We start from the raw sequence: 144,179 nt of genomic DNA on the forward strand, positions 1-144,179 counted from the left end.
AGACAGATGGGTCAGGGGAGAAAGAGAGAATGTCCACTTGGGAGAGATGAGGATCCCAGTGCCACCACCCCGCTGACCAGAAGCTCTCGGGGTGTGCGAGAACACGTGGGCAGACGAGGAGAGAGCAGTAGGAGTAGCAGTGTTATCAGTGGTAATCCATGTTTCCGTCAGTGCCAAGAAGTCGAGGGACTGGAGGGAAGCATAGGCTGAGATGAACTCTGCCTTGTTGGCCGCAGATCGGCAGTTCCAGAGGCTGCCTGAGACCTGGAACTCCACGTGGGTCGTGCGCGCTGGGACCACCAGGTTAGAGTAGCAGCGGCCACGCGGTGTGAAGCGTTTGTATGGTCTGTGCAGAGAGGAGAGAACAGGGATAGACAGACACATAGTTGACAGGCTACAGAAGAGGCTACGCTAATGCAAAAAAGATTGGAATGACAAGTGGACTACACGTCTCGAATGTTCAGAAAGTTAAGCTTACGTTGCAAAAAATCTTATTGACTAAAATGATATAGTACTGCTGGCTGGTGAAATAGGCTAGCTAGCAGTGGCTGCGTTGTTGACTTTGTTTGAAAGTGTAGCTGGCTAGGTAACCTCTAACTGGCTAGGTAACCTCGACAATTACTCTAGACTACACAATTATCTTGGATACAAAGACGGCTATGTAGCCAGCTAAGATCAAACAAATCAAACTGTTGTACTGTAATGAAATGAAATGTAATACTACCTGTGGAGCAAAGCGGAATGCAACTACTCGCTCCAACCCGGAAGTGCGTATCGTAGAGGGAGAGGCAATAGAAGTGTTGTTTCTTGTATTATTGTCTTTTGTGTCTTTAGAGGACTGCTTCACCTTAATGTCCCCTTTCCCCCCTTTCCCTTTTCTTCTGTCCTTATTTTGTCCCACTTTGTCCCTTCTTTGTCCCTTCTTCTCTTCTGCCAACTAGACACTCCTTGTTAGCTAGCTAGCTTCTTCCAGGAATGTCCCTAGCAACTGCCTAGCAACAGGTAAACAACTTAGCTAGCTAAGAAAACGGTATAATTTTATGAAAAAAATTGTTACTTTTTCAAAAGCCTTTCTTCTTTGTTTGCTGCTTGTTTGGTCTCCTATTCAGTTTGCAGTTTTCTTTTGATTTTTTTTCGATGTACTTTACTCTAAAAAAAACATTTAAATTTCAATATTTGTAGGAGCTCATCTTTTCAGCTGCTGCTGCTTAATTTGGAACTCCGGAACATATGTATCATATGTAACACGTATGTGTCACGAATACCACCGAAGGTGGCTCCCCTTCCTGTTCGGGTGGCGCTCGGCGGTCGTCGTCACCGGTCTACAAGCTGCCACCGATCCCTTTTTCCTTTTCGTTTGTTTTTGTCTAATTGTTTTCACCTGTTCCTTGTTGGGGTTTTGGGATGGGTGTTATTTAAGTTCGTTTAGCCCGCTGGTGTTTGTGCGGGCTTGTTGTTATTTTTGACGTATGTGGTGTGTGTGTTCTTTTGGGTTTTCGCTGTCCGGGTTTTTTTTAGTAACTATGGTTTTGGGTTTGTTGCACCTGTGTTTTGGGCTTCACCCATGATTTTAACTGGTTACTAGCCGAAAGGACATTAAAGCGTTTTTCCCGTCTACCTTCTGCTCTCTGCGTCTGACTCCACACCCATCACTCTCCAGACGTTACAGTGTGTTTTAATACTCAATAATAAAAATGTAAAAAGTGATTCTGTAAAACAATATGAAATAATACAGTGTGTGTGTGTGTGTGTGTGTGTGTGTGTGTGTGTGTGTGTGTGTGTGTGTGTGTGTGTGTGTGTGTGTGTGTGTGTGTGTGTGCGAGTGTGTGTGTGCGAGTGTGTGTGTGCGAGTGTGTGTGTGCGAGAGCATGTGTGCCTGCATGCTTCTATGGTAACTTAGGCTAGCTATAACCTTCCTCAATTATAAGCTCAATCGCTTGAGTTTTCAATACATAAAAGTGCTGATTCACCAGCGACTGCCCATTGCAGTTCCAATCATTTGTAGATCTTCCCATTGCTGTTCCATTTCCACTGCAGGGTGATGCCAATGGGTCTATTGAAGTAAGACCACGCCCATGCTGTGGTTGCTTGGCATACCTTCCAGTGACGGTATCATATATCAACAACTATGGGGTCTTGACAGATGGAGCCTTCACTGCTCTGTCAGCTAGTTTGGGAGTGTATTAGTTCCACCTACCCCACCCCTCCAATGCCCACCCTCTGCCCAGACCAGACCACCCACCTGCAACTCACAGTGGGTCATCTATCCAGCCGCCCTCCCGGGGTGCTCCCTGCTTTCCTCACCGTCAACCCCTGTGGTCAGTAGTAGCCCATCTGGGATCATTTTGCAATGACCTCTGTATGCCCAGCGACCAACTCACCGCCCCTTTTTGGCTCCCTGGCGGTCTCATGAGCTCTATGACGACAACTGGGCCAGGTTGAGTTGAGGAAATTATGGCAACCATCCTCAGTCCAGCCACGTACACACACACACACACACACACAACTTCTGTGCTGGTGACAACCAACATTTACCATGGAAACTCAGGGCTGTATGTAGTAATGCAGTATATATGTAGCTGTATGGCTTCCTCATCTGGTTTTAGTAGGTAGGGACCAGCCTGCATACCAAATCTCCTGCAAACCCCAGATTCACTTTTGTTCTTGTGGGTTATTGCAGTTCCGCCCTAACCGGGTGGTGCGACCTGACAGCTCTACCTCAAGCTCCACTTCTATTGGCTGAGGGCTAATGAAACCTTTACGTTTTAGTGTTTTAACTGTTTCATGTAGTGAGGGAAATTGGTGAGGCAGTATGGTTATCACCCACCCTCCACTGTAATAGTTCTGATTGACTGTTTAAACACCCATTGACTCTACATGAACCCTTCTCGTCGTTATCTGACCATATCATTTACTTTGAGAACTGGGATTCCCCCTGCTTGGCCATTTGATGTTTATGAGGACTTGAAATTGGGCACCCCCTCTCTTTACAAGGCAGAGGCCAGCTAAGCCTGGAACCAAAGGGCGTCATGTTAAGACCAAGGTGAATTACCAGAGGAATCCCCCTTTTCTCCGAGATGGACTGGCTCATCAAATATGCCTTAAAACTGGAAGAAAAAGTAAACTGAATATGAAATTCACCCCAACTTCACATATTGTTACGAAACTGACATTATTTCCTCAGAATGCACATCATATCACCTTTGAATTCAAATATATACATCACTTATATACTGGACTGTCACAGACAGAGACAGTAGTATTTCAGAAGCCAGAGTCTCTCATTGTAGATCCTATAAAGCCCAGGATGGTATTTGTGTCTAGTGTGGCCATCCCATCCCATCGCAGTAGATGCCCCCCGGCATTGATGTGCTCAGACAGAATGACATTCCTGTCTAAAGCATTGCGGCATGGGCTGCATGTCTGACACTAGATGCTCTTCCCAGTTTCAAACATCTGCTCCCCTCCCCTCTCTCCTCACACACAGACCCTGTCTTCATCCCATTTTCCATATTTAGTGCACCAGAGGCTTCTGGTTAACAGTGTGGACGATATAATGAATAGAGTGCGAGTTGGGACACAGTCTCTGGCTTCCATACGAGCCTGCTTCAGATTAGAACACACATGCTGAACAGCACAGTGGGCGCCCATCTTTGAAGTAGAGAGGTTGACATTGTGGAAGTGCTGTATCTAGCTACAGTACTGTTTTAAGATCAAGATGACTTTGAGGAGAAAGGGAGAGAGCCCACAAGTGTCAAGGAATGATGAAAGAGTTCGAACCACATTGTTTTTTAGGCTACCAATTAGTACCTAATTCCTAAAATAACATTATAACATGCAATTGTCCAAAGTTTGAGTCAGAGAAGGGAGTGCTGCTAACTTTATATAAGTAAATACACACAATTATGACACACGTCTGTAATATTTTGAACTGGGAAAACAGAGGGATCGATGCATACAACTGGTGTTTGTCATGTAAATAGCCTTTCAGCCACATTGGTTTTATTGTCTTGCCAATACAGGCACTCTAAACTGAATTCCTGTTAGTCAACATTAAGACATGGATTACAGACACTGAGCTGAGAGAAAGCAAAGCTTGACACGACCACATCGGTCTTGGGTTTTGGGTGACCAAAGTTTATATTTCCTAAAAGCTTCTTTTTCTTTTCAATCCTTTTATCGAAACATGCAAGTGCATCACTGATTGAGCTCCACCCTTAATTGAGGGAGGACAGCGGCAATCTTTTAGGGCTGTTGACACTTTCACCTTTGAACTCAGAGTCAAAACTTGTGTTTTTTGTAACCTGGAGTCACTGTCACTGCTTAAAACGGACCCTACTAGGACTAATGACAACAGCACCAATTGGCAGTGAGGAAAATTAGAACTGGAATCCGAATTTCAGTTTACTTTCTGAATTGAAAGAGAATTGACTTCAACTGTGGCACCATGTTCCAAACATTTCCTGGCAACAAATTAGCGAACGGCGGCCATAACACTAGTATCTACCTAGCCTTCTGAAGAGTACATAGTTTGCTGGTGAATTCTGCCAGTTGGAGACTAGGTTGGTTGGTTGCACAGCATCCGTTAAAAAGCTCATTAAGCCGAGAATGGCTCTTTTTATTCAACGTGTGTATGTTTGACCTGATGTGGTATCATAAGAGAAGCGCTTTTCACAGGCACACTCAAGCTAGCCACCCGCCACTGTCCGTCAGTGTTTAAACACACACGGCTGGGCTGAGGCTCCAAGGAGCATAAAGGGCTCTTTCTTTAACAGACACACAGTGGCCTGAATACAGGGAGGGGAATTCAGTTCAACTACAGCTACACTGTCTGTCTGTCTGTCACTTGTATTTTCCTTCATATTCACTGCTGAAACATATGTTTTAATATCTATATTTCACTAAAAAGAAAACAGCATTGTTAATATTCTCAATGGCACGATTCAGAAGTGTTTAAAGTGTTCTACGACTCTTCGGGAGATTTCTACAAGGTGAAATGTCTCCATCGATGTCACTGAGTTCATTCTGCCACTGACTACCTTGTAGGTTCATTGTGGTCTACCATGCTAAACACCAGATTGAGCATTTGGTTAAAGCCTACATCCATTTTGAGACAGCACATACAGGCATATAACTATAAGGGGGGAAATATTTGAACTCCCTTGTTTGCTCTCCCTGGTGATATTCATATCTAAAGGAGCATTTATTTGAGTAAAAGTTACATTCTATTTCACTTTCAGTGTTGGGTAGGTTACTTTCTAAATGTAATCCGCTACAGTTACTAGTTACCTGTCCAAAATTGTAATCAGTAACGTAATTTAAGGATTATCCAAACTCAGTAAAGTAATCTGATTGGTTTCAGTTACTTTTTGATTTATTTCCCTTTAAGAGGCATTAGAAGAAGACAAAAAGGATCCATCAAACACATTTGGTATGTCAGCATTGAGGTCTCTGAAGTGTGGTTAGAATGCTCAGGTGGAACACACTGATTACAATATTTTTGCTGGTAACATAACTGATTACTGTTACAGTTTTTGTTGTAATCAGATTACATGTCATTTATACAGTCTCTTCAAGTGTAACAGGAAACATAAAGCATGTTCGGATCCAAGATATATTGTTTATAAAGTTCTGCAGTGAAAGTCTCTTTATTTAAAGTGTGCCCGTTATTATTCTTTTTTTATATATGTGCAGGAACATGTGTGTATATTAATAATACTTCAGAGTAAGGAGACAAAGTCAAATATTTGCTTAAGGGCGTCGGTCTACTCTATTTGTTTAAAGACGGGGATGAAGACCTGAGTAACCATATATCTTCTTGAAAATGTTCCAATGTCTACATTTTGAACATCATTTTGACTGAATCACATAAAAACATACCAGGTGGATCCTAGAATTATGCTTTTTTTCTCTCCTGATTTTTGCAGACAGACAAACAGAGAGAGAGAGATAGACAGATAGACAGATAGACAGACAGACAGACAGACTGAGAGAGAGAGAGACAGAGAGACAGATAGACAGACAGAGAGAGAGAGACAGATAGACAGGCAGACAGACAGTGAGAGAGAGACAGCGGGACAGATAGACAGGCAGACAGACAGTGTTGGCAGGATTCTTATGTATCGTTTCCGTATACTAATTTTAGCATAATTATACTGTAGTTGTGTCATAAATTGGCAGGCAGTTTGCATGCTAAATCACATGGCAGACATTATAAACCTGAATTACGTTTTTGTAGTTTTGTTTTTATATATAGAGGACACATATTTTTTTTCAAGTAGCGGTGCTTAAGATCTTACTGTATGCATGTAAATACACCAACTCAAAATAAGACAGTATCAAAATACAGCCACCATCAAAACCTCAGATTACAGGGATTACAGGGATCATATAGAATCTATGCAGGGTTGGGGAGTAACGGATTACATGTAATCCGGATTACATGTAATCCGTTACATGTAAGGGATTACAAAAACCGGTAACTGTAATCCGTTACGTTACATTACAAGCAAAAATATTGTAATCCAATTACAGATACTTTTGAAAAACTAGATGATTACTTCAAGGATTACTTTTAAATTCAGAAAGCATGTTTGCGAAAAAAATCTTTGACACTTCTCTGTTTTCTCAATGACATTCAAATCAGCATTGAAAAAAGGTGCACATTTTAATTTGGTCCACCTGAGCGAGTCTGACCATAAATCAGAGACCACTATGATGACACACCAAATGTGTTCGATGGATCGAGGGAAAAGAGCAGAACTACAGTCCAAGCTATGTATTCCAATGGTGCGACTGCTGTCGGCATCCAAAGATTATTCAATTTGAATAAACGCTTGGCGGTAAGGATGACAGCAGTGGTGTAGTCTTATTATTGACATATACGTAGCGCATTGATGTGAATCACACTGCTGCTCTCTCATTTAGCTATTTGCGCCTTACGGTTTGTGGTTGTTGTGGATGGCTGTTCACAAATCTATATGTGTATTTGAACACAATAATGGTTGAATTCAAGAAGTTTAAGCTGCCTATCAATCATTGTTTTTGAAACCAGTGGACAGCCTTTGAAAAATGCGCTCTTGCAACAGCTGCATTTATGCGGATCCCAGACTATGGAATAAAAGTAGGGCTTTTATTGCTGAATCTAATTCATGCTAATAAAGCAAATACATCCATAGACCTACTGGAGACATGCTCAAACTCACACACTTTTGATAGACTTAAAGAGGCAATCTGTAGTTGCTACATCCATTTTTGGAATTATAAATGATATATATTAGTGTAAAAATATAATTTCATCGTATTATTGTAGTCGAAAGCGATTGGTTAGAAGAAGCCTACATAACCAACCTATAAAGTGAAATTTAACATCCATGTATGGCCAGCTATGTAAACGTTTTTTATTTAAATCCTGCAATAGATGTCGTTCAATTGGTAATATACATTTTTGTCTTCTTCTAACGCCTCTTAAGGGCAAAGTAATCTAAAAGTAACTAAATGTAATCAAATAACGTTACTGAGTTTGGGTAATCCAAAAGTTACGTTACTGATTACAATTTTGGACAGGTAACTAGTAACTGTAACAGATTACATTTAGAAAGTAACCTACCCAACCAAGAATCTATGTTTATTTTAATGTGAAATACTGTATACTAATATAATAAAAAGCTGTGTGTCCTTCTATAACCTTGTAATAACATCTTGATAGGTAACAACAACCCCACTAAATGATACAATGTAAACCATTACTATACATACAGGAATTACATACTACCATAGAGACAATCCCAAAACCATCACAAACTGTAATAGCCTTTTATCCTATGGTATTTTACCTGGTCTAGAGGTCCATAGGGAGATGTTTGGTGTGACAGGGGCAGTAGGTCCCATAGTCAAAGCACTCGAGTAAAAAAAAACAGGAAAACTGTTTAAATCCAAAACTCACATTCCTGTGGAAAAGCTGCTTTGTTTTCTGTGTCATTCATAATATTCAGCCATAAGTAGACAATATGTGACCAACTGGGTCATGAACACAAAGTCAAATGTATTTGCTTTGTTGATAATCTCCAGTCCAACTAGACTTTAAAAAAATGTGTCATTCACATCCAACATGGTGAATACCCAAATCGTAACCCAATTTCACAACCTTTTACCCAATGCATCAGGTTATTTTCCATATTTTTCTTTGTTTTGATATTCCCAAGTAGAGGAGTTGTAGATGGTTTGTAGATGTTCAATAACTGTCAACAACATTTCAACTAACTATCCACTAACCCTAGACCTAAACTTAACCCTTTCCCTAACCCTTATTCTTAACCTAACCATAACCGTAGCAAGCAGTTGCTTATCAACAGATATTTTGTTGATAGTATGACCATCTGTAGAGCATCTATACTGGATTATCCAGATAAAGTGTGACTCCATTATTTCCTTTGTTCTATCTTTAAGAAGGAAACAAGCAACACAGTGCCAGACGTGTCTAATATTGATCTATGAAAGAGTTGGTTATTCTATAAGCCAATGGTAAAATGGTTGATAGCCTTGCATTATTCAATACACCAAACAATCACTTGCATGAATTCTCCAACTGGAGTTGTGCTACCCAGTTCCGTGCTATTGGCTTCATCCGATAATGGCCCCCTATTCCTACATAGAAGCCCATTGGGCTCTGGGCAAAAGTAGTCCACCAAATAGGGAATAGGGGGCCATTTGGGATGCATTAATTGTCTCAGGCCTGTGGTCCTCGAACCGTGGAGAAGCATGATGTTCTGGGCAGCTCTCCCTGTACTGGCTGGACACCAATCCATCACAAGACCATTACCCAGATCTGTGTCTGTCTGTCTGTGAAGAGGCCTGACAGTCCATCTGATACTACTTGGCTAGGATATTGGCTAGTCTCAGGATCAACCCAAAGACTGTGTGTCTATGTTCTAATGGCACCGTATTCCTTACGGGCCCTGGTAGAAAGTAGTGCACTATACAGGGGATATGGTGCCATTTAGGATGCAGCTGTGTATCTCAGGATAGACAACACAAGCATGTTGACAGATGTGATCTGGTCTGGGACCATGTCTTACTGTGTTGAGGCCAGCCAAGAGACAGAGCGTTGTAGTGGGTATACACACACCCTGCTTCCGACTGGCCAGACTTGTTAATAGGCACCTGTCCATGATAGAGTGTGCCTGGTTGCATCAGATCTTATGGAGCCAATAGAGAATAGACAATATAGACCAGACAAGACCTAAAAAGTAGCATTCTGTCAGAGGACGTTTCCCTTGCTCATCCGGAGACTGTGGCTATGCGTTTGGGAGGAGTGGGGCTGGAGGTAGGATGTAGGGGCATATGGAGTTGGGCTGGAGTGAGGCTGGGGGTATAAGTTGGGCTGGAGTGAGGCCGGGGTAGGGGGTATAAGTTGGGCTGGAGTAAGGCCGGGGTAGGGGGTATAAGTTGGGCTGGAGTGAGGCCGGGGTAGGGGGTATAAGTTGGGCTGGAGTGAGGCTAGGGGTAGGGGGTATAAGTTGGGCTGGAGTGAGGCTGGGGGTAGGGGGTATGAGTTGGGCTGTAGTGAGGCTGGGGTAGGGGGTATAAGTTGGGCTGGAGTGAGGCTGGGGGTAGGGGGTATGAGTTGGGCTGGAGTGAGGCTGGGGTAGGGGGTATAAGTTGGGCTGGAGTGAGGCCGGGGTAGGGGGTATAAGTTGGGCTGGAGTGAGGCCGGGGTAGGGGGTATAAGTTGGGCTGGAGTGAGGCTGGGGGTAGGGGGTATGTAACCTGCCTGTGCCCTTCCTGTGAGGTCATGTGAGCAGCCGGCCAACTGGATCAGATGAAAGGTCTCAGTGGGGGGTGTCAGGTGAGAAGCAGCACTATCTGACAGCTCTCTCTCTCTTTCTCCCTCTCTGTCTCTCTCTCTTTCTCCCTCTCTGTCTCTCTGTCTCTCTCTCTTTCTCCCTCTGTCTCTCTCTCTCTTTCTCCCTCCCTCTCTGTCTCTCTCTCTCTCTCTCTTTCTCCCTCTCTGTCTCTCTCTCTATCTCTCTCTTTCTCCCTCTCTCTCTTTCTCCCTCTGTCTCTCTCTGTCTCTCTCTCTTCCTTTCATTCACTCGCTCTCTCTTTCTCTCTCTCACTCACTAGCTCTCTCCCCCCTCTCTCTCTCTGTCTCTCTCTCTCTCTGTCTCTCTCCCTTGCTCTCTCGATGTCTCTGTCTCTCTCTTTCTACCTCTCCCTCAGTCAGCTATAATTGACCAGCCCAGTAGGATTTCTGGAACTCTCCTGAAAAGAGAAAAGTCAGATATTTCTGGAGAATATGATTCAGTCTGTCAGGGTTTTACATGGAGAAGAAGAGTGAAAATGAATCAATGACATGCATTGCTCATGCATGATGTGATGCTTAAATCCACAGAAAATATGTAATAATATAATAAAGTGAGGTGGCAACCGGTGGGTTGCTTGTATCAAATCCTGTGGCAGCCCCCCACACCTCTCCAAAAAAACGGTATATGTAAGTGTATATACATGTGTGTCTTTCTGAGGGGTTGGGTTAATAAAGTGATCTCAATCTTCAAATATGACTTTGTTTGCTCTAATAAACTAATATTGTCTCCTATGTGAACACAACCAACACTAACTGCAGCAGGTGACCAGAGCAGAACAATATTCTATGTGGGACAGGGCAGACAGTCCACAAGACACTGTCCAACACTGAGAATTGCTCACATGCCTAAATCTCTCTCACCCCAATTGCATTCCGTTAATTCCCGGGACATTTCCAGAAAGTCGAAGCCGTTTTTTTTATCTTACTATTTATTTAAAAAAATATATATACGTGGACGAGCGCTCAGGGAAGAATTCACATCAGCTTTGCAAAACTGATGGGTGGATCCCAATGAGAATTTCTAGCCCCGTGATTTGCTAATCGGGGGCTTTTCCCCTTGTCATTTCGCTGTAACCGTGGGTTTGGTTTGTGGTGCTTGCCCAGCCCTCCTGTCGGTGTCGCTCCTAGGGTATCAAGTGCTCTCTGGGAGTTTTGATTAAAGCCCAAATACCTTCAGTCAGAAGGCTGGGCACTGGAAAAGAAGACCGTATAGGGGCCTGGAGTGGCTGAGAGAAGAGGCTAAACACTTACTTATGGCTGTTTAGTGTAATTATCCATCACATTTGGGATTGTGGAAGGGAAGTCTTTTAAAATCAGTTGAAGTCGCCCAAGTTTTGTTCACTTTTGTGGGCGCCAACCATGGAGATGCAAAGGTGGTCCACAAGGTGGAAAACGAAAAGGTGGATTATGGATTCCACTGTAACCGCATTCATCACTTTAACCCTGGTTCTTCAGGCTACACATGTCAGAGCAGGTAAGAATACTTTTTAGGATCCAAAAAAATGTGTGTAAAAGTACTAGAGACTAGGGACTGTCATTCAACCGCGGCAGAAAACTTGGGTCTGTTCGGGAAAACATGATGGAGAGATCAGGGAAGACAAAAGGGTCGGGTTTTGGCAACTGTATTTTCAATGAGCAACGCAACTAGATGTGAGAGGAAAGGTAGGAACGAGATATATGATTCCTATATGATTCAGTCAAGCGGTCTGTGAATGTATAGCTACCAATTAACTCAAGGCAACTTACAATTGCACCAAAGTGCCCCTCGTCACAAAGTAAAGCGAATCACATATTTTATTGAAAATTTAAGTTCAAAGATATATACCCAAATATACGTTGCATACTATTGACATTGGTTCCAAATAGATGTAGGTATCACTATGTCAAGTGTTTCAAAGGGTTATGACGATTTTTGTTTATTTTACATTTATTGAAATGCATTGTACCCTCTACTTATTTTTCCACAACATTTTTATGCATGATTAAATAGCCTTTTATATCCACCATAAAGTTTAAACAGTTACCTCAATTATGCACAATGTTTATTTGGTGCACATGCTTTTCTTTCCTGGTAACTTTACTTCGCTTAGTTTCGTTGTGAAGGAGCCGTTAAAGAATTTGTCTAGCACCCCATTTAGAGACAGCTTTAGAGATTTATGCTGAAAAAAACCTCGTTCGAATTAGTGGTCCGTTAGGTGTGTGTGGAATTCCGCACGGCTTGAGATTGCAGCCTCACAGTTTGTTAAATAATTATGCAGCCAGAGGAGAGGTGTCTGTCAATTTTATTCATGGCTCCGGGGCACGGGACATTTCAAGACCTGAGTCCGGAGTAGGCTATCCGAATCTCTCTAAAGGACCCGGTATCATTTAATATAGTCCTTATTAGTTATTGTCAGTGGTCACATTGCTGTTTTATAATACATTAAAACAGTAATGGTCCATTTAGATCCGTTATACTGCGCACATTATAGCCTAGGTATTGAATTCTATTTCATCTGGGCCCATTTTTTCAACAATTATCTATGTGGATTTCGCTTATCATATAGGATTAAATGTAGAAAGAGTTAATAGAATGGATGAATCATTGACTTGAATGGGGACCCCCATTCTATTCATTATATTTCGATACATTTAATCCTACCTGATAGGCGAAATCCAGATTCGTAACTTTTGAAAAACTGGGCCCTGATTGCCATACATTTTACCAGACACTCCTCGACTTACAGGAGCAATTAGGGTTAAGTGCCTTGCTCAAGAGCACATCAACAGATTTTTCACCTAGTTGGCTTGGGGATTCAAACCAGCAATCTTTTGGTTACTGGCCCAACCGCTACGCTACCTGCCTCTCTTGTCCCCCTGTAGCCTAGACAATGCATCTATTTCTGAAAGTGTGGTCATTGCAAGCTGGAATCAATTTTTAACAATGAAATTATATTAAATATTGGCATGGATTGATCAGTGACATTGGGGAGTTAGTTGTGCAGTGTGGCAGACCCTTCAGACTTATCCACTGGGGAAGGGTGCGTCAAGGCTACATTTTCATTAGTAATAAGGAGATTGTTCATTATTTAACTAGACTTTATTTATTCGCATTTTTACCTGGCACTGCAAATTTCCTGGTATTATTTCGGGTCATGGTGTATGGCGGCCCAGGAGCGGACTGGCCAACTGGTATTTCAAATACCAGATGGGCTGGTCCATTTTTAGTCTAGTGGGCCGGCCTGTCTAACTTCAGATTTTTGCGCAGAATTATCATTATCTGGCTAATAATGGGAGCCTCGAGGAAAAAAATGGGCTGTTGTGTTAGAAATGCCTGAGCCCATTTTTGGTCCCAGTCTGCCCCTGTACTGTCCATCCGTGGACATTTCTGATAGATTCTGAGTGGTCAAGCAGCACATCACTGACTTGCCAAAAGGAGGACCCTTTCTCCACACTGCCCTAGTCCGCACTGAAGACCAGCAAGAGACTGGAGGGGCTTGTGCAACTTCGTGCCCAACTTTCCCCCCTGAATTTTGCACTTGCATGTTTGGTTTGGGGAGACAAGGCCGTGTTGTCTGAGTTCGGGGCGGTGCACACTCCCTCCATGGTGGGAATGTTTCCAGTCTAAGTGCTGTGCAGTTATTTGATGATGGTTCTCGTTGCACTTCCCTATTATTTTAGAGGCTTCAAAGGGCCGACCAATAGTATATAGGCCAGCAGCATACAGTCCAGTCTTACTCCCATAATGGGGGGTGAGTGAGTCACTGACTCTAGGTCTTCAACATCATAGACCTTCATAATTAAACTACTTCTCTAGGATACATGCGTCTTTCTTTTACTTAGGCTACACACTTTATTATAGTGTTATGCTATTGTAGATATTTCATTAAGAAAGATTTATCAGACTGAATCGAAACCGTTGATGACATTGGTCTTTTTCATTCTTATGGCTCTTCTTACTTGCATTCTGATGATTGTACTTCTAGGAACAGTCGATGTATTATATTTGTTCATGTATATGCGTCGCCCCTATTCAGTCTTTCAATATTTGCTAATGGCCGTCCAGAGCAGAACAAGGCCTACACAGAACTTGTCATTGTTAAAACCCATATAAGTCACTATTTACTATTCACTTCCATCATTTTTTCTGTCCTATAGCCTACTGCATATACAGTATGTTTTTTATGTCTTTGTGAGTTTCTCTGCTGGTGTTTATGGAGCATTAGGCTGTTTCTGAAGGGTGCCTTCCCTGAGCTAGCAGTGTACAGACACGTTTTCACAGCCCCTGGGGCATGGGCTCCTCTCCGGTGCATTCCTGCCGACAAACAGAACCCTCAAAACCCACTCTACTCTACTCTACTCTACTCTACTCTACTCTACTCTACTCTACTCTACCCTACTCTACTCTACTCTACTCTACTCTACTCTACTCTACTCTACTCTACTCTACTCTACCCTACCCTACTCTACTCTACTCTACTCTACTCTACTCTACTCTACTCTACTCTACTCTACCCTACTCTACTCTACTCTACCCTACTCTACTCTACTCTACTCTACTCTACTCTACTCTACCCTACCCTACTCTACTCTACTCTACTCTACTCTACTCTACTCTACTCTACTCTACCCTACTCTACTCTACTCTACTCTACTCTACTCTACTCTACCCTACTCTACTCTACTCTACTCTACCCTACTCTACTCTACTCTACTCTACTCTACCCTACTCTACTCTACTCTACTCTACTCTACTCTACTCTACTCTACTCTACTCTACCCTGATCTCTGCGCTCGGAAACACATCTCTCTCTCTCTCTCTCTCTCTCTCTCTCTCTCTCTCTCTCTTTCTCTCTCTCTCTCTCTCTCTCTCTCTCTCTCTCTCTCTCTCTCTCTCTCTCTCTCTCTCTCTCTCTCTCTCTCTGTCTCTCTCTGTCTCTCTCTCTCTCTCTCTCTCTCTCTCTCTCTCTCTCTCTCTCTCTCTGAAGGGTAAGGAAACATGGACAATCAGGTCTAAAGTGAAGGGGACTTTTGTTCTATTTGTTGTAGGTATTTTCAAGCCGACTGTCTCATCCATGACTAGATTGATTTACATTGGCCTGTTGGGGATATTGATGGGGGTTATTTATGTCGGTCATCATGATCACTCCCCCTTTACCTCATGATGGTGATTCTGATTTTACATGATTACATGTTGTTTGGACTGTATAAGCCATGCCTTGTAATTTGGCAATATATTTAGACTTTTTACTTGTTGGGGTATTTTTGAAGTAGAAGTCCGCAAGGTGATATTCAGCTTTGATATTTTATGCAGTGGAATTAAAAGAGTTAAAGAGAGCAGAACAAACACACACTTTGAAACGTGGATTGTTTTCAGTGAATTTTCCTTGGTATGACACACCAGCATAAAGCAGTGTTGTTTGAGCCTGGAGTGTGGAAGTCCAATAGGGGAGAGAGTAGGGGTAGAGGGAGAGAGGGAGAGCGAGAGAGGAGAGGGAGAGCGAGAGAGTAGGGGTAGAGTGAGAGAGGGAGGGAGAGCGAGAGAGTAGGGGTAGAGTGAGAGGGGTAGAGGGAGAGATATTCTGTCTGAATACATCATTTGAGTCTCAGGGAGCAGCAGGTGAAAAGGTATTCTCTTTTTACCGGCCAATTTCACCTCCCTAGCCAAAAACAACAAAGTCTGGAACATAATATATCCTTCTTACATGCTCCTCATATCTGACTGATGGTCTGGCATGTTTTGTGATGAGAAAAGAGCCGAAGAGCAAATTTTTTGGCCTCTGTTCCCAGAACTATGTTTTAGTGTTTGTAGCACTGCCAGAAACACGCTGTTGTCTCGTCTATACATCTGCATGAATATCCATATGTGTTAACTTGACAAGTGAGGTAACATAAAAACCTGCAACCCATGTATATTTTAGGCTAATGTTGCCTAGCTCTTCTTCCCCCCAACCTCATCAATTAGCACACCGTAGGTCTCACAGGAGGTTGGTGGCACCTTAATTGGGGAGGACGGGTCGTGGTAATGGCTGGAGCGGAATAGCTGCAATAGTATCAAATACATTCCATTCCATTTGCTCCGTTCCAGACATTATTATGAGCCATCCTCTCCTCAGCAGCCTCCACTGGTAGATCTTTTTGAACAGCCAATAACTGAGCAACAGTGGAGGCCCCTGTATGTGGATACTATGAGTTGGCCCTTTTCCCCTTCGGATTATGTAGGGCCCCTTTCCTTCCCGTGCCACCTAGGGATTTGGACTGGGAGATATGTGTCCTTATTTGCACAGCGGCCATGAGCAAACTCACACCAGCTCATCAGATGGGTGGTTTCAGAGACTTCACACACTCATTTGGTGTTTTAATGGATTCGGGTATATTGACGTTTTTTTGGCACCTGGGTGAGGGGGTCGCCCATTGGCCAAATGACCACCCATCTGGAATATATGAGGCCTTGAGACAGTTAGAGCTGACTGAGAGAGAAAGAGAGAGAGAGGTGCTCTCTTGGAATAAAACTCACTCACAAAGAGCTCTTCAGTTCAGTTAGAAAAGCCCTGTATCTTCCTGGGTACCGTTCACGGTATACAAAATGACCACGTGGTCTTGGAGATGATATCCCTATCACCTTCTCTCTCAGAGTAACATTATATTCTTCTGAGATTCTTTTCAACTTTGTCTATAGTTTTTTGTTCCATTTTGAGTCCATTTTGAGTAGCTAAGTCTGTCTCTGTCTTTCCCCCTGGGTGAGAGATTCATTCAGTCATATATAGGGGCTATAGCCTTGGTGTGATGGAGGGGGAGTCAGGGTATGGTTGGTTCAATGGGCAGGCAGACTGGTCAACACAAAGAAGGTTTCCTTTGGGACACAGAATAATAGATGTGACAGACCTTTGCTTTTGAGAGATTTAAGGGGGTCATGAGTGTGTTCTCAGCCTGGGGAATGTGCTGCTGGTGTATATATATGTGTGTGTGTGTGTGTGTGTGTGTGTGTGTGTGTGTGTGTGTGTGTGTGTGTGTGTGTGTGTGTGTGTGTGTGTGTGTGTGTGTATGTGTGTGTGTGTGTGTGTGTGTGTGTGTGTGTGCGTGCGTGCGTGCGTGCGCGTGTGTGTGTGTGTGTGTGTGTGTGGTACTCTGCCTCTGCAGACTCTCTCAGACATCATTTATTTTTCTTGTCTTTTTCAACCCAGGCCTCAAAGCATAGATGAAGGAGAGTGGTTGCTGTTTAATTTAATGCTAGACTTTTTGGAGAAGTAGTTTTTGGTGATGTATGAAAATAGCTTTTTCCTGAGTCTATTCTGAGACACATGTTTTAATCGCGGTAGCTATCTGTCCTATATGAGACAAGAGACCCAGATATGAACCTCCTATGGGTGGGTGCACTAATCATTTAGCATGAAAATGGGAAAGATACAGGTATGACCTATGACCTATGGCAGCTTCTCCCTGACACCTGTCAGTCATTCATTAAGCACTGATAATAAAGGTTAAATATACTTAATACATTGATTTCAGTTCAAGCTTTAAAGCCTGGTGAAAGTTGCAGGACTGAAACTTTGCTGAATCATTGTTTTGTTTTTGAATACAGTAAATCTCCGGCCTCTCCTTTTCTTTAATCAGTGACACTCACACTTTCCTTTTCTTTAATCAGTGACACTCACACTTTCCTTTTCTTTAATCAGTGACACTCACACACCCCGACTAAAAACACACTGATTAGATTGTCACTAATGGTGATGTTGATGACCCAATGAGATAAATGCAGAAACATCATCTCATGCTGTGAAATATATAACACGATAACAGTCATAGTGAATATATTAAAGCAGGTCATGCATTTAGTTTGAGGTGGGAAACCAACACATTATGGACTCAGTTAGAACAGCTAGTTTTGGCTCAGTACTTATGTATATACTGTATGTACTGTATATATCATCTAGTTAGTACAGAAGACATCCTTTTATGCAATGGAAATTGCTTCGTGTTGAAACAGGGACATGATTCTCCACATCCTCCATTGAGCAGTATGAAGCATGTCATTATAGTTTGCTTGTCCCTGGTGGAGCTGGAATGTCTGCCTGAGTGTGTCCAGAGGAAAATATACATTTTTATAAGATCTCCTTGTATAAAGTAGCTAAAGAAACGTATGAATGATCTGATTGGCACGTGCCAAAGCAAACAGTGGTTTTAGACCAGCCACATAAGGCCTAGCTGATGCCTTTAGACAGCAAGGGCTGGTTCTGCACCGTGTAAAAACAGATTAAGGTTCAAGCCCCTTAACAATCCGGTAGTGTATTGCCTGTGTAATGTGTATATTATTCTATAGCACAGTCTGAAACAAGTCTCAGTTTCAATTCCTCACTCATGATTTTGAGTCTAGGCAGATTTTTTGTTCTCTCTTAGCAGTCTACTGTTTTCTATGCTATACCAACACTCAATTTTGAACTCTTGGGAATAACGTGCTACCTCCCAGTCTCCCAGCCCTATCATGGAGCTGATGTTAACACTGAGACAGTGTTTTGATTAACAGTATGATCACCACCCCAGCTTTCCCATGGGTCAGTCTCACTGGGGTGTCGGATCAAACATAGGTTCCTTTATGAAAAGAGCATCAGAATGGAGGGTATGGGAAACCCAGAGTGTAGCCTCTGACTGTGACCCTTATCAAAGTATACCTACATCCACAACATTGTGTTATAAGATTGGCCGGGTGTGGGAGCATTGTTTATTATGCTGCTAGTGGTCATTCTGCTTTGGGATGGAGATACTTCCTGTCACATGGTCCCGTACAGTGTTAGCTGGGCCTGCAGATCACACAAATGTGTCACAATGGGCTCCTATTTTTTTTCTGGGGGGGGGGGGGGCAGTATTACCAGTGTGTAGCCCACTGGACACACACTGGTTGAATCAACGTTTTTTCCCACATAATGTCAACAAAATTACGTTGAACCAACGTGGAATAAACGTTGAATTGACATCTGTGCCCAGTGGGTGATTTCTTCTATGGTTTATGCTGCATCTGACATATTGTCCAATGCTTCTGTCTATGTTCAATTATTTGATTTATTTCCTCGTTAGGTTATCACCAGAATGGGATATTCAGTAGATAGATATGGTGTCTTAATTAAAGAGTGAGCTATTCTGTAGCACTTTATTTGATGAGTCACCTTACACATGGTTCGTTGGATTGAAATGTGCTTTCTATTGAAGGCTATAAGACCAGGTTCATGAATGAAACAGTAGTTTGGTATGACGTGACACATGCATTTTATGTAAATGCAATAGATTGTGGTTGCTTGACATTCTAACTGTTGAAACAGAGTGATGTGCCATCTAGATTCACGTGCCCTCTGAAGTTCTTCTCAGATTATATACCATGTTGTATCTGCTCTCTCTTTCCAACAGCTGAACCGGTGGACGTGCTAAAAGTATTAGAATTTCACAATACCCCCGAAGGAGTTCGGAAAACATCAGGATTTTGCACAAACCGAAGGGCGTCTAAGCCGGACACAGCCTACAGAGTTGGAAAACAGGCCCAGATCAGTGCCCCCACCAAGCAGTTATTCCCAGGTAAGACAAACCCGATCCCTCTATCCCCCCTGTCTCTCTCTGTAATGCCCCACATCCTGGCTGTGCAGAGCGGAGGGAGTGGTGTTTAAATGTGGCTTTTGTTGGTCCTGCCAAGGCTTTCGACAGGAGATGCCATCCCTGATCTGATTATTCGGCAGTGCTGTATTTCTACCTCAAGAGTGTTTGTAATACACCAACCCCAGAGAGAGAGAGAATCTGGCTGAGAGAACTAGCTCGGCTAACTACAGTACAATGCAGGTTCTTTTGCAGTCTGAAGCACAGTGGAGTTGGTGTACTGTACTTTGCCTGCCTCTGTTTGGTTATTAATAAGATTTAGAGACCATTGATCACATTTGTATGGCTCGACAGGGCTGGAATGAACGGTTTCAACAGTTGTATCTCACATGAAGCTGTATGCATTCAGTCAGGTAGCGAAGCTCCTACAAACAGATCAGCAAAAACATAGACCACTGAATGGATTTACTGACAAGGGAATACACATGTCACGCTTTCAGTGGTGCCTGTAAGACAGGGTTGTGTGGAATGAAGAATATGGACTCAATGGAAGACATGTAAAAAATTATAAACTATTATTATGAGTATACTTGATTATACTCCAGAGGTGTTTCAGCTGTTTTATGGGAGACAGTAAGATACTTTTTTTTACACATCTATGACTCATTCATCGATCTGTTGAGTTGAAGTAACTTTATGTCCTCATAAAGTTTTGTAGGATATTGTTATGACGTTTATTCCTCTTTGGCAAAACTTATGAAATCGCTAATGGATCATTTTTGTCTAATAAACTACGAAAAAAGTGTCAATAAATCTATTTTAATGTGCAGACATTGGTTGCCTTCCAATTTGGCTCTTCTGAAAGGAAAATGTTACTCTAAAGACCTGGGATTTTTCATATTCATTATCATTGTCCTCCGAAACTTATAGAATTGTCCACAAGCCTGGAAATGTACATTAATAAAGTAGTAGACGATTAGCTCATGTCTATTTGGATGCTTGAAGTATTGTAAACCTGGTGGTAGTCACATTAGAACAAATGAGACCTTACACTAAACAACATAAAAGCAATATGTATTTATAAGAAACTGTATACATTTATGTGAGAATGTAAAGGGTAACTGAATCCAAAAGTCCTCACCTGTGATTTCCTTTTTGTCGCAATCAATAAAGATCTTACGACTGACTCAGTTACATAGTGTGTTGCTGTGTATTTATAGCCTGATCTAACCTGCGTTCTGTCCATTGTGTAGGGGGTGTCTTACTGTATCTCTGTATTTCTAACCCAACCTGTGTGTTCTGTAGGGGGTGTGTTCCCTGAAGACTTCTCCATCCTGACCACCCTCAGGCCCAAGGCTGGCCTCCAGTCCTTCCTGCTGTCTGTTTACAGTGAGCAGGGCGTGCAGCAGCTGGGGGTGGAGGTGGGACGCTCACCCGTCTTCCTGTATGAGGACCAGAGTGGCAAGCCTGCTCCTGAGGACTACCCCCTGTTCCGCTCTCTCAACCTGGCCGACGGAAAGTAAGTCAAGCCTGACCTACCACTACTGCTGCTGGTTGGTCTCACAGAGACCAGGGAGAGGGAGGTAGTGGAGGGGAGGGGTGTTAGGGAGGAAGAGAGACCATCGCTGCTCACAGAGACTAGAGGGAAGGAGGGAGGGATGGATGTTGAAGAGGGACGGTAAAGGGGTGAAAACAGAGCTTAGTTAACCTGGTGCATGTCTCTCCACTCTGACTCTGTCCATACTCAAACCTGGTGCATGTCTCTCCACTCTGACTCTGTCCATACTCAAACCTGGTGCATGTCTCTCCACTCTGACTCTGTCCATACTCAAACCTGGTGCATGTCTCTCCACTCTGACTCTGTCCATACTCAAACCTGGTGCATGTCTCTCCACTCTGACTCTGTCCATACTCAAACCTGGTGCATGTCTCTCCACTCTGACTCTGTCCATACTCAAACCTGGTGCATATCTCTCCACTCTGACTCTGTCCATACTCAAACCTGGTGCATGTCTCTCCACTCTGACTCTGTCCATACTCAAACCTGGTGCATATCTCTCCACTCTGACTCTGTCCATACTCAAACCTGGTGCATGTCTCTCCACTCTGACTCTGTCCATACTCAAACCTGGTGCATGCTCAGAGTGCCTTGGTGTATGTGATTTGTCTTACTAGTCATCATTGGTTCTATGTTAACACTGCAAGACAAAATATTGTGGTATTTGAATGCCTTTCAGTCATGCTCAGCTTGATGTGACTAGTACTGCTGGGATGTTTGTCAGGGGGAGCGTGTAATGTATAAAGCCAAGGTACATCCACGGCCTGTATGATAATCCTAAACATACTTACTTGCTGCCATGTCCTCTGTATTCACTAAGAAGCAGAAAACTTCTTCACCTCATCTCACCACAGGTGCCCATCACAGGATTAGGTCTGATATGGTCTGTCCCAGGGGTTAGGGTTAGATCCTGGGCTGCAGCACGGGGGATATGAAGGGTTAGGGGGTCCTGGGTAGTAAAATAAGTACAAGGGGATACAAGGGTCAGAGACAGTGGATTAGTTGGGCGCGGAAACGACTACCATGGGAACTCTGACCACAGCCATGAGAGGAAAATGGAGGAGAGGTTGGAGGAGGGATGTTAGCCTTACATTATTAACCTCCTGGATTACCTCATCCAATCAGATTCCGTGCAGAGAGTCTCTTAGTTTCCGTCAGTGAATCCCTGATTATCCGCTCGGGGTTTGGAAATCCCGGAATTCTCCCTGAGAGCTGTAGCTTAGTGTACATGAGCCGGTGGCGAAACACGGGAGAACAAACAAACAGAGGAGACGCTGAGAAAACGCTCTGTTTTTTTATCTTAACAAATAGTTTTATTATGTCTCTCTGTGTTGTTTTCCTAAGCAGCCAAATGTTTTTTTTTTTTTATAGACTAGTTTGTTTTCCTGGGCTTGGAAGAAGCCGTAACCCGGTCAGTGGACATTTGTGGTCTAGATAGATATTAGAATGAGATCTTCCGCTTAAAATGTCATGTCATAGATACATCAAAGGTCCTTAGTTTCATGTGAGAAAATCTTGGTTTGGTTAGATTTTTGTAAAATGTTAACTCTAACACCACAGAGTAAGAGTAGAGACTATGCTGCCATTCTAACACCACAGAGTAAGAGTAGAGACTATGCTGCCATTCTAACACCACAGAGTAAGAGTAGAGACCATGCTGCCATTCTAACACCACAGAGTAAGAGTAGAGACCATGCTGCCATTCTAACACCACAGAGTAAAAGTAGAGACCACGCTGCCATTCTAACACCACAGAGTAAGAGTAGAGACCATGCTGCCATTCTAACACCACAGAGTAAGAGTAGAGACCATGCTGCCATTCTAACACCACAGAGTAAAAGTAGAGACCACGCTGCCATTCTAACACCACAGAGTAAGAGTAGAGACCATGCTGCCATTCTAACACCACAGAGTAAGAGTAGAGACCATGCTGCCATTCTAACACCACAGAGTAAGAGTAGAGACCATGCCGCCATTCTAACACCACAGAGTAAGAGTAGAGACCATGCTGCCATTCTAACACCACATAGTAAGAGTAGAGACCATGCCGCCATTCTAACACCACAGAGTAAGAGTAGAGACCATGCTGCCATTCTAACACCACATAGTAAGAGTAGAGACCATGCTGCCATTCTAACACCACATAGTAAGAGTAACCCCCATTTTGTGGAAGTTCTGCGGGGTGCTTTTGTCCACTGAGCAGTTTTGTGACCTACTGTCTGAAGAGCAATGTACTCTGTGCAGGATTTTAGCACTTAAGGACCTGGATGAAGTCCAACACAAGGCCTTTTCCAAATCACTGACTAGGCTGTAACTAATGCTGCCTATCTACCCGGCCAGCCCCCTTCAGTTAATGCATTGTTATAGAGATATACTTTAAATGCGTACTTAAACAGTGGCAAAATGATAGTATTGCTGTAGTGTCATTCAAAGGAAAGACATTCAAACATTTCCAAGGTATCAGCTGAAGCAACCGTCAGATGAGAAAGTGGATTTCCTTTATAATTATTGCCAAAATCAAACATGTACATAATGGCTGATTAACTAAATGCTTGGGTTGCTATCATAATGAGAGGTATACAGTAAAAGAGTTGTCATCCAAGGGCAGCCATATTGATCAGTATTGCTGACTGACTGGTTCTTGAAGCGCCTTGGCTTGGCTTTTGGTCAGTGGGATCTGATCAGTTCCGGCCCTCCTCCTCATCTCCTCCTCCTCCTGCTATCTCCTCCTCATCCTCTTCCTCCTTAGGACAATGTTTTGACTGTGCACCTTCTGTTCCCTCTTGCTCTTTCCTGACACACACTTTCCACAATGTTCAGCACGTCTGTCATGTTGAGTAACCCAGAAGGAGGATTAAGTTTGGAGTTTAATGAGTATAATCCCGTGTTAAACAGGGCCAGAGTGTGGGGGCAAAAATGTGCTCCGCTGCCTGGCCTGGCTGCATGGCCTGGCTGCATGGCCTGGGCTGGAATGTAATAGCCCAAGTGCTGCCGGTGGCAAACTGTCCTGAAGGGGGCTTGGGAGGTGTTGGGCTTACGCGTGACCACGCCAGTTAACCCTTTGTGTGTGTCTCAAATGGCACCCTTTTCCCTATATAGTGCACTACTTTAGACTATGGACCCTGGTAAATAGTAGTCCACTACAGCATATAGGGAATAGGGTTCCATTTGAGACACAACCATGGTCTGTCTGTTTGTGGAGGTTTTTGTTAGCCTGGCTAAACGCTACAAACGACTCCACTGTTTGACTTGGTGAGCGCAACGTTCAGGGTAGGTTTTTGCAGAAGTCTAATCTGAACATCTCTCACCACATATCTGGTTTCTGTTGCTCCCTCTAACAGGTGGCATCGTGTGGCCATCAGTGTGGAGAAGAAGACGGTCACCATCATCGTGGACTGTAAACAGAAGATCACCAAACCCCTCCTCAGGAGTGACCGTGCCTCTATTAACACCAACGGGATCACTGTGTTCGGAACCAGGATCCTTGACGAGGAAGTCTTTCAGGTAAACACATGATGTTGGATATAAGGCTCTACTGTACATTCTGATTGGTTGGTGTAACATGGGCCGTATTCATTACTGCACGCCGTAGCAAGCCACAACAAAATGTTTTGCAACAAAAATGTGAGTTTCTTATTAGACAAGTTCAGGTAGTCCCTCCTCATTTCAATCTGCTTTCTTCAATTTGATTTCTTGTGAATACGACCATGAAGGTGTATGTTACAGTGTACACTGGGCCATAATATATTTGAGAGAGATCTGGGAGATAATAAATTGGAACTAGTTTGTAGTACCAACTGTCTTTGTCCTTATTGACCCAAGCTTTGGAGACATACAGAATCATTGGTGTCGATGTATCATATAATCAGTTGTAGTTCATTGTTGTTGATATTTCATCACATAGCAAAATCAGAGAGGAAGATACTCTGCCTGTGTGTGTCTTGATTACTCTTTGAAAGGGTCTTGAAGGAGAGACAAGCATGCAGGAGGCTGCGTGATATACATTCATTATTGCACCAAGGGTGTTCATGTTTTAACTTTAAATAAAAAAGCATGCATTGAAAGTTGAATGTCTTTTAAATGATGCTGTGTCTTTAAAATCCAACCAACGTAACAATGACTAATGTTTGTAGCCCATTGATTTAGAATGCAAGAAACATTTCAAACATCATGTTTGATTGTACAGTACATCAAACAACTACAACCATTGACAGATGCTTAAACCTAAAACCATTGACAGTACAAAACGTGTCCATGATCAAACACTGTTGTTTCTTTATGACTTTGGAGGAATGGCGTCTGTACAGAATACATTGTACTAATCAGCCACAGCTTTCCTCTGTTATGTGTAGCTAGCTCTCCGCTCTTGCTGCTCTGCTGTGTGAGAAAGGAGCGTGGAGTGCTCACCTCCATGACCATGTGTGTGTCCCCCAAATGGCACCCTATTCCCTATGTAGTGCACTACTTTTCACCTGGGCCCTGGTCAAAAGAACAAAAGAAGTGCACAATATAGGGAATAGGGTGCCTTTTTGGTACACAATGTATTGTTACTCTCCTTTGATGTAACCTGGAGGAATGTGGTGGTAATTAGACCAGTCTGCTCAGTGTCTGTCTGCCTTATGTGGGCTCAGGAATACTGTACATTCAACACTGTTAGACACCTTACAAAGGACCAAGCCAGATATTTCTACTAGCAGAAGGGGACATTGGATGTCATTTAGCTTCATGATGATCATAATACAAAGGCCAGTTCCAGATGAACAGCGGTCTGTCTATGGCTTCAGTCATTAGACATACAACTAAATATACAAAAGTATGTGGACACCCCTTCAAATTAGTGGATTTGTCTATTTCAGCCACACCTGTTGCTGACAGGTGTATAAAATGGATTACACAGCCATGCAATCTCCTTAGACGAACATTGGCAGTAGAATGCCCTTACTGAAGAGCTCAGTGACTTTCAACGTGGCACCATCATAGGATGCCACCTTTCCAACAAGTCAGTTCGTCATATTTCTGCTCTGTTAGAGCTGCCCCGTTCAACTGTTAGTGTTGTTATTCTGCAATGGAAACGTCTGGGAGCAACAACGGCTAAGCAGCGAAGTGGTAGGCCACACAAGCTCACAGAATGGGACTGCTGAGTGTTGAAGTGTGTAGTGCATAAAAATCATCTGTCCTTGGTTGCAACACTCACTACAGAGTTCCAAACTGCCTCTGAAATCAACTTCAGCACAAGAACTGTTCGTCGGGAGCTTCATACAATGGGATTCCATGGCCGAGCAGCCGCACACAAGCCTAAGATCACCATGCGCAATGCGAAGCGTCGGCTGGAGTGATGTAAAGCTCGCCACCTCTGGAGCAGTGGAAACACATTCTCTCGAGTGATGAATCACGCTTCACCATTTGGCATTCCGACTGATTAATCTGGGTTTGGTGGATGCCAGGAGAATGCTACCTGCACCAATGCATAGTGCCAACTGTAACGTTTGGTGGAGGAGGAATAATGGTCTGGGGCTGTTTTCATGGTTCGGGCTAGTCCCCTTAGTTCCAGTGAAGAGAAATCTTAATGCTACAGTATATAATGACATTCTAGATGATTCTGTACTTCCAACTTTGTGGCAACAGTTTGAGGAAGGCCGTTTCCTGTTCCAATATGACAATGCCCCTGTGCACAAAGCAAGGTCCATACAGAAATGGTTTGTCGAGATCAGTGTGGAAGAACTTGACTGACCTGCACAGAGTCCTGACCTCAGCCCTATTGAACACCTTTGGGATAAATTGGAACGCCGACTGCAAGCCAGACCTAATCTCCCAACATCAGTGGCCGACCTCACTAATGCTCTTGTGGCTGAATGGAAGCAAGTCCCCACAGTAATGTTCCAACATCTAGTGGAAAGCCTTCCCAGGAGAGTGGAGGCTGTTATAGCATCAAAGGGGGAACCAACTCCATATTAATACCCTTGATTTTGGAATGAGATGTTCGACGAGCAGGTGTCCACATACTTTTGGTCATGTAGTGTAAGTAGCCTCGTATTAAACCTCTGGTAAGCTACTAGGCTACATTCTCATCTACATTGAAGGGTCTCCTATAGCTTGCAATTAAATATCTAACCCTAACCCTACTGTTTGACAGAGTGCAACTTCAGGGGTGATGGGTTCACTGAACACACAACACTGGACTGTAGGAATGTTTGGTTGTCTACTGCAGGTGCTTTTCATTTGGAGGGAACTTCAAATGGGCGCTGAAGCTGTGAGGGAAATGTTGTTGCTTAGTAAAGTGTAGTAAAGTGTTTTTAGTGGTTGAAAGAGGAGTGTTTTATGTTTTAGTTTGTTTGTTTTTGGCTAGAAAAGAGAAATCTGAGCATTATGTTGAGTTTACGTAACTTTCCTGAAAGAACTTCAATTGTGGAAGTTTTAGCGGTATGGCATGACATTGACTCACGCTAGTTAAGGTGATTATTGTTAGAATGTGTTAGTGTTTCTCTGACTTCATCACGTCTCCCTTTAGTGATGTGTGTGCTATCTCGGTCCGGGTCCCTGCAGTTCAGGCAGAGGTGGACGGTATTGGATCAGAGTGAGTTAGGATGTAAATAATGTCTGACAATGGGCTGATTGTCACGTGAGATAAATTGAAACACATGGTGTCTGGGGGGTAAAGGTCACCCCTGTGGTGTGAATGCAGAGGACAGGGCTGTGTTTGCCTGTGAGAGAGTGTGTTTGTTTATGGGGGGCTGGGTGGTTGGGGATTGACTCCTCATCATTCTCTGGCCCTGCCTGTGGCTGTGGGCTGATCGACTCTGCTGCTGGCTCTAACCATAACCCTAATAACCCTGACTGTGGGCTGACTGCTGCTGGCTCTAACCCTAACCTAACCCTGACTGTGGGCTGACTGCTGCTGGCTCTAACCCTAACCTAACCCTGACTGTGGGCTGACTGCTGCTGGCTCTAACCCTAACCCTAACCCTGACTGTGGGCTGACTGCTGCTGGCTCTAACCCTAACCTAACCCTGACTGTGGGCTGACTGCTGCTGGCTCTAACCCTAACCCTAACCCTAACCCTGACTGTGGGCTGACTGCTGCTGGCTCTAACCCTAACCCTAACCCTAACCCTAACCCTAACCCTAACCCTGACTGTGGGCTGACTGCTGCTGGCTCTAACCCTAACCATAACCCTAACCCTGACTGTGGGCTGACTGCTGCTGCTACTGGCTCTTGAAAGCCATTTCACATAGTGCCGTGTCATCACCCTGGTGATTTGGTGTGTGGTGCGGTGTGGAGGGAGCCTCAGTGGTCACGTTGTTGCATTGTGTGTTGAAATGTGGCTTGCTGTGTGATTATCTTAGTGTCGCCTTGTATATGAACTGTTTTTAGGTTGCTGATATTAACTTTGAGGGAGTAATAGCAAAGTGTGGTCATAGCACATTTGCTGTCCATTTTACATATGGTGTGAGTGTATCCCAGTTGCATTGCAATTCACACTAAACTATTCCATTTGTTTCATGTTTCATGTTGAAATCTTTCATTCCCCCAACATGAACAGTATTGAAAGTCCCTCTGCCTTTATTCTCCCTGTCAGTTTTGATGAGATGTATTAGCTGGCCCAGAAGCCGGCAGCTGTATGAAATATAGTGGTTCCGATCAAAAGCTGCACAGTGAAATGGCTCAGAATGAGACCCATAAGACCAAGGTAACAGAGTCTGGAACAGAACTTCTGTCTGTTCTCTATGCGTAGTAATCACCTAGCTTCACAGTGTTGCATTCTGGGATAGGTGCAGAGGAAATACCGGAGTATTCTGTGTGGGACTCCCAAATCCCAACTGTATGTGAAAGGAGGGTGAAAACTAAGAAACCAAAGCTAAAGTCATAATATTTTAAACCGGACCTTTTATAACCTATTATGCAAATGACACATTAAATGCACACACGTCGTTATGTCTCTAGCTCATACTTTGAACTTAGAATGTTCCTTGTAAATCGGATTAACTCTACAATATGCTGCTGTTAGCCTATGATACCTGCTTCACGGCGTCTGAAGGGTTCAGTTAGCCATACATGACTGAGTGGATGAATGAGAGCCTTTCATTGCCCCTTCAGACCTTCCTCACCCCATGTTCCCTTCTTCCCCACCTCCTCCCCTCCTTCCCTCCTTCTCCGTCCCCCCTACTGAGCCACCGCCATGAGACCCGTCTATTCATCCCGGGCTGACATTACCCGTCAGCGGCACAGACTTTAGCCCTGTATACCCCCCACCCCACCCCTCCCCTCCTCCTCATCCCTCTCCCCCTCCTCTCCCTACCCTCTCTCCTGTATCCTCTGTTCCTGACAGCCCAAAATTCCTCCCTGCTTAATGTGTCCCTGTAGGACGGTACGAAGGTGGCCCACTGACTGTTCTGTCCGCTGGTTGTTACTTTTCCTGGACTGTGAGAGTGGAGGTTGTAAGGGATGGGGAGGTTATGTGAGTTCACTGACAAGATTAGATGAAGGGGGCGAGGGTCTGAAAAACGGAAGTTTGGACGTGTTTCTGAGGTAAAGTCACGCCTAGGATAAGTGCTGTTGAAGTCAATTAACTGTCTGTTCGCTTCTCTGTCTTCACTTACACCTCATAAAATAAACCTCTCTCCTTTCCTCTTATCTCTAACAAGAGCTGTTTTTCATATCTAGCTGTCTTTATCTTCTGCTTCTGTTGACCTTATATAGCAATCTGCAACTGTTAGATAGATTCCTTTAAATAATTGGATTGTTTAATCAAACGTTTCCGGTGTGCACCCGTCTCTGGTCTGTTAAGAGTATGTGTTTTGGTGGGATTGTGTGGGTGGTGTGTAGTGGTTAACTGGGTCGGGTGTGTGTTTTGTTGCCCAGGGCAAGGGTACATCAAAGGTCACATGACAACTCCTTTTGTTTTGATCTGGCCTGTGTTGCTGATCCCATCTTGCTTCACTCTGTAATTAAACATGTACACTATGCAAATGTCAGAGAGAGAGAGAGAGAATCACAGAGCGAGAGAGACAGAGAGGGACCGAGGGAGAGAGTGTGTGAGGGAGAGAGAAAGAGAGAGAGAGTGAGCGAAATAGAGAGAGAGATTTGTCTGTGTTTTAAACAATGACAGAGAGCTACCTCACATATACATAAACAGGGAGGGAGTGCAAGGTGAGAGAGAGATGGAGAGCGAGAGAGCAGAGAGAGAGCGAGGGAGAGAGTGTGTGAGGGAGAGAGAAAGAGAGAGAGAGATTGAACGAGACAGACAGACAGAGAGACAGAGAGAGACAGAGACAGACAGAGTGAGAGACAGAGTGTGAGACAGAGAGATAGTGACAGAGACAAAGAGAGACAGACAGTGTCTGACAGACCAATCAACCTGCACGTGTACTCTACTGTATGCTTATTGTTATTGTTGAATGTATGGTTATTTTGACCCTTGGTTATTGTTGTTACTGTTGATAATTTTGATTCTCATTTTTATATTGTAAATATCCAAAATAAGCTTTGGCAATATGTACACTGTTGCGTCATGCCAATAAAGCAAATTGAATTGAATTGAATTGAATTGAGAGAGAGAGAGAGAGAGAGAGAGAGAAAGACGGTGAGCGAAATAGAGAGAGAGAGAGCGAAATAGAGAGAGAGAGAGAGAGAGAGAGAGATTTGTCTGTGTTTTAAACAATGACAGAGAGCTACCTCACATATACATAAACAGGGAGGGAGTGCAAGGTGAGAGAGAGATGGAGAGAGAGAGAGAGAGAGAGAGAGAGAGAGAGAGAGAGAGAGAGAGAGAGAGAGAGATAGAGAGAGAGAGAGAGAGAGAGAGAGAGAGAGAGAGAGAGAGAGAGAGAGAGAGAGAGAGAGAGAAAGAGAGAGAAAGAGAGAGAGAGAGAGGGAAGAGAGAGAGAGGATTTGTGTTTTAACAACAATGGCATAGAGCTAAACACTTAGTAACCAGGGAGCCTTACTTATCATATGTCATGTTGGCTTTTAACTTCCAGAACCCAACAGGCTATGAAATGTTATCCACTATTTAGCCTACTGTTTGAAACATGATTGGTTTCAGACTGGATGTTAGACATTCTTTACTATAGACACGCCCTTAGACTCAGTGATATTATGGTGGGTGTCTTTAGCGTAATGCCCTGCTTTTACCTTTGACCTCTTGACACATGATGTATTTATATCTTATGGTTCCCTGCGGTCACGACGAGGTCAAGTTGTAACTTGGATGGTTGTCTCTATTTAAGAATGGTGAACCACGTCATTGGTTTAGGGAAGCAGGTTCTTTAGACTAAGACAAAGTGAGACACCGTAGACAAGGTCTGGTTGTCATTCATAAATTCACACTAGTTTTCAGTGTCTGGTTTATGTACGTTTCTTTGCTGTCTCTTTAGCATCCTGATCTCTGCCCTTGAAATAGATCTCTCTCTTTCAGTTCAATTCAGTTCGAAGTGCTTTATTCTCTCTCTCCCTCTCTCTCAATCTCACTCACTCACTCACTTAGTCACTCACTCGCTCACTCACTCACTCACTCACTCACTCACTCACTCACTCACTCACTCACTCACTCACTCACTCACTCACTCACTCACTCACTCACTCACTCACTCACTTAGTCACTCACTCGCTCACTCACTCACTCACTCACTCACTCACTCACTCACTCACTCACTCACTCACTCACTCACTCACTCACTCACTCACTCACTCACTCACTCACTCACTCACTCACTCACTCACTCACTCACTCACTCACTCTCTCTTCTCTATTCTCTCTCCCTCTCTCCCCCCTCTCCATATATATATATTCAACTCCCACTCTGTCCCTTAATCCCTTAACCTCTTACTAATTCTTCCCTTGTTCACGTTACGAACACTTGTATTTGTCTCATTGTCTAAAAATGATAAATGTTTCTTACCCACTTACCAAACATATATTCTTGTAGACTTTAATTACTTCAATTGTATTAAGACAGTGCCAAATGCAACAAAGTGGAATTCATGTCACTGCAAGTTCTCTGATCTCTTGTACTGTACCTGTGAGAAATAGCAGTCATACAGTCCTTTCTTGATCCCGTGTCTCTGGCCCAGTCTGGGCCTTGGCTGTCTCCGTCTCTGGTCCTGTGTCTGTCTGGCCCAGTCTGGGCCTTGGCTGTCTCCGTCTCTGGTCCTGTGTCTGTCTGGCCCAGTCTGGGCCTTGGCTGTCTCCGTCGCTGGTCCTGTGTCTGTCTGTCCCCAGTCTGGGCCTTGGCTGTCTCCGTCTCTGGTCCTGTGTCTGTCTGGCCCAGTCTGGGCCTTGGCTGTCTCCGTCGCTGGTCCTGTGTCTGTCTGTCCCCAGTCTGGGCCTTGGCTGTCTCCGTCTCTGGTCCTGTGTCTGTCTGGCCCAGTCTGGGCCTTGGCTGTCTCCATCTCTGGTCCTGTGTCTGTCTGGTCCTGTGTCTGTCTGGCCCCAGTCTGGGCCTTGGCTGTCTCCGTCTCTGGTCCTGTGTCTGTCTGGCCCAGTCTGGGCCTTGGCTATCTCCGTCGCTGGTCCTGTGTCTGTCTGTCCCCAGTCTGGGCCTTGGCTGTCTCCGTCTTTGTCCTGTGTCTGTCTGGCCCAGTCTGGGCCTTGGCTGTCTCCGTCTCTGGTCCTGTGTCTGTCTGGTCCTGTGTCTGTCTGACCCCAGTCTGGCCCAGGACTTGGTGTTTCAGCGTCTCTGGTCCCTGTTTGTGTACAGACGACCATCTCTCAGGCATATCCTAATGAAAGCTGACTATAGGCAGGGTTCAGCCACTCTCTTTTGGTGTGTGGGTGACAAATGAGGTAATACATGTCAATTTAACTCAGACCACAGCTTGATCTCAGCTTGGTCTCTCCTGTGTTCTCCTCACCCCTTCCTCACCCCTCCACCCCTTCACCCCTTCACACCTCCACCCCTCCCTCACCCCTTCACCTATCCACCCCTCCCTCCCTCCCTCCCTCCCTCCCTCCCTCCCTCCCTCCCTCCCTCCCTCCCTCCCTCCCTCCCTCCCTCCCTCACCACTCCACCCCCTCCCTCACCCCTCCACCCCTCCCTCACCCCTTCACCTATCCAACCCTCCCTCACCTATCCACCCCTCCCTCATCCATCCCGCCACCCCTCCACCCCTTCACCTATCCACCCCTCCTTCATCCCTCCACCCCTCCCTAATCCCTCTACCCCTCCCTCATCCCTCCACCACTTCACCCCTACACATATCCAACCCTCCCTCACCCCTCCCTCACCCTTTCACCTATCCACCCCTCCCTCATCCCTCCATCCCGCCACCCCTCCATCCCTCCATTCCTCCTTCAGTCCTCCAGACTCCTTGGCACAAGGATTGTGTGAAATAGGTGGCCTGTGATCACAGGTGATCAACTTAAACGTGGCTTATAAAAATATATGCTTTGGTTCTGGCATGGTATTTTCATTGGTTTAGGCAGTAGGTGCTTTGGAGATATGTGGTCCATTAGGTGGTCTGTTTTGGTTTTGATTTACAGTATGTATGTATTTTGATTAAATTCCAACCTGGTCTACAGTGAGATTTTTGGGGGGATGTTCTGTAGTGTGGAACTGCAGTTGTACAATGAGCTGTTGATGGATTGTACCCTGGGATTGTCACAGAGAGAGAGAGAGAGAGAGATATGGGGGGACATAGAGAGAGCTAGAGAGAGAGAGATAGAGGTGGAGGGGGGGAGACAGAGAGAGTGAGAGAGACAGAGAGGGGGAGACAGAGAGAGAGAGAGAGAGAGACAGAGAGGGGGAGACAGAGAGAGAGAGAGAGGGGGAGACAGAGAGAGAGAGATGGGATAGAGGGGAGAGAAAGAGAGAGAGAAAGAGCGATAGAGGGAGGATCATAGAGAGAGATAGAGAGAGATAGAGGGGGAGGGGGGAGACACAGAGAGAGATAGAGAGAGATAGTGTGGGAGACAGCGAGAGAGATAGAGTGAGTGAGCAATAGAGAGATAGAGGGGGAGACAGAGAGAGAGAGAGAGGGAGAGAGAGAGAGAGAGAGAGAGAGAGAGAGAGAGAGAGAGAGAGATAAAGGGGGAGACAGAGAGAGATAGAGAGAGTTAGTGTGGGAGACAGAGAGAGAGATAGAGTGAGCAATAGAGAGATAGAGGGGGAGACACAGAGAGACAGATGGCATATTGATATTTATGCAATACCTGTCATGGATTCAGAAATCTGTTTTGTTAACATGGGTGACACGCATGCACGCATACCCGCATGCACGCCCACATAAACACACACACACACACACACTTTCTATACACAGTCCACAGTCCACTTAGCTTTCGACAAGTTATAGCCTGCTGCCTTCCCCTTCTGTCTCTCTGCCAAACCTCTGCTGCTATTCCATGTATAGTGTGTGGCAGAAACACTGTCTGACATGCACGTAACATGATCAGTCAGCTTCTTTTCCTCTAGGCACAGTACTCGTCTGCCAGGCATGAGAGTTTATACTCCTGCAAGTTCCCTTCCAGCTGTCCCTCAAAGGTGTGAATAAGTGCAGGAAACTTTGTTAGCAATTATCGATTGAGAAGAATTCAGATGATGCAGCCAAGGTGTACTGTATGCAGACTAGAGTGAGATATGATCTTGATATGCTTTGGCTGTATCGGCCCTGTTGGAGATCAGTGATACAACGTAGATATACCGTAGATCTACTGGAACAGATACAAGGTAGAGAATTCTGGAACAAATAGAACCTAGAGACAGTTCTGGAACGAATAGAACCTAGAGACAGTTCTGGAACAAATAGAACCTAGAGACAGTTCTGGAACGAATAGAACCTAGAGACAGTTCTGGAACGAATAGATCCTAGAGACAGTTCTGGAACAAATAGATCCTAGAGACAGTTCTGGAACGAATAGATCCTAGAGACAGTTCTGGAACAAATAGATCCTAGACACAGTTCTGGAACAAATAGATCCTAGAGGCAGTTCTGGAACAAATAGAACCTAGCGACAGTTCTGGAACGAATAGATCCTAGAGACAGTTCTGGAACAAATAGAACCTAGCGACAGTTCTGGAACGAATAGATCCTAGAAACAGTTCTGGAATGAATAGATCCTAGAGACAGTTCTGGAACGAATAGATCCTAGAGACAGACAGTTCTGGAACGAATAGAACCTAGAGACAGTTCTGGAACGAATAGATCCTAGAGACAGTTTTGGAATGAATAGATCCTAGAGACAGTTCTGGAACAAATAGAACCTAGCGACAGTTCTGGAAAAAATAGAACCTAGAGACAGTTCTGGAACGAATAGAACCTAGAGACAGTTCTGGAACGAATAGATCCTAGAGACAGTTCTGGAACAAATAGAACCTAGCGACAGTTCTGGAACAAATAGATCCTAGAGACAGTTCTGGAACGAATAGATCCTAGAGACAGTTTTGGAATGAATAGAACCTAGAAACACTTCTGGAACAAATAGATCCTAGAGACAGTTCTGGAATGAATAGATCCTAGAGACAGTTCTGGAACCAATAGAACGTAGAAACAGTTCTGGAATGAATAGAACCTAGGAACAGTTCTGGAACGATGTCAGTCATTGTGGCAGCCAGAAAACATGCTGGTGGTTTGAGTGAACTCGCCAACCATGGGGGCTTTTCACAATGTTTTATCACTCTGTGCAATGGGATTATTCTATGCTATTACGCTTTCTATTCTTACAACCTCCATTATTCTGTTTAAGATGCGTGTGTTTTCACCACCTAGATATCCTCCCAACGTTCTCAACCTTCCCTGAGGACATTTCGAGGGATGACGGGTTCCGTTACAACCACACAGGCTGCATGCATCCCAAATGGCACCCTATTCCCTATTGAGTGCACTACTTTTGATCAGGGCCCTGTACTATAAAAGGAATAGAGTGCCATTTGAGACGCTGCTGTGCTGTGACACTCCCAAGCCGTAAAGTGCAGCAACCACTCTGGCTATACTTGTGGCCTTGTGGCTATAGTTATGGCTATAGTTAACTCTCCAGCCTGGGCTTGTGGTATGGGGGTGAAAACTACCTGGTTTAGATCCTACAGAGATGAGGCTACCAGGCTGGGCCATGAACATTTAGCCCTGGCCCCTGGCCCCTGGCACTGGTGTAGTTTAAAAGGTTCTTCTGGTTTCACTCACGTTGAGTACCCTCAAAGTACCCAGGGGTATACTACCCCCTCTAACCCACCCACCTCAACCCTTATTAGCTCTACCAATAAACGTTGGATTGGTTTTTAGCAGCAGATTCATGAGCTCTGCAATGCTCTTTGTTCTTTTTTCCTGTCACAACAGTACAGTGCCTTGCAGTCTCTGCTGACATTTTGTTTATCACAGTCTGACACAAGATTGTAAATACTGCACTTCCATCCGTGGTTTTCTGTTGTCTGTCTGTCTGTGTGTCTGTCTTTGCACCATCTTAAATCACACCTTTGCTCTTCCCGCTGCTCAGACAGCACACATGGATTCCAGGTGTTTCGTCCTTTTGTCTTCCTGATGGTACATGTTTGTTTGATTTCCCTGTCTGGCTGGGTGAACCCCGGTGGTAAGAATAATTATTGACTTACCCAGCCAGTGTCTAAACTCGATTTCCTGTGCCCTGTGGATGAGTGTCTTGTGGTATGTGTCAAGCTGTTTAACCAGTGGGCTAGAATCACATTCCATTTCCCTTACTACCCCTTGCTAGCCTGAGAACTCTGAGACTGCACTGCCACAGACTAGCTCCTATAGGGGGGTGATGGGATGAAATGTTATCTGACGTATGGTTATGACGTTCTGTCTGTCCTCTGTACTTCCTGCTATGACCTTTTTTATCTGATGTGAATATGTTTTTTTCCTACAGTACAGGGATCAATATTCATCAAATCAATGACTAAAGATAGACATGTTTTTTTATTGTTATTCCGGTACATACTATACAATACTGTGTTTGTCTACTCTGCTAACGCTCACCAACTGGAAGGGTTAGAGGTAAACAGGATTTTCCCACACCTAATCCTTCTTCATTTCCTTGTTGTCTTTCTGCAGGGTGACATCCAGCAGCTGCTGATTGTGGCCGATCCTAAAGCAGCTTATGACTACTGTGAACACTACAGCCCCGACTGTGAAACTCCCCACGGGCACTCCCTGCAGGCCCAGCAGCCCGAGGACGAGGTCAGTATGCTGAGGGCCACAGGGCTGTGGATGGGGGGGGGGGGGGGGGGCCCACTATGGGGGTCCCAGTTTCAGGTCCCCAGTGTGAATAAGTGCACCTGGCCCCATTCTGGCGCTGCCAGGTCTTGAGGTCCTTATGGGACCCTATGCAGCAAATCATAGATCCTAGACACACAGGACATACAAAGACTCACTAGTCCGTCTTAGAGCATCATTAGATGTGTCAATGAATTGCCATATTTCTATGGTATTTACTTCCTTTACCTTTAACGTCAATAGAGGAAGGAGCAAGGGGATTGAAGTCTCCTCCAGCCATGAGGGTCTTATCTCAGTACAACACCTAATGATCTTTTCAGAACACTCTTGAGGTACTTGCTCTTGAATTTCCTTACAGGTATTTTTCTTTGAATTGGACCACAGTGGAAATTATTGAAATGCCACAATGTCTGTGTCCACTTTGGCGAGGAGAGTTCTATGGCTCGTTCGTCTAATGCGTTTCACAGATCCACCGTAGCACCAGAGCCAAAACGCAGGAACAGAACACAGAACACAGCCATCCACGTGCCTTAACACTGTCCTGTAAAGCGATACATGACATCTGTGTTATCCACAGATAAATAAATGAGTCATTTATACACCTATTAAAAACACTTAGAAACCCACAATAGAACAACAGGGGAGACCACAGGAGAGGGAGGGACAGCTCTCTAACAGTCTGCTGACAGTACATATTAATGACCCCCCCAGTCTCCTTGAGGGTCCAGTATTTACTCAGAGTGCCTTGCTCTTGGTGTCTTGTCTGAGTGGTGCCAGGATGTAAATCTGCCGACTCACCTGGACGGGATCCTCCATGTGGCCTCTCTCTCTCGCTCTCTCTCTCTTTCTCTGTCTCCCCCCTCTATCTCTCTCTCTCTCTGTGTCCCCCCCCCCTCTCTCTCTCTCTCTCTCTCTCTCTCTCTCTCTCTCTCTCTCTCTCTCTCTCTCTCTCTCTCTCTCTCTCTCTCTCTCTCACTCTCTGCCCCCCCCCTCTCTCTCTCTCTCTTTCTCTCTCTCTCTCTGTCTCTCTGTCTCTCTCTCTGTCTCCCCCTCTATCTCTCTCTCCCCTCTCTCTCTCGCTCGCTCTCTCTCTCTCTCTTTCCCTATATCTCTCTCTCTCTCTCTCTCTCTCTCTCTCTCTCTCTCTCTCTCTCTCTCTCTCTCTCTCTCTCTTTCTCTCTCTCACTCTCTGTCCCCCCCCTCTCTCGCTCTCTCTTTCTCTCTCTCTCTCTGTCTCTCTCTCTCTCTGTCTCCCCCTCTATCTCTCTCCCCTCTCTCTCTCTCTCTCTCTCTCTCTCTCTCTCTCTCTCTCTCTCTCTCTCTCTCTCTCTCTCTCTCTCTCTCTCTCTTTCCCTATATCTCTCTCTCTCTGCCGCCCCCCTCTCTCTCTTTCCCTTTATCTCTATCTCTCTCTGTGTCCCTCTCTTTCTCTCTCTCTCTCTCTCTATTTTTTCTCTCTCCTATGAGCCCATGGAAGACATCTCATCAGTCCCATTATCAGCTATGCAGCTGGATGGGTTCTAACCCTGATTCATCTGTGAAGGATGCAATTATTTTAACCCCATGTCAAACAGTCAAGTTAAACCTCTGACTGTTTGATATACAATGTTATCAAAACAATGAGTTTCATCAGATAATGTAAAATGTAATGTATATTCAGTACACAATTTACTCCAAATGTATATGTCAGTATACATAGCTCATCATTGATTACGCACTTGAATATGTTCAGTCTTCCCACCTATAACTACCAGGATGAGGAGAGAGTTTTACTGCCTCTGTTCATTTAATAAATCCCTTCTCCACTTTCCACTTCCTCTGAGTCATACGATAGTGTTTTATTATGTTCACTGGGGATGCTGTTAACGAGAGCAAGCCAGTCACACGTGCAGCTCCTCATTGTAACCACATATAAACCACAGATAACCACAGGGAAAGAAAGGGAAATCAAAACTAGCAGGAAGTTACACATTCAGTAAACCCCACTCTTTAATCTACTCTGCTTCAGATGTAGGTGCTATAGGATGGAATTGAAACCGCTGCTATGACGGCGAAGCTCCATTAACCAAGCCCTGCCATATTAAATGCAGCTGGTGTTGTTCTCATGGCTTTCCCTGATGTACACCTGAGCTTTTTAATAGCTTGCACACCCCACCTGTTTACACATCTGTAGCTCTCACGTGGTTTCCATCATTTGCTGTTCTTAGTGTTTATTTCCATTTTTTGGAGCGTTAGCCATCCTTTTAAAGATCAATGGCCAACTGATGCTTAACCCTAACCTTGCCGTGCAGATGTATTGTTTAAGAGCTAGCTATCGCTCCTAAATGATATTACTATAATAGCAAAGTATTGTCTCATGCTGTGCAGCTACACATCAGCTTTTCATTGGCAGAAAAGCTACACAGCATATCGTTGGAGACAACATTTTGATGACTTACAATATGCCATGCTAATTATTACATTGTACAATATTATTCATATTTGTTTGTGAATAATGCAATCTAATGAATGTAACTTGTTACAGTTTTAATTAATAATATGTCCACGACGGACATATTATATTTATATCATATTTTTTGGGAGAAAAGGAGTTCTCTGTTATGCTAATGCTAATGCTAACATGCTAATCCTAACATCTCTCCCTCTCCCCCTTCAGTACACTACTGCTGATGACTTAGATTACACTCAGTTCTATGATTACTCTGAAGTAGAAGGAGAGACAGAGAATGTTCCAACAGATGAGTACGAGGCGGGTAGTGACCCTCAGGTAAATGAAACACTGAAAAGAAAGAAAAATACGCTTATTTGTCCTGTGGTGTCTTATTGTCAGTTATTGTGGCACCTCTTATGCCCTCCCTTTCCCAACTCTTCTGGTTGACTGTTCTAATGTATGTCTTGATGTATCAATCAAACTTGTATTCATAGCTACAAGACCAACCCTCTGCTCTCACACGGCGAATGCCAGCTTTGAATGTTTGTCTTATGTTCAGTTTGTAGCTCAGGTTGAAAACATATCCCACAATTTCTGGTGTTGTTGTTTATTTTCAACCCCACCTCTTCAACTTCTCAATGTTGTTATGTGTTGTCTTGTTCTTCTATCACCATAACCTTCTTCCAGAGAAAGAAACGTAGTGTCTACATGAAAAAGAAGAGGACCCGAAAGTCCCTTAAGTCTAAGGCTAAGCCCCTAAAGTTCCAGGCCTCTAAAAAATCTGCAGCTAAAAAGTTAGCGGTCGCTAAGAAGAAGAGACAGATGAATGGCTATCATGGCTATCAAGCTACCGCGCCGGAACTACACCGATACAGAGTATTAGGGGTAACAGTACCAGTAAAGAAACATCAGATCACATCCAGATCTTTCCTCTGACGTTTTCTGGGGAAAATCTGTGATGCTAGACTGAAAGCTATACCTAACCCCCCCCCCCCCCCCCCTTCTACACTGTCTCTGTAGACCCAGCAGAGTTGTAGCCAGCTGGACAGGCCCAAGCAAATAACACCTTGTGTTGTGCTCGTTCCGTTTTAACCCGCTTCTATGTTCTTCTTCTTCTTCTTTCCTTTTCGATGTGACACAACTTCAGCTAAACAATGTAGACGGAGAATACACTGAGTATACTGACAGTGAGCTTGACTACGGAACTGTAGAGGGTACTCAAACTCAGTCTCCCATTGCCACCAGTGGACCAAACGAGGTAACTTTTTACATTTCATATTTAGTTTTTTTTTATTTACTTTTTACGATAAGAAAGAAAGAGCATTTTTGGGGGAGTAAAAGAAACCAGGAAGACATATTACCAAAGGAAGTATCTGGTATGAAATGACAAAGACAAAACAATTCAAATGTAATTGTTCTGTTTTGAACATTGTGTTTTTTGGGGGATGGCAGAACTGTTGGATAGAGGATATTATTAAGCATCAGAAAGCTACAACAATCTGTCATTCATGGCTTTATTCAATCCACTTTAGTACTATCCACTGACCTGTAAGTACATTTTGCATCCTATGATGTAGTCTCAGTGGATTGCCAAGCAAATAATGTGTAGCTTTCTGTTATTCAATTCAATTCTGGCTAAGGCTGCAGTATCTAATATGTATGTATGTATGTATGTACATTACACTTCATCAACAGTCATCTTATAGGATAATGATTAATTGCTGGATAATTTTTGTACATTGAAATAATATTCGGTTATCTGCCTGCCTCAGTATAGATTGATCTATTAGATGGTAATGGTATTATAATGGTATTATAATGGTATTCCAAATACAGTATTTTGGCCATTTATATTATTCTGGTATACTCACAGTACCAGTTATATGACAAGCAATAAGAACTATTTGTGAAATAAACTGGGTCACAGCTGAAAGGAGAAATATGATAGGAATATATTTCATTATTGTTTTTGATTAGAAGAAAATAAATGTTTTCTTTAGTCTGTGTGGCTCTAAGACTTTGCTAGAGGCCTTTTGTGAAATAGAAACCACACAGGGTGTAAAATAAGCAATATGTCGCCAGTTTAGAGGGCCAACAAATGGATTCTCCATATACACTGCAGCACAGTCTGCGTTCAGACGCATCCCAAACCAAAATAATCTTAAATCCAATCGTCAAAGTCACATTTGGTGTTTACTTCATGGACAAAATGTACCTTTTACTTTTAGGAGTGGTGTACTTTTCTGTATGAGATTGATGGTACAGTAGGTAGGTGAAACGATTTGATTTGCAGCCTTACCCATGATTGACAGTATGCAATGGCCAATCATAAAAGGGCAAATTTCTCTCTGTGGAGAACCAAGCCCCTCCTTCTAGCCATCAAGTTTCTGCCGAGTTAAACAAGGGGTTTGTGTTCTGTCTCCAGTGAGATATGGGTGTCACAGCAATCACCCCTGCTCAGCCGTAGATGGCCAGCCCGCTGCACAGCTTTTGATGAATAGTTCTCCCAATCGCACCAATAGAACTATGATCAACCAAGCAGAGGAATCTTCACAGATGATACTTGTTGCACTGTGTTACTGCAGTAGCAATATGTTCCACATGGATGTGATTTCACTGGGTTATCTTGCCCTTGATTGCATATAATTGAAATTGACCATAGGGTAGAATGGAGTAAGCTGGGCCCACTGGATCATCTTCCCCCGTTCTCCCCTACATGCCAAAATCTGGTTCTCCCTCACTAAATTTAGTCTGATATTATCAGCTCAGATACCTGTGTCATGACATCCATTTTGTTGGCTTCCATAGCGAAATCCACAACGATCACTCGTTATGACAGTGCTGTCAGATAGTGGTTGTTGAGCTTTGCCAAATGCAGAGTATGTCATAAATAATACAGTCACATGATAAACATTTGGTATCTATCCACATCATCTAGTAAATTGAATATCAAATCCCTGGTACACTTATGTACTCTGCATTGAACATCAAAACCCTGGTACACTTATGTTCTCTGCATTGAACATCAAAACCCTGGTACACTTATGTTCTCTGCATTGAACATCAAAACCCTGGTACATTTATGTTCTCTGCATTGAACATCAAAACCCTGGTACACTTATGTTCTCTGCATTGAACATCAAATCCCTGGTACACTTATGTACTTTGCATTGAACATCAAATCCCTGGTACACTTGTGTACTCTGCATTGAACATCAAAACCCTGGTACACTTATGTACTCTGGATTGAACATCAAAACCCTGGTACACCTATGTACTCTGCATTGAACATCAAATCCCTGGTACACTTATGTACTCTGCATTGAACATCAAAACCCTGGTACACTTATGTACTCTGGATTGAACATCAAAACCCTGGTACACCTATGTACTCTGCATTGAACATCAAAACCCTGGTACACCTATGTACTCTGCATTGAACATCAAAACCCTGGTACACTTATGTACTCTGCATTGAACATCAAAACCCTGGTACACTTATGTACTCTGGATTGAACATCAAAACCCTGGTACACCTATGTACTCTGCATTGAACATCAAAACCCTGGTACACCTATGTACTCTGCATTGAACATCAAATCCCTGGTACACTTATGTACTCTGCATTGAACATCAAAACCCTGGTACACCTATGTACTCTGCATTGAACATCAAATCCCTGGTACACTTATGTACTCTGCATTGAACATCAAAACCCTGGTACACCTATGTACTCTGCATTGAACATCAAATCCCTGGTACACTTATGTACTCTGCATTGAACATCAAAACCCTGGTACACTTATGTACTCTGCATTGAACATCAAAACCCTGGTACACTTATGTACTCTGCATTGAACATCAAAACCCTGGTACACTTATGTACTCTGCATTGAACATCAAATCCCTGGTACACTTATGTACTCTGCATTTTTGCACATTGCTATATTGTAGATTGACCATTTATGAAATATGCTTGTAGTGTCATTTCAGATTTACTTCATCTATTTCAGTCTTTTTTCACCATTGTACATATATTGATATTCTGATGGTATGTATTATGTTTGTGCAAAAAAGACTGAAATAACCTAAAGACTGAAATAACCTAAAGACTGAAATAACCTAAAGTCTGTCTTAGACTTGACTGATTGACGTAAATTCGATCATCTAAATTGATAATGCTTTTTTTGAAGTCATCAAGGTAACACTTTATTTGTCCCTTTTTGTTTTAGGCCTGAAGTCAACACTGGACAATGATAATATCTGTTGCACGTCACACCTACAGTGCATAGACATTAGAGAGTAACAGACACCAGTTTGTTTCACTGTAATAGACGTAGTAGTCTACAACGTAATGACTTACAGAGTAACAGTATGTGGCTAGACTATAATTACACACTATCATAAAGTTTAATCAATATCTCACCAACAAACATATAGATTTCCACAAGGGTAAATGGGACTTAAATAAGGTGTTACCACATTACCATAGCCTTCTCCATGGGTCACCATGCTCATTTCATTTTGACCTGCTAAGGCTTTACATAGACAGTAGTCTCCTCTACCTAACTATGACTTAACTGCTTGACTAACAACCCTGTTCCCTCCGTTGCTCACCCCTCCACCTCCCTCATCCCCTCAACGCTCCGCTGCTTGGGTAACATAAGGCTGTCGAGGAGGAGATTGTTGCTGGTGACTATGTTGTCACTGGAGCCGCCCCACTGAGTCAGGAGCCCACCGGTGCCCCCGAGGCTGGCCTGGACAGTGTGGACCCCGGAGTGGACGAGTATGACTTTAAGGAGTATGACCTAGGGGGCGTGTTGGACAATAAGCAGTATGAGTATGGGGTGTATGATGAGTATGGAAATGTGGCCGCTGAGCTACCCAACCACATGGATACTGTTGAAGAAGAGGTGGGGCTGGGGGTTCCCGCGGAAACGGAGGAATTCACCCAGACTGCCGTAAGTATGGCACCCCTCGCCCCCCGACTGAGGGGTGTGTGCATGAACCAGGGGTGTGCGCCGTGGGGCCCCAACCCGGCCCACGGGCTGTGGTTATGGAAATCCCAACTCTCTCACTTCAGAAGCATTGTGGCTCTAGTTTGTCTTGGCATGGGGAGTTTGTCTGTCATTGTCATGTTGTTTGTCTGTGTGGAGGCTGTGTTAGCTTGAATCATCCACCTCACCTTCCTTCCCAGTCTGCGTTTGTCTGCCTGCGCTGTCCCACTGTCTGGATGGGCTAGACATTTTAGGGGTTGGTCCGATAGGGAGAAGGAAAGTGCATGACATTTTTAGGTAACAGCTTGCCTTCGACTTAACTTCAACACAGCCTTGGTCTGAGGGAACAGCAATTACCCCCTACCACACACACACACACACACACACACACACACACACACACACACACACACACACACACACACACACACACACACACACACACACACACACACACACACACACACACACACACACACACACACACACACACACACACATAACCTCTTCTACCCACTCTCAGCTCACACACACCCTGCTTAGACCCTATCGAGTTCACCTGCTAAACAGACACCCAGTACAGAAATGGGTTTCGTACTGAGCAGTATGTGTGACTAGCTCAGTGGAGAACACAAAATTGTAGAATCCACCGCCCAATCAACCTACCACAGAAGTAAATAACCATAAGACAGTGAATTCTACCACTTCCTCTCCACATTTCCATTGTGAGTTATGTCTGTTTTAATGTCTTCTAGACAGGAAATCATAGAGCCCATGGCCGTTAGTGTCTGAGACCGTCAGGCCGAAGCTCTCATGGCAGGAGACTTCTACTCCGTATACTTGCCTTGTCACTTATGTTATATATTAAAACCAAGTCATTGGTGTTGATTCCCTGTATGTTTCATCCAGTCATCCTAACACACGGTCCCATGTGATCCATATGAATGCAATGCCACTGCTTTCCATTTCATGCATGTTGATCCATCCTCCTTCATTGAGACTAACATGTTCTACCTGTTTCTGTCTTTCTCTCTCTGCTCTTCATTCCTTCATTCCTGTAGTTGTTGACTAGCTCATCACACATCACTCTATTAAATCTGGTGTGTACATATAAGAATATGATACTGGATTGGCACGATTGTTACACTTTTGTCCTTAGCATTATACTATAGTAACAAATATCATATTCCTATACGCCGCGGCGTCGATAAGATCTTCTTTGCTCGTGGAATTGCCTCTTTTATTCTTCTCACCCCATCATTCCGCCCATTCCCGCTGGTCATTGATCCAGTGACTGTAGCTCCATATGAAGAAGCTCATACAGGTGTCCTCCCTATCTTCACAGGTGGCTGGTGGTGGGGAGAAAGGAGAGAAGGGCGAACCCGCTGTGATCGAACCTGTAAGACCCCAAACACAACACTGCCGGTGTTGAGGGAATACGTGTACCCAAACAAATTGTGTCATACAGGAAGTTGAAATAACTGTTTGGTTATTAATGAATGTGCTCCTCCATGCTGTGTAGTGCTGTGTAGTGCTGTGTAGTGTTGTGTAGTGCTGTGTAAGTGCTGTGGCAATTGCTGCACCATGTTTGTGTTTCTCCTTGCTGTCCCGTTTATTAATTTATGTTGTCTGTCCATCATGTTTAGGGCATGCTGATTGAAGGACCTCCTGGACCTGCAGGCCCAGCTGTGAGTAACACATATCTATTCATCCTGAGGCTATGGGAACGTCCATAATGACCCCCTGTTCCCTTTATAGTGTACTACTTTTGACCAGGACCCATAGGGCTCTGGTTTAATGTAGTGAACTATGGTTTCATTTAGGATGTCAAAAGAATGGGACAGATCTTTACTCAAACCTCAATGAAAATGTTCTATTAAGTAGCATACTGTACATGATTTGTGCGTCAACCTCAATGTATAGGGATCTATCTCAAGTCAGGATTCAGGCCTATGTAACAACATTGCTGTGCCTTGTTTTGACTGGGTTGTGTTTCTGTAGGGTCTACCAGGCCCCTCAGGTCTGCATGGACCCCCTGGTGTTGCTGGAGATCCTGGTGACAGGGTGAGTCTCTCTTCCTGTATACTCCTCGTTCTATCTTCATCTCTCGCTCTCTTTCTCTCTCTCTCTCCCCCTTATTCTCTCTCTATCTCTCTCTCTTGCTTTCTCTCTCTCTCTATCTGTCTTTCACTCTCTCTCCCTCTCTCTCTCTCTCTCTCTATCTATCTCACACTCTCTCTCTCTGGCTCTCTATTTCTTTCTATCCCTCCCTCCCTCTCAATCTCTTTTTATTTCTCTCTCTCGCGCTCTCTCTCTGTGTAAGCATGTGTGAATGTGTGTGCGTATATGTGTGTGTGTGTGCGACCTCTGGGAGAAAGAAAGTGCAGAGGGAGAGCTGGAGAGGAAGAAAGATGGAGGAGTGAAGTGGGGAATTCCCATGTCAGGGTTGTCAGGTCTGTCGTCAACTCTGTTGCTTCCTGGGGCTAAGTCAGGAAGCAACACAGTAGTTTTACAAGGGAGGTTTGTGTCCCTTGTCTTGTCATGGTCAATCTGTGTGGTCCTGTCACATAAGACCGTCTCTATCTGAGGGCAGTTTAAGTCATCTAGTGGTTGTAGTTTTTATGTTTGACAATGACTACAAATGGTCTACAGTGAAATGACTGTAGCACATGAATATATACACACATTAACAGAGACTGAAGAGACCGTTGAAAAACATTCAATTAGAGAGAGGGAGAGAGAGCGGGGGATGAAACAGCAAGGGAGAAGAGAGAAGGCATGTGCAGCTGGATGGAGAACTAGGGAGACAGAGAGAGATGAAAGGATGACTGTAGGGTGGAGAGGAGGGGAAACCCACAGACGGTTAAAGTCTGGTTTTCATTAGCTCCAACAGTACAGCTGATTCCATGTATAAAGTCATCATATTGTGTTTTCAGGCCCTGTATAAATTATCTCAGAGTAGGATTGCTGATCTAGAATCAGCTTTGCCTTTTAGATCCTAATGAATATGATTACATGGACAAGGGGGACCTGGTCATAGATCAGCACTTCTACTCTGAGATGCTCTAATGAGTGTTATAGCCTGCTATTAACAGACACTAGTAATCAGCATTAAGCTGTGGAGGAATACTTAGAAATGGCTTCCTTTCTTAACTCACCACAGACTGACGGTTGAGGTACTTGGTTAAGGTCACAACACTTTGATTTCCTCAATTCCTACATAACCAAATTATTTTGAATAGTAAGATAAAGTTGTGTGCTCAGACCAGGTATTAGTGATCATTGTAATCGACCGTGGAACAGGGTAATACATGTGCTGTAATTCACTAGGTTGCAGTATGTCAGTTTGCTCTATGATTGGAAGAATGAACGAACTAACGAATTCATGAATTAGCGAATTAGCGAATATATTTCAGTAATTACAAAATATGTTTCAATAGAATAATTAGTGTTTCATTTAATATTCTTGAACATAATTAGTACTGGCAATAGTAATAGCATAAAATCAGTAGCTGAGAGTAATTTACCAATATATTATTTTAGTTTCCATGTATGCATTTCTGGTTTAAAAGCAAACATTTAACAAGTGGCAAACTTAACATTTTTGTTCTGTTTTTCTTGGAATGGTTTTGGAGAGAGGACAGAGCCGTGGCTCACAGAGAGGCCAGGTTATTCTGCTTGTGTGAGGAGGGAATGGAGAGGCATGCTAATGATGCCAACCGTCCCTGGGCAAACACACCTCTGCCATTCACTGTGTGTGTTTGTGTAGGCCTATCCCTATGTGTGTGTATAGTTATATTTACTGCTCAAAATGATCATTTCATATTGATGCTTACTCATTTAGCCTAATAATCACAATTCCTGAACCAAAGAGGATTTATATTCAGACTATGTTCTACTCTGTCCCTGAGCAGGGTGTAATACCATACACTTCTAACCAACCTCCCTATAACACCTCACATAACTAGACTAAGTACACACTTGCCATGTGTACCATAAATGATTACGTCTTTGTTCAGCTGCAAATGTTGTTCCACCCAACATGACACCACTCTGTGGTCAGTGTAAGTGAAGGAAATGGGTCAGCCCAAAAGGACAGGATAATCACCTGGTCTGCTGTAGAGTCCTCTGCTCTGATACTTTACTCAAGTACATATGGTAAAGTAGTTATTACAGTACATTCCTAGATATTCCAGCGGAGTACAGTCCCTTCCAGCCACCTGGTAGTGAGGTTATTCTCCTCTCCTCTCCTTATCTTTCTGGTGTTGTAATGATGGATGGATGAGAATGATGATGAGGATGTTTTTATTTTCCCTTTGAATGGTGAACATAGTGTGTTTGTTTCTCCCTCCCTCCCTCCCTCCCTCCCTCCCTCCCTCCCTCCCTCTCTCTCTCTCTCTCTCCCCTCTCTCTCCCTCTCTCTCTCTCACCCCCCCCTCTCTCTCCCCCTCTCTCTCCCTCCCTCTCCCTCCCCCCCCTCTCTCTCTCTCCCTCCCTCTCTCTCTGGGCATGTTCTAGCATGGCATCTTTCCATCCTGATGGTTGTTCATTCTGATTTATCACCTCCTCTCTGTGACTCCTTTTCCAAGGGTCCCGCAGGGCGGGCAGGTCTGGCAGGAGCCGACGGTTTACCAGGTCCTCCGGGTACCATGCTGATGCTGCCAGTAAGTACCAGACCTGACATAATGTTTAATACATACAATCCAACAAACACTAATATCTACCAGTATTTAAATGTATTGGCAACTGTAAAGCACTTTATGACAACTGCTGATGTAAAAAGGGAAAAAATAAATGAATTGATTGATTGTCTTGATCTGGATCCATATGTTGTCTTGCTTGATCTGGATCCATATGTTGTCTTGCTTGATCTGGATCCATATGTTGTCTTGCTTGATCTGGATCCATATGTTGTTTTGCTTGATCTGGATCCATATGTTGTCTTGCTTGATCTGGATCCATATGTTGTCTTGCTTGATCTGGATCCATATGTTGTCTTGCTTGATCTGGATCCATATGTTGTCTTGCTTGATCTGGATCCATATGTTATCTTGCTTGATCTGGATCCATATGTTGTCTTGCTTGATCTGGATCCATATGTTGTCTTTCTTGGTCCATATCCTTGATTGATATTTAGATGTTCATTGTTCACACGCAGCATGATTGTGATTTGTCTTTTGTAAGGCCTGTGTTTCTCTGTGTGACAGTTCCGTTTTGGAGGGGACGGAGAGAAGGGACCCGTGGTGTCTGCCCAGGAGGCCCAAGCCCAGGCCATCCTCTCCCAGGCTAGAGTGAGTACACCAGGGCCGTAATTGGCCAAAGAGGCCCGAATGCCATGACTGTAGAAGGCCGAAGGGGGCCGAAGCAGGCCAAACAGTACACCAGGGCTGAAGTGGGCCAAAGGAGGCCAAGCGGCTCCAGTGTAGCCTTTGGGAGGGGTAAAACTGGCGCAGCTATCTCTCTTGAAATTATTATATATTTTTATTAAAAAGAGAACCTCATTGGCATTTCAGCTATCTTGCTCGTTATAAGTGTATGTCTTCTCACAGCTGTGGTTCATGGGAAGGGGGGAGTGGAGTGGTGGGGGGCCCTGAGAGAGGTGCTGAGCAGGCTACAGGCAGGACCACAGCCTGTTTGGACAGATGCAGGAGGCATTTAAAAATACTACAGGAGTTCATGACCCACGGGTGGGCCATCCCAACAGACCAACAGGTGACTGAGGAAAGAGAGAGAGAGAAGAAAAGGATTGGGTCTTGTACAAGTGTAGGCCATTGCATCACCATGTTTCACTTACGGTAGACCCATGACACCACAAAGGAAGAGTAGTAGTGGGCTATAAGAGAGTGTTTGAGTTAGGATGTTAGGATGTCTGTGGGGCGCTGTGACATATGGAGGGTGTCTCGTTCTGTCTGGTGATTTGTCATCCCTTCCCTTCTCCACCCCCCTCCACCCTCCCGCCGTCTACCCCACAGCTCGCCATGAGAGGTCCCTCAGGTCCAATGGGTCTCACAGGAAGATCCGGTCCAGTGGTAATTTTCAGTTCTTCCACCCGTCATAACACACACAGCCAAACACGTCCCTCTTGCTAAGTCTTTCCACCTCATGTAAGGAATGGTGAACACAGGTCATCGACTGCCCTGTCAGAAACCTACAAAGTATTATGTCACAATTCACCGCTATTTTTCACCCTTCCTATGAGTTATCTTCCTCCATATTACCATCCTGAGCTATTAACCAGCTATATAGGTCCCTGAGTAGAGATGATACATGAACAAGATTAGAGGGTTGAAGCTTCTTTTTATAATTCTAGTGCATTTCCCTTTGTTTGTGTTCATTTGATAGGTCTACCTTAGGTCTTCCCCTTTAAAACCACAAAGTTCATGATAGTTCTTAAAACTTGGCTGTAATTATTAAATCACTAGTTGGGAATGTTTCAGGCGTGAAGACCGGTAAGGTGCTTTAAAAGTTCTACCTAGCCTTGCAATAGAACCCCACAATTTTAGACTTAAGTATATGCCCCAAAAATACCCAATTAAGTTCTAGAGCCCCAAAAGGAAATTCACTTTTTCACTTTCATACACATTCATCTCTGTTGAATAATACATTTTTGGTGCCGATTAGATAGCTGACTCGTGGAGATGTTCAAGATGAAACATACTTTTGTCCTGATTAAAGATACTCACACACTTACAGTCATCCTATCTAAATCCTTTTAAAAACAGATGAAGATAAAAAGTTATTACTTTGCCTGGGATATAATTCTATACAATGGTTTTGTAACGTTGTTTAATAAACCTTTCCTTTTTTCTACAATACATGTCAATTAATCTATTCACACAATACATGTCAATGAATCTATTCACACAATACAAGAGGCGTCAACTAACAGCTAAATGTCGCCATCTGCTGTTTCATTGTATGAAACATATACTCACCTTACTGGCTGTGTGGAGTTATGGTCAAGCCTGACTGACTTAAGGTTTGTGTCCGTGTTTCTCACTGGTCCATCTCTATCTCAGGGTGTTCCTGGTTCTGCTGGACTTAAAGGTGATAGTGGAGACCCTGGTCCTCAGGTGAGAGGTTAAACATATACCTGTAGACTACTTAACACACTCACAGTGATACTCTACACTATACCTCACTACAGTTACCCATACTTCACTACAGTTACCAATCCCTCACTACAGTTACCAATCCCTCACTACAGTTACCCATATTTCACTACAGTTACCAATCCATCAATACAGTTACCCATACTTTACTACAGTTACCAATCCCTCACTACAGTTACCAATCCCTCACTACAGTTACCAATCCCTCACTACAGTTACCCATACTTCACTACAGTTACCAATCCCTCACTACAGTTCCCCATACTTCACTACAGTTACCAATCCCTCACTACAGTTCCCCATACTTCACTACAGTTACCAATCCCTCACTACAGTTACCAATCCCTCACTACAGTTCCCCATACTTCACTACAGTTACCAATCCCTCACTACAGTTACCAATCCCTCACTACAGTTTCCCATACTTCACTACAGCTACCAATCCCTCACTACAGTTACCCATACTTCACTACAGCTACCAGTACCTCTCTACAGTTACCTAAACCTCACTACAGTTACCTATACCTCACTACAGTTATCATTACCTCTCTACAGTTACCTAAACCTCACTACAGTTACCTATACCTCACTACTGTTGCCAATACCTCACTACAGTTACCCATACCTCACTTCAGTTATCATTACCTCATTATAATTACCAGTACCTCTCTGCAGTTACCAGTACCTCTCTACAGTTACCTATATCTCAATACAGTTACCTATACCTCACTACAGTTACCAGTACCTCTCTACAGTTACCTATACCTCACTACATTTACCCATACCCCAATACAGTTACCCATACCTCACTACAGTTACCCATACCTCACTACAGTTATCATTACCTCATTACAATTACCACTACCTCTCTGCAGTTACCAGTACCTCACTACGTTTACCAGTACCTCACTACAGTTTCCAGTACCTCTCTACAGTTACCTATACCTCACTACATTTACCCATACCTCAATACAGTTACCCATACCTCACTACAGTTATCATTACCTCTCTACAGTTACCTAAACCTCACTACAGTTACCTATACCTCACTACTGTTGCCAATACCTCACTACAGTTACCCATACCTCACTTCAGTTATCATTACCTCATTACAATTACCAGTACCTCTCTGCAGTTACCAGTACCTCACTACGTTTACCAGTACCTCACTACAGTTACCCATACCTCATTACAGTTACCAGTACCTCGCTACAGTTACCAATACCTCACTGTAGTTACCAATACCTCAATATCTCACCTACAGTTACCTATACCTACACCTTTCACGACTGTATACCTATACAGTTAATTTTCTCTAGCTGACTAGAAACTGACCATCATCACTTGTTATTCACAGGGCCCCAGGGGAGTCCAAGGGTCTGCAGGACAAATAGGCAAATCTGGCAAGAGGGTAAGTGAACTGAGTGACCCTCATCCAGCGCTTGTGTGTGTGTGTGTGTGTGTGTGTGTGTGTGTGTGTGTGTGTGTGTGTGTGTGTGGTGTGTGTGTGTGTGTGTGTGTGTGTGTGTGCCGTGTGAGATCTGAGAGGTTTATCCTAATGAATCAAAAACAGATGTCTGATATGTGCTAAAATCCAGTTAAAATAACCAAAAAAGACAACCTGGCAGTGGATGACATAATTGTCTGTAGCTGTATTTCCAGGTAGATGTCATGGCCTGATTGGTCCTGATGTTACCATGTTTAGCCTATCTCTCTCTCTCTCTCCCTCTCTCTTGTAGGGTCGTGGCGGAGCCGATGGCGCCCGAGGAATGCCTGGAGAGTCAGGCTCTAAGGTACACGAGGGAACCTCTGTCTACTAGTCACTTGTCTCTGTCAAGTGTGACTGTTCTGTTTTGATCACAATACTGTGTTGTAAACTTATGCAGGATGATGTCTGTGTCATCTTGGGACTCGGTGGTCATTGTCACATTGTTTCTCCACAGGGTGACAGAGGCTTTGATGGCCTGCCCGGTCTGCCTGGTGAGAAGGGACACAGGGTGAGTATAGTAACGTCACCACAAAGTCACAAGCTCCTGCATGTTCACCTCTTCCTAAATGGGAATACAGATGTAGGATCTTGATTTGATCACCCTGGTACAGGAGAACTTTCCTAAAACTGTATTTCAGGTTTAAAAAGGCTTTTGAAGTTTGACATTTTCCTTACAAAAAATGTATCATCCCCTACAAAAATGTCCATTAATTATAATCCACATAACAATTAAAATATCTTTTTGCTGCAGGATTATTTTCGTGCTGTAGCAAACTGGCTCAAATGAAGATCCTACGTCTGTACCTTAGGCAGTTGAGAGCCTGCATACTATCTCAGGGAAATGACCCATGAAGCAGACATAAAATGATCAGGATCTCCCTATTCTCTCCCTCTACAAAACATGACTTCCAGTTCCTATCCTTAGATTGAGGGTCTGATTTGAGGTCACCTTCACTCTTCAACCCGTCGACCCGCTTGAACAAATAGTGAAAGAGAGAGAATATGGGTCGTAGTATGGCCAACAATACAGTATGTTCCAAAAACACTGGTCTTTTCTGTCTAATATTATCACTCATTCCAGAGGATCTGAGGTAAATTACAGTGAGATTTAGCACAGCAGGTGATCAAGGGGGTACATACTGGATGACTATCATTGAACAATAGACTAGTGTTGGTCTGAGAAACAAATGGCCTTGGACGTTTATAGGCTTATGGGTAAAAACACTGTTGCCCTATTTGATAAAACCAAATTGGCTTAAAACAAAATGCCAACGCTATTAGGCTCTGAACAAGGGATTTTGGAAATACCAGGGGTTTTGGAAGTTTTAAAATGTCTTTGACATGTGGGTGTTACTACTGAATTAATCTGTCTTGAGTTTTTGTATGTGCGATATTATACAATCAGCTAAGTTCTTCATTCAGAAAATGAAATGCTGAATTATATATATTATTGTATTATTGTAGAGCTAATCTGAATGGCTTTGAAGTGGTCATTTAAAAACCACTAAATAATGTTAGCATTATTTAGACTTAGAGTTGGACAAATACCTTGGACACATTGATCCTCTTATATCGATCTCTTCCATATTGTTACTCACCAGACACATAGCCAGGCAACGTGCATATACAGAACTCCCAGTGCCAGTCCTGTTCTGTACTGTCTGCTTGGAGGGCCCTTAGAAGAGGCAAGCCACACAAGTCCCCCACCAGGCTAAATAGGAGCTTGGGCTGCAGAGGTAGAGAAACAGAGAGAAGGGACAAAGACGGAGACAGATATTAGGAGGCCTCAGATATTTCCAGCCTGGGCGTGCGGTTGCTAATCCTGGCCTGGATAACATCAAGGTAACAACAGAGTCAGCCAGTCAGCCAGCCAGCCAGCACAGCCAGCCAGTCTGACGTAAATAAGAGGTTGTGAGTGGCTTCAAGTCTACAGCTGGCCTGGCCCAATCTTCTTTTATAATAATAGCACACATCTCTCTCTCTCTCTCTCTCTCTCTCTCTCTCTCTCTCTCTCTCTCTCTCTCTCTCTCTCTCTCTCTCCCCCTCTATACTCCCCCCCTCTCCCATAGGGGGAGACAGGACCACTGGGACCACCTGGAGCCCCTGGAGAGGATGGACAGAGAGTGAGTATCCTCTCCCCCTTCATCATCCTCTCACTCCTCCTCATCATTTACATCCCTCCGTCCTTACTGTGTAAACTAACTGTTTTTCCTTTCTGTGCAGGGCGAGGATGGAGAGATCGGGCCAAGGGGATTGGCTGGAGAGAGCGTAAGAGAGCGTCCACTGAATTGCTATTAGGTTTGATAAATAGGACCCTACAGTGTAACTTCACAACGGTATTTGAGTAATACAAGTATTCAACCACCCTGTTATGACCTACTATCTCCTCTGGTTGACAGCATGACTACTTCTGTATCAGTTATTTTATGTATGATTCATATTAGTCCATTAGGGGGCAGGGTTTCTTAATTGGGCATTTGTTCTACAGATGACTTCAACATTGTTTTCTGTGATCCTGAGCCCAGGCTCTGGGCTACTTATTGGGTGCCCCAGACTGAGACATTTCAAACGCAAATGGTATTTGGTGTAGGCGGGGTGGAACTAGTGAGGCAAGCGGAGAAGGGACAATAGGTAGACCATAGGCAGCGGTTCTCTATCTCACTTGAGCATTCCAGATACAGTATTATGAAGGAACCGTGAGCTCACGGGGGAAAGCATGCTCAGGTGAAAGAGGGAATGCCCCCAGACAGGAACATTGAATATTTTTTACAATGGTAAATGGCTTGAGTGAACTATTTTCTTTTATCCACCATCTTTGTGTGATCCTGAAACTCTTCTTTTTCTCTCTCTCTCTCTCTCTCTCTCTCTCTCTCTCTCTCTCTCTCTCTCTCTCTCTCTCTCTCTCTCTCTCTCTCTCTCTCTCTCTCTCTCTCTCTCTCTCTGTCTCTGTCTCTGTCTCTAGGGTCCTAGAGGTCTGCTTGGGCCCCGCGGTCCACCCGGTCCGACTGGACAGCCTGTAAGTAGTACTTAACACATACTTTCCTATGATAGAGTTGTCACTGTGGTATCTCCTGTATATTACAACATTGAAGAAGAAGTTCCTACTCATCTGAATGTTTGTATTCCCACAGGGTGTCGCTGGAGTGGACGGGCCACACGGTCCCAAAGGAAACATGGTATGAACACTCATAACGTTATCTCACACAGATACTAAACTAAAACACCCACTCTGATGGAACCAGAACTGGTTTATATAGTGTTTGTATAAGCTTGACCAATACGTTATTTGTCACCAGAGAGGAGTGTAGTCTACTACAGTGTGTCAGTGTTTAGGATAGGTTGTTTGGGCTAGGTTCCAACACTATTTTAAACTTCACAGCTGTAGAGGTCAATGGTCAAACTGTGTGTTTGTGAGCACTGGGAGGAGCGACATCAGTCACACTGTAGGCCAGGCAGTGACCTCTCTATGTGTTTCAGAATGACTGCCCGCTGGGGCCTCTCAATGTAGCACATCGGAGTAGGGTGATATTGCCCCTAAGCATTGATCTAGGTCAGTTTTGAAAGATAACCTTCTAATGGTTAATGATAGGATTTGGGAAAGGTAATCTGGTCCTAAATCAGTGCTTAGGACGAACTCAACAACAGCAATCCTACAGTTCAGATTAGCAACAGACTGCCCGTTACAGTTGTTTGTTTGGTCCAGAACTATCCGTTTCTTCAGTGTATACAACAGTTATTTCCAAGGTCAACTATTTCTCTACTATTTAAACCAGATGCACTTTGTGGCTTCGGCTGATGGAAACCGGGCTTTATAAATCAATTTGATTGATTGATTGATTTTTCCCTCAAACATCTCCTCAAACGTCTCCATCTTCTTAGTAAAATATACAAATATACTTCAAATCATATCAAATTGTTTTTTGTCACACGCACCGAATACAACAGGTGTAGGTAGACCTTAAGTGTTAAATAAAAAATGTAGAAGCAAGAAATAAAAATAAAAGTAACAAATAATTAAAGAGCAGCAGTAAAATAACAGTAGCGAGGCTATATACAGAGTCAATGTGCGTGGGCACCGGTTACTTCACATAAGGACTACTGTGCCGTGCTCTGCTCTTAGTTCATTGTCATGTGAGATTGATCGTATCTGTCTGTCTTTGTTTAGGGACCTCAAGGAGAGCCAGGACCTCCGGGTCAGCAGGGGATCCCAGGGACACAAGTGAGTATCCCAGACATTACAGACACTACAGACATGATAATATCCCAGACATTACAGACATGATAATATCCCAGACATTACAGACATGATAATATCCCAGACATTACAAACATGATAATATCCCAGACATTACAGACACTACAGACATGATAATATCCCAGACATTACAGACATGATAATATCCCAGACATTACAGACATGATAATATCCCAGACATTACAGACATGATAATATCCCAGACATTACAGACACTACAGACATGATAATATCCCAGACATTACAGACATGATAATATCCCAGACATTACAGACATGATAATATCCCAGACATTACAGACACTACAGACATGATAATATCCCAGACATTACAGACATTACAGACATGATAGTATCCCAGACATTACAGACATGATAATATCCCAGACATACAGACACTACAGACATGATAATATCCCAGACATTACAGACATTACAGACATGATAGTATCCCAGACATTACAGACATGATAATATCCCAGACATTACAGACACTACAGACATGATAATATCCCAGACATTACAGACATGATAGTATCCCAGACATTACAGACATGATAATATCCCAGACATTACAGACACTACAGACATGATAATATCCCAGACATTACAGACATTACAGACATGATAATATCCCAGACATTACAGACACTACAGACATGATAATATCCCAGACATTACAGACATTACAGACATGATAGTATCCCAGACATTACAGACATGATAATATCCCAGACATACAGACATTACAGACATGATAATATCCCAGACATTACAGACATGATAATATGCCAGACATTACAGACATGATAATATCCCAGACATTACAGACATGATAATATCCCAGACATTACAGACATTACAGACATGATAATATCCCAGACATTACAGACATGATAATATCCCAGACATTACAGACATGATAATATCCCAGACATTACAGACATTACAGACATGATAATATCCCAGACATTACAGACATTACAGACATGATAGTATCCCAGACATTACAGACATGATAGTATCCCAGACATTACAGACATGATAATATCCCAGACATTACAGACATTACAGACATTACAGACATGATAGTATCCCAGATATTACAGACATGATAATATCCCAGACATTACAGACATGATAATATCCCAGACATTACAGATACTACAGACATGATACTATCCCAGACATTACAGACATTACAGACATGATAATATCCCAGACATTACAGACATGATAATATCCCAGACATTACAGACACTACAGACATGATACTATCCCAGACATTACAGACATTACAGACATGATAATATCCCAGACATTACAGACATGATAATATCCCAGACATTACAGACACTACAGACATGATACTATCCCAGACATTACAGACATTACAGACATGATACTATCCCAGACATTACAGACATGATAATATCACAGACATTACAGACATTTCAGACATGATAATATCCCAGATATTACAGACATGATAGTATCCCAGACATGATAGTATCCCAGACATTACAGACATTTCATACATGATAGTATCCCAGACATTACAGACATTTCAGACATGATAATATCCCAGACATTACAGACATTACAGACATGATAATATCCCAGACATTACAGACATTACAGACATTACAGACATGATAGTATCCCAGACATTACAGACATTACAGACATGATAGTATCCCAGACACTACAGACATTACAGACATGATAATATCCCAGACATTACAGACATGATAATATCCAAGACATTACAGACATGATAATATCCCAGACATTACAGACATGATAATATCCCAGATATTACAGACACTACAGGCATTACAGACATGATAATATCCCAGACATTACAGACACTACAGGCATTACAGACATGATAATATCCCAGACATTACAGACATGATAATATCCCAGACATTCCAGACATGATAATATCCCAGACATTACAGACATGATAATATAACAGATATTACAGACATGATCGTATCCCAGACATGATAGTATCCCAGACATTACAGACATTACAGACATGATAGTATCCCAGACACTACAGACATTACAGACATTACAGACATGATAGTATCCCAGACATTACAGACATTACAGACATTACAGACATGATAATATCCCAGACATTACAGACATGATAATATCCCAGACATTGCAGACATTACAGACATGATAGTATCCCAGACACTACAGACATTACAGACATGATAGTATCCCAGACATTACAGACATTACAGACATTACAGACATGATAATATCCCAGACATTGCAGACATTACAGACATGATAGTATCCCAGACACTACAGACATTACAGACATTACAGACATGATAATATCCCAGACATTACAGACATGATAATATCCCAGACATTACAGACATGATAATATCCCAGACATTACAGACATGATAATATCCCAGACATTACAGACATGATAATATCCCAGACATTACAGACACTACAGACATGATAATATCCCAGACATTACAGACATGATAATATCCCAGACATTACAGACATGATAATATCCCAGACATTACAGACACTACAGACATGATAATATCCCAGACATTACAGACATTACAGACATGATAGTATCCCAGACATTACAGACATGATAATATCCCAGACATACAGACACTACAGACATGATAATATCCCAGACATTACAGACATTACAGACATGATAGTATCCCAGACATTACAGACATGATAATATCCCAGACATTACAGACACTACAGACATGATAATATCCCAGACATTACAGACATGATAGTATCCCAGACATTACAGACATGATAATATCCCAGACATTACAGACACTACAGACATGATAATATCCCAGACATTACAGACATTACAGACATGATAATATCCCAGACATTACAGACACTACAGACATGATAATATCCCAGACATTACAGACATTACAGACATGATAGTATCCCAGACATTACAGACATGATAATATCCCAGACATACAGACATTACAGACATGATAATATCCCAGACATTACAGACATGATAATATGCCAGACATTACAGACATGATAATATCCCAGACATTACAGACATGATAATATCCCAGACATTACAGACATTACAGACATGATAATATCCCAGACATTACAGACATGATAATATCCCAGACATTACAGACATGATAATATCCCAGACATTACAGACATTACAGACATGATAATATCCCAGACATTACAGACATTACAGACATGATAGTATCCCAGACATTACAGACATGATAGTATCCCAGACATTACAGACATGATAATATCCCAGACATTACAGACATTACAGACATTACAGACATGATAGTATCCCAGATATTACAGACATGATAATATCCCAGACATTACAGACATGATAATATCCCAGACATTACAGATACTACAGACATGATACTATCCCAGACATTACAGACATTACAGACATGATAATATCCCAGACATTACAGACATGATAATATCCCAGACATTACAGACACTACAGACATGATACTATCCCAGACATTACAGACATTACAGACATGATAATATCCCAGACATTACAGACATGATAATATCCCAGACATTACAGACACTACAGACATGATACTATCCCAGACATTACAGACATTACAGACATGATACTATCCCAGACATTACAGACATGATAATATCACAGACATTACAGACATTTCAGACATGATAATATCCCAGATATTACAGACATGATAGTATCCCAGACATGATAGTATCCCAGACATTACAGACATTTCATACATGATAGTATCCCAGACATTACAGACATTTCAGACATGATAATATCCCAGACATTACAGACATTACAGACATGATAATATCCCAGACATTACAGACATTACAGACATTACAGACATGATAGTATCCCAGACATTACAGACATTACAGACATGATAGTATCCCAGACACTACAGACATTACAGACATGATAATATCCCAGACATTACAGACATGATAATATCCAAGACATTACAGACATGATAATATCCCAGACATTACAGACATGATAATATCCCAGATATTACAGACACTACAGGCATTACAGACATGATAATATCCCAGACATTACAGACACTACAGGCATTACAGACATGATAATATCCCAGACATTACAGACATGATAATATCCCAGACATTCCAGACATGATAATATCCCAGACATTACAGACATGATAATATAACAGATATTACAGACATGATCGTATCCCAGACATGATAGTATCCCAGACATTACAGACATTACAGACATGATAGTATCCCAGACACTACAGACATTACAGACATTACAGACATGATAGTATCCCAGACATTACAGACATTACAGACATTACAGACATGATAATATCCCAGACATTACAGACATGATAATATCCCAGACATTGCAGACATTACAGACATGATAGTATCCCAGACACTACAGACATTACAGACATGATAGTATCCCAGACATTACAGACATTACAGACATTACAGACATGATAATATCCCAGACATTGCAGACATTACAGACATGATAGTATCCCAGACACTACAGACATTACAGACATTACAGACATGATAATATCCCAGACATTACAGACATGATAATATCCCAGACATTGCAGACATTACAGACATGATAGTATCCCAGACACTACAGACATTACAGACATTACAGACATGATAGTATCCCAGACATTACAGACATTACAGACATGATAATATCCCAGATATTACAGACATGATAATATCCCAGACATTACAGACATTACAGACATGATAATATCCCAGATATTACAGACATGATAGTATCCCAGACATGATAGTATCCCAGACATTGCAGACATTACAGACATGATAGTATCCCAGACACTACAGACATTACAGACATGATAATATCCCAGACATTACAGACATGATAGTACCCCAGACATTACAGGCATGATAATATCCCAGACATTACAGACATCACAGACATGATAGTATCCCAGACATTACAGACATGATAGTATCCCAGACATTACAGACACTACAGACATTACAGACATGATAATATCCCATATATTACAGGCATGATAATATCCCAGACATTACAGACATTACAGACATGATAGTATCCCAGACATTACAGACATGATAATATCCCAGACATTACAGACATTACAGACATGATAGTATCCCAGATATTACAGACATGATAGTATCCTGGACATGACAGACATCCTAGACAGTAACACAGATATTATCACATTCAATATCACAGACATCACAGACCATACATACAATAGTGTCACAGACATTACAGACAATAGTGTCACAGACATTACAGACAATGTCACGGTCTTCACAGACCAAATATATACATATAAACGTACATGTACAAATGTTTCAAAAAAGGGTTGATGTTGCTATTGACTCTCAGTACCCACATGAATCATTAGTTTTTATTTGTGTGTGTAATGTCTAAAAAAAAACGTGTTAGATAATATTCTCACTGTAATGAGGTATTATATCAGGAGCTTATGGAAATATACTGCTCTCTGATGATTATTTACATCACATTTTGGGATTAGTTGAATTCTGCCTCTATCCTCTTCTGCTTCCCCCCTCCCTTCCTCCCTTCCTCTACCCATCCCCACTTCCTCTCCCCCTCTCTCTCCCTGGAGGTAAAGAGAGCACACACAGAGAGATTTTCTTGGAATATTTTCCTGGGTTTTCTGGGGGGGTTGAGGGAAGCGGTGAAAGCATCTCATTCATGTCTGTGGAATGCCTGCAGAGAGAGACACACCTGTAGGAGCAAGCTCCCCGAGCTGCAGCACAGCCTCAGATTACTCTCTCTGCCACACACAAACACACACACACGTTCACACTCACGTGGGCACAAATATACACACACACACGTGCACGCACACGCTCAAGAATGAATACAGTCCCACCATTCTTACCCTTGCATGTCAGTTAGCACCTTCTACTGAGTCCCCATTCCCCCTCCATGACCCCAGCTAGCCTGTGTGTGTGTGTGTGTGTGTGTGTGTGTGTGTGTGTGTGTGTGTGTGTGTGTGTGTGTGTGTGTGTGTGTGTGTGTGTGTGTGTGTGTGTGTGTGTGTGTGTGTGTGTGTGTGTGTGTGTGTGTGTGTGTGTGTGTGTGTGTGTGTGTCGCTATGGCAACAAACTCTGAAACTGTCGGTCTGCTTCCGTCCTGCAGGGTCTTCCTGGTCCTCAAGGTCCCATCGGACCGCCTGGTGAAAAAGTAAGTTGAAGCTCTGCTCTTCACTCCTCTGTCAACAGAATTGGCCTGAAAGGGCCGTGTTTGTGAGTGGCCCAAAAGACAAAGTGTAAAAGTGTGTGATCTGTTGGATGTAAATGTAGTGTGCTTATTCACCATAGTACTGCACTGAAGGGTTTTCAATGCACTGAATGTAAGCCCCCTTTATACAAGTGTCTACACAAAACGTTAAAGATTGCACCTAATAGCTGATCTGTGACCGATCCAAATTATTTTCAGAGGTATGTTGTGTTTCTCAGAGGTGAACTGACTATGTCCTGGAGGTCGTTAAAGTGTTGTTTTGACCTTTGACCCATGCTGTGTTTTTCTCTCCTTCTGTCTCTGTTTACAGGGACCTCAGGGCAGGTCGGGGTTGGCTGGTTTACCCGGGTCAGATGGACCTCCTGTACGTGCTATTCTGTCATTCTGTTTACACCTCTCGCTCAGTCTCACACTCCTTCCCTCCTGTCAGACTATTCTCTCATCCATTGCCCTCAGACAAGCCACAAGTACCTGTGACAGTCAACACACTGTTGAGAAGCAGTGTAACTAGTCAAGATCTATATTGTGATGGTGGAATGAAATGTTGACTGCCATCGTTTGCTTTAACATAGCAGCCCACAGGTACCACTACATATCCGTATCCGAAGATATACATTCCACACACTGTAGTATATACAGTAGGATTAGCTTGCCCCAGGGCCTTTGTACATTTACATTGACATTTGAGTTAATTAGCAGATGCTCTTATCCAGAGCGACTTACACTTAGTCATTAAAGGGAGATTTATGATGACCGTGGTAATTAGTTTGCTAGCAAACTAGATTGGTTGAACGATCTCATGTGCTGTCACACAAAATGAGGAAGTAAAGTGTAGCGTGCCCCAAACATCTCTCCCTTCCACTACAACTACCATCCCTTAAGCCACAACATTGACCAATTATCCTGTCTGTTACTCTCTCCCAACTTCATGTGATATGATATATTTTATTGACTTGAACATTAGAGAGGGCTGCTGCATCCACATAAATACATAAAAACATAGAATAAATGGAGAATAACACCACATTATACACCTGGCTCCCCCCTCACACAAAAAAAGTTCCTAAGTTAATATCAGGCAAGTCAGAATGCATTTTTCTACGACCTGTACTAGTATTTCCCTCTCCCTCAGTGGTCTGTTAGCCTGGCTCTAGCTGATCTGCTGCAGTGTGTATCAGGGAGAGGCTGGGAAGCTGAGAGGGAGGCAGCCTAAATCCGACTGATTTACAGCCTTCTGCACTCCGACGTGTTTAATTAGTGCCAGGTGTGCAAGTAAAAGGTCTGACTGGTGTAAAGTAAACAGTCAGTCAGTCAGACAGTAAGACTGAGCCTAGACCTAATCTCTGTTAAAGCTTCCGTCACTCATCAGTTTACACAACCACCACCGCCACGACCAGACAGGCAGGCCGCTGTCATACACTAACACTGAGGCCTTCTAGAACTTTATGATGCACTGAGCTATTCCATAGAATCAAACTAGAACTTTTTGATGTATGTGTTGCATAAAATCAAACTTTGGTGTTCATTGCTTGGTGAGAGCTACCAACTGTTACTAAGTCATTTGTGTTCGTTCTTCTCTTACAGGGTCATCCTGGTAAAGAGGGCCCACCTGGTGAGAAGGGAGCTTTAGTAAGTACAATTAACATTTACATTTTAGTAGCATATGATTGATTGGCTGATTGATATGTTCTTTTTTTGAATATGAAACAAAAAAAAGAGTAGTTGAAACGGTTTATGCCATGTCTCGTGTTGAGAGACTAATGGATAAATTGTTCTCTCTGTCCTCCTCCAGGGCCAGTCAGGTCCCCAGGGTCCTATTGGTTATCCTGGTCCTCGTGGTGTCAAGGTACGGTGGTGGAGCTCACCAAGGTGACGTTCAGAAACTTCCTCATGGTGGTAGAGTTTGTGTTGAGAACTGTGGTCTGTTTCCTGTCTGTCTACTAGGGTGCTGACGGTGTTCGTGGACTGAAGGGTGGAAAGGGAGAGAAGGTAAAGATTCTCCTCATTTGATGCTTCATATCGCTGCCATTGTGTGTAATTAATTTTTTATCTTACCTTTATTTAACTAGGCAAGTCAGTTAAGAACAAATTATTTTCAATGACAGCCTAGGAACAGTGGGTTAACTGCCTTGTTCAGGGGCAGAACAACAGATTTTTACCTTGTCAGCTCGGGGATTTGATCTTGCAACTTTGCGGTTACTGGCACAACACTCTAAGCCACTAGGCTACCTGCCGCCCCAAAGAAGTCCATGTTGTGATAACTAGGACTTTCCATCCGTCCAATGAGTTCAACTCAAAGTTCTGTCACAATGTTCAGTCACAAAGTGCTTATGCGGTCCAAAATGTCCACACTGCCCCAATCTATATTATACTAATTCAAGACCAAGAGCATGACACAGATCTAATATTAATGTTGTTTTTACATCAGTAACACCATGGATGTCAGTGTTATTACTGAATAATTAATGTTTAAGTTTTATGTTAATTTATGTTAAAGTTAGGGTTTAATGTAATCCCAAAACCTTGAGGAAGGAAGGTATTGTTTGTTCTGAATAGAAAATGAATGCCCCCCATCCAAGAGGTGAGGGCACACACGCACACACACACACACACACACACACACACACACACACACACACACACACACACACACACACACACACACACACACACACACACACACACACACACTGCATTATGTATTAGGATGAGAAAAGACACAGACAAGTGACAGACTGCGCACAGGGTCTCAGGGAGCTACAGAGAAAAATAGACAGTGAGAGACAAAGAACACAGAGTGAAAGATGAGAGAGACTGAGAAAGGTTTTCTTATTCTCTTGTTAACTATTTCATGGCTGCCATGAATTGACACAATAAGAATTTGATCTAGGGCGAAACTTTTACAGCGTGTGCAGGGAGTTAACAAGTGTACATTGTACAGCAGCCAAATATTGTCTGAAGTAGCCTACACTATACTTCAACAACATGTATTTTACAGCATCATATATTGTCCACTTAAATATTTGAGGGATAGATGTTTCTACTGTGTGTTTGCTCGTCCATCATGTTTTTGTAATGCAGTAGCTCCCTATAGGACCTGTATAATAAAAGACAAGTGTTTCTTGCGCTCCAATTACCCTGACCCTGTAGTATGCTTACTTACTTTATTGTATTCTTTGTATTTCTTATTTTTATATATTGTGTGTTTTTGTTCTACCTTGTTATCTGTTGTATTATATTGTTATTGATGACTATATTGTTGGGGTTAGAGCTATGCTTGTGCATTCGACATTAAAACTTGAAACTGAAACTTGAAACAATGCACATGCAGTAAGATTCTCCTCTTTGGCCAGCAGATGGCAGTAGTTTGCACTGCATACAGAGCGGCTGCACATGTGAAGCAGATGAGGTTCTCTATTTTATAGCCTATGGAAAGATTTAGGCCGTATCCATTTAGATTGACTATTTTCAATTAAAACAACAAGTATTTTAAAATAAATATGTGTCCACAGATACTCTACCATTGAAATAATTTGAATTGAATAATGCAGGTACAAGCTCAAGGCATACTGAATTCCACTGATCTCTTACACGGTGAAAAACAACAGCAACATTCAGTTTCCTACAAATCAACTTAACCCAAGTAACCCTGTTCATATTTTTCTCTCTTATTTTAGGGTGAGGACGGTTTCCCTGGGTTCAAGGGAGACATGGGTCTCAAAGGTGACAGGGTGAGTTGACGACTCATATGTGTAGATACTGATTCACCCATAATTGTATGTGTATGGTACACTATACACCATAGACCACAGTGATGGTACAATATCTTACCTAGTGTGTGTTGGGTTTGTTCAGGGTGAGCTTGGTGTGCTTGGGCCCCGCGGGGAGGACGGACCTGAGGGCCCCAAGGGCCGAGCAGGGCCCAACGGAGAGTCTGGCCCCATGGGTGCTGCTGGAGAGAAGGTAACATCTTCATTCACACCTTCTCTTTGTCTTGTAAGGTCAAACTGTTGTTAACAGCATATCCCTCTTTGTACTGTAAGGTGAATCTGTTGTTAGTACCATATCCCTGAAGCCTGTGGAAATACTTGAATTCATTTTGAGCTAGTACAACTGTTTACCAATACATTGTGCTCATTCAGCAAGACTTTTCTGTTGTCTTCAGGGAAAACTGGGTGTTCCAGGATTACCTGGCTACCCAGGAAGACAAGGTCCAAAGGTACGTAAACAATCACCACGGTGATGCCTGTGAGGACTTCTCTGTGTGGGGACAACTGAAATCAACAACATCCACCAATATCCAGCACATGACCCACCACACGGCTAGGAAGGAGTAACCTGATGTTAAACAGACAAGGTTGTTCACTAAACAACATCCAGGGACATTTTACCAGAGTTGGCTCATTGACAGATCTGTCTTTCAATAGGTAATAATGATCCAAGATGGCGGTACTGTAGATACTGCTTTCACACAGCATTCATATTAGAAACAGATACTAAGAAGCCATGTTGTGTCCTCAGAGACCTAGATGATGGGCAATTTGCCACCAGCATCATAACATATCCCCTAACAGGGAATACATGTCCTTCTTCTAATTCCTTACCCATCACATCCAGCAATCTGCTGTTCAGTAATCCACTGTAATATGGATTAAAAGATTACTAACATTATGCTGGAAGATTATGTGGCATTCTGTGAGATGATATCTAATAGACTGTAGGGCTAATTTATGCCTGAGAGCTGCCAAAAGTAGTATTTTTATAAAGTGAACTGTTGAAGCGATGCCATGGGCGTCTGAAAAAACGGCCACTGAGTTTAGAGATATGGCAGTTATATAGTGAGAGGTTGGTAGTCCATCAAACTCTGAATGTTTGGCCCCATCTATTTCCATTGCATTATGTTGAGCTTCAGATTGCATCATGACTTTGTGAAATGGGGCCTAGAAAACAGTATAGCTACAGCTTTGAAATGGGAGAGTAAACCATTATGTTGATGTCATGTTTGAATACTTTTACGAATACCAGGACTGAAGTACAAGGCTAAGATGATTTTGAATCCCACATACACAACAAAACACCATGATTAGAAACCAGACTGTCTTCATATTAAGTGATTGTCTGTTTTTTAACTTGTTGTCTACCCAAGTCAATGGCTTTCTTTTGTTGTTGTTTGGTGTCTGTTCCATGTTCGCCCTCCTCTGATCTGTTAAATTAGATGTTTTCACAAAGGATCTTTACAAACCCATCATGATTTTTGAAGTCTTCGCAGACAAAGGAAGTGTGTGTGTGTGTGTGTGTGCATGCATGCGTGTGTCTTGTCACATTGTCGTATAATATTTCCTGTTCTCCATACGCGGCGTGTTTCTAGCGTATTATTCTGATAGTGATGAGCTTGTGATTGTTCAGCTGAGGAGTATTCTCTCCTCTGTGTCGTCTGTTTTCCCACGGCACAGTGCTGGGTACAGAGTCCATGTCTGATGCAGCTCTCTGTCTCTCACGTAATAATAGAGGTTGACAGTCAACAACAACAAGTCAAAGCAAAACCTTCTGAAACCAGTACTTATTAACATGGATATCCTGATTTCTCTCCTTCCTGCCTTGTTGATCCGCAGGGTTCCAGCGGCTTCCCGGGCTTCCCAGGGGCCAACGGAGAGAAAGGAGCCAGGGTAAGATAAATAGTCCCGTCCCTGTTTCTGTATGGAACTCACACACACTGCATCATAACACTACACAAAGGACATTGATTCCCATTACAAAAGCATTTGTGTGATGAGTTTGCATAAAATACAACCTCCAAGAATCAATGTGGAAGAGAAGAAAAAGATGCTGAAACTATTGTTTGTTCTCAGTGACTCCCATTCCCCTCGCAGCCTTGAATAGAACATCATGTTCACCTAGAGTTTTTTACACAGACCTGGAGAGTAACTTTGAAAACAACTTACTGAGGAAGTTTAGGATGGATTGACCTTGAGTTGGTTTCTGTTTAAATAAATGTCTTCTTCTCTGTTCTTCAAAAGGGCGTGGCGGGCAAACCCGGTCCAAGGGGGCAAAGAGGTCCAACGGTATGTTCTCCTCCATTTTACCACATAGCACTGAGAATGAATTAAAGATTTATTTAGTTAATGAATGAATACATTTGTATTTGTGTGTCTTAACTCTTGTCACATGTATGAGACTGCGGTACTGTACTGGACTGGACTGTATAGTCTTACCTGATCTTGGATCAGTCCGTGTTCTGAGCTGTGTGTCTGTCATCTCCGGTCTCCCAGGGTCCACGAGGGGGTCGGGGTGCTAGAGGTCCTACAGGCAAGCCAGGCCCTAAGGTAACTACCCTCTCCATCTTTTCTTATTCCATTTTTTATTTCACCTTTATTTTAGCAGGGAGTCCCATTGAGACCAATGTCCCTTTTACTGCAAATACACACATTACAAATACCACATAATATAAATATGTAAGATTACAAAACAACACACTCTAGAAAAACAATCACATTCCTCAGCAAAGAGGTCTCAAAGACAAGTCCCACTTGACAACTCATAGAAAGACCTTACACCATAGGGGTAATGACATTGGTAATCCACATGTAGCGGTGTAACTGCTAATACCTCTAAGCATGATGTGTGATCACTGTGTTGTCTGGTAGCAGTAGAACATCTGATGCTGATTTTCTGTCTGTTGTGTTTTGCAGGGCACGGCGGGCAATGATGGTCCACCTGGCCCGCCTGGCGAGAGAGTAAGTCCCATCAGCCACCGCTTCCGACGGGGAGGGGTTATGGGCCGGGGTATGGGGCTGACCCATGGACAATGAAATGGGAAATGGCTTGGAGTAAGAAGCAGTTAAGCAGTTAACGATGACTGCCTGTCTGACATAGTGGTGGGGTTGGAGTAAAGAGTGGGAGGCCTGACCTGGACTGGTGGTGATAACCACAGGAAGAAAGGAAGCATTTATTGATTAATGATCGCTAGGTGGTCACTGTTGGAGGCAAGGGCCAATCTGGGTACTCTTTTTTTTGTGGTTTTGCTGTAGTTGTTCCATATCTCTATCCCTCTCTCTCTATTTATCTACATATCTGTCCCTCTCTCGTCACTCACGGCCAGCCACACAGCCACACCCAACCAGCCACACCCAACCACACTAAGCCATGCCCAGCCACTCCCGACCACACCAAAGCACACCAAGCCATGCCCACTCAGCCACATCAGGCAGCTGTATCGTCTCTGAGGCTAACAGAACTTATGGTTGTCCGGGCAGATGTTCTGCCCTCACTATAATGGGAGTGTCTCATTGCTGAGACTCAAAGACTGTCTTCACTCTTCCATTGTCTGATTACCGTTCTGTTTATTCCAGGGACCTCAAGGACCCCAGGGCCCCGTCGGGTTCTCAGGACCAAAGGGCCCCCCTGTAAGTATCCTCTCACCAGCACCATAGTCATATTTCTGAGGTGACCCTCTCCTGCAGTCAACTGACCAGTGACCTCACACGTGGATTGTTATTTCTAGTTTTTAGAATGTCATAATTGATAAACATTATTCTTTTTTAAATGTAGAAAATCTAGTGTTTGTACAGTATGCCAAACAGGTTTGTTATATTTCAGTCTTCTGTTGTATATAAAGTGTAATATTGGGATGCACACTCAACATTTAATATATTTCAACTCTGACATGGTACAGGTGTCTTCTTTCTTTAAGCCCATAACCATGTGTGTGAGGTGTATACTTTTGCTTCAAAGTAGATTTGTTTAAGACTACCAAGAATCACTCTGTATGACTCTGATTTAGCCCACTGCGGTAATTAAAGGAAAGCAATTTGGAATGCAATAGTGTGGGCTATGTATTTGGCTGTATCACTGATTGGGTGTAGTAATCATTACTGTTATTGAAGCAGAACCCTGTTTTTCAACATCCTATAGCCAGAAGACAAGTGTTCATTTCCTCTTATTGATTAGAGTTTGATTTAACCTTTGCCGATAGTTCTGTTTCCTCTTTGCAGGCCATTATTTTGTAGGAAGGTAGGAAGGCTAGTGTGTTCTTATAGTTTAAAAAGACTTCCACTCTGATATATGTCCATGTATTTGTCATTGAACAATAAAACAGATTACTTTTGGTCAATCCACCACAATTACTATGAGAATCTACTGTTAGATGTGTGCAAGGTTTCCCCCTCGTTCGTGTAGTTGTCATTGATAGAGTCTACGTTCTCTGTGTCATTCCTAGGGACCACCTGGAAAGGATGGGCTGCCCGGCCACCCTGGTCAGCGAGGAGAGACGGTGAGTGTTCCTGACCGCGCCCCTCGTTAGAGCTGTCACACACCTGGGCACACCGGGCCAGTCGGCTTGGACAGACAATTCCTGCCAGGTGTGGAAACATAAGACTGCCCCTGCTCTCTCGGGGTGGGAAACACTCCGAATAGTCTAATTTTTCACACCTGGACGGATTTGTCTCCTCAAGTCTGCATGCTTTTATAGCACCAAGAAGCCCGAGTGTTGGACAGCTCACTCTTGTCTTAGACACACAGACAGGCCTTCTTCTCTGGTTTACCTGATATATTTAGTGAGAGAGAGAGTGACTTGAACTGAATCTCCCTGGTCTGGTTCTCTCTCTCTCCCTGTCTCTCTCTTTCTCTTTCTCTCTCTCCCTGTCTCGCTCTCTTTCTGTCTCTCTCTGTCTCTCTGTGTCTCTCTGTCTCTCTCTGTCGCTCTGTCTCACTCTCTCTCTCTGTCTCTCTCTGTCTCTCTCTTTCTCTCTCTCTCTCCCTCTCTTTGTCTCTCTGTCTCTCTCTCTGTCTTTCTTTGTCGCTGTCTCTCTGTCTCTCTCTTTCTCTCTGTACCTTTCTCTGTCTCTCTCTGGGCCAGAGCCTTCAGTAGGATGTCTTTATGTAATGTTGAAGAGAGAGACAGACATACTGTATCTGATGGAGCGAAACACATCCTGAGCTCAGAGACTAGACTACCCCTGAGTCCCTGACACACACTCAGACACAAGGCTGTCTAAATGCAGCCAGAGGGTCTAGTCTGTCTATCTTCCCAGGCCATTGGGGGAAATGGTAAATACCGCCAGACAGCCAGTCTATCTGATCACTCATCTGTGTTGCAGGCCTTAAATGGACTAAGTTACAGTTGAATAGACTGAATCTGTATTTTAACAAACATTAGATAATATCAGCATGGAACACAGGAAGGAATTACCCTAACATGATAAACCCAGCAGGAATAATGCACTAAGCCTCATCTCTCTGCATATCCTACCAGTTTTAGTGAGTTTATTCAGCAAGATCTGCATTCATCCCTCCTCAATCCGATTATCCTCACAGGGCACTAAAAGATGCTAAAAGCTCCACGGAGCAGGGAGCATCCCCGATCGTTCAAGTTTTCTTCTCCATTTGTTCCCCTTCTAAGTGACACATTAGCTGGGGGACTGCCCCCCCCCCCCCCCCCTCTGGCTCCTCTTGAAATGACATCGATAAGTATCTTCATTAAGATGTTTACACCACTGGATTTATTACCTGGTAAACAGGCTGAGGGAGCGGCCAATAGCAGAATTGATCATAGTAATAAAATGTTCTAAGCCCTAGGCAGTGGGCACGGATCCATCCACACAGCATAGCAGAGTCTGACGAAGCGTTCAGTGCATATAAAGATCTCTTATTCAGGCCAGGTTGTAAAAAAGCTGTCTGAATCTTTTCCAAACAATACCCAATCATGAATCACTCTGCCACAAGATAATGAGTCCATGAGAAGTCATCAAACATTTGACTTATGAATGAGCTACAGCTGAAAAGGTTTTGCATAAAAAATATCCTAACAATAGAATACCACTGGCTAGACTACAGCACGTTTCTATTCCCAGAACAAGTGTAGCTACTCCAATATACATTAAAAGTGACATGACTGGCGTCAGCTATCTGTGATTCTTTGTTGCATTTTTGTGTGGCGTAATCAATGTATCTCCCTTGAGTCCCTTCCTCCCTTTTATGTTTGATGTCTGTAGGTTGTTTCATGTAGCTCTATGGTCATTGAATCTGCTGTTACAGTGTCCACTCAGTCAGTCTGTGATGTCTGGAGTTGGCATCATAGGCATGAATGCAACAACAGATGCATTCATGTAGAACTCGCTTCATTCGAGGGAAATCGATGAAGTTTTTCACACCGTCTTTCATCTGATCGGAATGAAAAAGACAGCTGATGGATTTCACACCTGACTCCATTACTGTGCTTGATGTCTGACCGATTAGCATCAAGTCCACTTCAGTTATTGAGATCATAGTTTAAGATCTATCTCCTTTTTGGAGACTCAGATGAAATCCTTACTGTGACAGGAGTTGGTGATCTCATTGGTATTGTCCTGTATCTTGAGAATAATACTTTCTTAGCCGGTTTCCTAGGCACAGATTTAGCCTAGTTCTGGACTAATAAACATGCTCGATGGAGAATCTCTATTGAAATAGCTTTTTAGTCCAGGATTAGGTTTATTATGTGTAACTGCTTCCTGGTGTCTGTGTTTAGTCTGCTTTCTTCTCTTCTGCCACCTAACCTTGTTATTGCAGCAATGATCCCTGGGTGAAAGGTCATCACCTTTGACCTTGTGGTCATGTGATACTTTATCTTGCCACTTGGTGGTGAGGTGGTAAGTCAGTGGAATACATCTCTATGATAAATATCTACTACTAAATGTAGCATTTATTTACATGGCCATCTAAAGTTACATCCTAAACATGAGAACATGGAAATAAACAAATACAAAACAATAAACAAATGGAGCACAACATAAACTATATCATTGTATATTTCCATAATTCATGTGTTTTCATGTACCATGCACACAGTAATGAACCAGTCGAATGCAACCATAGAGTGCCTCTACTTTAGGATCCATTACAAAGAGACATGGTGCATTCAAGACAACTGGGAATGAGCGCCGACTGGGACAAATCTTACATGGTCATCCAACTCGAATTTACGCGTCGGAAACTCAGGCATCAACCTAGAGCTCCGACTTCTCCGACCTGATGATCACTGACGTCACGATTTTTCCCAGTCGGAGCTTGTTTTTCCCTGAGTTCCCAGTTGTCTTTAACACACCATCATCATCCACTAACACTCGTCAACATAATACATTCAGTGGTTGCCTTGTCGATTGGGACACTGACAACACTGACTCCACTATGTCCATCGACTCAAATCATAATTTGTGGAAGGATGACATCAATAGCAAGATTGGAGGACGTGATTACATTGATTGAGATCCAGTTGGTTTGGAAGACTTTTCAATGTGATTGATATGTTGTTCGTGTCCACAGGGATTCCAAGGAAAGACAGGTCCACCCGGCCCAGGGGGAGTTGTTGGTCCTCAGGTAAGGAACTATCATGGAACTAAATGTACGAAGAACATCCTTAGACATTAAACATCTCATCTCATCCACTACCAAATGTGATACAGTATCTTAGTAGTCTGTGACATAATTGAATTATCCAAGGATCTGTTATGGTAGAGTTTGTCTCATGCAGAGTTTGTCTCTTGCCTCTACCCATAAGCCCACAACATATTTATTTTCTTCAATTCCTAACAGGGTCCCACAGGAGAGACTGGTCCCATCGGTGAGAGAGGCCACCCTGGACCCCCAGGTCCACCCGGAGAGCAGGGTCTTCCTGGCTCTGCTGGCAAAGAGGGAGCCAAGGTACGCGCCCCTAAAGACCCACCTCACTGGAGTAAACTCATAACTCGACAGCCCAACAGTTGTTAACTCTAGTGCCCTGACCATTATGCCTAGTCCTGGACTAAAACATGCTCAACGAAGAATCTCCACTGAACACATTTTTTCGGTCCAGGATGTATATGGGAAAGTACTGTTTTGTCAGGCACCTGGTGAAGTCAGCAGAGGGTTGTGGAGGGGTTGAATTCCCATGCATCCCAATGGGCAATACAGTGTCCACTAAGGATCTAAACAGGAGTCATATTGGGGGAGGGATGGGCTTATTCAAAACAGAGCCTTAACTCCCAGGTACATCCCAAATGGCACACTTTTCCCTATGTACTGTGTACTACTTTTGATCAGGGCTTCGGAAAAGAGTAGTGCACTAGAAAGGGAATAGGATACCATTTGGAATGTACCCCCAGATAGTCCCACGGCCACCCAGCCAGCCCCTCTGTCTCCTTCTTTCATTTAACCTCCTCCCCCGAAGGAGACAGTTTAATCAACTCCATCGGCTAACTCCAACCCTCCTGCCACTCAGGCTCTATAGCTTCCCAGCACCAGCAGGTCCGACGCATCAGTAATACTGCTGGGACACTCCAGAGGGAGGGAGGGCTTGGGAGGGAGAGGGCTTGGCAGAGGAGGTTAAATCCTCTTAAACCTTAGCGAGCCACCTCTCTCTCTCTCTCCCTCTCTCTCTCTCTCTCTCTCTCTCTCTCTCTCTCTCTCTCTCTCTCTCTCTATCTCTCTCTCTCTCTCTATCTCTCTCTCCCCCAGCTAGCAGATAAACCAACTTCAGCCCAACAATACAAAAACAGTCCAAAAAACGAGACCACTGCCCATCATGCTACTACCCATTTATGCTGTCTCATTGTAATGGCTCTGATTGGTCTGTCATGGGGATAGCAGAGGGGACTTATAATTGTAACCCGTGGACACAGCCCAGCAGCCTGATATGACTGCTGCTGTTGTTGGCTGCGTTTGTTTTTGTTTATGTTTACTGTCCCTCAGCTCGTTGTCCTCTAGGGCTGCGTTATTATAGCTCTCGGCTAATTGTTTTCAATCAGTTTTGCATTTGAAGGGATGCAGAATGGGGCAACCATTATTCAGGAGACCTGAGCTTTTTGATGTTCATAGCGTAGTTCATTATCAGAATAAGATGAAGGTTCTGTGATAACTAATGCATCAGCTCAAATACAGACTTAGAACAACGTTTGAAATACGGTAATGACGGCATCCAGAAAAGTCCTTCTGTCATCCTGATGTCAAAGGGAAATGTCAGAATACAACGTTTAGTTTGAGTCTGACTCTTCTTTCACCGGATAACATTAGCTATAGCATGGGAGTGAAATGAACAGGGTAGAAATGAGATTAAAAAGAGGGAAATTGAGGGTAGCATATAACACGGTGCAACTGGATCCTTCTCACTCTGTCCTCTGCTGTGTGTCTGTAGGGAGACCCCGGTCCCCAAGGAGCCTCAGGTAAAGACGGTCCCGCTGGTCTACGAGGATTCCCAGGAGAGAGAGGTCTTCCCGGCACGTCGGTAAGAAACACATCAGCTGCAACACGACTCCGTCCGTTACAGGTTCCCTCTATATTCACTGACAGAGAATGACGGACCACCCCCTCTCCACCCACCACCCCTGACAAATGAACCAGCGCCTATACACTAGAGGGGGATGTCACCAAGCCACCACGGCAGGGAAACTCAAAGAGACGTGTTACAAATGAACAGATCTACATCCCCCTGAATATGCCTCACACCAACCGAGCACTCAGTTTTAACCTCTGCTAAAGTAGCAGAGGAGAGATGTAGTTTACTTGAGCTCTGGGTCACTTTACAAAACCCCTGATTCAACCCAAAGACGCCGGTTACATCCCAAATGGCACCCTTTTCCCTATAGGCCCTAGTTAAAAGTAGTGCACTAAATGTGGAATAAGGTATCATTTAGGATGCACCCAGCTACTGGGAGCGTTTTCTTCCGCAACCACATTTGGGGGGAAAGTGATTTGTTTTGTTGTATGCATTATTTACTAAATGAATTATTAAAGGAGGAGCGTTAGCGATTAGGCTGGGGGAATGAAAGGCGGTATAGGGCCATTGTTCCAGACTAAGTCAAGGTCAGTCTCAGCAGGCAAGCAGCTACTCCTGATTGTTTTCTAGTGGTGTAATGTACTCTCTCACTGCAACACCCCAAGACTCATTACTAATACCACCATGTGTGCTGCAGGGCTGTTAGGGAGCCAGTCACACATACACACACACACACACTGGAGTGTACACACACATACACGCACACACACATACACGCACACACAGATGTTTATTTCAGCAGTTATGTTTTACTGCGCTTTTGATGGGAAAGTGCCTGAGGGGGAAATATGGCTTAATAAATACCCACCTTTTCTCCCATTCAGATCAATGGTGACTGACTCCCCAAGGTGTCACTTCACAGTATCCCTCCAATCTCTGTCTGGGACAGGAGCAATACCATTCAATACTGACAGACTGACAGACTGACAGACTGACTGGCAGACTGACAGACTGACTGACTTATGGGGACCTCAAACCCTGTCTTTCAGGCTGTGTGCTTCTTTTGACACATCTCTCTAACCATCCATCTCTCTTCTTCACCTTCCTTCCAGGGTCCAGCTGGTTTGAAGGGAGGAGAAGGACCTCAGGGACCCTCTGGCCCCGTGGTAAGTATCTCCCTGTCACCTACCATCACCTACCTGCCTGTCTGTTGTTAATGTGAAGGGGATGTTGTTCAAATTTCAGGGGGTCTTCAGATAACAGGGTTATTGGGGGGATATTCCCCCTACCACTGTCAATGATAGAACTGCAACACAGTGCGTTAGCTTAGCTGTTCTTATCATATTGTTTTGGTTATATCGGAGGCAGATATTAGTCTAGGATCAATATTCAGCTTGTCACACAACAGGATGCATTGCAGATCCTTGATCCTATCTAGGCTTTTCTATAATGCAGCGTTCTATATGATCCTGCAATAATGACTCCCAACAGTAGATGGCAGTTTGATTCCTTTGAAGAACAGACGACAGGATCCCACACATTTCCAATGATAACTTTTAGATTCCGGTTTTGTAATTGCTTTCTCTTGACATCTTGACATAGGTGCTTGGTTGGTTTAAGGTGACAGACTCAAAGTTGGAGTGTCTTCAAAACTTTTTAGGACTAAAATGTCAATATTCAGATTTCTCTCTCTAGAGCACTAGATGAGTATTGTCCAAGTGTAATTGCTATTTAAATGGCTTGACAGCGGGCTGAAAGTTTAGACAGGACATGTGAGGTGTCTGAATTTGGCATTGTGAGAAAAATATGATTTGCATACTAATATGAACTTAATTCAAAATAACATATTGCTATATTGCAATGATTCCAATGCATAGCCTTCTTCTGGAAGCAAGTGTTTGTGTGACTTTGCAATCTCTTAGCTCCACACACCACACACCAGCTAGAAATTCATCATGTGAGTGGTCATGCGGGAAGTAGAATTGAGATTGTGGTTGTTTGCTGCCAGCCCGTCTGCAATCCAATCCAATCCGCTCTACTCTGCTCCCGGCCTGTGAGGTGAATGGGAGCGTGTTGCGGGTAGCCTACCGTGTCCATTCTATACTGACTCATCACGTTGTCTGACCGCACAGACATTCCCACCACATGCCATGTGTCACGATTCAGAGGAGACCTCACAACCTGCCACTGCCAGACACACATGGGGTGTGTCCTAACACTCTACAACATCTCCCGGCCTGCCATGGACTGCCACTGCTGAGCTAGACAGCCAGTCAGATAGGATGTGTCCCAATTATCTGAAATACCTCCATCTCCGTGCCAACCTGCCACTGCCGCCACTGAGCTACACACAGCCAGTCAGACAGGATGTGTCCCAACACTCTACAACACATCCCTCACCTTCCCAACCTGCCACCGTAGTGCCACCGCTGAGCTACACAGGATGTGTCCCAACTCTCTACTGCAGTCTACAACTCTCTCCTTGTTTCCTTCCCTTCATAACCTGATTTGAGAGGACATTGAAGGTATCAACAATCTAATAGATGCACAGGCTATCCATACTTCTCCCCTTTTAATAATAAACGAAGGAATGGAGACAAGAAATACAAGGTATTTAAGTTTATAGGGACACACCCCAAGTCATTAGTGTTGTTGGGACACAACCCTATCCATTAACACTAGCTGAGCTCCAGACGACACCAACAGCCTACCTCCCTGTAAAAACATTAGGTTTCTATGTGCCAGGCAGAGGCAGCATGTGAAGAGAAGAGCCCTGAAGACCTCTGGAGTCAGTCCCGCACTCAGTAGTCAGATCACTCCTCTGGGCTAGATTAAGACTGCCTGCAAGCCTGCTCCCTTCCTCCCTCCCTCCCTTCCTTTCTCATCTCTGATAATGTCTCCTGTCTGAGCCCTGCTGCTCTGTTCTGCTCCGAGAAGAGAGGCTAGCTAATGGTAATGGTTCCAAAACAAGAAGAGCAATGGCTGTAAGTGGCTAATAGCGAACACCCCTCCTGAAATAACCTGGGTTATGTTGTTGTTTTTGCTTTCGAGGAGTATCTCTTGTATTTTATACTAAATGGATAATAGAGTACTTGTGAGAAAAAAACATTCTATTTTCCAAGTAGAACCCATTAACGTTGGACCAGTGTAGTTCTTAGACACATATTCCTAATGGAGAATCCTGTGATTCATTATTGCTTTGTAATGTAGATGGAATGATTTAATGAATCATATTATGTATGATTTCACCCCCACATGAACTCTGAACTCTGAATGAGCATCTTCCCTCGATCTCTCTCTTTAAAGTGTGTTCAACCCCATTCTCTCGCAGGGCTCCCCTGGTGAGAGAGGTGCTGCTGGACCTGCCGGCCCTATCGGTTTATCTGGTAGAACTGGTCCTCAGGGGCCCCCAGGACCTGCTGGAGAGAAGGGAGGGCCTGGTGAGAAAGGTCCCCAAGGACCAGCTGGTCGGGACGGAGTCCAAGGTCCAGTGGGTCTGCCTGGCCCCGCCGGACCTCAGGGTCCACCCGGAGAGGACGGTGACAAGGTTAGTACCCTACCCTCCCCATCTGGTTTGGCCCAGTCCAGACCAGTCCAGACCAGACCCAGGACCTCTCCAAGGACCGCTCTCTCTCGCTCTCTCTCTACTTTTTCTATCGACTCTCTCTCTCTTTCTTTCTCTCTACTTTTTCTATCGACTCTCTCTCTCTCTCTCTCGCCCTCACTATTTACCCTAAATCTGGGCCAAATGTTTTGAGTAAAACAGATCGCTTATCAATCTTCATCAGCGGTTTCACATGAATCATACACGGACCATCTGCACTGTAAATACATCTCTACTCTCTCTCTTTTTCTCTCTCTCTCTCGCTCTGTACTCTTTTTCTCTCTCTCGACTTTCTCTCTCTTTATCTGTTTCTCTACTCTCTCTTTCTCTCCTTCTCTCTCTCTCTCTCCTTCTTTCTTTCTCTCCTTCTCTCTCTCTCTCTTCTTTCTTTCTCTCTCTCTCTCTCTCTGGCTGCGTATCCATCATCATAACCAATCATCAAACTAAATGTAATTAGAAGAGATATAAAAGGGAAGAACTGTCTCTGTTTTATCTGCAGCTATAATTTCTTCCCAGAAGGTTACGATCCAGCCCATCTATTGAGCTGCCAAACATATGTCACAGTAGAGCTTTAAATGGACTTGTCCACTAATCTCCAACACCATCTATCACTTGTATTTAAAATCGCATGTATCCTTCCCACACACAAATTGAATCCAAATTTCGACTGATTTCTGCATCTTTGCTCTAGTGATTTTGACTGTAGGTAATTAACTCATTTGCCAATGCTCTGACAGTTTGTTTTGTAAGTGTTTAGATTTTCTGTACAAGGTTGGCATTTCAAAGTAGATGTTATTGTAGAAATGTCAGATACAAGGGACGTGTGTCCTCCTGTGTGATGCGTGTGTCCTATGTGTGTGTATCCTGTGTGTGATGTGTGTCCTGTGTGTCCCAGGGAGAGGTTGGAGAGCCAGGTCAGAAGGGAAGCAAAGCAGACAAGGGTGAACAGGGTCCTCCTGGGCCAGCTGGTCTCCAGGGTCCCATCGGTAACCCAGGACCTGCAGTGAGTATCTCTGTCTCTGTCCAGCCTTGGACCCAGCTTGGGGAGACACTCAGCTACAGTATACATGCTATCTTCATTCAAATTCCTTTGCAGTCGGTTTAGCTGTGCTGTTAGCTACATACATCCAGTGTATTGCTGTACTGTGCTGTTAGCTACATGCTGTACATCCAGTGTATTGCTTTGCTCCGTCGGTGTGTTAACATGGTTACTGTGTCCTCAGGGAGGTGATGGAGAGCCCGGTCCCAGGGGTCAGCAGGGGATGTTCGGACAGAAGGGAGACGAAGGATCCAGAGGTTTCCCCGGGCCCCCTGGTCCCATTGGTCTGCAGGTGGGTGGGGAACCTCAAACACACCCTGAAACACTAGCATCACCTGTACTCCAGGGACAAACGTTCACGCACAAACACATATTGTATAGGCTTTGCACAAAGTAACCCCCCTGAAACACACACACCCTCAATCCCCCCCCCCCCCCCCCCCCCCCACACACACACACACACACACACACACACACACACACACACACACACACACACACACACACACACACACACACACACACACACACACACACACACACACACACACACAAACATACTTAACCATGGCTCCCACTGGTATTGATACAAACTATTTGATGCATCCATTCTCTCTGTGAGTCTTAGGGTGCATTCATAAATTCAGTCTGGAGTGTCAGAGTGCACTCTGGGTTGTTCGTAAATTCAGAGCATTGTCAGATTGTCCGTTCGTAAATTCAGAGCGTTTTGCCCTCAGAGCATTCAGAGCGCACAATGGACACTCTGGGTAATGAGTAGGGTTGATCCGAGTGCTCTGACCTCACAAAGCATTTCAATACAAAAGGATTTCTATTTGGTCTTGAATGGTGGTATTTTAATTTAGGTGGATTAAAGGGCCAGTTGCCAACAAATGGGACTCTGGGTCAGCACAGATGTCAGAAGACAATGCACTGTCTTCTGACTGACAGTCTGTTTGTAATGAAATGCCAGAGGTAAATGATCAGTTTTGTATAGTTTGGTTTAGTTTCCCCACACTAGATGTTTTAGTAACTAAAGAGCATAGAGATGATTCCTATTGTTTTATATTATGTAAAATGTGAAAAAATATATACTAAGTTGGTTTGTGTTAAATATAAAGGTAATGTGGTTGATGTGTATAGTAAAGCAGTGATATGGTCAGGTGTTCTCCTGAGTTTCTATCTACCTCATCAAAGTAAGGGAATCATCAACGTAGGAAATCATCAACATAAGGGAATCATCAACGTAAGGGAATCATCAACGTAAGGGAATCATCAACGTAAGGGAATCGTCAACGTAAGGGAATCATCAACGTAAGGGAATCATCAACGTAAGGGAATCATCATCGTAAGGGAATCATCAACGTAAGGGAATCGTCAACGTAAGGGAATCATCAACGTAAGGGAATCATCATCGTAAGGGAATCATCAACGTAAGGGAATCATCAACGTAAGGGAATCATCAACGTAAGGGAGTCCGTGGTACAGTACAGTGACTGTCTTTATGAGCAAAATGAATTAGCTGTTCATTAAACCCAGGTCATTGTCTTGATGGAATTATACAGACTATACCCGCTAGTCTCAAGTTTCAATCTTCCTGGCTATTCAATTCAATTAACTTTTAATTGAGCGTAATTCACTTCCATGGCTATTTCATTAATTGCGTGGACTGACCTCTTCCAATAGGCAGTAGGCCATTGAACACACTCTCCTCTTTCCACTCTGTGGTGCATAATCAGTGTTCCTGTTAACGATCTCTGACTCAGGAGACCACCGTTCTGATGAGATTTCCACTCCAGGGGGACAAATCAGCATGCAGAGACACACACACTCACAGACGTGCACACGGACACACACACACGGACACGGGCATGGACACATTTACACACACAGACACACACACACACGCACAGTCTCAGCCTCGGCTTCCTCCCTAGGGCGTAGGTATTTGAGGAAGATAGGTTGTTGTAACGGAGAGTAAATAGCAGATAAAATGAGATCTTTGTCTTCGCTCCTCATGGTGACGACAGAGACACACTGCCTTTGAATAGTGGAGGAGACTGAATCGGGAATGACCAAAGCAATTAAAGTTGAAATGTCAGGGATCAAACGTACATATGACGCTTCAACCACATAGTCCACTTAACATGCAAGGAAATGAACGATGGGGTCCATGTCTGGGTTTTTGGTTAGGAACAAATTACCTCCATTTTGCCATAGAGAAATACTTGACATTCAGTGTTGTTTAATCTTGTCGCCTTATTTTGTTTCCCATAAACTCACTATTGGTCACATAGGCACACAGTGTGAAAAGAGTCATTTCTCCTTGATGGCAGTTTGTGTCTGTCACCATGGACAAATGTCTCCCTGGTGTCTCTTTGTGACAGAGAGAGGGGCACAACTTTATCTGTAGAATTAGAGAACTGAGAGATTGGACATAGTGTTTAATTTGTGATTAATTAATTAAGACACTGAATGGAGTCTGGTTTCTATCACTCCCTTGCTGTGGAAACTGACAGAGCGATGGGCTCTGCTAACTCTTTGTTCACAGTATACCGTTTACCTCAGTGGACAACTAAAAGCTACAATACAGCCATCACCAATTCATTTCTGTCCAAGTAATCATCATAAACCAAATTAAAGACATCTGGTACAATTTATAAAGTGCATCAATTGATTAAACTATTCTTGAAGGTTTTGCTTAGTTTTTCGATTACACCTGCATGTTTCCTCAAGCTAAACCAGAAGAATGAAACGTTTGCTTGTTTATTTCTGTCTGCCCTCAGGGTCTTCCTGGACCTCCAGGAGAGAAGGGTGAGAACGGAGATGTCGGTCCGATGGTGAGCAGATAATCATAATTAAAACAATTTGTATCACTTTCCAAATAAATCGTTTTCTATGTATTTGAATCTTTTATCGAAATGAGAAATACGTTTCACCCTTGAATTCACTTCCTGTTTTGACCCTATCACTTTCTGTTGTCTCTTTACAGGGTCCCCCCGGTCCACCTGGTCCCAGAGGTCCTCAGGGTCCTAGTGGAGCTGATGTACGTACCACACATCAATATTTTATCTCCAATAACTCATCGTCACATTACCAAATGTCATCCAAACAGATATGATAACAGAGAAAATCTGTCTCTCCTGAGGTAATGAATGCTGACTCTTCTCTCCTCTTTTCTGTTTCCTGTCAGGGTGCACAAGGTCCTCCCGGTGGTGTGGGTGCCATGGGAGGCGTGGGTGAGAAGGTGAGGGCGTGTGCCTGTTACAAGACAGTCCGGAGTGTGTGTCTGGGGTGGAAATCCTGCCAATGTCCCTCCACCTACCCCTTCCCTCCCCTCTCCCCAGTCCACTAATGTTATCTCCAGGACTCCATTAATTGCCTATGGCAGCCTGTGTCTGAGTTAGTGCTCTGACACTATTAATGCCTATTTTACAACAGTTCCAACACCACTCCTCCATTTTAGTGCCATCTGGCAGCCGGCCCCCACCATCAATACTTAATGCAACGGAATGACGACTCCAGAATATGAAACATATCCATGGAAGGTTACCATCACTTTGAGAGAGCACTCTGACTAGCCTTAATGCTATCACACCTATGTTAATGGAGCTCAGAAGTTCAACAGGATGACACTCAGCATCAACCACTACAAATGATATTGTTATGCGCCGTGTTTGAGAGCCCTGTGTTTTGACATCCACTGTATTTTGAGAACATGATAATGTAATCATTCATGTCTATTAATGTATATCACGGGAGAGATTCTAAAACCTAATGACACTCAGCACCCACTATGACATGTATTGTTAGCCTACTCATAGGGTTTTAGAGCCTATGAGTCTATTTTGACAACAGTATAATGTCATCTAGATACAAGTGGATAATGTCATCTAGTAGATAATGTATTCATAAGGGTGTCTATCTTGGCAGAGATTCTAACATGGTGTTTTCATTTGCAGGGTGAAAACGGTGAAGCTGGCAACCCAGGAACCCCTGGAGAGCCCGGAACTGGAGTAAGTCTCTATCTCAGTGTGTCTGTGTGTCTGCGTCTACATTCACATAATTATCTATCATCCAAGGCATCATGTGTTTGTGTATTTCCCTATTACCAGGACAATGATTATGATTATGTATTAGTTCATAACACCCCACGTAAACACACGGCATACTGTCCAACAACACGTAGACATGCAAAGTCCTTTTAGTGATGTGAGTGGTAGTAATTGCTGGTCCTGTGTTGCTGCTGATGGGCCAGCGTCACAGCGTCGTTCTCAGTGTGTTTCTGGCCAACGCTCTATGGTAACACAACCCTGCCAAGCTGAATCACTTCCCAGACTCTTAACAGATGATTACTGCAGCCATATGAACACATCAGTCTCAGCTCTGGAACAATGGCTACTAGAACTTAACACCAGGACTCCGCCGAGCTACTAAACATTTAAATATCGCAAACATAGAGTACACAACGCCTACCTTTCAAGATGGCTGTTTCCCTGAGGTAGTTTAGTTCCAATGGAATCCTCTGTACATTCCAGAACCATGACCAAAATCATTACGGAATGTTATCATAAAGGTGTTTTGGTTGACACCTACCTAACCCTGTGAGGTAGTTCTAAAGATTTGATTGGTAATTGCTACGGAGTTAGTCCATCATAGTGTATTGATGGGTTGTCACCTCCATTCATCATTAGCATGATGTGAGCACAACAACAGATCGAAAAGATGACTAGTCTGAAATAGCAGGGGAGAGGTGAACTCTGAGTAGCATGGATAATAACCTTGCTTATTAATCCAACTCAATATATCTCAAGAGTTCCCAGAACTAATGCAGAAAATGTCCCTCGATATAGGTTTTGCTGTAGAGCTTTTGAAATGTTCTCATGAAAAGAACATGTCATGCCGACCAGTCATGGATGGAAACAAGATATGAATCACTATTTTCCTTATTATAATTGTTTTTGTAGTCTCTGAATTCTGTGAAATATGCTGGTACTCTGTAGTAAAACATGCTTAAATAGCTCAGATGTCAGGAAGCATCACCGTGAGCATTTTACGTTTTTTTTTACATTTTATTTAACTAGGCAAGTCAGTTAAGAACAAATTCTTATTTACAATGATGGCCTACCGGGGAACAGTGGGTTAGCTGCCTTGTTCAGGGGCAGAACAACAGATTTCTACCTTGTCAGTTCGGGGATTCAAACCAGCAACCTTTTGGTTACTGGCCCAACGCTCTAACCACTAGGCTACCTGCCGCATCAAGAGATACCTTACACAGTACATATAAACAACATTACCTGTACAACTACCACCTCTGCTCCACAAAGTGACCGCAATATGTGAGATATAAGTGAAATATAATGCCTCACTGTAGAGTAACCACTTACCTAGCTCAATTTCTAACCATACACACTACTGCTGCTCAGTATCCATGCTTCAGCAGGGAACCTTCCTGCTCCAGCTCGGTCCTCCTGAGTGTTGATGGTATCTGTTGTTCTCTACAGGGGCCTAAAGGCGAGAGAGGAGACAAGGGAGAGGCAGGACCACCCGGAGCTGCTGGACCCGCTGGCGCCAAAGGACCACCTGGAGATGATGGACCCAAAGGCAACCCTGTAAGTTTCAGTCTCTACCCCAAAAAGAGACCTGCGCAGGGATAGAACCACAGATGTTAATATGAGATACTTTGGAGTTGTGAATGAAAAGAAAGGGCCTTGATTGCTTCTGGGCGGTTCATTTAATTTTAGGCCAAGTTTTAAGAGCTAAAAAGCCTTTTATTAGGACAGATTGTCTTTTTTTTTCTTTTTGAATGTGGTAATGAACTGTGGTGAGTGCTTTGCTGACATTACCGTCTGCAGCATCAGGGAGCCAAGGTTTACACAAAGTGCCTTTGACAGTTGATATGGTCTATTCATAAAGCTCCACCTCTCATCATCAGATTAATGACAACCATTAGAAATAAACCAGATGGTGTTGGCCTTGGTCACGTACGTTGAAGATTCTAGTATTTTGTATATTATTGATAATATTATACTGGTGTTTTATTTGTTCTCCTGCCTTTCCTTCACCTTCCAGGGGCCGGTTGGTTTCCCTGGAGACCCTGGTCCACCCGGTGAGGCCGGTGTTGCTGTACGTATTACATCATTATACAACTAATTCAACTGTAAAGATCCCACTATTACCATTACCTAGATCATGGTGATCCATCTCACATGTTCATATCTCTTCTCCCTAGGGAACTGATGGCTCTGCGGGAGAGAAAGGAGAGGATGGTGAATCTGGTCAGCCTGTAAGTTCATATGTCATAAATATCATTAACACAACAATAAGGGGACTGAAAAATCTGCTTGATTATATAACTCTGGTTTACAGTTGGCAGCACGATAGCGGGCGACTGTACGAGCGCATTACCATCACCATTAACTATTAGTCTGTCATAATGGTCTATACAAATAGCCTATCCCATCTAGCATAACCGCTAAAGCCCCTTGTGTGCTTGGCCTGTAGTAAATTCCCATAAGCTTTTATTTATGAATAAGTACCTGCAATAGAGAACATTGAATCATATAATTTACTTCTTAAGGTCTAGTACAGTATATGAGTCTGTTTATTCATTTATAGATTTTAATTAGAAATATGAACAACAAATCAGATGATTTAAGCCTTTGTGAGGGTGTAAATTACGATACTTATTAACATTGATGGATGTAAATGGGATTTGCAAGTGCTGGGAAAATAAAAGGAAACTTTAAATGCATTAGGAATGAGGTCACGATTGTGTGTGTGTGTGCGTGTGTGTGTGTGTGTGTATGTGTGTGTGTGTGTGTGTGTGTGTGTGTGTGTGTGTGTGTGTGTGTGTGTGTGTGTGTGTGTGTGTGTGTGTGTGTGTGTGTGTGTGTGTGTGTGTGTGTGTGTGTGTGTGTGTGTGTTGGCTTATAGTAAGGTGTTATGTAAAGTGAAGTTAAAGTATCATAAAGTTTTGTCATGGCTCAGTGATTTTTAACTTTGAAAGGGAGAACATGTTTTCCCCATTCTCTGATTAACAGTGTTTCAATATAAACCATATCACACAGTTGAATAATTCTGTAAATTCCTATCCACTCTGAGTTGTATTCTCCACTTTCTAATTTTGTGTACGTCAAATATTTGGTTATGCAAACCTAAATGTGCTATGATTGCTTCCAATTAAATGAGATAATTGGGTGAAGCAGGTTCTGAGAACAGACGTGATATTTAAGACTACAGTGTGTGACTCCAAAAATAGATATCAGTTTGTCTAATGTGCTATATGCAGTCACACATTTCCCTATTTGTAAGGATAATGGTGGTTTTGTACTCTCTATTTCAAAGAATATGACTATGTACTGTATCATGTTAATATACCTTTATACACAGCACACTGTTAATGTGCATGAAGACCCCTAACTCTCTTCTATTCTTCTTATTCGTCTACTTCTTCTTCTGTCCATCCCAGGGTCCTCCTGGTCCATCTGGTGAATCTGGTCCACCTGGTCCTCCCGGCAAGAGAGTAAGTCTAAACATCTTCATCATCATAGTCATCATCACCACCAACACACCACAGATGTCAGCATCACTGTTTGTTATATGAAATGTTATATCATACTGCAGCTTTGACTCCTATCAGATAAAAGATTGAACAATGTTGTGCGCTTATATTGTGCGTTTAATCGTAACTCACTGATCAAGCCCCGTTTGGCCTAGATTTGATTGTGTGACTGAACCCAACTGTCCCATATCCAACACCTATTGAGATAGCTCTATGAAATATATTCATCTGATTATAAAACCAGACAATGGAATGCACTCAGTCATAGTTGATTAAACCTATAGTCCTTCTTTACTCTGAACAATAACTCCAAACTCTACAACTCAATTTCCCCCCAGAGAACCTGCATGATTCATTCTCATCAAAAAGTGGGAGAGAAAAACAATGTGTGATATTTGCAGGGTCAGGGCCACTGAGCCGTCTATACATGGAAATGAACGATATCTCAAAGCCCACTGAGCCGTCTGTACATGGAAATGAAAGATATCTCAAAGCCCATAGAGAAATGAAGGGCTTGATGTCTGAAATAGTATTTTTTTCTCAGTGAGAAATTGAAAATAGGCTTTAGGGGAAAAAAAGCCAAAAAAAAGCGTCAAGGCCCAAAACTAATTTACCTGTGTCTAGCTGAGGGAAGAGAGATATCTCCCCTGACACACTATTGATCTAGGTTAGTTTGACTGACAGCCACAGCCAAACAAAGGCATGACACTAGTAACATTAGATTGAATGGCTGTAGTGTAGTGAGATGCCATTACACAGACAGGTCAGCCGCCGCTGACTCAGTTCACCCAGTAAAAATTGACGTTTTGGACATTTTGGTGGTCTCCAAGGCAAAGATAACGTTTTAGATTGAATTTGAAATGCTTTTTATGATCATGATGACCGAGGGCAATCATATCTGATTGTATAAAGCTACTGCCATATAAATTCCCTTCGACGTTCCCTGGGAAGTAATCAAGTGAAACATCATTTGTGGTAGGCTAATGTTAGTTGAAGGGAGCCGACATTAGTGAATCCCAAATAACGCATTAAGTTCTTTTTGTCGGGTGTTAAATTATTTCTTTAAATGAAAATTTGCTTTCTCAAGCTATCTTCTGCAACAACCTTATGGCACAGGCCAATAGCATAAAATATGTGCATTTTACAAAAAACGGCAATTGCTTTTGCAATGTGCTTGATGGAATTTACATTCAGAGTATTTAACATCATATCAGCATATGCAGCTCCTAATGGCCAAGGGATTATGTTAGGAAAACGGCTATTTCATCATCATAGGTATTTAATCGCCTTCCCCCGAAAAGTGTAACCTAGAACGACTTCTGCAACTCCCAGGCATTCTGCTCCTCTGAATCAGTCATTTGGGGCTAGAGTTGTTTTGCATTTAACTTTGCAGGGTGTTTTTGCTTCCTCTGCAGTTTGTCCATAGCAATTTAAAATGTAGCTGAACTCTCTCTCCAGCTCCTACAGGCCCTGTCCGAAGCCATTTAGCAGCAGAGCAGTTCTTTATTTATTTGTATCTTATTTTTTTTTATCTTAAAGTGCAACTGAAGGCCATAAACTATTTATCTGATAGAAAATGGACTATTAGTCAGAAACATTTATTGTATTGTCAAAATGGACTACAAAGTGTAAATAGGATAATTTTATTAATAAAGTCAGTCTCGTCCAAAACAGAGTTTTGTAAGTGAGTTAGTCATGACTTACTTGAGGGTAGGGTTTTGACTTCGACATGCTCACTTGACCACTAAAACAGGATACACAGCGGCGGTGATTGCTCTCTATCCAATCTTACAGCAGAACACAGACAGTGAGACAGATCTTGCAATCAGAGCAGCGGATCTGACTTTGTTTACATAAAACGACACGTCACACAAAGACGTCAAAATGAAAAACAGTTTTTATAAAAGTTATCTTAGATTTATTCGGACGTTTTTGAGGAAGTGATACTGGCTTTGTTCCTACGGTGTCTCATGGGGGACAAGCATCAGTACCTGCCATATCGAAACACACCTCCAAGACTAAAATCAAATGTTTCTTTAATGAACAACAGAGAAACACATACGGAATCAGTGACTTCAGTCGCTCTAATGCTATGGTTTTCTCTCTATAGATATTCATGGTGAAAACTATATAAACAGTGACATATCATTTACAGTTTAGAGTACTTAATTTGTTTCTAGACTGCTGCTGTATTTATGCTTCCCCTAGACAAGACAACATACACATCAGCTACAGTAGGCATTTAGACGTTTTTGACCCATTGCTCACAACACATCCAGCGAGGATGAAGGGAGAGAAACAAAGCAGATGCTGCCCTGTTTGACCACATCTCTACATGGGCAATCAGTCAAAACACAAAACCCTGCTGCCATCCCCTGCTGCCCTGCTGCCATCCCCTGCCTTCCCATACTGTCTGATCAGAGAAGAATGGGCCTCTCTGTGGACTGCATGTGGTTTTGATGTGAGGACCTCTTGTGTAGTTGAAAGAGACAGCTTTAGGCCTCGGAGAGATGGCCAGAGAGAGCGATGAACTGAAAAACCTTGAAGTGATTGGAGACTATTGAGGGAGAGGTGTGTGTGTGTGTGTGTGTGCGTGCGCGCGCGCGCATGTGTGTGTGTGTGTATAAGGTCGTTCAGTAAGTAGTTCATTTCACAAAGCATGTCCAGTCCCGTTCAGTGAAACAGATCTTTATAAACTTGCTGGGAGATTGAGGTAGACTTTTCAAGGACATTTTATCACTAATACAGTTTTCATCAGTGTTGGATTGAATGATAATATTCTTGGGAGGAAAAACTGGAATTACTAGATATGGACTGGCTGATGGATTTCTTCATGTGCTTCTCAACACCACATTCAGGAATGACTTGTTTTAGAGTTGATACTATGGCTAGTTCAAATATTCAACCATAATCACATTATTTGCAGTGTTTGATTTCGCTTTGTCTTTGGTTATTTTTATTAGTACAGCCCTGTAGCCAATAGTTTGTTCAAGCAGCTTCTCCTTTCCTCATTACTCAGTTGAAGCCATTGAAATATTGCACTGCAAACACAACACTGGGTTCTTACTGGTGTGTGTGTGATTGATGTCAAATGGATGCATGTCACAGTAACAAATTGTTACAATTCACCTGAAATACTGACCTCTCAATGTTGTTGTTGACTCTGCACATGCACACACACACACACACACACACACACACACACACACACACACACACACACACACACACACACACACACACACACACACACACACACACACACACACACACACACACACACACACACACACACATATGCGCACACACACAACAACACACTGCTGTGGGATGCTAAAGCATGTCTTCTTGTCCTCCCCAGGGCCCCCCAGGAACTGCCGGTGCAGAGGGTAGACAAGGAGAGAAGGGCGCCAAGGTAACCTAGAAAATCAATTCAGCCTTTGCCCAGAGAGCAGCCTCAGCAACTCCAGGCTCCAGCTAGCCCCCCATGCTTCACCCCTCATCCCCCTCCCCTCATCCCCCTCCCCACATCCTCCTCCTCTCATCTCCCTGCTCTCTCCCCTCATCTCCCTGCTTCCTCCTCTCATCCCCGTCCCCTCATCTCCCTCCCCTCATCTCCGTCCCCTCATCTCCCTCCCCTCATCTCCGTCCCCTCATCTCCCTCCCCTCTCCCCTCATCTCCCTGCTCTCTCCCCTCATCTCCCTGCTCTCTCCCCTCCCCTCTCCCCTCATTTCCCTGCTCCCTCCCCTCATTTCCCTACTCTCTCCCCTCATCTCCCTCCCCTCTCCCCCTCCCCTCTCCCCTCATCCCATCTCCCTCCCCTCATTTCCCTCCCCTCATCTACCCCTCTCCCCCTCCCCATCTCCCTCCCCTCATGTCCCTCCCCTCTCCCCTCATCCCCCTCCCCTCACCCCCGTTGTTATCTAACCCTTCAGATGTTAGCCATGCCATTTTGTGAGCAGGGGAATATATCAACATAACAGTCAGCTATACTAGCATAGAATAGATTCATCTGAAGCTCAAAACAGCAGAAGCTATGGCTCTTTGACAGTACACACAGCAAGGATGTCAGGTTGACACGCAGCCTGTTATTTTACCATCTCTTGTTAGGGTTTTTAAATGAACTGTAGATCAGAAATATGAACACAAAGAGATCATGTTAACATGGTATTACTTGTGTTTCTTTTTATATTATTTTGATCAACCAAACCAGATGAAAAGGACTTGTGAACGTCATGTAGAGTTATATTATTGTGACAATCTTGTCCCTTCCTACAGGGTGAGTCTGGAGCCGAGGGACCCCCAGGTAAAACTGGCCCAGTCGGCCCACAGGGGCCCTCAGGAAAGCCCGGTCCAGAAGGTCTGCGTGGAATCCCTGGCCCTGTTGTAAGTCCAAGATCCAACGTTCCATCATCTTTCCCTATATTCACCAATGTTTACACGCACGCACGCGCACACACACGCACGCGCGCGCACACACACACACACACGCACACGCACACGCACACGCACACGCACACACACACACACACACACACACACACACACACACACACACACACACACACACACACACACACACACACACACACAGAGAGAGACCAAACAGCCCTTAAGCAGTATGACAACAGTGCTCATGGAATAATCGATAGTCCCATTTGGCTTGTACTTTATACATTTCTGTTGTTTATTCGAACACACTTTTTTGTGGTATTCCTGCAATTAATCATAGTGCCGGGCACATGAAATCAATATGAGGCCATAAGAGTTACAGCAGGCTGTAATGCTGGGCTATAATTGGATGGCTTTTCTCTTCTCAGGGTGAACAAGGACTTCCTGGTTCCTCTGGACAAGACGGCCCACCTGGACCTATGGTGAGCAGAGATAATGTGGCCTCTCGCTCTCTCTCTCTCTCTCTCTCTCTCTCTCTCTCTCTCTATTATTACCTCTCTCCTTCTCTTTCTCTCTTTCTCTCTCCTTCTCTTTCTCTCTTTCTATACTGTGGTGTTGTAATTGATTTCTAACCCTCTTGTCTCTCTGTGATTATTAGGGACCCCCTGGTCTCCCAGGTCTGAAGGGTGACCCCGGGACCAAGGGTGAAAAGGTGAGCTCGCCTCAATTTCCCATCCCAAAGAGCTTGTTGATTTGATTTCTCTGATCCCAGAAGGGGTTGGGAGTTCAACCTGTAGTGGGATGACTATGAGCATGACTATGAGCATGTCTGGGATGGGACCTAGAGCTCCCCTCACCTGAACCTTATAACCGGCTCTTCTAGAAAGATCAAACACACCATTCATTTCGGTACAGCAATACATTTGAAACAGGCTTTATCACTATGCAAATACAATAGTTTTTTATGTTACTCAGTAAATTTAAAGTGAAATTTGGAGAAAGCTGGTAGCCATTTTGAATTGAATAGGATCCTACTTCTTAGCCTTCTCTATTTGACACACAGCATTAGCTCTGCCAGTGGACTAAGGGTTTGATAGTCAGTAATGCAGTACATAGCATTGCAGTAAGGGGCTTCCCCCCCAAAAAATGAAAGCAGGATTGACAGGGATTGGTTTAAAAGGACACAATGGGTAGCTTTTCATGTGGCTATTTGTCATGCTTTCAAATCAATGGGACTGGTTAAGGCACAAATATTTTCCAGCCATCGTTATTGTGAATATTGTCCTCAGTTGCACTCACAGAGAAATTCAGAGAAATTATTTTGTAAGTCTCCCAAAAATGTTTAGGTTAAAATGCTTTCAGATTTGTACAATAATGTTCATTATTTTCAGCTGATTTGTATTTCACTTGATTGAATGGTGACTGTTATAGCAGGGTTGTAGTGATACATCGACTTAAAATGTTTTGACTCAATTTTTCCAGTCCTCATGACTCTTGTTTTGTGTGTGTGTCCTCCAGGGTCATTCAGGTCTGATTGGTCTGATTGGACCCCCTGGCGAGCAGGGAGAGAAGGGAGACAGAGGCTTGCCTGGACCCCAGGGTTCTCCTGGAGGCAAGGGCGACGGTGTAAGTGATTAATGACCTCATCTGTTTGCCATTCGTGAACCTATTTGCCCTCCACCAGGAAGTACAATGCTATTGGTCTGATTGCAGCCACCTACAGTTCACTGAGAAAGTTGTTTATAATGACACATTATCTGCTTTATATTGTGCAGCAAGCACTTCAATGCACCGTATATACTTATGCATCGAGTATACGCTCTTCCGAAATGAATACTGACTTGACTTGACCATTACTCATATACAGTACTGTAGAAATATACACGCTTTGCCTTCTTGTGGCAGGATTAGTCTTTCAAAGTGAATTATATCTGTTAAAAACTAATGTAACGCCCATTACAGGGATTCTAATGCTCTGCATTCTATGGCATTCTGTTAATATCCTATTTCTCTCCCAGCCTCATCGGATATCAATTTTCCTATATACCAAAGCATCTTTATTTCTGGAAGTTAGAAATGTCATGTGGTACTCGAACAGGGTCAGTCCTCTAGCCTGATGAAGCTCCACATTAAGGCGCTCATCCATTTTTAAATAAACATTGCAGATTGAGTGAATATGCAATTTGAGACCCGCCGCGGCCTTTCAGCAGCCTTGCTCCGTGATTTAAAGAGATGGAATGGATTAAACATCTTCATATTGAGCCTAATGAAATTGTAATGTCCCTTTTCTCTGTCTTGGAAGAATGGTGGGGGGGGGAAAACGTGTCTCCTTCTATCGGTCTCTATTTTAGGCTTGAGAAACAGGCGTCGCCGTTTGAGCTATATTTGTCACAAAAATAGCACAATGAGATAGGAAATAAACATTTTAGGACTCATTAACACGCTGCTAGAGGTTTTTAATGTTTCCCTTGCAATCTACCCCTCTTTATCCCACTGTCATCTCACTGATATCTGGTCTCTTCTTCACAGGGTATTAGTGGATCTTCAGGTCCTCTCGGTCCTCCTGGTCCTCCAGGCCTGCCTGTAAGACAGTCCCCTGCTTTCTCTGTTTTATTAATAGTATACCTTCATAGTTCAAATATCACAATAATGTTAATATAACACATTCCTCTGCTATTTATTCACTGTGCGTCTTGTCTGTCTCTTCCAGGGTCCTGGAGGTCCTAAGGGATCTAAGGGTTCATCGGTAAGATCCGTTCAACCACTCTTTGTTTCAACTGGTGCAAGTTGGTGACAGTCATTTAAAGGAGTGTTATTTAGATCCAAAGTTAACGACATGCTTATATCTCCATGTTCTTTCCAGGGTCCTGCTGGTCAGAAGGGAGACACCGGTACGATCGGTCCACCTGGTCCTCCTGTGAGTATTAACATAACATTCCTTTGGCGTCCACTATAAAACCGAAAACAGGGCATTTGCGTTATTAGGTGAAATTCAAAAGGGTTATTTCTAGAAAACGATCTGAAGCATACGCTGTCACACTATGGGATTCCGTACCAATATCTTCCTTCTTCCTTTCTGCTCTACAGGGTCCCCCTGGTGAGGTGATCCAGCCACTGCCCATCCAGTCTCCCAAGAAGAACCGCAGACACGCAGACATGCAGGCGGACGCGGCGGGTACCATGATGGACTACGGAGAGGGCATGGAGGACATCTTTGGTTCGCTCAACAACCTCAAACAGGACATTGAGAGGATGAAGTACCCCATGGGCACACAGAACAACCCAGCCAGGACCTGCAAAGACCTGCAGCTCGCCCACCCAGAGTTCCCTGATGGTGAGTAACAGAGAGGGGGATCATGGGTAATATGCTAATGTCTTGGCTGTGATTGGCGGCCATTTTGTTGAGCTAGATAAGGACGTCTTTTGTATTTGGTATTTTATTAGGATCCCATTTCGCTGTTGCCAAGGCAGCAGCTACTCTTCCTGAGGTCCAAACAGGGATAAAACATTACATCAAAGAAAACATTGTGCATTATACAAATGTACATTGCTCCATTATATTACATTACTACAATACTACCGTCTTTGACTGTTTGCTTATTTCATAGCAGTGATATTGGGGGTGTAGATTATATATTTGCAGTTGCTGTGGGGAATAGCACTGATAACAAGGCCTCATTGGGATTATACTTAACATTCAACAGACTGTCCATAATTGATACAAGAGAAATGTCAGGTCCTTCTTTGACCTTTTTAAAGTTATTTCTAACTTTTTATCTCCTTCAGATAATAATAAAATAGTATAGTGGCTGCATAACATGTAGTGGCATGATGTCCAGCAGCATTTACATTTACATTTTCATCTTTCATCTTCCATGATTTAAACACATGGATGTCATAGCGCAGTTTAACCCTATCAGTACCGAGACCCCGGCAAAAATCGGCTTTTCATTTGTCTGACTTTCAATTATCTGAATGTCCTGCCCTTATATTTAGCCTCAGAAGGAAGTAAGCAGTTGACCATTTTATTTTCAGGACAACCAGGACTACAAGTAGAACACAAAACTATTTGACGTAAACAGTTGCATTCATGAGTTTCATTGACAAATGTCAATTAAAAAAATAGCTCAAACCATTCAGACTCTACAGACGTTTTTGTATAAAGACCTGGCCCTGGGACCCTTCAGGATCCGCCCTTGTCTCACAAACACAGCTCTAGCTCAGCCCCCGTTGTTCACACAGACCAATGGTTGGTACCAACGGATGCAGAAGTAATAGACGAATCCAATGATACAACTCAGTCTGTAGCGCTAACACATAATTTTTAAAAGGGGTTAGAAGTCCAAATCACGCCGGCATCGTGGTGGGACGTGTTGGGTCTCAAGTTAAACGTGTTTGGTTTTGAAATGTTTCGTTTTGAGTTATTGGTAAAGTCGTAGGAACTAGAGAGAACTAAAGATTCATGTATTTAATTGATTCATTGGGTTTTTCCACAGGCGAGTACTGGATAGATCCTAACCAGGGATGCTCAGGGGACTCCTTCTCGGTCTACTGTAACTTCACGGCTGGAGGAGAGACCTGTATCTACCCAGATAGGAAGTCCAGCGGAGTGAGTGGCATTTTATTTCCCCCAAGAGGCCTGCACATGCTGTACTGTCAAGTAAAGCATGGAGTCAAGCTATAGTCTTGTTCAATTCTGGATAATGTTCTGATGTTTTCATTCATATGCTAGTCAGGGCTGTGAGACTGGGAGATGCATGTTTGGTGATGTTTCCTGGGTTCACTGCTTGGCCATTAACTTCTAACTGTCAAAAATACCCATTTGATCTTGTTTTGTGATGATCTTGTGAATTTGTTGTTTACATTCATACTATATTCTCTGTGAATTGTATAAATGTAAAGACATGAAGAAAATAGATGCATTAAACTCAAAGGTTGGAATTGACATTTGTAATTGTCAAGACATACAGTATAGACATAAACTGTATACAAACAGAAACAAACTGATATACACATACTTAGGTATCAAATAATGACTATACTTTAGTGATTCTCCCGTACGTTAAGATCTGAGGGATGGGGTTTCTAGCTACATATTGTACTTAACATTTGATGGATCACAACAAAACGGGATTCCAGGAACCAGTTGTATTCAGTGTTCTTGTCAATACCTATGTGCTTCATTTGTTTGGCTCCACAGGTCAGAATATCTTCATGGCCCAAAGAAATACCCGGGTCGTGGTTCAGTGAATTTAAGCGGGGTAAACTAGTAAGTGCACCCTCGATTCCACGCTATCATCCTGCGCCACTCTCCTCACAAAATAATTGTCTCCTCTCCACAATACTAAACTAAAAGGATTTCTCAGGCTCCCACTCTGCAATGTCCCTGTCTTCTGTCTCTCAGTACAGAGGCTCTTCAGAAGTGGCCGTTAGGCCACAAATAGACAAGATTACAAGAGTGTCTCTGGAAGTGACCCCACATTGCTAGCCACAAAGGGATCGAGACCTCTCATAAAGAACTCTCATCAGCCCCTTCAGACCCATCACAGTCACATTTCATACACTTTGGGAATGATGAAGGAGGCTTAAGGATGAGGAGGAAAATGCTCTATCACTTTAAGACTCAATTTGGCCGTGGTCTGAGAGAGAGAGATTGTATAACTGATGCTGACAAGATGTTTGATAACAACTCTTGGGATGGAACACTTCTAATCAGTACATTGTATCCAATCCCATGCTTCAATTTCTGACCTCTAAATCTATTTTCTGTTTTCTCTCACCCCTTCCTCCAATAAACAGTTGTCATACGTTGACGCAGCCGGCAACACAATAAACGAGGTTCAGATGACCTTCCTGAAACTACTGACTGCTTCGGCCAGGCAGAACTTCACCTATAACTGCCATCAGTCTGTGGTGTGGCACGACGAGACCACCGACAGCTATGACAAGGTGCTGCGATTCCTAGGATCCAACGACGAGGAGATATCCTATGACAACAACCCCTACATCAGGGCCCTCACAGATGGATGCGCGGTAAGGGCTGCCTCTCAATACTTCGTGTCTCTAGTGGTGATAGTTCAAGCACTTTTGCGAAAGTCTCTGGAATTTTGCAACCCTATAGTTGGCGCTTATGTAAATGCCCCATTGATTGTTTTGTTGGACTTGTTTGCTAGCTCCAATGAGGTTGTAATTGACTGAAAGCACACTGTCTAATGTTTTTTTCCCCCATTGTCTCTATACAGACGAGGAAGGGCTACGGAAAGACTGTGATAGAGATTAATACTCCCAAAATCGATCAGGTTCCCATCATAGATGTCATGTTGTATGACTTTGGAGATGCCAGCCAGAAGTTTGGATTTGAAGTGGGTCCAGTCTGCTTCCTTGGCTAACTAAAAAACAAAAAAACAAAAAAAACTTGGCGGGGTCAGAAAGAAAGTCAAGACATTTTGGATACCACCCAGCCCCCCCACCCTTTTCCATGCCACATGCAAGTTTTGAATAAAAAAATGGTGTAGCGAACATGTCTTGCCATGTATGTATGTATTACCTAGAAAAATACTTGTTGCCCTTGTAGGGCTAGAATCACATGACTTAAAACTGTTATGGAGCAAAGGTGAAGGACATTTGAAGGCGTGGCAGGGAAGGGGAAACAGGAGAAGAACGAGGGAGGTCGAAAGGAGAGAGACACCTCTTTTCTGGATTCTCCAGGTGCTGTACAAAAAAAATGACTACAATGGTGCTTGTTCAAACAACAAAATAAAGAGGTGCTAAGAAAGAAGGTGTATTTTGATAATAAAAAAACTGTAATTATTATTTTGTACAATCTGTTATTTCTGAATCCACTTTCAAAACTTGCATGTGTATCAGAATCGCATCTGGCTCTTAATTTCAATGTTCGTAACAAAAGATATATATAAGTTAAATAAATAAATAAAGACAGACAGAGAGAAAGAAATAATTAAGATATTTTGTTGATGAATAAATACTGTGTACCTGTTATGAAGCAAATAAAATGAGTATTCAAACGATTCCCTATTTCTAATGATAATGCATCCCCTTTGTATATATTGACCATCCAAAGCTCTAGGTTATTTGCAGTTTTGCCCTTCAAGACCATAGGTAAAACAACTGGAAACATCTCACCAGCACACATATAGCAACATATCCCACTAATGTTGTGAACCTGTGCTTGTATTAAGCAATCATGGAATTCATTCTTCTTTTTATTTAAGTATTTTTGTTTTGATTTGTTTAAAAAAAAAATCTGTCAGTTTTTCTTTTTGGTCGTATACCTCAAACTTTCTTGATAACCATAAGATCCATGGATGTTATGCCCTGTATATATCTTGGTTAAACAATTAAGTTTATATATTTTGGGTGGGGAATTTTTTAAGAAAGAAATACTTATCGGTTACACATCTTCTGTTCAGATCCTTCTGTGAATACAATGATAAGTCCTTAAGGTGACCCATTTTTGTAACTAAAATGAGAAAATGTTTTAATGTGCTTTTAATGGTTCATTTAAAATATTAAAACTGGATTCTAAACAACAGTGAATGGAATGTCTGCATTGTTTGTTTTACGTTTTATTTTGTAAAAGAGAGAGGACTTATGATGTGGCATCAATTTACTACTATAAATTGTATTGTTGTCAAAAGCACGTCCCCGTATTACAGTGCATTCAGAAAGTATTCAGACCACTTCACCTTTTCCACATGATGTTACGTTACAGCCTTATTCTAAAATGGATTACATTGTTTTCTTCCCTCACCAATCTACACACAATACCCCATAATGACAAAGCAAAAACAGGTTTTCAGACATTTTTGCAAATGTATTACAAAAATAATTGAAGTATCACATTTACATAAGTATTCAGACCCTTCACTTAGTACTTTGTTGAAGCACCTTTGGCAGCGATTACAGCCTCGAGTCTTCTTGGGTATGACGCTACAAGCTTGGCACACCTGTATTTGGGGAGTTTCTCCCATTCTTCTCTGCAGATCTTCTCAAGGTCTGTCAGGTTGGATGGGGAGCGTCGCTGTAAAGTTATTTTCAGATCTCCAGAGATGTTTGATCGGTTTCAAATCCGGGGTCTGGCTGGGCCACTCAAGGACATTCAGAGACTTGTCTCGAAGCCACTCCTGTATTGTCTTGGCTGTGTGCTTAGGGTTGTTGTCCTGTCGGAAGGTGAACCTTCGCCCCAGTCTGAGGTCCTGAGCGCTCTGGAGCAGGTTTTCATCAATGATGTACTTTGCTCATTCATCTGTCCCTCGATCCTGATTAGTCTCCCAGTCCCAGTTGCTGAAGAAAATTCCCCACAGCATGATGCTGCCACCACCATGCTTCACTGTAGGGATGGTGCCAGGTTTCCTCCAGACGTGATGCTTGGCATTCAGGCCAAAGAGTTGAATCTTGTTTTCATCAGACCAGATAATCTTGGTCTAAGTCCTTTAGGTCCCTTTTGGCAAACTCCAAGCGGGCTGTCATATGCCATTTACTGAGGAATGGCTTCCGTCTGGCCACGCTACCATAAAGGCCTGATTGATGGAGTGCTGCAGAGATGTTTGTCCTTCTGGTAGGTTCTCCCATCTCCACAGAGGAACTCTGGAGCTCTGTCAGAGTCACCATTGAGTTCTTGGTCACCTCCCTGACCAAGGCCCTTCTCCCCCGATTGCTCAGTTTGGCTGGACGGCCACCTCTAGGAAGAATCTTTGTGGTTCCAAACGTCTTCCATTTAAGAATGATGGATGCCACTGTGTTCTTGGTGACCTTCAATGCTGCAGACATTTTTTGGTACCCTTCCCCAGATCTGTACCTCAGAGGTCTATGGACAATTTATTTGACCTCGTGGCTTGGTTTTTGCTCTGACATGCACTGTCAACTATGGGAACTTTTATAGACTTGTGTGTGCCTTTCCAAATCATGTCCAATCAATTGAATTTACCACAGGTGGACTCCAATCAAGTTGTAGAAACATCTCAAGGATGGTCAATGGAAACAGGTTGCACCTGAGCTCAATTTCGAGTATCACAGCAAAGGGTCTGAATACTTATGTAAATAAGGTATTTCATTTATTTTATTTTTTATACGTTATCAAACATTTCTAAAAACCAGTTTTTCGCTTTGTCATTATGGTGTATTGTGTGTAGATTGATGAGGATATTTTTTTATTTAATCCATTTTAGAATAAGGCTGTAACATAACAAAAGGTGGAAAAAGTCAACTGGCCTGAAAACTTCCCGAATGCACTGTATACAGTATGGAGGTTGTGTGAATCTTCAAAGTCAATTGCCAACAGAAAGTTATTTCTATCCTAAACAATTTGTCTCTCTTTGAACAATACTGACAATACTTTTCAAGGCTATAGTTTTCCGGTAAAAAATATTGCCAAATTAAAGAAACGTTTGATAACATCTACATGATGAGTTCAATAAGACGTTTTATTTTTATTGAGTTCAATAAGATTACCACAAGACGCGATCAAGACCTATGGGATGGACACCTTATTGGAGAAACAAGAAACTGTCCACAAAAGTTTGAATGCTATCGATTTCACAGTGAGATTAAGGAAGACATAACTTTGCATGTTGATTTCAATTGTTGTTGTAAATCCAGGATCTCATTAGTATGTTAATTAAGCCTTTCCAAAATCTTAATTTGATTATCTAAGGAAACCGACGCGCACAAGGATTTGAATCAACTTCAATAGAAATCAATGTCTGTGCCTCACTTTTTGTTGACTTTCTGAGGGTGTTTGTATGAGTTCAACAGACATTTTATGTCATGCTCTTGCTTGGCTATAGATTTGGATGCCATCCAAAGAACGGATCACTTTGAAATAGTTTTGGACAAAAAAAAATGATATTGATTATATGATGAATCGAGACATTTTATAACTGTCGTAAAAGTAAAGTGAAAAATGGCTTCTTCTAAATTGTTGATTTTCCCTGAGGAATTCCTAGTAGACTATATACTGTATTAGACGACATGCAATCAGTCTCTTCAGATAACAAGTTTAGTGTCAGCGCAGCACAGTCGGTGCTCCGCTGTGTTTTCATAGCTAGTGGAGTCTGTGTTTTTATAGCTAGTGGAGTCTGTGTTTTTATAGCTAGTGGAGTCTGTGTTTTCATAGCTAGTGGAGTCTGTGTTTTTATAGCTAGTGGAGTCTGTGTTTTCATAGCTAGTGGAGTCTGTGTTTTCATAGCTAGTGGAGTCTGTGTTTTTATAGCTAGTGGAGTCTGTGTTTTCATAGCTAGTGGAGTCTGTGTTTTCATAGCTAGTGGAGTCTGTGTTTTCATAGCTAGTGGAGTCTGTGTTTTCATAGCTAGTGGAGTCTGTGTTTTCATAGCTAGTGGAGTCTGTGTTTTCATAGCTAGTGGAGTCTGTGTTTTCATAGCTAGTGGAGTCTGTGTTTTTATAGCTAGTGGAGTCTGTGTTTTCATAGCTAGTGGAGTCTGTGTTTTCATAGCTAGTGGAGTCTGTGTTTTCATAGCTAGTGGAGTCTGTGTTTTCATAGCTAGTGGAGTCTGTGTTTTCATAGCTAGTGGAGTCTGTGTTTTCATAGCTAGTGGAGTCTGTGTTTTCATAGCTAGTGGAGTCTGTGTTTTCATAGCTAGTGGAGTCTGTGTTTTCATAGCTAGTGGAGTCTGTGTTTTTATTTCTATCCAGATGACATTGTATCTTCTGTAGTGATTTTTTACATGCTTCTAATGCATCATTCTCTGTATGTGTAACGTTCGTCTTGTGGTGAATGAACGGACCAAGGCGCAGCAGGTGAGGAATACATACTAATTTATTGAATGAAAGACGAAAACACTGACAAAACACTAGAACAAACTACAAAACAATAAACGAAGGCAACAGACCTGAAACAAACAAACTTACATATAGACGAAGAACGCACGAACAGGAACAGACTACCTAAAATGAACGAAAAAACGAAACAGTCCCATGTGGTAAACACAGACACAGGAACAATCACCCACAACCAAACAGTGAGAACAACCTACCTTAATATGGCTCTCAATCAGAGGAAACGACACACACCTGCCTCTAATTGAGAACCATACCAGGCAAACCATTAACCCAACATAGAAAACACATAACATAGACTACCCACCCCAACTCACGCCCTGACCAATTAAACACATACAAAACAACAGAAAACAGGTCAGGAACGTGACAGTATGAGTTCTATTATCGAATGTAGCAGTGAGTTGTTCAGAAACCAACTTAATTGAGAAAAGGATATTGGACAATTATACCAGGGGTGTTTTGTATCATCACTGCTTGTAAACATGATTTAAAACTGATCTGATTTGAATGAAAACCAATGAAAACGTTCTCTTAGACTGGTTTCCTTCCTTCAACAGTGGGGTTAGGAGATCAAACCACCTTATGCCAATCGATGGGGGGAAAACTGTATAGTTTAGATTTGACTCGACAGGGTGGCATCTCAAAAACAAGAAAAGAGAAAATTAATCAAACAACTAATTAATCTTCATGATTTCTGTCACCACTTGAGATCCCCCCAAAAATTCAATTTCACATGAAACGAGAAATATAAACTTTTTCTACCACAAAGAAAGCAGAGAGAAACACATTAATTGACAAGTCTGTCCAGAAGTAACAAAGAATGTCTTCCTTCTCTTCTTCTTGGAGCTGGGTCTTTGTAGAGAGAACCAAAGGGAATATTCATTGGAGGGGGGATACTAAAAACCAGGACACGCTCTCTCTCTCCGTGGCATTCTGAAGAGAAAAACTCTGTTCCATACCACTTCTTTTATGAAAGATTGTGTTTGTCAGAAACACATGGGGCGTGCCAAGCACGCAAAGCCCTGTTCTGAACAACAGCCAGTGAAACAGAAGCAATATTTTTTTTTTCAGAGATAAAACTGAGTCAGTTCTGGACAGACAGAACTAAGAGATAGACAGCTAGTTGTGAAGCTTTGAAAACCATAATATTAGGCTACCTCTTTTCTTTCTTCTCTGTGCTGACATAATATTTTTAAGTACCTTCTTTTGGCTAATAGATTAGGGATTTTCCAATTCCTTCATTCCTTCTTTACTTCTTTCCTCTATTCTGTCTGTTCGGTCTTCTAGTGATGAGTGACCTCTGATCTGACAAGACTAGATGGACGAGAGCAAAATGGTGCAAATTCCAGTGAAATATCTTCACCGTGGTACTTTCACACACCAAGTCCATCCCTGTTATTAACCTTAGAGAGGGGAAACAATGGCGCATTTTAACAGTGTGCAGACATGACTTAGGTCTAAATGAGTTCCAGAACATAAAGTATAACTACAGAGTCATTGTGGTGTTTTCGCAGAGCCTATGTGTGTAATTACCTAGACTGCCCAGCGATACACATGAACAGTTTCTCCTACAGTAATACACCCAGTTGCCCTGAGATCGAAAAGAAGCCATAAAAAAGCCAGTTTTGTGTACTTGCCAGACAGTATTTCACTTCACCTCCTGAGGGAGAATGGGAAAACATCAGGAGGCATATCAGGGATCACACTATCATCACAGTCACAGTGGGCCTGGTGTCTGACAAAGGTACTCAGCAGGGAGAGACTAAATGGGGACTCAAGACCCAGACATTTAGACTTATAATATTCTCAACCCCCGAGGCAGATACACCCCTGCTATGAATCACGTCTCCCCCCTCTAATCCCCCTGTCCATTTTTGACAAGAAGGGCATAAGAGACACCAGAAACCTTCAGATTTTCTTTTGGAAAACTTAACAAATTGACAAATTTTGACAAACTGACAAATTGTTCATCATGTCGGTGGAATCACAAGCTTCCTGCCTCTCCACTAGTGCCTCAGATAAGCCTTGTTCTACAGATGCCACGGTAATGTCCATTGAAACCAGCATCTATCCTAGCACCCATCTTCCATTCATCTCTATGACTTTGGGAGACAAAGATTGAAACCATCTGTTCTATTTGGGGCAGAATGTAGAGGGAACAGATCCAAATAGCAGATGCCTAACTTAAATCACCAGATGTACACTTGATATTTACCTCTCTGGCCCATCTCCCTCCCCCCAGCCCAAAACACTATGTTACCCATGTAGAAAACTAGCTTGGTCTGTACAAATATTGCGACAGGAGAAATTACTTTAGGTTTGATTATGGCTCTCAATCCTACCTCTGGGAAACTGAGATGGGGAATCTCTGTCAGGTTCGATACAAAGAAAAATGATTATTTTCCATAGGCCTATTTGACTGTTTCGGACTGAAAATACTGCTAGCTAGTTGTGTTTTTGAAGTGAAGTAAGCAGTGGAGGCTCCTCAGAGGGGGAAGGGGAGAACCATCCTCCTCAGTGAATTTTATAAAAATGAAAATGGTAAAACATTTAAAAAGTTATAATTTTTAGATAAAACTATACTAAATATAATCATGTCACCAAATAATTGATTAAAACACACTATTTTGCAAAGAAGTTCAACAGCATTCTGTAGGGTAGCACTATGGTGTAGCAGGAGGACAGCTAGCTTCTGTCCTCCTCTGTGTACATTGACTTAAATACAAAACCTAGGAGGCTCATGATTCTTACACAGTAATTATGACAACTTCTAGAGGATGTCTTCCAACCGATCAGAACTCTTGCAGCATGAACTGATATGTTGTCCACCCAATCAAAGGATCAGATAATTAATCTAGTACTGACAGCATGAACTACAGCTAGCTAACACTGCAGTGTATAACATGTGGTGAGTAGGTGACTCAAAGAGAGAGAAAGACAATAGTTGAACAGTTTTGAACGAATACATTTATTCCAAAATGAAGGAGAAACAAGAGAGAAATATATATAAAGATTGTATTATTTTAACTCTCAGTTTCACTTAGCTAGTAAATGGAGCTAGATAGTTTAGCCTACTGAAACACCCTGCTCTCAAACAGAGGGATGCTATGTTAGCTAGCTGGGTATGACTATCCAACAGAACACTGGAATTCTTCCAAGTCAAGGTAAGCTTTTGGTTTTACACATGTATTGGCACCGGGGTCCGCCAGTGTAATTGCTTACTGACTGTACACTGTAACGTTTCTGCATGATTGTAGAGGGTTTACTAACGCGTTAGTTCTATTAGTTATGCTGACTATGAAGTTAAGCTATGGTGACAACGATGTAGGTTGTGTGTAGAGGTTCGGCTTGGAAAGTTTTTTTTCACCTGGTCACATACAGCTGATGTGTTGTGCATTGACGTCCACAAGCAAAGGGAAGAGGTGAGAGGAGGAGAACCCATGGATGCGAGAAGGAATACAACTTGGCTGTGTGTTTACGCTTGATCAGGGGTGTATTCATTCTGCCCATTCTATAAAAAAAAAATTCTTAAACGGAAGCAAACGGAACAAAACAGGGATAAACATATTTGATTTGGCCCAATAGAAACTCTTGTTTGCAACTGTTGGACAGCTAGATATATCAGCTAGAATAATGCAGGCAGGAGCGTGCAAGGCGGTATTGAATGTCACTGTCTGTCCACATTTGTCTCTCGACCTGTGTTCACCTACAGTACGTTGTAAACTTTCATTCATAGTCTAGGTTGTAGCAACCTCATGATGGGTATAGGGAAAATTCGAGTGTCATGTAGTAGCCCAACCCTATTGCCGTTACATTGAACTGGGTGAATGGAATATGAATGACAGTCATCCAATATGCTGTAATAGAAATAAGGCCATGCTCATTAAAGAAATCGTCCTCCGGCACTGACCGCAACTGGAAGTAAGGTTGGTGTGAGCTAACATACTAACCTTGCAGCATATATTGTAGTTTGATATTCCAGAAGTGGTTCATATTGATCATGGTCTTTTTCTGTTCCTCTGAAGTGTCACTGTACTTTACCTCAGTGGAAAGAAAGGTGGACATGTCCTGGTCGATGTTTCTTATTACCTGTTTGTGTGTGTGTGTGTGTGTGTGTGTGTGTGTGTGTGTGTGTGTGTGTGTGTGTGTGTGTGTGTGTGTGTGTGTGTGTGTGTGTGTGTGTGTGTGTGTGTGTGTGTGTGTGTGTGTGTGTGTGTGTGTGTGTGTGTGTGTGTGTGTGTGTGTGTGTGTGTGTGTGTGTAAGGGGGATAGATGATGAAATATGGCCACATCTCCACAGATCAGGACATTCTTTTATCAACTATTTTCACTTTTTATCCTCAAAGGTTGCTATATTGTCTTCTTTCATGCTTCCTCTTTAAACAATATCCTCTCTTAAGTTAAACTTTGAGGACGTTCTTTCTCTCACAGTAGGTTAGCCAAGGGAAAACACGTGGAGCTACTGAAGGGAAGGACTTCAGGAATCAAAGCTCAGTCAAGTTGTCAAGGTCTCAGAGACAGTAAAGTCCCTGTGATGAATTCAACTAAACATTCATGCTGGCTGATCAGAAGCATCATCTTCAGCATTGTCGTGGCAGCACGATCAAACAGCAACACTTATACTATGCTACCCTGCTGTTTGTGAGTGCAGGTGTAACGTAGCTAAATGATCATCAGGGATGTGTTCCGTTTCACTTATGGTGACATTTTAAAGCTGATTAACATACTTCCACTATTTTCTCCATGTACAGTTGTTCGCTACTCTTAGGGGACATGTAACTACGGCCTTTATAAATTATTCGATGTAGGTATTGACATTCTTCTCATTGGCATCCTCCTCCACATGAAGTACATAAGGTCCCATTCCATCCCAGTCTGTGGTTGTTTTCCTGACTCCTCGGGTTGGACTTCAAGGGTAACTTTAAACAAGACGGGAGAGTTGATCAGAGAGGCACACGAAGCGATGCTGAACAAGCCCCGAGGCACACGCCAAGGTTCCCACTTTTCCTGTCAGAAACCTGAGAGACTGTCAACACGGCCGCTCCACCAGGACCGCTAACAAAGGTCCCGACGCCGTCACTTCAAAGACACACTCTCATTTAAATAAGTTCAATCGGCCCTGTTGCTTCACCAACTCAGCCCCAACTCCCCACCACCACCCCAGTCGTTATGTGAGGTAAAGTGTGTATCCAGCACCGTATCTGAGCCGCATCGCGATGAATCACACTCAGAACAACAGGCTCCCTGACCTCCCTACTAATGACTCCAGAGAAAGTGAGAGAGAACGAGGGAGAGAGAGCGAATGGGGAAGCCAGTGCCTTCTTTAAAACTGCAGGTGAAGGAAAAGTGTGGTAATTGTGTTTACCAGCCAAGGACAGAGCTATTGCTGGGATGCCGTGAGCAGGAAAGAGGACAACAGAACAAATAGATAGTGTACCACACTGCATGGACCCAATAACATGAAGATAAATAAAGAGGAGCATTCTGGAACCCAAACGGTATCTGAAAAATGTGAAGAGACCTTAGAATCGAGGGACAAGAGTACTGAGTAATTAGTTTGAAGTGGTTTTTAACCAAAGACATAATTAGATAAAGTGATATTTAATTACAACTAGTCCTCAAACTAAAAACTAAAAACTAAAAACCCAGAATCTAAGTGTCTTTTTTCAAATTTCTTTCCCACATGTTACATTATTCCAAGGCTTTTTGAAGGCTTGAAAGCCCTGACAACAAAACAATCTGCCAAGAAGAATTGCAACTATAATGATATAATATTTTCAATATACTGCTCTTTCTCAAAATAAGCATGCCTTTTAATACAAGGTAAAACAGAGAGCAGTTTGTGATAATGGATTGTACTATTTTTATGGAGCTAAACCTACGACGCCCACTACTGTGTGTGTGTAGGAGAAGTGCAGAGTGGTTTTACAAGGGTCCCAACCCTGTTGCAAACCCTGCCTGTCTCGGAACGGCTTGTAATTGATTCTATCAATTATTAATTCCATGGAAATGGTGTGTTTAGATGGGTGGGCAATTACCTATGTGTGTGTGTGTGTGTGTGTGTGTGTGTGTGTGTGTGTGTGTGTGTGTGTGTGTGTGTGTGTGTGTGTGTGTGTGTGTGTGTGTGTGTGTGTGTGTGTGTGTGTGTGTGTGTGTGAGAGAGAGAGAGAGAGCTTGAGACAAAAAATAGAGTTTACAGAAATTAGCATACCTAGTATTTTGAAGTTATCATAGTCTAAAGCTCAGAAAATATAAAGTTGTCCTTACTTGAAAACACCATCATATATGACAGCCAGGATAGGTGTTAAAATGTCTGGTCCCATCCACAAGGGGTATAGTGCGTACAGTACAGTAAAGCACAGTTATATTACAGCACTCACTCCTGCATTCATTGGAGTGTCTCCTGCTTAGCACATGATTGAGTCATACAGGATCTTGGAATCCCCAGGACACCCATTAAAGGGGCATGTAGTAATATTGGCATCACCTTCCTTCTTTACTTCTATCTTCTCTTCCTCACCTCAGCGCGGTGCAGGGTAATACGATTAGTTTGTGATGGGCCCATATATCCTAGACGTAGTTATGTCAGAGCAGGCGAATAGGAGGAGTGAAAAATCAATTCTGTGTTTAGTAGACGCGATGTGACTGGAATGCAGCAGTGTTTTTATGTATATGACGTGATTGCAGACTCTGAATCTATCTCTCCCATTCAAATGTGCAGTGTGCAGTGACAGCTACAGTGCATTCAGAAAGTATTCACACCCCTTGACTTTTTCCACATTTTATTGTGTTACAAGGTGGGATGAAAATTGATGGCATTGTCATTTTTTATCAATGATTTACACAAAATACTCGGTAATGTCAAAGTGGAAGAGAAATTCTAACGTTTATTTAAAAATGATGGAAAAATTAAACAATATATCTTGATTAGATAAGTATTCAACTCCCTATGTCACTGATTACAGCTGTGAATATTTATGTGTAAGTCTCTAAGAGCTTTGCACACCTGGATTGCACAATATTTGCCCATTATTCTTTAAAAAAATCTTCAAGCTCTGTCAAGTTGGTTGTTGATCATTGCTAGACAGCCATTTTCAAATCTTGCCATAGATTTTCAAGCCGAATTCAGTCAAAACTGTAGCTAGGCCACTCAGGAAGATTCAATGTCATCTTGGTAAGCAACTCCAGTGTATATTTGACCTTGTGTTTTAGGTCATTGTACTGCTTAATGGTGAATTTGTCTCCCAGTGTCTGTTGGGAAGCAGACTAAACAAAGTTTTCCTCTAGGATTTTCCCTGTGCTAAGCTCTATTCTGTTTCTTTTTACCCTAAAAAAAAATCCCTAGTCCTAGCTGATGACAAGCTTACCCATAACACGATGCTGCCACCACCTTACTTATGAAGAGTGAAGAGTGGTACTCAGCGATGTGTTGTGTTGGATTTGCCCCAAACATAACGTTTTGTAATCAGGACAAAAGTTAATTTCTTTGCCACAGTTTCTGCGGTATTACTTTAGTGCCTTATTGCAAACAGGATGCATGTTTTGGAATATTTTTATTCTGTACAGGCTTCTTTCACTCTGTTATTTATGTTAGTATTGTGGAGTAACTACAATGTTGTTGATCCATCCTCAGTTTTCTCCTATCACAGCCATTAAACTCTGTAACTGTTTTAAAATCACCATTGGCCTCATGGTGAAATATCTGCAGATTCCTTTGTCTCCGGCATCTGAGTTAGCAAGGACGCTTGTATCTTTGAAGTGACTGGGTATATTGATACACCATCCAAAGTGTAGCTGTCACGCCCTGACCTTAGAGAGCCTTTTTATTTCTCTATTTGGTTAGGTCAGGGTGTGATTTGGATGGGCATTCTAGTTTTTCTATTTCTTTGTTGGCCGGGTATGGTTCCCAATCAGAGGCAGCTGTCTATCGTTGTCTCTGATTGGGGATCATACTTAGGCAGCCTTTTCCACCTTTAGTTTGTGGGATCTTGATTTTGTATAGTTGCTGTGTAGCCTGCAGAACTTTACGTTCGTTTTGTATTTTGTTGTTTTTCGGTGTTCATTTTAATGAATGTAAGATGTTCGCCTACCACGCTGTACCTTGGTCTCCTCATTCAAACGACGAGCGTAACAGTAGCTAATAACTGCACCATGCTAAAAGGGATATTCAATGTCAGTTTTTTTTTTTACCCATCTACCAATAGGTGCCAATCTTTGCGAACCACTGGAAAACCGCCCTGGTCTTTGTAGTTATATCTGTGTTTAAAATTCACTGCTCCACCGAGGGACCTTGCAGATAATTGTGTGTGTGGAGCACAGAGATGGGGCGGTCATTTAAAATTAAACGCAACTTATTAGTGACTTGTTAAGCACATTTCTACTCCTGAACTTATTTAGTCTTGACATAACAAAGGGGTTAAGGGCCTCCCGGGTGGCGCAGTGGTCTAGGGCACTGCATCGCAGCGCTAGCTGTGCCACCAGAGTCTCTGGGTTCGCGCCCAGGCTCTGTCGCAGCCGGCCGCGACCGGGGGGTCCGTGGGGCGACGCACAATTGGCCTAGCGTCGTCCGGGTTAGGGAGGGTTTGGCCGGTAGATATCCTTGTCTCATCGCGCTCCAGCGACTCCTGTGGCGGGCCGGGCGCAGTGTGCGCTAACCAAGGGGGGCGGGTGCACGGTGTTTCCTCCGACACATTGGTGCGGCTGGCTTCCGGGTTGGAGGCGCGCTGTGTTAAGAAGCAGTGCGGCTTGGTTGGGTTGTGCTTCGGAGGACGCATGACTTTCGACCTTCGTCTCTCCCGAGCCCGTACGGGAGTTGTAGCGATGAGACAAGATAGTAATTACTAGCAATTGGATACCACGAAAATTGGGGAGAAAAAGGGGTAAAATTTAATAAAAAAACAAAAAGAAAAAAAAAAAACCCAAAGGGGTTAAATACAGTACTTATTGACTTAGATCAGTGACACAAAATCAGAATTTTATCCATTTTAAATTATGTCTGTAACACAACAAAATGTGGAACAAGTCAAGGATTGTGAATACTTTCTGAAGGTCCTGTATATAACTATCTGAGGTGGAGAATTAGAAAGTCTTCACCGAGAGAACCCCCCCTCCCCCCCCCCCCCCCCCCCTCCCTGGACAGAAGACGGAGCACATCTTGCTCACATTTCCATTTTAATATGACGACAAATTTCCTTATGAAGGCTAGCGGTGAGTGGGGTCATGGCTACCTGATGCACACAGTAAACATGTATTATTATTATTATATCATTATTTCAATTGTACATTTACATTTTAGTCATTTAGCAGATGCTCTTATCCAGAGAGACTTAGAGTCAGTGGATTCATCTTAAGATAGCTAGGGGGGACAACCACATATCTTAGGCATAGCAAGTACATTTTTCCTCAATAAAGTAGCTATTAGCAAAGTCAGTGCTAGTAGGAATAAAATGTACACATGAAAGAACTGCGAGGCACTGGATGCCTCAACAGTTAAGATGCACAGGAGGTGGAATCAGTGGAATGGTATCAAATACATCAAACGTATGATTTCCATTCGTTTTGATCCATTCCCTCCGTTTCAGCCATTATTATGAGCCGTCCTCCCTTCAATAGCCTCCACTGTTAAGATGAATTGGCCATTACAGAGTATGTGACCCAAAGCTGGCAAAGTTGACATTTCCATGACATGTTGAAGGGATAATTTGAGCCTTGTGTGGGTGGGTGACAGAAGTGGATGGTCACTCTCCTGCAGAAAGGGCTTTTTGTGAAGAGGAACTGACTTAAGCTTCAACACACGCGCACACAGGCATGCACACACACACATGCACACTAACACACACACACACTAATACACACACACACATGCACGCTAACACACACACACACACATGCACGCTAACACACACACACACACACACACACACACACACACACACACACACACACACACACACACACACACACACACACACACACACACACACACACACACACACACACACATGCACACTAACACACACACACACAGACACATGCACACTAACACACACACACACACACATGCACACTAACACACACACACACACACACACACACACACATGCACACTAACACACACGCAGACACACAGACAGACTCTCTCATGCACTCGCCAAATACACACGCACTCACGCACTGCGCACACACATGCATACACACACACACACGCGCACAGACACACACACACACACCAGAACTTTGTACTAATGAAAAACACCACAGGTGCAGACTCTCTCATGCACTCGCCAAATGCACATGCACATACTCACGCACTGCGCACACACCTACCCACACACACACACCAGAACTTTGTACTAATGAGAAACACCACCAGTGCACCTTATCACAGAGAGCTACTATGCATTGTGTGTAGGCCATAGAGAGAAGAAGGGAAGGAGAGAGAGACAGTGAGAAAACAAAAGGAGGATGATGAGTCAGTGTCCCTTACTAAGTTGTGGTGAAGGCCAGTCTCAGTGGGGAAGGTACAGCAGTACTGTTTTACATTAGCCTAGATTGGGACTATAGTACTGTTCGGTATCCTAGTGTTGAGAGAGGGTTGGCCGGTGGACAATAGATGTATGCCATATGATAGGGGAGAGCGGGGTATTTGTATCACTTTTAATCTGTACTCTTATTGCTCAGAGACCACTTGAACTAGGCAAGTCATTTTAATATATAAACTACCGTTCAAAAGTTTGGGGTCACTTAGAAATTTCCTTGATTTTGAAAGAAAAGCAAAACATTTTTGTCCATTAAAATAACATCAAATTGATCTGACATGCAGTGTAGACATTGTTAATGTTGTAAATGACTATTGTAGCTGGAAAAGGCTGATTTTTAATGGAATATCTACATATGCGTACAGAGGCCCATTATCAGCAACCATCACTCCTGTGTGCCAATGGCACGTTGTGTTAGCTAATTAAAGTTTATCATTTGCACCGGGGCCTCCCACTCCTCTATCTATTCTGGTTAGTGCCTGTTTGCGCTGTTCTGTGAAGGCAGTAGTACACAGCGCTGCACGAGATCTTCAGTTTCTTGGCAATTTCTCTCATGGAATAGCCTTCATTTCTCAGAACAAGAATAGACTGACGAGTTTCAGAAGAAAGTTATTTGTTTCTGGCCGTTTTGAGCCTGAAATTGAACCCACAAATGCTGATGCATCAGATACTCAACTAGTCTTTAGAAGGCCAGTTTTATTGCTTCTTTAATCATGACAACAGTTTTCAGCTGTGCTAACATAATTGCAAAAGGGTTTTCTAATGATCAATTAGCCTTTTAAAATAATAAACTTGGATTAGCTAACACAACGTGCCATTGGAACACAGGAGTGATGGTTGCTGATAATGGGCCTCTGTACGCCTACGTAAATATTCCATTAAAAATCAGCCGTTTCCAGCTACAATAGTCACTTACAACATTAACAATGTCTACACTGTATTTCTGATCAATTTGATGTTATTTTAATGGACAAAAAATTTGCTTTTCTTTCAAAAACGAGGAAATTTCTAAGTGACCCCAAACTTTTGAACGGTAGTGTGAGAAACGATCATCTGTCTCCTAATCATTCATATCATATAGGTCTGTTAATGAATTAGCATATTATCATAAGCATATGTCATGATTTTGCAGGAAATATACACATTTTTAGGAAAGTATACAATATTTACAGTAACACCTGTTTGTGCACGGCCAATGGGTTAATTTCAAAACACATTGAATAGTCTGAAGGTGCCCATATGATATATTTCTACAACTTCTATGGCACTCTACACAGGACCCCAATGCTATTTAAAGTTAGTGTTTGTATAATTCATCAAATGTGTATAATTAATGTAAGTTAAAATCAGTTGTTTTCATCATTTGACTGCTTGGCTCAGGGTCATTTTAACACTGCGTTACATGTGCCCCCAACTCTAGCAGCCATGACAAAACCCAATTTTCCTAGCAAAATGCAACAATAGTGTCAATCGTGCCAATGTTTATCCAACATATAGTAATGAAAATTAGGCTAGTTTGAATTCTTGGACTAATGCTCAGAAAAATATAGCTGGTGGGAAAAAATGACTTTCACTCCTAAACAAACATTTGCCAATAAAGCGTGAAAATAGTGAGATATTTGACTTTTCAAGTAGGGAGAGAACCTAAATGGACATGTGCTGAGGGATTTTTAATCATTCTAGCTGGTTTCTGTGTGGAGAAATTCAAGGTGTTACAGTTGCCCCCGGTATCACCTAAGTAATGACATTTCAAACTGCTCATATTATTCTGCTATGTGTAACTGGACAATCAGCATCACCATTTTGGTTCGATACTGACAACATTCTGCCATGCCCCCGTGGAAGCATGGAACGTGACTCCCTGTCTCTTCCTTCCCTTCACAAAGCACAAACACAAAGACAAACTCACGCTGTTCGTGTTGGCTTCGGGCTGGCACACCCCATCTGGCCCAATACGTTTAGCTGTCTGGTGCAGACCTGCCCAGCCACCTGCCCCATTACCAGTACCATACTAACAACATGACTGGGCAAGATAATCATCCTTGGCCTCCTTCTAACATTTTCATCTCCACTCCCTCCCTAGTACAGCGAACGGTTGGTGGAGGCCAAATATACAGCTCTGTCTCTCTGTCTCCATGCCTCTGCTGTCCAGAATGATAGAGACGGTCCCAGTGGGGAAAACTGGTTGAAATAACGCAATTACAACCTCATTACCTCCATAATGATGTTATTTCAACCAGCTTTGTCTGCTGGCTTATCTGCAGGTGGATGGAGGCATTGGGGTCAGCTGAGGTTCCTGGCATGGGGCATGGCGTAAGGTTGGATGATGCCCTCTAGTTTGTCTTGGCAGGGAATCACACACACACACACACACACACACACACACACACACACACACACACACACACACACACACACACACACACACACACACACACACACACACACACACACACACACACACACACACACACACACACACACACAGAGATGTGGGCAAGCATGATGTGAGGTTTAATGATGCCCTCTGGTTTGGCAGGAGATGTGGAGCCTGCCAAGTCTGCTGCCCATCCAAGCAATGTGGCAGCCTCTACCATCTCTACCATCCACACTCCACAACAAATCACCACCCACACTCCACAACAAATCAGATATAAACAGAGACACTGACAACCGACAGCATCCCGAGACAGTTGAGTGGTCTGGTCAGAAAACCCTGATGACTGCACAGACAGTCACAGACAAAGAGAGAGAAATTAAGCATTTTTGGAAGATCAAATATTATCATGATGGAGAGAGTTGAGCAGAGGCATACTGTATGCTTCACATCTGTAGGGTGTGATTTGTATTCAGACTACAGACACTCCAGGAAGGCATTACTTAACTTGAGAGAAGTACTAGAGATTGAGAAGACAATCAGGAGTCTACTGAATGAGGTAATTGACCATGTACTTTCTGATTGATCTAGTAGGCTTCTCCATCTTCAAGCAGGACTTGTGTTTCAATGAGAGATGAAGCTGGTGGTCTCTTAAGTATGTCTTTTCTCTCATTGCCTTGTCTTTGGCTCACCTCTATTCTTCCCCCTCTCTCTATGCCTCTTGCTTTCTCTCGTTCAGCCATGTCTAACTCTTTCTTCCCCTGTCTCTCCGCCTCTTGCTTTCTCTCGTTCAGCCATGTCTAACTCTTTCTTCCCCTGTCTCTCCACCTCTTGCTTTCTCTCGTTCAGCCATGTCTAACTCTTTCTTCCCCTGTCTCTCCGCCTCTTGCTTTCTCTCGTTCAGCCATGTCTAACTCTTTCTTCCCCTGTCTCTCCGCCTCTTGCTTTCTCTCGTTCAGCCATGTCTAACTCTTTCTTCCCCTATCTCTCCGCCTCTTGCTTTCTCTCGTTCAGCCATGTCTAACTCTTTCTTCCCCTGTCTCTCCGCCTCTTGCTTTCTCTCGTTCATCCATGTCTAACTCTTTCTTCCCCTGTCTCTCTGACTCTCCTTCTACCCCACGCTATCCCTTCAATGGCTCCCTCTCTGGCCCTCTCCTGCCCTCCCTCTCTCCCCCGCTCCCTTTAGCTGACTCCTATGCCTCTGCTTTCAATCTCCCTAGCTCCGTTGTCTGAGATTAAATATTGAAAGAGTTCCTCCGTTTTCATTCCATGAGAATGACAGTACACAAGCATTGGAAAAGGTAATTCAAACACTAATTCAAACAACCGTAGAAAGCTAGTCCCAATGAAATTGAGTTGTCTTTACCTTTTAACCTAGAGTCGATTGTCCGCGCCCGCACGTTAATCTAAATGGCATGTGACACCATTCATTCCTATGTTAAGACTCAATAGCGCATTGACTCATGGAGACATTACATGAGCAGTGTGAGCTACTACAGGAAGTGATGTTGCAGGCTAGCTCAGTGCTGCATCCTCTCATTGAGTAACTCAAGTTGATTTGATTTGATTTGTAGATTTCATGTTTCATTCACGTTAGTTGACAATTCAACCAAATGTAAATCACAACTAGACGTTGAACCGAGGTCTGTACCCAGTGGGATCCTGTTTACTGCTAACAATGCCTGCAAGTACCGTGGTCGGCCGTGAACTTCCGTGGCTTCAATGAGATGGGTTAGTCGTTCTCCCCTGGTTTAAATTATAGAGATCAGTTTTTTTGCTTCTGCCGATGTTGGCCCTCCACAGCTGCGGTGGAAGGTGGCAGAGTGTGTTATCAATGTGTTATTCAATGCCTTTCTATGGGCTAATAGAAGTAAGACCTTTTATAAATATATTTTTGGGGGATACCTACAGGGCTCGTAAGATTCCAAATGGAGTAGCTAAATGATCCATGGTATGACTATTTTAAAACAATATGTTAGCTCAGTAGAACCCCCACCCACCCCACCCCAAAGGCTTAGATGCTTAGGCGTTAATGTATCCTGCTGTCCATGATACAACTCTCAAAGCACAAAGCTGAATGTAATTAGTGGCTGGCTAGATACACATACTCCCACGCTGTAAGATGCAAGTACTGTATGAAAGTACTTTTTGTAGTAAGAAGTGAACAGAGAAAGGACTTCTTAGGCAAAAAGTTATGTGTTCTCCTAATGTGAGCTATCGGACAGAGAGGTATAATGTTGGGGAGAGGGGAATAGAGAGAGGTCAGATACAGAGAAACTGAATTGGGGAGGGGGAGCGAGAGGGTGGACATAGAGGGGAACAGAGAGAGGTCAGATACAGACAGACTGAATGGGGGAGGGGGAGAGAGAGGGTGGACAGAGAGGGGTCAGATACAGACTACAGAGAAACTGAATTGGGGAGGGGGAGCGAGAGGGTGGACATAGAGGGGAACAGAGAGAGGTCAGATACAGACAGACTGAATGGGGGAGGGGGAGAGAGAGGGTGGACAGAGAGGGGAACAGAGAGAGGCCAGATACAGACAGACTGAATGAGGGAGGGGGAGAGAGAGGGTGGACAGAGAGAGGTCAGATACAGACTGAATGGGGGAGGGGGAGAGAGAGGGTGGACATAGAGGGGAACAAGTTAATGACCAGGTATGGTCCCTGAAGAGACAGAAGGAAGGTGAAATGGATGACTCTGTGTGTGTGTGTGTGTGTGTGTGTGTGTGTGTGTGTGTGTGTGTGTGTGTGTGTGTGTGTGTGTGTGTGTGTGTGTGTGTGTGTGTGTGTGTGTGTGTGTGTGTGTGTGTGTGTGTGTGTGCGCGCGCACGTGCGTTTTTGCCCCAGCCAGCTGCTTACTGTGCACTAAGATTGACTCCATGGCAGCTGATCCGCCCTCCCCAGACTGCTCATTAGAACTATGCTGATCCCCCCCCCCCCCCCCACAACATGCACCTGAGTCACTCCCACTCACTCAAAGTTGAGAAACCAAGGTTCCTGCTACAATAACTGACCATGACTGACAGATGTAAACTAGGGAATGGAGAGAGGGAGGGAGGGAGAGAGAGAGGGGGAGGGAGAGAGGGGGAGGGGGAGAGAGAGAGAGAGAGAGAGAGAGAGAGAGAGAGAGAGAGAGAGAGAGAGAGAGAGAGAGAGAGAGAGAGAGAGAGAGAGAGAGAGAGAGAGAGAGGTGTTAGCAAAGGCCAATAATACTGCTTTAGCAAAGCCAATACTGTCAGATAAATAGGCAGTAATGGACCTGTGAATTATTAAATAGGTATGTGTATGGGTTAATGGCATTACATCTACAACAACACGGAAGGGAAGGCTCATCTAACACATTTATCTCTGAATATGGAGATTGCCCACATGTCCTCAACGTCTCCTCAATATAATTAGTTAGTTTGAATCCATTCTCATATTGCCTTCTGAACCAGGGATCATCATTAATGGACTCATGTCAATGTATTCATTGTAAGTGAGGATGGAAAGGGCATCGTTAAAATACTGATAATAATCAGGAAAATCACAGTTACTATTCAAATTTGTGGTCGATCAACAACCTTATTCAGTTATGGTTGTAGTAGTTATCAGACAGGGAAAGGGAAGTTGGGCCGTTCAGTTGTGCCCGTTGTGGTGAGCTGGGTGCCTGCATGGTGGTTCATGGTTGTTCATATAGCCTTTTCTTTTGAAGCATCGCCAAGGACATCAGCTGCCAAGTGTCAATACTATAACAACGCAGAAAAATACTCAAGGAGGCCATTCACATTAGGACACATTCTCTATTATAATGTGTAAAAAGGATACATCTGTTGGTGAACATGAGTCTCTCTCATGTGTGAGAGGGGGACAGAAGCAGAGCGACGGGGAGAGAGAGAAAAAGGGGAAAGAAGATGGACATTTAGAGTAGGGGAGATGAATAGAAAGAGAGGAGAGTGAGAGAAAGAGAGAAAGGGAGAGATGGTGTGAGAGAGCTGAGAAGAAAGAAATCACGATCTCCCTATATCATATCCATCTGCATATGCAACATAAAAAGATGATCGTGTCCTCCTCTCCTCCCATGTAGGCTATACAATACATTGTCTCTTAGTCTGCTACAGAGCGGCAGGAACCCTTTCATCAAGCCAGCTCAGTACGATGTCTCTCTCCTCCAAGCACCACATCTTCTCCAGCTGTAACTGTGGTGGTCGCCACTGGCAATCAAGCTCACTGGCATCTCCCGATCAGCCCTCCCTCCCTCTCTCCTGATGCGCGGCACGCGCCGGCCACATCTCACCTCTCTACCACTGCTCTGACGAATAGATTGAGAAATATCACAGGGAGAGGGAAGAAGGTAACTGTCTGATGTGTGATATCTCTCCTGCTGCTGCTGCTGTGGTAAACAAACCCCATTGGGCTTCAGCTTCAAACGTCAATGATTCAAGAACCCATAATAACGCTTCATCTGTTTCAAATGCTACAGTTACACATTTCACCTGCCACACTAAATATGGCTGTTGAAGAAAGAAACTGCTTATCCATTATAGCATGAGGTATGACCAATGTCTCTTCTCTCATTCTAGTGCCATCCCACTTCTTGTAGGGGGGGGGGGGGGGGGGGGGGTTGGTGGCCTGACTGGAATTCAGACCAATATCAGTTTGTTTTCATAGTAGTACTGTAAATGGAGGTAAATGTAGTTTGGTATGTGTATGCCTGATTGCACAGTCAATTGATGCACTGCACATTTCCATCTGAAGGTGTGTAAGGGGTGTGTAATCGGTGGCAGGGAAGTCAGACGCAGGAGAGCAGATCTTGGTAATAGCCGGAGCAGTTTAATAGCAAAACCCACGGCATAAAAATAACAAGACATTTGGGTACAAAAACCCGTCGCGCACCAATCAACACGTGCACAAGCACTTACAATAAACAATCCCACACAAAGACATGGGGGGAACAGAGGGTTAAAGACACAACAAATGATTGAGGTACTTGAAACCAGGTGTGAGGAAAAACAAGACAAAACACATGGAAAATGAAAAGTGGATCGATGATGGCTAGAAGACCAGCGACGCCGACCGCCGGAACAAGGACCCGACTTCGGTGGAAGTCGTGACAGTACCCCCCCCCCCCCCCACCCCCCCCTTGACGCGCAGCTCCAGCAGCGCGCCGACGCCGGCCTCGGGGGCGACCGGAGGGCGAAGCACAGGGTGATCCGGATGGAGACGGTGGAATTCCCGCAGCATTGAAGGGTCCAACATGTTCTCCACCGGAACTCAGCACCTCTCCTCCGGACAGTACCCCTCCCACTCCACGAGGTACTGAAGGCCCCTCGCCCGACGCCTCGAATCCAGGATAGAGCGAACGGAGTACGCCGGGGCCCCCTCAATGTCCAGAGGGGGCGAAGGAAGCTCCCGCACCTCAGACTCCTGGAGCGGGCCAACCACCACCGGCCTGAGGAGATACACATGGAACGAGGGGTTAACACGGTAATCAGGGGGAAGTGCAGGGGGAAGGTGTGCAAACACCGGGCTTTCTGGCACAGCACGGCACGCTGGAGGTGAACATGGGCGGCGTCCCATGTCTCCCCCGCGCGCCTGAACCAGTTGTCCACCGCAGGAGCCTCGGTCTGACTCTGATGCCAAGGTGCCAGAACCGGCTGGTACCTCAGTACGCACTGGAAGGGGGAGAGGTTAGTGGAGGAGTGGCAGAGCGAGTTCTGAGCCATCTCGGCGCAGGGCACGAACGCTGCCCACTCCCCCGGCCGATCCTGGCAATAGGACCGCAGAAACCTGCCCACATCCTGGTTCACTCTCTCCACCTGACCATTACTCTCGGGTTGAAACCCGGAGGTAAAGCTGATCGAGACCCCCAGATGTTCCATGACCGCCTTCCAGACCCTCGAAGTGAACTTGGGACCTCGATCAGACACTATATCCTCAGGCACCCAGTAGTGCCGGAAGACGTGCATAAACATGGCCTCCGCAGTCTGTAGTGCCGTAGGGAGACCGGGCAGAGGGAGGAGACGGCAGGACTTAGAGAACCGATCCACAACGACCAGGATCGTGGTGTTTCCCTGTGATGGGGGAGGTCGGTAAGAAAATCCACCGACAGGTGCGACCAAGGCCGCTGTGGAACGGGTAAGGGGTGTAGCTTCCCTCTGGGCAGGTGTCTAGGAGCCTTACACTGGGCGCACACCGAGCAGGAGGAAACATAAACCCTCACGTTCTTGGCCAAGGTAGGCCACCAGTACTTCCCAACCAAACAGCGCACCGTCTGACCTATCCCAGGATGACCAGAGGAGGGTGACGTGTGGGCCCAATAGATCAACCGGTCACGGACAGCAGACTGAACGTACAGACGCCCAGCGGGACACTGAAGGGGAGCGGGCTCTGCACGTAACGCCTGCTCAATGTCCGCGTCCAGCTCCCACACTACCGGCACCACCAGGCAGGATGCCGGGAGTATGGGAGTGGGATCCATGGGCCGCTCCTCTGTGTCATACAGTCGGGACAGTGCGTCTGCTTTCACATTTTGGGAACCTGGTCTGTAGGAAAGGGAAAAAGCAAAACGGGTGAAAAACATGGCCCACCTTGCCTGGCGAGGGTTCAGTCTCCTCGCTGCCCGGATGTACTCCAGATTGCGGTGGTCAGTCCAGATGAGAAAAGGGTGTTTAGCCCCCTCAAGCCAATGTCTCCAAGCCCTTAGAGTCTTGACGACAGCCAACAGCTCCCGGTCCCCAACGTCATAGTTTCGCTCCGCCGGGCTAAGCTTCTTCGAGAAGAAGGTACAGGGGCGGAGCTTCGGAGCCGTACCCGAGCGCTGAGAGAGCACGGCTCCAATCCCAGCCTCGGACGCGTCCACCTCCCCTATGAACGCCAAAGAGGGATCCGGATGGGTCAGCACGAGAGCCAAGGTAAACAGAGCCATCAGGTGACCAAAAGCCCTGTCCGCCTCAGCCGACCATTGCAAACGCACCGGCCCCCCCTTCAACAGTGAGGTAATGGGAGCCACTACCTGACCAAAACCCCGGATAAACCTCCGGTAGTAATTGGCAAAACAGCTGCACTTCCTTTACCGTGGTGGGAGTTGGCCAATTACGCACAGCTGAAATGCGGTCACTCTCCATCTCCACCCCCGAGGTGGAAATGCGATACCCTAGGAAGGAGACGGACTGCTGGAAGAACAGGCATTTCTCAGCCTTGACGTACAGGTCATGCTCCAACAGTCGATCAAGCACCCTGCACACCAGGGACACATGCTCGGCGCGTGCAGCGGGGTATATCAGAATGTCATCAATATACACCACTACACCTTGCCCGTGCAGGTCCCTGAAAATCTCATCTACAAAGGCTTGGAAGACTGACCCGTACGGCATGACGAGGTACTCATAATGCCCTGAGGTGGTACTGAACGCCGTCTTCCACTCGTCTCCCTCCCGGATTCCCGGATACACACCAGGTTGTAAGCACTCCTGAGATCTAGTTTGGTGAAGAAGCGCGCCCCGTGCATTGACTGTACCTCACCGTGATCTGATTTAGGCCTCGGTAGTCAATACACGGGTGCAGACCTCCCTCCTTCTTCTTCACAAAAAATAAACTCGAGGAGGCGTGTGAAGTGGAGGACCGAATGTACCCCTGACGCAGGGATTCGGAGACATATGTTTCCATATCCTCCGTCTCCGCCTGTGAGAGGGGATACACGTGACTCCTGGGAAGTGCAGCGTCTACCAGGAGATGTATCGCACAATCGCCCCGTCGATGGAGTAATTGAGTCGCCAAATCGGCTAGAGCCAAATCGGCATATTCAGGGGGAATGCGCATGGTGGAGACCTGTTCTGGACTTTCCACCGTAGTAGCACCAACGGAAACCCCTACACACCTCCCCGAGCACTCTCGCGGCCACACCGGGAGAGCCCTCCGTTGCCAAGAAACAGTGGGGTCATGACAAGCTAACCAGGGTAGGCCTAGCACCACGGGAAACGCAGGAGAGTCAATGAGGAAGAGACTAATTCTCTACTTGTGACCCCCCTGCTTCACCATACCCAGAGGAGCGGTGGCCTCCCTAATCAACCCTGACCCTAATGGTCGACTGTCTAAGGCGTGAACGGGGAAGGGCACAGCCACGGGAACAATGGGGATCCCTAAACTAAGGGCGAACGATCTGTCTATAAAATTCCCAGCCGCGCCTGAATCGACTAGCGCCTTATGCTGGGAATGCGGGGAAAACTCGGGGAAAGAAAATACAAAAACATGTGTGCAACAGAGGGCTCTGGGTGAGAAGGGTGCCGGCTCACCGGGGATGACGCCAGAGTGCCCTGCCTGCTGCCTCGATCCCCAGAGGAACCAACCCGGCAACCCGGTACTGACCGGCAGTGTCACCTCTGCGGCCACAGATGGTGCACGAGCCGGAACCTCCTCCAGTCTCCCTACGCACCTCCCAGCTCCATGGGTACCGGAGCGGCGGTGCTGGGGGAGGGAACCGATAGAACCCAATCTGGACGTCCGCGGGTGGCCAGCAGGTTATCCAGCCGAATGGAGAGGTCCACCAGCTGGTCGAAAGTGAGGGTAATTTCCCTGCAGGCCAACTCCCGACGGATGTCCTCGCGCAAACTGCTGCGATAGTGGTTGATCAGGGCCCTATCGTTCCATCCTGCGCCGGCGGCCAGGGTCCGAAAATCCATAGCGAACTCCTGGGCGCTCCTCGTCCCCTGCCTCAGATGGAAGAGACGTTCAGGCAGCGGGTGAAATCCCGAACAAGGAGATGACCCGACTTCGGCGGAAGTCGTGACAAGGTGGTGCATTCTGAAAATTGGAACATTTGTAATGTAACACTTCATGCTTCATAGGATCTATTAATTTCAATATGGTTTATACCATCCTATACAGTTTGGGATATGGGGCAGCATTTTCACGTTCGGATGAAAAGCGTGCCCAGAGTAAACTTCCTGCTACTCAGGCCCAGAAGCTAATATATGCATATTATTAGTAGATTTGGATAGAAAACACTCTGACGTTTCTAAAACTGTTTGAATTATGTCTGTGAGTATAACAGAACTCGTATGGCATATGAAAACCTGAGAAAAATCCAACCAGGAAATCTGAGATTTGTAGTTTTTCAACTCATTGCCTTTCTAATATACAGTGTCTTTGGGGTCATATTGCACTTCCTAAGGCTTCCACTAGATGTCAACCGTCTCTAGAACCTTGTTTGAGGCTTCTACTGTGAAGGAGGAAAGAATGAGAGCTGTTTCAACCAGATGTCTGGCAGAGTGCCATGAGCTGATCAAGCGCATGACCGTGAGAGCGACCTACATTCCATTGCATTTCTAAAGACAAAGGAATTCTCCGTTTGAAGCATTATTGAAGCTTTATGTTAAAAACATCCTAAAGATTGATTCTATACATCGTTTGACATGTTTCTACGAACTGTTAAATAACTTTTTGGACTTTTCGTCTGAACTTTCGCCTGGACTTGCCCGCGCCTCGTGAGTTTGGATTGTGAACTAAATGCGCTAACAAAAAGGAGGTATTTAGACATAAATTATGGACTTTATCGAACAAAACAAACATTTATTGTGGAACTGGGATTCCTGGGAGTGCATTCTGATGAAGACCATCAAAGGTAAGTGAATATTTATAATGCTATTTCTGACTTCTGTTGACTCCACAACATGGCGGGTACCTGTATGGTTTGTTTTTGTGTCTGAGCGCCGTACTCAGATTATTGCATGGTGTGCTTTGTCCGTAAAGTTCTTTTGAAATCTGACACAGCGGTTGCTTTAAGGAGAAGTATATCTTTAATTCTGTGCATAACAGTTGTATTTTTTATCAAAGTTTATGATGAGTATTTCTGTAAATTGATGTGGCTCTCTGAAATGTGGCTCTCTGTTTTCGAGGCACAACATTACTGACCATAACGCGCCAATGTAAACTGAGATTTTTGGATATAAATATGAACTTTATCGAACCAAACATGAATGTATTGTGTAACATGAAGTCCTATGAGTGCCATCTGATGAAGATCATCAAAGGTTAGTGATTAATTTTATCTCTATTTCTGCTTTTGGTGACTCCTCTCTTTGGCTGGAAAATGGCTGTATGTGTTTTTGTGACTAGGCTCTGACCTAACATAATCATATGGTGTGCTTTCGCTGTAAAGCCTTTTTGAAATCGGACACGATGGGTAGATTAACAAGAGGTTAAGCTTTAATTTGGTGTATTGCGCTTGTGAATGTATGAAAGTTAAATATTTCAAAAACATATTTTCAAATTTCGCCTCTGCCTTTTCAGAGGAATGTTGTCGAGGTTCCGCTAGGTTCCGCTAGCGGAACCCCTAGCCTTAAGAAGTTTTAAGCACCTGTAATCATTAACAGTCAACGCACATATTGTCTTGCTACAAGTGGTGTCATGTTTTGGTAGTGAAAGCTCCAACACATACTAGCCTATCACAGAGGAAGGTGTGTGTTTTTTGACTGTTGCCTGTTCTAATCTGTTGCCTATTCTCCAGGCACTGCGTGGGGAGTGGCAGGTCTTGGCACTGATCAACATCAATAAAAAAGTCTTCCCAACACCCACACCAAATGATGTCATATCCGTTGTGCGACTCCCCTACAGCCTCGTACTGTCTCGTCCCCTGGCATAAACTTTTATCTGTGGTGTCACTGGTGTGTGTTGATCAGACCGGCGCGTTGGCTCTGCTTCACACAAGAGTCTTCGGAGCGTTGGGAATGAACGCGGATCTATCCGTCTTGTTCCATTGGAGCGCTCTGAACGGCGGTGGGCACAGCCAATACAGGCAGCGACGCAGACGCATTCCTGCAACGAGGGCTGTGCGTGAATAAAGCGAGAAAAGTGCAACTGTTCCCGATAGACAGAATGCGTGCTCTATTTAGTGTCCTGTACCCGGTGATTTCAATCACGGTCTTCGGATTATATCCGTCAATGGTGAGTTTCCCTCATTATTTTTCGGAATGTCATGCGGTCTTTGCATGTTTCAGTGTCTGTGTTTCAGGATCTGCTGTCTTGTTCACAATTGCACCTGTATTAACATAGCATTGTGTAATTGAGGTAAAGAAAATACATCAAAACTGTTGCAAATGAGTTGATGTCCTCAACTATGCATTCTGCGTTTAATGGCATTCGATTTGTTTTTGGCTTTGCCTGCAATAACTGGAGAAACAGTGTCTGAAAATATTCAAAATATGTAACCATTCATAATATGAGTAAGTCGAGAAAATCTTTGTTTTAGAGTGATTGAGAATTATGGAATAACTCACATTTGAGTCTCCTGAATGTTTGGAGAAAACAGTAGGCTCAAGCAGTGCATCCCTTTATGATGTTATGCATCAGAGCGCACCGGAGACAAACTTTACAGTGATAAAAAAAGCTTACTGCGGTATTTAAATACATCTCAAGAATTGAGGCATATATCCATTATGTATGCTACATCTAAACCAATCAACTGCCACAGTTTATGTATCTAGCTTTCCGTGAATTCCACATTAGGCTGCTGTATTGTCATCCCTTTCCCAGAGCATTTTGTTAGTAAACAAATACTTGCTTTGATAGTGAATCTGTGTAGTCTATGGAAGCTGTTTTCTTGTTTTATGTCGCATCTAAACCTTCACACACCATTCCCCATGGGGCGTATTTAAGTCTTGGATTTTAGGTAAAAGAGTGACAGTTTGTTTTATCCCCTTCATGGATCATCTCTGTTAAAACTTCGGGCGAATAAGAAACGCGCTTGAACTATCGGGCACATGTTTGCCTGATGCTGTCTGTATGATGATGATAGGTGTGGAACGGTGTGGAGCTGTCCACTACTTCGTAGTGCTGAAACCATTCCCTCAACAATAGGGGGCGCGGGCGGTGAGTTCTATTTCATGTCGATTCCTGATCTCATTGAAAAATATCTATATTTTCTGCATCTCTAGAGCACCAATTTAATTTTCAACTGAGACACGTCTATGTATTACTCCATACATACATGTATGTTCCCATTAAACTATCATTTTATTCATAGCCTAATACAAGTGACTGTTAACTTTTGGATAGATTAAGGTACTGTATAAGCCTTACTCAAACAAACATTTTCTGAAATATGCATCATGGGCCACGTTTTAATATGCCACTTAATATGGGCCTGTATATTAGTAAAAAAACATGTCGGAATTTACAGCAGGCCTAGTTGAATCATTTGATCGCAATTTTGTGACAGTCAGACCATTCTTTACCAAACCTCGAGCATCATTAAACAACCCAGGGTAATTTGATGATCTTCACCATCCTATGGCACCCCGCAGTGTGCCTAAGTAGATCCCGACACTCACAGAGAATTAAATATAGGCCTAAATATATTCATTCCCTTGTGATTGTGTGCCAGGCAACTAATTGTAATGTCGCTGATAAGGGTTGACAGATTCATGATTAAAACGATGCTGGGGAATTTGTGTTTTGATTGCAAATGATATTACCCACCTGGAGGACATATCGATAGCGGGTGATGGGACTTGATTAAAGATTGAAGGGGGCTAATATGCACGAGCGATGCACGCACTTGCATAAACACACACACACACACACACACACACACACACACACACACACACACACACACACACACACACACACACACACACACACACACACACACACACACACACACACACACACACACACACACAGAGCTGTCAGTGTCTCTCCGTATGTCTCTGTTTTCAAATGTTAATTGACTTATTAGCTGCACAATGTATTGAGACTAGAATACAGCTTATTTAGGTGTAAGGCTGAATGAGATACATGTCTCTCTTGGTACATTAAATCTGTAGATAGGATCAGATGATTGTGTTTTGTCCCTTGAATGTATTTATTAGATATGCCATTGGGTTCCTTCATTACACCACAATGTGAGAACATTATTTCATTTGAAAATTGAATGTGCAACTACGAAGGGACAGAGACTTGCCAACAGATGGTGATATTTTCCACAAAAAAATGGATTATCTTCTGTTCCCTCGTAGACATGAAATATTCATTGTTCAGTTCAGGAGGCTTGGCTTGGCAAAGACTTTCATTCAAGCTGAATATGAGATGAGGATGCAGTCGAACAGAGAGGACAGGATACACACACCTTAGGGATGAAAACCCTTGACATGCATCTCTCTCAGTCTCTTTCTCATGTCTCTCTCTGTCTCTCTGTATATGTCTTTCTGTCGGTCTGTTTCTGCCTCTCTGTCTCTCTGTATATGTCTTTCTGTCGGTCTGTTTCTGCCTCTCTGTCTCTCTTGCTCCCCCACTCCTATCTCTCTGTGAGTCAGCACCACAGCTCTCCATTTTCTTCTGAATTAAAGATGACACGCCTAACGATGTGACAACAAAAACAAAACAAACCCACAGCAACACAGCGACAACAGTGTAAACACAACCATTAGTTATAATACATGTCAGTTTTCTCTGGGTCCTTGTCTTCAAAGCTCAGGGGTATTGGATCGGAAATAAAGAAAATAGTGCATTAGTTTGTTACACTGGGGATGGTATGCACTTAGCGTTGTTTACTCTTTATCCATTTCTTAGCCCTCTTTGTATTAGAGTTCTAACAAGATGAGAGTGACAAGCTAGTTGGGAATTTACCCAACATCTTTCACTGTGATGCTTTTTGACAATGTGACAACTGGCCCTAATCACTGCTGTCTTTGTAGTGTGTGATGATGTGTGTGGGGTTGTTGTTGAAAATAAAAATCAAGCAATGCAGGGGATCACAGAAAGACATGTAGTATCCCCTCAGTGTCTCCCACTACATCTATCCATATTACTATCCATATTACTATCCATATTACTATCCATATTACTATCCATATTACCCACACAATTAAATAGATATACACTCCAGTCCATTGACAAATATGTGAAAATGATCCAATTCAAGGAAGTGGTATCACTCTCTAAATTAAAAATGTCACTTAATTCGACATAAGACTTTCTTTAGATTGCAGCTGTACATCCATCTGTGCGATTATGACTCTACGGACAATTCCAGACACAAACAGTCATCACATTATTACGGACACAGGCAGTATGTTCAGACCACCACCGACATAGCTATCTTATGTCTCTCTTCTTCCACACACCCACTGTCAGACTATCACAGGCATAGCTATCCCTCTCTTCTCTCCTCCGTCCCTCCTTCCCTTATTAATTACAGTAATTGTGGCCCTGAGGGGTGATGCAGACAGTCCCCATATCAGACACATATCACTGCACAACACACAGGAGAGTGTGTGTGTGTGTGTGTGTGTGTGTGTGTGTGTGTGTGTGTGTGTGTGTGTGTGTGTGTGTGTGCGTGTGTGCGTGTGTGCGTGTGCGCGTGTGTGTGTGTGTGTGTGTGTGTGTGTGTGTGGGTGCGTGGGTGCGTGTGCGTGTGCGTGTGCGATGCAGACAGTCCACATATCAGACACATATCACTGCACAACACACAGGAGTGTGTGTGTGTGTGTGTGTGTGTGTGTGTGTGTGTGTGTGTGTGTGTGTGTGTGTGTGTGTGTGGGTCCGTGTGCGATGCAGACAGTCCACATATCAGACACATATCACTGCACACTACCCAAGGCCTATAACAGAGAAGAATATATTAAAAGTTTTGGTCTCAGTAGACTTCCACTGTGCAGTAACAGCAAGCAAGATAATTATGTGGCAGGCTTGTCAATAGCTATCACTCAATATCACTCAATATCTCTTTGTGTTTCTTGTTACCATCATCATTAAATGCCACTAAATGTTAGTTGATTGTTTCCGGAAGGTGTACGTAGGTTGAACGTCTGTATGTGTGCTGTCTAAATGTACTGTACCTATTTATCAAGAAGTACTGCAGGTATTATGCAAAATCCTAATCCATGCAGACAAGGTCAGTAAATAGTTCAGCTAGGTAATAGGATAGGAAAATGTCTCCACTTACCTGATGCTAATTTGAAGAGTCGTAACATATCACTCCAGAGTGTTAATACCATTAGTCAATTTCAGTCCTTTTATTGATTATCTTGCTTGTAACACCATGGATGCAGCAAATCTTGATAATACATTCTTTCACTTTACGTAAACCAGCCCTTATAAACATAACCACATAATGAGCCTGAATGGATGAATTAATTAATTAATGAATGAATCTTTTATTTTAAAGTCAAATCACCTTATTGGCGACCCATCCCTTACGGGATCAATTGACACATTAACGAACATTACAATGGTGCGTACAACGAGACCTCTGGTGTACTGCACAGTGCGCACCGCGTTAAAATAATAACAAATATCAACATGATAACAAGTAATGTTAGCCAAGCAATAACAATAACCTTCAAGCCTTCAAACTAAGAGATAATATTTGATCGCTCGCTCATTATCTTTCATTCATTGTGATTAAGACAAACACTGTGGCTGGCTGTTTCGTCTAAGTGATCCATTGCAGTACATTCACAGCAGGAAGATGTGAGTGTGAGAAGGATAATGATGTGGAGTAAAAAGAGGATGTCCGTGGAAGAATGTTTGAGACCGTGTGCTGCAGTATCTCTTGTACACTCTCTCTCCATATATTCTTCTCTCTCTCTTTCTCTTTCTTTCTTTCTTTCTTTCTTTCTTTCTTTCTTTCTTTCTTTCTTTCTTTCTTTCTTTCTTTCTTTCTTTCTTTCTTTCTTTCTTTCTTTCTTTCTTTCTTTCTCTCTCTCTCTCTCTCCCTCTCTTTCTCTCTCTCCATATATTCCTCTCTCTCTCTCCATATTTTTTCTCTCTCTCTCTTTCTCTCCATATATATCTCTCTTTTTCTTTCTCTCTCTCTCTTTCTCTCTCTCCATATATTTATCTTTCTCTCTCCATATACTTCTCTCTCTCCATATATTTTTCTCTTTCTTTCTCTCTCTCTCTTTCTTTCTCTCTCTCCATATATTGATCCCTCATTCTCTCTTTCTTTCTCTCTGCATATATTTCTCTCTTTCTCTCTCTCTCTTTTTCTCTCTCTCCATATATTTCTCTTTCTCTCTCTTTTTCTCTTTCTCTCTCCATATACTTCTCTCTCTGCATATATTTTTCTCTTTCTCTCTCTCTCTCTTTCTTTCTCTCTTTCTCTCTCTCCATATATTTATCCCTCTCTCTCTCTCTCTTTCTTTCTCTCTGCATCTATTTCTCTCTATCTCTCTCACCATATATTTATCTTGCTTTCTTTCTCTATCTTTCTTTCTCTCTCTTTCTCTCTCCATATATTTTTCTCTCTCTTATGTTTCTCTCTCTCTTTCTCTCTCTCCATATACTTCTCTCTCTCTCTCCATATATTTCTCTCTTTCTCTCTCTTTCTTTCTCTCTCCATATATTTCTCTCTATTTCTCTCTCTCCATATATTTATCTCTCTTTCTCTCTCTTTCTCTTTCTCTTTCTCTCTCTTTCTCTTTCTCTCTCTCTTTCTCTGTCTCTATATATTTCTCTCTCTCTCTCCAAATTTTCTTTGCGCTCTATCGCTCTGTCTCTCTCTCTCTCTCTCTCTCTCTCAATCTCTTTCTTTCTCTCTCTCTCTCTCTCTCTCTCTCTCTCTCTCAATGTCTCTCTCTCTCTCTCTCTCGTTGACTCACACACCTTCTTCCCCGTCAGCACCAACACCAATCAGTCATGAATCAAAGCCTCCCTAACATCTCTCTTCCCTGTATATCTCTCATGTTCGCAGTGCTACACTGGTTGTTGTTGTTATGTTTGCAGGTCACCATTTGTCATTTTGAACCGTGGCTGACTTAAATGTCTGTCTCTATCTAGTTATGGAGATCTGTGCAGGCACACACACACACACACACACACACACACACACACACACACACACACACACACACACACACACACACACACACACACACACACACACACACACACACACACACACACAGCAACTCCGACTTCATCTTATCCACCATTAGAGCAGAAATGTTAACTCGTTTAAGGAGTATGATCATCAATTCCAAGACAGACATGTGCATTCCACTTCAGTTGCTCACAATATCTCATAGGTTTTATAGAGACAGTTTGATCGATTTAAGGTAAATGAATAGCGATGTGGGCTATTTTGTTGGCTTGTTTGTTCAACATCCTTTATACTGATAGGCCAGAGCTAGTTTAGTTTGTCATACTGTGTGTGTGTGTGTGTGTGTGTGTGTGTGTGTGTGTGTGTGTGTGTGTGTGTGTGTGTGTGTGTGTGTGTGTGTGTGTGTGTGTGTGTGTGTGTGTGTGTGTGTGTGTGTGTGTGTGTGTGTGTGTGTGTGTGTGTGATGCACACAGTCCCAATATCAGACATGTGTGTGAGTGCATGTGTGGGTGTGGATGAACGTGTGTGTGTGTGTGTTCAATCATTTTATCTCGGTTGCATCCTAGGGTTAACTTCAGACCACTACAATTCTAACTGAATGGATCTCAACCTCACTATCAACTGTCTGTGCATTTGTTTTTACCCTGCTGCGGGCGGTTAGGTGTTGAAGTTAGCTCTGCTTCAGGACACGTCTTGTATATTAAAGCTCCATTCAAACTGTACATCAAAGTAACACGGTTATGGGACAGAGTTCACACAAGTTTCATGCACAATATTACAATACATTAATAGCAACATTTTTGTCTCACATACAACACTGTACAGTGTACAGTACCTGTCCAGCCAATACACAGTACAATCAAAATCTAATACAATTTTATTTGTCGCATGCTTCGTAAACAACAGGTGTGGACTAACTTTGAAATGCTTACTTACGGGTCCTTCCCAAAAATGTAGAGAGAAGAAAATAGAGAAATAATATAAATGTAAAACACGTAATAATAAAGTAATAGTAGATACACAATGAGTAATGATAACTAGGGGTACCAGTACCGAGTCCATGTGCAGGAGTATGAGGTAATTGAGGTATAAACACTACAAAGTATGTGGACACCCCTTCAAATGAGTGGATTTAGCTATTTCATCCACACCCGTTGCTGACAGGTGTAAAATTGAGCACACAGCCATGCAATCTCCATAGACAGACATTGGCAGTAGAATGGCCTTACTGAAAAACTCATTGACTTTTAAAGTGGCACCGTCATAGGATGCCACCTTTCCAACAAGTCAGTTCGTCAGATTTATGCCCTACTAGAGCTGCCCTGGTCAACTGTAAGTGCTGTTATTGTGAAGTGGAAAGGTCTAGGTGCAACAACGGCTCAGCCGCGAAGTGGTAGGCCACACAAGCTCACAGAACTGGACCGGCGAGTGCTGAAGCGCGTAGGGCTTAAAAATCGTCTGTCCTCGCCTCGGTTGTGACAGTCACTACCGAGTTCCAAACTGCCTTTGGAAGCAACGTCAGTTCGTCAGGAGCTTCATACAATGGGTTTCCATGGCCAAGCAGCCGCACACAAGCCTAAGACCACCATGCGCTATGCCAAACGTCGGCTGTAGTGGTGTAAAGCTCGCCGCCATTAGACTCTGGAGCATTGGAAAAGCGTTCTCTGGAGTAATGAATCATGCTTCACCATGTGGCAGTCTGACGGACGAATCTGGGTTTGGCGAATGCCAGGACAACACTGCCTTTTCATTGTTCGGGCTAGGCCCCTTAGTGAAGGGAAATCTTAACGCTACAGCATACAATGACATTCCAGATGATTCTGTACTTCCAACTTTGTTGCAACAGTTTGAGGAAGGCCCTTTCCTATTTCAGCATGACAATGTCCCCGTGCACAAAGTGAGGTCCATACAGAAATGGTTTGTCGAGATTGGTGTGGAAGGACTTGACTGGCCTGCACAGAGCCCGGGACCTCAACCCCGTGGAACACCTTTGGGATGAATTGGAACACTGACTGCGAGCCAGGCCTAATCGCCCAACATCAGTGCCCGACTTCACTAATGCTCTTGTGGCTGAATGGAAGCAAGTCCCTGCAGCAATGTTCCAACATCTTGTGGAAAGCCTTCCCAGAAGAGAGGAGGCTGTTATAGCAGCAAAGTGGGGACCAACTCCCTATTAATATTCATGATTATGGAATGAGATTTTCGAAGAGCAGGTGTCTACATAATTTTGGTCATGTAGTGTATGTACATATAACTAGGAATAAAGTAACAGATAATAAACAGTAGCAGCAGCAGATGTGATTATTCAAAAAAGTGCAAAGAGGGTGACTTTCAGCCTCCCCGGGAGGAAGATGCATTGTTGTGCCCTGTTGAACTCTGTGTTGGTGTGTTTGGCCCATGATAGATCATTAGTGATTTGGACACCGAGGAACTTGAAGCTTTCGACCCGCTAAACTACAGCCCCATTGATGTGAATGGAGGCATGCTCTGCCCTCCATTTAATGTTGTCCATGATCAGCTGCTTTGTCTTGCTGACGTTGAGGGAGAGGTTGTTGTCCTGGCACCACACTGCCAGGTCTCTGACCTCCTTCTATAGGTGTTCTCGTCATCGGTGATCAGGCCTACCAACGTTGTGTCTTTGGCAAACTTAATGATGGCCATGCAGTCGTGGGTGAACAGGGAGTACAGGAGGGGACTAAGCACTCACTTCTGAGAGGCCCCTGTGTTGAGGGTCAGCATGGCAGATGTGTTGTTAGCTACTCTCACTACCTGGGGGCGGCCCGTCAGGAAGTCCAGTATCCAGTTGCAGAGGGAGGTGTTTAGTCCCAGGGTCCATAGCTTAGTGATGAGCTTGGAGAGTGCAATGGTGTTGAACGCTGAGCTGAATTCAATGAACAGCATTCTCACGTAGGTGTTCCTTTTGTCCAAGTGGGAAAGGGCAGTGTGGAGTAGAGTAAATATTGCGTCCTCTGTGGATCTGTTGGGGCGGTATGCGAATTGGAGTGGGTCCAGGGTGTCTGGGGTGTTTGGTGGTGTTGTGAGCCATGACCAACCTTTCAAACCATTTCATCGCTACAGAACTGAGTGCTACGGGGCGATAGTCATTTAGACAGGTTACCTTGGTGTTCTTGGGCACAGGGACTATGGTGGTCTGCTTGAAACATGTAGGTATTACAGACTGGGTCAGGGAGAGGTTAAAAATGTCAGTGAAGGCACTTGCCAGCTGGACAACGCATGCCCTGGGGCCTTGTGAATGTTAACCAGTTTAAAGGTCTTACTCACGTCAGCTATGGAGAGCATGATCACACAGCCGACCGGAACAGCTGGTGCTCTCACGCATGGTTCAGTGTTGCTTGCCACGAGGGGAGCATAGAGGGCATTTAGCTTGTCTTGTAGGCTCGCGTCACAGGGCATCTCTAGCCTTTAGGTCAGTGCGGATGTTGCCTGTAATCCATGGCTTCTGGTTGGGATATGTAGTACAGTCACTGTGGGGATGACGTTGTCAATGCACTTATTAATGAATCTTGGCCATGTTCTGTTATAATCTCCACCCGGCACAGCCAGATTAGGACTGGCCACCCCTCATAGCCTGGTTCCTCTCTCGTTTTCTTCCAAAGTTTTGGCCTTTCTAGGGAGTTTTTCCTAGCCACCGTGCTTCTACACCTGCATTGCTTGCTGTTTGGGGTTTTAGGCTGGGTTTCTGTACAGCACTTTGAGATATCAGCTGATGTAAGAAGGGCTATATAAATACATTTGATTTGATTTGATGAATCCAGTGACTGATGTGGTAAACTCTTCAATGCCATTGGATGAGTCCCAGAACATATTCCAGTATGTGCTAGCGAAACATTCCTATAGCTTTGCATCCGCTTCATCTGACCACTTCTGTATAGAGCCCATCACTGGTACTTCCTGTTTGAGTTTTTGCTTGTAAGCAGGAATCAGTAGGATAGAGTTATGGTCAAATTTACCAAATGGAGGGCAAGGGAGAGTTTTGTATGCATCTCTGTGTGTGGAGTAGAGGTGATCTAAAGTTTTCTCACAGGTGTCAAGTTGGTAGAAATTAGAAAAAATGGATTTCAGTTTTCCTGCATTAACATTTTCTTGTTAGCGTATGGCCCTATACAGCTTGTTGTGTGTGGTCTTAGTTCCAGCATTGGTTTGTCGTGGTAAATAGACAGCTACGAAAAATATGGATAAAAACTCACTTTGGTCTACAGCTTATTATGAGGTATTCTATCTCAGACGAGCAGAACCTCGAGACTTCCTTAATATTGGAGATCGCGAACCAGCTGTTGATAACAAAGAAACACACACCACCCCCCTTGAGCTTACCCGACGCTGCCATTCTGTCCTTCCGATGCACAGAAAAACCAGCTAGAATATTATTCATGTCCTTGTTCAGCCAAGTTACAGAGAAACATAGGAGATTACAGTTCTCCAGGTCCCGTTGATGGGATAGTTTCGAACGGAGCTTTTACAGTTTGTTCTCCAGTGATTGTACATTCACGAATAGAACAGGTAGTAGAGGTGGATTATTTACTCCGTAGTTTCATCAGGGTACCCGCACGTCGGCCTCTGTATCGCTGTCTCTTTCTCTTCCGAGTGTTGGGGATTAGGGCCTATGGTTCCAGGTCTCTGTAAGTTAGATAGAGAAGCATCTGCTACAAGGCTACATTGGTTTCACACAGAGATACACTCCAAAGGCTGGTCATTAATCATTCTCACAAAATACCATTCAGTGGAGCCATGGAGCCATCCCCAGTGGACCAGCACTGTTTTACCCCCTGCACAAGCATCTGTGGTTGTGTATTTCTCTCCCCCTTCTCTCTTTCCCTCTCTCTCTCTATTTCTCTTTAACCCCCTCTCTCACAGTCGTTCTCACCACACATCTCATGTTTGACACTCTCTCCATTTTTTCTCTCTCTCTCTTTCTCTCTCTCTCTCTCTCCCTCTCTAAACCGCTCTCTCCCTTACCTTCGCTCTCACCACACATCTCATGTGGTGAAATTTGAAATTGTGTTTTTTACATTGGATAAAAGCAGAGACTCAGAGCTAGAAAAGTGTATATCATACACTGCAGTTGAGGAGCAATGGGAAGGTAATTCTGCTTTGAAAACTTCTTATGGAAAGGGGGCAGCATTTTCACGTTTGGATGAAAAGCATGCCCAGAGTAAACGGCCTGCTACTCAGTCCCAGTTGCTAATATATGCATATTATTAGTATATTTCGATAGAAAACACTCTGAAGTTTCTAAAACTGTTTGAATGATGTCTGTGAGTATAACATAACTCATATGGCAGGCAAAAACCTGAGAAAAAATCAAACCAGGAAGTGGGAAATCTGAGGTTGGTCGTGTTTCAACTCAGCCCCTATTGAAGATACAGTGGGATATGGTTCACGTTTCACTTCCTAAGGCTTCCACTAGATGTCAACAGTCTTTAGAACCTTGTCTGATGCTTCTACTGTGAAGTGGGGCCGAATGAGAGGGGAACGAGTCAGAGGTCTGCCAGCAGCCACGAGCTGGTCATGTGCATTCACATGACAGGTAGCTCCCGTTCCATTTGCTTTTCTGAAGACAAAGGAATTCTCTGGTTGGAACATTATTGAAGATTTATGTTAAAAACATTCTAAAGATTGATTCTATACTTAGTTTGACATGTTTCTACGACCTGTAATATAACCTTTTGGACTTTTCGTCCGTACTTTCCGCTGGACTTGCACGCGCGTCGTGAGTTTGGATTTGTTAACCAAACGCGCTAACAAAAGGAGGTATTTGGACATAAATGATGAACTTTATGGAACAAACCAAACATTTATTGTGGAACTGGGATTCCTGGGAGTGCATTCTGACGAAGATCATCAAAGGTAAGTTAATATTTATAATGCTATTTCTGACATGTTGACTCCAACATGGCGGATATCTTCTAGGGTTGTGTTGGTCTCTGAGTGCCGTACTCAGATTATTGCATGGTTTGCTTTATCCGTAAAGTTTTTTTGAAATCTGACACAGCGGTTGCATTAAGGAGAAGCATATCTTTAAATCTGTGAATAACACTTGTATCTTTTATCAATGTTTATTATGAGTATTTCTGTGATTTGATGTGGCTCTGTGCAAATTCACGGGATGTTTTGGAGGCAAAGCCAAATGTAAACTGAGGTATAAATATGAACTTGATCGAACAAAACATACATGTATTGTGTAACATGTTGTCCCGGGAGTGTCATCTGATGAAGAATATCAAAGGTTAGTGATTCATTTTATCAATATTTCAGCTTTTTGTGACTCCTCTCTTTGGTTGGAAAATCGTTGTATGCTTTCTGTGACTAGTTGCTGACCTAACATAATGGTATGTTCTGCTTTCGCCGAAAAGCTTTTTTGAAATCGAACACTGTGGTTGGATTAACGAGAATTTTATTGTTGAAATGGTGTCTAATACTTGTATGTTTGAGAAAATTGAATTATGAGATTTCTGTTGATTGAATTTGGCGCCCTGCAATTTCATTGGCTGTTGGCGAGACGTTTCGCCAGCGGAACGGGGTTATTAACTTCTTATGGCTGCAGCCCGACGTCGGTACACTTATGACAACAGCCAGCTCAAGTGCAGGGCGCGAAATTCAAAATATATATATTTTTTAAATATTTAACTTTCACACATTAACAAGTCCAATACAGCATATGAAAGGTACACATCTTGTGAATCAAGCCAACATGTCCGATTTTTAAAATGTTTTACAGGGAAGACACAATATGTAAATCTATTAGCTAACCACGTTAGCAAAAGACACCACTTTTTTTACTCCATCAGTTTTTTACTCCATCAGTAGCTATCACAAATTCGACCAAATAAAGATATAAATAGCCACTAACCAAGAAACAACTTCATCAGATGACAGTCTGATAACATATTTATTGTATAGCATATGTTTTGTTAGAAAAATTTGCATATTTCAGGTATAAATCATAGTTTACATTGCAGCTACAGTCAGAAATTGCACCGAAAGCAGACAGAAAAATTACAGACACCAACGCCAAATAACTAAATACTCATCATAAAACATTTCTGAAAAATACATAGTGTACAGCAATTGAAAGACAGGCATCTTGTGATTCCAGACAATATTTCCGATTAGTGTTTTACAGCGAAAACACAATATAGCGTTATATTAGCTTAGCACAATAGCCAGAAAGACAAGCCATTTCCCAGTAGCAAAAGTAAGCGATCGTAACAAACAAGCAAAAGATATATAATTTTTGACTAACCTTGATTTTCTTCCTCAGATGACAGTCCTATAACATCAGGTTATACATACACTTATGTTTTGTTCGAAAATGTGCATATTTGGAGCTGAAATCAATGGTTACACCGTGTGCTAACTTAGCTACTTTTTCCCACTACGTCCGGATTTTTCCTGACACTTTTTCTGACACACATATTCTGACCAAATAGCTATTCATAAACATAACTAAAAAAATACATGTTGTATAGGAAATGATAGATCCATTAGTTCTTAATGAAATCGCAGTGTTAGAATTCTAAAAAATAACTTCATTACGATATGCAGCTTCGGTATAGCTAGAGTACCCAAACGTTGGCCGCCCACGACTAGTACAACATGTTCGACAGATATATGAAATAGCATCATAAAATGTTTCTTACTTTTGCTGATCTTTCATCAGAATGTTGGACAAGGTGTCCTTTGTCCAGAACAGTCGTTGTTTGGAATTAGAACGGACACTTTCCCTCTTCATTTAGCACGCGCGATTGCCAAGTGGCACGGATCTCTCCATGTCAACAAACGGAAGAGAACGGAACACGGCAAAACTCCCGAAAAAATTTCAATAATCTGATTAAACTATATTGAAAAAACATACTTTACGATGATATGGTCACATGTATCAAATAAAATCAAAGCCGGAGATATTAGTCGTCCATAACGGCAGCTAAACAGAAGGCAAATCCATGTCTCTCTTCGCGCCTGCCTGAAAACAGGAAATGGAGGATACGTCATTCCATGAGCTGTAATTCGAGTCCAGATCAAGTTACACAGTCCATTTCTTCTCTCACTCCTTGTCGACATCTAGTGGAAGACGTATGAAGTGCATCTAAACTAATAAATAACAAGGGATTTAATAGGCAGCCCCTGGAACAGAGCCTCAATTTCAGACTTTCCACTTCCTGTCAGGAAGTTTGCTGCAGAATGAGTTCTGTTTCACTCACAGATATAATTCAAACGGTTTTAGAAACTAGAGAGTGTTTTCTATCCAATAGTAATAATAATATGCATATTGTACGAGCAAGAATTGAGTACGAGGCCGTTTGAAATGGGCACCTTTTATCTGGCTACTCAATACTGCCCCTGCAGCCCAAACAGGTTAATATGCATATCCTAGCTTCTGGGCCTGAGTAGCAGGCAGTTTACTTTGGGTACGCTTTTCATCCGGATGTGAAAATGCTGCCCCCTAGCCCAAAGTTAATCAACTTGTAACCCCACTTTTGAGAAAATGGCCCGGGATTGTTTTTAGTATACACCCATCAAGCATCATTCACACCCTCTGAAGTCTTTTCCCCACCCATCTCTTTAAGGATTCACAGTGTAGTAACCAACCAAAGATTAACAACCAAGACTAAAAATTGTAAAGTAGTAGCAAAAGATAGTAATATAAATAAACTGTATATAGTCTTTGGTATATAGACTTTGGTGCAGGTCATGTTGTTCTTCACATTACCGTCTCTGGTAAACACACACGATATCAAATAAACTCTAAGTTGATTTGTCACATGCACAGGATACAGAAGGTGTAAACAGTACAGTGAAATGGTTACTTGAATAGTGGAGTCTTTTGTTTAGACATTTAGCTAGCTATCTAAACAATGAGCCATAATCCAACTCTAATACCACATTCAAAACAACTGGGAACTAGGAAATCTCCAACTTCCGAGTTCAGTGTGTTCAAAACAACTTGGAACTCAGAAAAAAACGAGCTCCGACTGGGAAAAATCGATTTAACGTTCATCCAACTCAGAATTCCAACTCAGGAACATGGGCCGCTTTCTAGTGCTCTGACTTTCTGACCTGAAAATCACTGACGTCATAATTTGACCTGGTATTTTAGAGTTCCCAGTTGTTTTGAACGTGGCAATACACCCATACATGAATCTGCAGGTAGCTAAAGCTAACCAACTAGGTTTTATGTTAACTAGCTAACTAACATTAGGCTATAACTAGCAATGCACATGACTTCCTGAGATACTAATAATATTACTACACAGATCATACACGTAACATTAGCTAGCGAGCCAGCCAGCTAACATTAGCTAGCTAGCTAACAGTACACTTTTTAACTTGCAATGAAAACTACTTTCTGACTAAATTAGAAATGTATAATACTGAAAATGTAGCTGGACTCTTACCTGCATACATGGATGAACGCTTCTCCCTCTCTGTCATGGATGCCATGGTTGCCCTTAATATAAAGATGTAATCCAGAGACAGGTGTTTTATACAACAGCCGTCTTTCTGTGTTCTCTTTTTGGACTCTCTCCGCATTTGGCAATCATCTCTCTACTTCCACTGGGCATTCCACTGATTTTGAAACTCTGTCAACTTTTTCCGTGACAACGACACCATTTCTTCTCCACCATTTACATCTGAAGACCCTACAATGTCTGGTTACATTTTTTTTTTTTTTACCTAAATCAAGGATTTCCTAATTGTCTGATTCATTTTCAGTCAGAGAGAATCAGCATTGCACGATCATCCTCCAGAAAGTAGTCCATCACAAATTTTGTTGTTTTTAAGCTAGTCAATAGCTTTTTTTAAGCTTGTCAATAGCGCTATAAACTTCAGCGTAGCAACGTTGAGAGTAGAAGCAAAACGTTTTCAGTTCTTCATGATATCTTAACAAATAGTCGAAAGGATTATCCACACTCATTTTATAGAGAGAAGCATGCTACACAGCAGAACAATCCGAACTCATCTCTTGGCATGTCCAGCCCATCCATTATCTCAGCCAATCATAGCTAGCGGGAAGGTACTTGTATT

The 144,179-nt window shown here is 43.3% G+C and overlaps 1 protein-coding gene across 1 annotated transcript; it reads left to right on the forward strand.

Moving 5' to 3' along the window:
* The first annotated feature begins 11,224 nt into the window (after window positions 1-11,224).
* Window positions 11,225-99,985, forward strand: col11a1a (collagen, type XI, alpha 1a). Its single transcript, XM_038972671.1, has 66 exons — window positions 11,225-11,339; window positions 19,244-19,408; window positions 20,729-20,942; window positions 24,323-24,485; window positions 36,981-37,106; window positions 39,799-39,957; window positions 40,261-40,449; window positions 40,721-40,831; window positions 44,241-44,534; window positions 45,916-45,969; window positions 46,217-46,258; window positions 46,572-46,634; window positions 49,160-49,234; window positions 49,778-49,861; window positions 50,543-50,599; window positions 51,590-51,643; window positions 53,040-53,093; window positions 53,422-53,475; window positions 53,626-53,679; window positions 55,241-55,294; window positions 55,395-55,439; window positions 56,134-56,187; window positions 56,303-56,347; window positions 57,337-57,390; window positions 63,673-63,717; window positions 64,085-64,138; window positions 65,359-65,403; window positions 65,567-65,620; window positions 65,719-65,763; window positions 67,452-67,505; window positions 67,630-67,737; window positions 67,940-67,993; window positions 69,387-69,440; window positions 69,792-69,836; window positions 70,044-70,097; window positions 70,464-70,508; window positions 71,124-71,177; window positions 71,990-72,043; window positions 75,073-75,126; window positions 75,343-75,450; window positions 76,919-77,008; window positions 78,112-78,165; window positions 80,331-80,546; window positions 81,499-81,606; window positions 81,827-81,934; window positions 84,426-84,479; window positions 84,632-84,685; window positions 84,833-84,886; window positions 85,602-85,655; window positions 87,144-87,251; window positions 87,712-87,765; window positions 87,872-87,925; window positions 89,111-89,164; window positions 92,565-92,618; window positions 93,483-93,590; window positions 94,025-94,078; window positions 94,255-94,308; window positions 95,115-95,222; window positions 96,126-96,179; window positions 96,307-96,342; window positions 96,460-96,513; window positions 96,684-96,930; window positions 98,093-98,205; window positions 98,797-98,865; window positions 99,396-99,629; window positions 99,839-99,985. The coding sequence occupies exons 1-66, from the start codon at window positions 11,225-11,227 to the stop codon at window positions 99,983-99,985; spliced, it is 5,700 nt and encodes a 1,899-aa protein (XP_038828599.1).
* Window positions 99,986-144,179: the final 44,194 nt, after the last annotated feature.

The sequence above is a fragment of the Salvelinus namaycush genome, chromosome 33 (genome assembly GCF_016432855.1).
Source record: "Salvelinus namaycush isolate Seneca chromosome 33, SaNama_1.0, whole genome shotgun sequence".
Taxonomy (NCBI): Eukaryota; Metazoa; Chordata; class Actinopteri; order Salmoniformes; family Salmonidae; genus Salvelinus; species Salvelinus namaycush.

What these genes read in the sequence shown, in the direction of transcription:
- col11a1a (XM_038972671.1), top strand. Translation starts at nt 11,225, where the DNA reads ATGGAGATGCAAAGGTGGTCCACAAGGTGGAAAACGAAAAGGTGGATT. An exon ending in CCCAGCAGCCCGAGGACGAG is followed by an intron (nt 37,107 to 39,798) that starts GTCAGTATGCTG and finishes CTCCCCCTTCAG; the next exon opens with TACACTACTGCTGATGACTT. An exon ending in CTGGTCCCATTGGTCTGCAG is followed by an intron (nt 81,935 to 84,425) that starts GTGGGTGGGGAA and finishes GTCTGCCCTCAG; the next exon opens with GGTCTTCCTGGACCTCCAGG.